Consider the following 144,179-nt stretch of genomic DNA (forward strand, 5'->3'; position numbering starts at 1 on the left):
GCTGCTGGGATCATGAATATTAAACACGTTGTCAGCGTTCGCTTGAACTGATTTGCTGAAATCAAAACGGGGATGGTAATAGATGAGCACCAGCCAATGAGATTGCCGTTTTTGCATTATTTCGCCCACTACAGGAGAAACCGGCATCTCTTCTGCTTGTTCTTAAAAGCTGAATAATTCCAAATGACCTGTTATTTTGACAGGAAAATACAACAAAGAATATCGTTTGCATGCAAGACTCTCTCACGCTTTGCTTGTGTGTGAGAAATAGCTCTCTCAGCAAAGCGTCGGCGAGTCATGTGCCTTCACACTAGAGTTTGTGGTGCTTCAAATATATGTACGCTGCGCATCAATTGAGCTGAATTGAAATTCTACAGATCGCTTGACAGAGAGCAAAACTATCAAGTGAAGAATTTATTAGCCAATGGCTAATGATAGATATTATTTAGTCGCCCAGTGTGAAGATTTAGTCGCATATGCGAGCATTTTACTTGCATTGTCGAGGGTTGCATTGACTTTTTTTTTTGTTGTTGTTGTTGTTTAAACAATGTAATAATTATTTATGTTGAGCACTGTTTCCACTGATGACAACTGAATTGAACAGTTGCCAAGTCTTCGTCTTCACTCCCGCTGGTAATAGCTGCATCATATTGCTTTCTATTTGCATAAAGTTGCATCACAGCTGGTGTCACTCATGTCACAGGTCTGAAAATCACCAGCTCTAACTGAAAAGAAATGATTTTTGGTCGCTTTTCATTTAGCATGCAGGAGGACCTGGGTTCATCTATTATGACCGTGACTGTTGGTGATCACTGTGCATTTTCATTGCATAGAAAAGAACAACTTAGACATTTTGATTATTTTCTGTGTTCCATCAGAAAAAAAAAAACAATTGTAGGGTTTGTCACATGAAGGTTTATAGAGTTCATTTTAAGAGAATGATTTGCACATGGTGCAACTTGAACGGACCAAATTTAGACATTTTAATGTGACTTTTTATTGTTCAAGATGCAATTGTTTTTGGAAGTTGCATTCAAAATCCATTGTCCATGATGGTCTTTAACAGTTTAATATAGTTAAATTGTCTACATATGTTTGAGTTATCTGGTTGAGTTATCTAAGTAAACATTAACAGTCAGGTTTAGAATAACATTAACACAGTATTATTTTTAGTATTATTAATATAGTATTTATTAATCATTTGAATTAGCCTTTATTTTTATTTTATGTTTTATTTTTAATTTAGTTTAAGTTTTAGTCAATTTCTGTGCTTTTGCCATTTTTTTTTTTTTTTTCAAACACTTCAGTATGGGGGACATTCACTATTAATTATGACTTTTGTCTCAATAAACTCTTAATTTGCTGCTTATTAATAGTTAGTAAGGTAGTTGTTGTTGTAGCGTTTAAGTTTAGGGGTCCCACTTTATATTAAGTGGCCTTAACTACTATGTACTTGCATCAAAAATAAGTACAATTTACTTATTGGGTTCATATTGAATTGCAAAACACTTTTGCTGCTGTTGAGGTGGATACGGGTAAGGTTAGGGAAAGCTTTGGTGGTATGGGTAAGGGTAGGGGTAAGGTGTAAGGGATGGGTCAACAGTGTAATTATAAATGTAATTAGGGAAATTAAGTACAAATGTAATTACATGCAGGTGTTTTTAAAACATAAGTACAATCTAAAAACATGTATGTACACAATAAATGCATTGTATCAAATTATTAATTTAAATGTAAGTACATAATAGTACTGGGTAAGATTAGGGATGTAGAATAGTCATGCAGAATAAGGCATTAATATGTGCTTTTTAAAAATAATAAGCAGCCAATATGCAAGCTAATAAGCAACTATTTAAATTTAAATTTATTGTTCCCCATACTAAAGTGTTACCAATGTTTCTTGTATTTAGCATTTTAGTACTTGAATTTATTTTATTTCAGTTAGGGCACTATTTCTAATTTTCAGTTTAAGTTTCTAAGTTTTTATTTATATTTTATCGTATTTCATCTTTATTTCAATTATTTATTAGTTTTAGTTAATAATAACAACAACACTGTCATAAATGTGAGTAAATGATGACAGAAAGTTTTTTTTTGAGTGAACTATCCTTTTAAATCAAATCCCCATAAATATTCCAATCTGGGTTGTCTGCTTTCTGTCTGCAATCAAATGCAAATTTACTTAAAATCATGGAGTGATAGCAGCTCCTGGTATTTGCTTGCCTGTAATAATATCCCAAGCTCTCTGACACTCATATGAGCTCTTGATGGGGACTGATTTAGCATAAAGTCATTTAACTGCACATCTTTCCATTGATCGACTGTCATTATGTGCTAAATCCTGAACCAGTTACCTGAAAAGTAGGGCATCCCTCAGTTTTTTGGGCAAGATGAGGTAAAAAATTGCTTTTAAATCACATACACGCTAGTATAGTAACTAATGAAATAGTAAACTGAATGAAAACGTTTTTGATAAACATAAACAAACCTACACTATTCAGGTTGACATAGTGTTACCGTAAATGTTAACATGTTCAGCAAAGTGACAGAAAAGTGCATCTCAATGCAATCCATCTATTTTGTGGTCATAATTTCTAAACCTTTAGTAGTTGTACATCCAAAAATACTTAAGCAGTTGCAACGCACACTATAGTCAACAATACAGCATAAATGTGTTGTTTGCGTTCACAAGGCTTAAGAAGGAAGTCTACATAATCGGATATTATTCTCTCCCTCCTCCAAGTTGGTTGCGAAGAAAGTCTGCTCTACCCTGAACTCCATACCGTTTGAATCATAAATGGTTGGTTCTGACAATGCACATGCCCCAACTCTTCAACCCCTGGGCAGTTTAACTAGCACAAATGGTTCAGTGGGCAAGACTTCAGGAGCAAGCTTTCTGATCCCTTCTGCCCTCGCTCTCCGGCTTCCTTCGACTTTAACAGCTGTAGCTGCATCTTTTAAACACACAGTGGGGATTTAGATCAAAGTCCATGTTATCGCTGTCAAGCAGAGCCGTGTGCTGTCGGTGTGCTGTGTAGCTAGTGGACAGGACGCAGCTTTGAGTTTCACTTCTCTGCGGTCAGTCAAACATGTCACTTTGACTGGGGCTGCCTGGGGAAGGGTGCTGATATTCCTGCTATCTGAGTGACTGGTGAGACTTTCAGCTCAGCACCACCTGAACAGCTATTTAAAGACGAAAATCCTCCAGTTTCTTCTTGGCTGCATGCAAAAATTTCAGAGGAGGCCTTTGAACTGCATTTAATTCTTCTTGCTTCGCATCTGGGACTGGCAAGAACTTTAATTTGTGAGGAATTTCAGATAACTATGCCTTAATGAAAGCATGCTAATGATATGTAAATGAGCCATCCAATTATCAACTGTTTTTCATTTCAATTCTGTAAGTGCCCTTGATTGAATTTCTTTCTAACCTAAAAAACAACTCACCATGATTTTGCCACTTTACTAATAAACAAAATTTTAATTTACTTTCACTAGTGTGTTTAGAATGATAATGAACAGAGGAATGATTCAGATATAGTTTCCTTCCTATACTTTATAAAGAATTTAACGGTTCTGATTCCAATTCCATTAATGATTCTTTTTAGAACTCTTGAGGAAGCACTAGTTAATCCTATAATTCTCTTCTATAATGTCTATCCTATAATATTGTATTGTGTACGGCTTTGTTTATATATTTATAAATAGGGCTGTCAAATGATTAATCGTGATTAATCGCATACAAAAAAGTTTGAGTTTGCATAATGTGTGAGTAATGTGTGTAAATAATATGTATATATAAATACACACAAATTAATGTATATATTTAAGAGAAATATGTTGTTTATGTACAAAAAATGTATTTATATATAATATAAATTATATAAAAATATAAATAAATACATATACTTGTAAATATTTCTCAAATATATACATGGATGTGTTTGTATTTATATATACATAATTACACACAGTACACCCACATATATTAGGCAAACTCAAACTTTTATTTTGTATGCGATTAATCGTTTGACAGCCCTATTTATAAACAAAAATACACTAAACAATCTTGGGTTGAGCCTTTTGGGTCACATTTTATTTTTCCAGTGTTTGGATAGTTTTTGTGTTACCCAGATCCTGGGTCAGACATAACAACCGAGGGATTGAGTTATTTATTGTGGGCTTTTTGAAACATCTTCAGGAGAAACAGTGCAGCTCCATCAAATTGGTGCATTTCTTCGGTAAAATACAGGATTGTGTATGTTTTATTTTATCTAAAAATTCAATTTTGTTCTGTATATTGTTTAAATTTATGCAATGCAACATACAGGGGTGCGATGTGTGTCACCTAAACGAGTGTCGCATCAATATTTTCGTGTGATGAAAAGGCCTGATGCCTTGCATAAAATTTTATGATTTTGTTCAAAAAGATACAGAATATAAATACTTATATGTTCTCAGAATTGTACATTGATTATTTATGGACAGGTTATTGAGTCAGTCACAGCATTTTACAACTGCGAGTGAAACGCAGGGCGGCGGTCTGAAGTTAGCAGTTCCCCTGTCGAACGTAAGTCATCTCCTGCACAAGATCCAGCGCTGTTACAGTGGAAAAAGGACAACAGAGACATGTCCATTACACTTGAATTACTTCTAAATGTTTCATTTTTACTTCTAATATTTGGTAAACAAGCTTAAATATAGGCAATATGTATTACAATTTTATATAAATATGCTATAGGAATTATCATGCACACCAGTGGTTGTGTGGAGTATTTAAAAAAGTTTAGAGGATTTAAGTTAATCTGTAAACATGAATTCATGTATGAAGTAAACAAAAAACTATAGTATTATAGTAAAGATGAATCAACACATTATGCTGGTTTAAATACTCAACCCAATTTGCTGGGTAAAATTAACCCAACATGTGTTGTGTCCTATATTACCCAGCCCAGCCAAATTGGGTTGCTTTTAACCCTGTTTTTTTTTTTTTTTTTTAGAGTGTATTAAAGTCATTTTGACTGATTCATTAAAAAGATTCAGGGTCATTAGTCTATGGATTGGACACTTATAGTGTCATGTGTTTGCTGCTGTGTGCAGCATTAACTGCTTTTTTTTAGTTTGTTTACCTAATGTGTATGTATTCCTGAGCAAACAGATCAGGTGATATGTTTATCAATAAGTTGACTGGCTTTTTTAACTGAAAGGCAAAAGCGTCCACTTTTAATTACAAGTTTGTGGCATTCATTTGTCTAGTAGTCTAGTGAATATAATCAGTCTGACATGGCTTTAGGAAAGCATGTGCGTGTCAGCTCAAGAATTTTCACAAAGCTAATTGAATTATTACAAGAATATTTGTTATTGATGACAGTTTGTATGCATTTTGTACAAATAAAGAGTAACAATGAAGCTAGCAACTAATTTAGCTCATTTTATGAGCTGAAAGGCTTGATTTAAAACATTAAAAACATTTCCCATTTATTTCTGTGCCAACTAAGACACAGATAAAGCATCAGTTAGAGATGTTGATCCAGGAGCATGTCTTGCTTGGAAAATACAAACCGCTGGTAAACGGAAATACATTGACACAGTGCAGTGGAAATATCCAAGTAAGATATGTCACATTTCAAAATGAAGTCAAGAATCTGGAGCATCCATGAGACGTTAATTGCCTGTAAGGAGAAAATACATGAACCACACATAACAAGCTAACACGGCAGGAGGAGCTAATATTTTACCACAGAAGCTTGAATATACACTTTATCTGTCCAAGGTGACTTTATCTTCAAACTTTGTTCATAACATTTATCAAATTCTTCATGACAGTAGCGAAGCATAAATGATCACAATTAAACCAAGGTACTCGTCTGTCTTTTAAAACCATCCTTGAAAGAATAAAAGCACCATTATTTGCAGTCTGAACTATTTTGAAAGAGCTAGCTGAGTTGAGCAGCCTGTGATATACTCACTAAACACTGAGGAAGTGTGTTCGAGACTCTCTTTAGAGCGCTACCAAGGGATTGTGGCAATAAAAACAAAATAAGGTGGGCAATTATATACTCTCAGAACAAAAAGACTGCACTGACTTCAACAAAAAACAACAGCAGTGGCATATTGTTGTTCTCGCTTCAGCTCTGCTGAGTTTTATTTGATCTGAGTGAAGTATAAACGGCTCTCAGCTGTTCTGATTATAGAGATGTTGAAGAATCAGTCTGTGACACGTCTCACATTGCCTTTCAAAAACACTCGAGGGGGTTCACTGCCACGACAGCTCAATGTTGCTATTGAAAGTAAATAAAGATCCTTTATTTGCTTAGAGATTCACTGAGTCAAATACTCAGTCTAATCTAAAACAGCAAAGACACTTTATTTGTAACTGTTATTTTTGCTGCAGACCACACATTATCCAGTGGGTTCGCATATAAAGTTTACTATACCCTGAGTGTTAGTTGACATGTAGTTGCAAAGTTATTTATAGTTAGTATAATGTCTAAATAGTGCAACCCAAAATAATGGCATCTTTGTATAGGTTTATAAATCTCCTGTGGTTTATCTGGATGCAGTGCAGTATAATTCATCATCATAGACATGAATATCTCTACAAATATCCCCATATTGGTTTCTATGAACCTTTGAGAATCTCATTATGATAAAACCAGTAAAATATGCCCTGCATTCAGTGCCTTTATATGTGTAGTACATTACAGTATGTGAATATACTCTGTTAATGTAAGACTGAATCCTACTCTTCTGGCATGATTATCTCTCACTATGAGGAGAGTTAAAGATTTCTCTGTGTTTTTCTCTGATACTTACGGCATACAATGGTATCCGATTGTATTCAATTTTACTGCAGAGCACTGAGTACATGTACAAGGCCAATGAAATAGCCTACAGTTAGCACTTCAATGCAAGTGATATATTATTTAAATAATACTGTCTTAAAATGCTATTTTGAAAAGAACTGCTTCCCCTAAAGACTTTAAGTTAAGCAATATCACACTATCAAGAGTGCTGTTGTTTTTAAATATCATCTGTGTCTGCGAATGTAACACTGATTTTTTTAAATGTATTTTTTTATTACAGGTCTTTCTGAAAGACTTTATGCTGATTGTTCAACTGCAGCATTCAGAGATCAGATAATTCCTCATTTTCACCATTGTGTGTACAATGCTATCTATCAGACCACACCGGTGCTCACGCTTCCTTGTTTCACACAAATGCAACCATCAAGTTATTGATTGCAGAGACAATCACCTCTGATGAAATATTAAAGGGTTAGTTCACCCAAAAACAAAAATTCTGTCATTTATTACTCACCCTCAAGCCGTTCCACACCCGTAAAACCTTCGTTAGTCTTCGGAACACAAATTAAGATATTTTATCCAATGGCTTTGTGAGGCCTGCATAGGGACCAATGACATTTCCTCTCTCAAGATCCATAAAGGTACTAAAAACATATTTAAATCAGTTCATTTGAGTACAGTGGTTCAATATCAATATTATAAAGCGACGAGAATATTTTTGGTGCGCCAAAAAAAACAAAATAACAACTTATTTAGTGATGGCCGATTTCAAAACACTGCTTCAGGAAGCATCGGAGCATTATCAATCAGAGTATTAAATCATGAATCGGATCTCGGTTCAAACTGCCAACGGCTAAAATCACGTGACTTTGGCGCTCCGAACAGCAGATTCGATACACTGATTAATTTATGCTCCGAATCTTCCTGAAGCAGTGTTTTGAAATCGGCCATCACTAAATAAGTCGTTATTTATTTATTTTTTTTGGCACTCCAAAAATATTCTCGTTGCTTTATAATATTAATATTGAACCACTGTACTCGCATGAACCAATTTAAATATGTTTTTAGTACCTTTATGGATCTTGAGAAAGGAAATGTCATTGCTCCCTATGGAGGCCTCACAGAGCCATCGGATTTCAACTAAAATATCTTAATTTGTGTTCCGAAGATAAACAAAGGTCTTACGGGTGTGGAATGAGGGTGAGTAATAAATGACAGAATTTTCATTTTTTGGTGAACTTACCCTTTAATATAATAATTTAAAATTATAATAATTTTCTATACTGAAGTGGAAGTTAAGATAACATACAAGTAAAAGTATGAAATCATTTAAACTAAATATTAAGTCCACGTAGGTAGCCAATTATATCTGAGGACTGACCAAAACAGTTTTATAAATTGAAATGCAACTTGTCAAAGTGTAATTTTCAAGTTTTTCAATAATTTGTACATTGTGCACTCTAAAAAATGCTGGGTTAAAAACAACCTAAGCTGGGTTGAAAATGGACAAACCCAGCAACTGGGTTGTTTTAACCCAGTGGTTGGGATAAATGTTTTATTTAACTCAACTATTGTTTAAAAATTACTGTATTGCTCACTTAAAATGAACCTAACATATGTTGGAAATTAGCATGTATTCATATGTTTAATAAATGAACATTTATTAATAAGTTTAATGAATAATAATTAGACGATAAACATTGAATTGCTTATTAATAAATGTTTACCTTTTGATTATTATTGTTGCCTCTAGTCATTATGTATCTGATTTTTAATTTCCATTCTATTTTGGGTTTATTTTAAGCCAGCCATATAGTCATTTTTAAACAATAGTGTGGTTCAGTAAAACTGTCCAGCACGTTGGCCAAAAACATTTAAACCAACCGCTGGGTTCAAATAACCCAATCACTGGGTTTGTCCATTTTCAACAGAACTTGGGTCGTTTTTAATCCAGCATTTTTTGGACTGTATTTATTTATTTATTTATTTATTTATTTATTTATGGATGGATGGATGGATGGATGGATGGATGGATGGATGGATGGATGGATGGATAGATAGATAGATAGATAGATAGATAGATAGATAGATAGATAGATAGATAGATAGATAGATAGATAGATAGATAGATAGATAGATAGATAGATAGATAGATAGATAGATAGATAGATAGATAGATAGATAGATAGATAGATAGATAGATAGATAGATAGATAGATTGATTGATTGATTGATTGATTGATTGATTGATTTTCCCACCCACAGGCTTTAATACAATAATAAAGACTCCAGCTTACAGATCCCAATCGGCTAATGTTAACCCCCTTTTGGAGTTTGTTTCCTTTATTTTTTCCTCTCTACATCTACAGTCTCACTACATCTTTAAGGTGTGTACATTAATACAGTGTTGAGCTCAAAGCATAATAAATGGTCTTGTTGCGGTAGCGGTAGGTCAAAATTCATAGTAAATATAGTGAGCATTCTTATATTGTGTCGCTGACAGCTTTAAAAGTAATAGTTTTGTTTGTTTACATTATCATTTTTCTATCCACATGTGTTTATCTGTTTATTTTAAATTCTTTCCATCATAATTTCTTTTGCTCTTGTCAACTAGAACATAAAGCACTTTGAGCTGCTTCTGGGATATATGAAGAACGTCACAGAAATTGAAAGTAATGTGCAGAATATGTTGGAAAGCCGTTCATCGATGCGCAGATTTATCATTCGAATGCTGAATACTAATATAAGAGGTAGGACAAACGCATTATCGTTTTCCTAGAAGATTAAAGCAGTGTCTTTTCAGAAAGTGGGCCACAGGCTCTTCCAGAGAGCATTATCGATCTCCAGAGTTGAGCTCCGCTGGTTCCTCCGTTCAGCTGAGGAGACTCATCACAGGCTCATTCTTACTGAGTTTTCTGTCGCCTTGATGCTGGGTGCACAGGGATAGAGGGGCGGTAAAAAGCCTGGCATTTAGTATTCAGTATCAGCAGCGTTTGCCTGAAAGAGCAGGCAGCGAAGAGATGAGCCGGAATGGGATTGGATTATTTCAGAAGCATTTTTATGGCAAAGAAATTGAATTTGCCTTGCCCAAGAGCTCATGAGACATTAGATGCAGGCAGTCATCAGCTGAATATTATTATGCGTTTAGAACAGAGACGGCTAATGGGAAGCTAGTGGCTGCCAAAGGAAGAGCGGAAAGCTGCACATAGCCAATTATCTCATTAAACTAGCCTGCTTATTAAAGCAGTATATAGGCGAAACCATGTGTGCCAGTGTCGTCTGCATTACACCTGATCACCTCTGTGCTTTCTGTATTTAGATCTGGGACTGACTCCAAAGCTTCTTGTTTGTTCCTGCAAATATGTAAGGCAGGATGTCTTGTTCCAGATGGATTTTCTCTAGTATAACAAGCACTGATTCCATTCAATTACACAGACAAAAGATAGGTCTGCTACATGACTGAGAGCAAGTCTAAGCTTATGTAGATCAGGGGGTCAGGGATTCAGCTGGTTAGATTGTGTTTGCCCCTGCTGGTAGATGCTGGAACTACATAAGTATGCAGGCAAAACATCTTTCTCCATTGATGACAACATGTAAAGCAACTTTACATACTATTCTGTTCAAAAGTTTAGGGTCAGAAGTTTTTTTTTTGTGTGTGAAATGAATTAATATTGATCAAAATTGATTGACATTTTAAAATATACAAAAGATTTATATTTCATGTAAGCGCTGTTCTGAGAAAAAAAGTATCACAGTTATCAAAAAATATTTAGCAGCACAACTGTTTACAACATTGATAATAATCAGAAATGTTTTTTTTTTCAGCAGCAAATCAGCATTTTAGAAGGATTTCTGAAGGATCATGTGACACTGAAGACTTTATAGTATTGATGCTGAAAATTACCAAACCCAAATGTTTGAACTGTAAAGTATAAATTTAATAAGTAAAGTATAGATTTCAGTGTTGGAAGTATATATATATATATATATATATATATATATATATATATATATATATATATATATATATATATATATATATATATATATATACAGTGGATACGGAAAGTATTCAGACCCCCTTACATTTTTCACTCTTTGTTATTGCAGCCATTTGCTAAAATCATTTAAGTTCATTTTTTGTTTCTCATTAATGTACACACAGCACCCCATATTGACAGAAAAACACAGAATTGTTGACATTTTTGCAGATTTATTAAAAAAGAAAAACTGAAATATCACATGGTCCTAAGTATTCAGACCCTTTGCTGTGACACTCATATATTTAACTCAGGTGCTGTCCATTTCTTCTGATCATCCTTGAGATGGTTCTACACCTTCATTTGAGTCCAGCTGTGTTTGATTATACTGATTGGACTTGATTAGGAAAGCCACACACCTGTCTATATAAGACCTTACAGCTCACAGTGCATGTCAGAGCAAATGAGAATCATGAGGTCAAAGGAACTGCCTGAAGAGCTCAGAGACAGAATTGAGGCAAGGAACAGATCTGGCCAAGGTTACAAAAATTTTTTTGCTGCACTTAAGGTTCCTAAGAGCACAGTGGCCTCCATAATCCTTAAATGGAAGACGTTTGGGACGACCAGAACCCTTCCTAGAGCTGGCTGTCTGGCCAAACTGAGCTATCGGGGGAGAAGAGCCTTGGTGAGAGAGGTAAAGAAGAACCCAAAGATCACTGTGGCTGAGCTCCAGAGATGCAGTCGGGAGATGGGAGAAAGTTGTAGAAAGTCAACCATCACTGCAGCCCTCCACCGACAGAAGCCTCTCCTTGGTTTGCTAAAAAACATCTGAAGGACTCCAAGATGGTGAGAAATAAGATTCTCTGGTCTGATGAGACCAAAAGATAGAACTTTTTGGCCTTAATTCTAAGCGGTATGTGTGGAGAAAACCAGGTGATGTTTCTACGGTACTTTTATCCACAGTGACTTACATTGCATTCAAGGTATAGGGCCTACATTACTTTAGACATCCTTTCTATAGACATAACTGAATCTTGTTAGAATATACAACATTACATAAAAATGTGTTCGTCGTGAGAATAGCCTTTGCATCATTTGTTGCAGAGGCCACTTGCTTTGATATTTGTTATCTAATGCTTTGATATTCAGACATTTTAAATGTGACTTAAGTGTCCAAAATACTTCAGGCCACTGAACGCAATTTACAATGTGGAACATTTATGTATATCTTTAATTTCATAGCCCTGGCAGCATCAGCAATGAAGCATCAAAGTGTCTTTTGATTATGGTGAAGATCAGAAAAGAAATCTAGGTCATTTATAATAACTGCAAACCCATAGTTTTGCTATTGGGTCTTTTTTTGTCTAAATGGAGCATTACTAGACACTCTTTGGCTGGTTATGCAGACGCCTGCTTCTTTAGATGAAGTGTGACAGAACCTGAGCGAAAGGTAGAAGTTGATTTGATCTGAGGCTTTATGAGACTCTTGGGGGCTGAATCTACTCTCTGCCAATTCCTGTAACAGACCTCCCATATGACCACTATCACAGATGTGCCAGGGTCCACAGGGTATCATGGGTAATTGTAAGTGAAATAGACCAAGCTGGTTTCATGATGGAGTAGCCCTTGACTCCACCGCATGTGAGATAGAGTTTAGAGATGGAGTGCTGAAAGAAGAAAGGAACAATTCTCTTGATTTAGTTATCAAACCTGATGGGTAAGTGGGACAGCAGTCCAAAAAAATGTATGGTAATTTTTTGGCCTGTCTTGAATTTATATTGCACAAGTCAGTGAACTACTGTGGGAAATTCCTAACTCAAATTTTCAAATTTTTGTCACACACCATGCAACATGGATAGTATTCAGATTTAAAGGAATAGTTAAGTAAGAATTATTACTATTAATATTATTAATAATAATTTTTTATGAGCACCAAATCAGCATATCAGAATGATTTCTGAAGGATCATGTGACTGAAGACTGGAGTAATGATGTTGAATGCATTCAAATTTTAAACAGTTGTTTTACATTGTAATAATATTCCACAATATTTCTGTTTCTACTGTATTTTTGATCAAATAAATGTTGGTGAGCAGAAGAGACAAAAAGTCTTACAGACCGGCCAGAATTTTGAATGATAGTGATAGCCGTAACAGGACACAGAGTCATACATTTAAACATGACAGTTTTACATTAGTAATCTTTTGAAATGTTGAAACTTTTCTGTTAAATTTAAATTGACTTTGACCATTAATCCATCAAACAGCATCTTCAAACAGCAGAAAATCAGATTTTCTTTAGATGTTTTTTTTTGCCCCCCCTCCCCTCCCCTGTGTGCAAAATACAGGTGGTTGAACAGCAGTTTGGTGTGACATGCAGACAGGATGTGATTTCTTTAGGGAGATGACAACGTGTCCGACACCTTGAAACACCACAGCCAAACAGAACACCAGTCCAAAGTGTTTGTGTGTGCGTTTCACAGGTAGTTCATTTATCTCCATTTCTTCCTTAAATAAAGCTTGTTTAGAGACATCATTCTAATGCATTTCATGTTTGTAACTATGTTTTTAAATGTGTCAACATTGTAAAAAAACATACCTGCATACCTGTACCAGTTTGCTGTTTTCAGGCAATTATACATAAAAAAAGAGGGCAGTTTGGAGGAAATGTGTTTTGTGCAGATAACTGCTTTAGTGCTTTTCCATATCCCTTGCCAATTTGAACAAATTGCAGCCCGACTCTGTGTGGGGAAGGTAGGTGGCATTGCCTGTACACCTGCCCGTAACTACATTACCTATTGTGTTCAGGACCGCAGTTGATCTCTGAGTGGTCCTTGACTCTGAAGTCTAGGTGACACCTATGCCATGCAGAAAGACAGGTTTGATAAATGCATCCATTAGGAGTGGGAAACAAAAGGGGAATTTTAGCCCATGCAGTGATGAAAGTGAGGAAATTATGATTCAGTATAATTATTTAAGTCAGAAGGGTAATGATGCACATATTTGTTTTTGTGTATTCCCCATTGAAAAGATCTGCTGGTTAGTTTGGATAGTAAAAAATGCAGTAAAAACAGTAATATTGTGAAATATCATAACAATTTAAAACATTTCACATGATTACATATACATAGATACTGTATATACATAAATATATGGTATATAAGTATTAAATTCTTTAAATTTCATTTTGCAGAATGTTTTATCCAAGTTTGAACATAATACAGGGAGCAACATAAGGGTGAGTAAATATATATATATATATATATATATATATATATATATATATATATATATATATATATATATATGTATAAAATTAAATTTTTGGGTAAACTATTCTTTTAACTACGACACCACAACACCAATCCCTCCAGCCATTGTTTTCATCCTAGAAGTCACAGGATCCTGCCTGCACAGTCAACACTTTCCTAAACAGGAGAAGCGCTACATCAATTTTCTAGAGCCTGCGGCAGCTGTGGTATGAACAAGCACTTTTGTAATACAGCACAAGTGATGGGAATATTCTTGTCCCAGAATGGCATGACAAGTGAGGTCTAACAGAGGTTTGTGGATAATCAGAGCACACATGTAAATGACCAGGTTCAGGAACAGTGGCATCCTGAGGTTATGACTCCATCAGGGATTATCAACAGCAAATAAGTGACAGAAAACCCATTATACACATTTGCTTGTTATTCAGCTGTTATTCAACTTTCTTTTCATGTTAATAGATTTAAATAATTAATTGTGATTCATTTGTGATTTTCAGAAATTAATTTTAGCATTTTGTTTTAGCATTTTAAATTATTTTAATATAATTTAGGTCCCCTAGTAGGCCCCTTGCTTTAGATAATTTGAATAATTATAACTTAAAATTACTGCTGATATATTCTGTTGATATTGTCACTTGTGTTTTAATGAGAGACTCCAATGATATGTTATTTTTTTTTTTACATTTATTTTCCTTTCAAGTTATTTTAATGTGTTGCTCTTAAGAGCAAATAACTGTACAAAAAATGAAACAAATTTACACAGTAAATTACCGTTTTCCTTTGAAACAGTAATATACCATAAAACAATGCATTCTGGGTAATATTATTTATCACTTTTGAGAAAGTAACCTATAGAATACTTTTTCAAAAATGACAAATATTACCCAGAATGCATTTTTTTTTTTTACAGTATATAACCAGAGACTATAGAATAACACAAGACGCGTCACTCGTATTGTTTTAAATAAGATAAAGTGCAAAGTGCAATATGGCAGAATAAGTCCTGCCTTCTAATAAGCCAATTGCTGATCGAAACTCCGGTTCCTATAGAAACAGTCAGACGCGCCTCTGAAATGAGACACAAGAGACGCGCATTTAGGACTGCGCATTAGCTTGATCCAGCCTGAAAAATACCGTTTTTGTCTTGATTCGAGAGTTTATAAACAAAATTTATGAGACAGTTGTTGTCAGATTTCATTGGTGATATCAAATATGAAATTTAATCGAAAGCTTGGCGAACAGCTTTGGAGAATTTTGTTTCCCCCATTCAAAGTGATAGGAGCTGCACTTGAATGCCCGAGAGACGTTTCAAAGATGGCCACCGAGTGAAATGACTTGTCCTAAAGGGACTTTGATATTAATTCTGTATAATACAGTGAATTCTGGGGAATATTATTTGTAGTTTTCGAGAAAGAAGCCTATAGGCCTCTTTTCTTAAAATGACAAATATTACCCAGAATGCATTGTTTTATGATATATTACTATTTCAGTGGAAAACGGTATTTTGCTGTGTAAATTTGTTTCATTTTTTTAGTTATTTTTTGTGTATTTGAATATTTATTTATTTAAGCTTTTATAACTTGAAGCTTTAATCCTCTGTTGTATCACAAAATAGACATGCACTTTTTAGTTGACTTGCATCAACTGCTTGACAGAAAACCTCAAAAACTGACACATAATGCTCTTTCATGGTCTTATTGTGGTCAAATAAATGTAACAACTTTAAATAATTTTCCTTTCAGCTCTTTTACTTTTAACCCCTTCTCTTCCACTCCATTCTGGTATGTAAGACCCTACTTTTTTTCCTCATTGAATGTTTAACTCAACCAATAGCGTTTCAGCCAAGACACTTTATTTGTCTGACCAAAGAATGATGAGAAAAGTGTTGGGAAACCTGTTTGAAAATAGTCATTTTTTTTCCAGTTCCAGTTGGTGATGCTGGTGGTGCAGAAATCACACACTTTAGCTTTTCATACATATTATTGTTTATATATTATTGGTAATAATAATAATAATAAATTTATTTTGTATAACGCCTTTTAAAAGTTGCTTTCCCAAAGTGCTTTACAAAACAAGCAAACACAACAAAATAAATTAAAACACATTAAGTAGAGAGCAAACACATAGAGAAAAATAACATATAACACTGAGTAATTAAACGACAAAATGAATCAGTTAAAAGCAATCCTGAAATAAAAAGTTTTTAAAACAAGATTTAAAAATACCTAACGAATTTGCTAGGAAATTCCACAATTTTGACAGACTGGCATCAAAATATCTCCAAAATTTACTTTCTAATTTCTAGAATAATTTACTTTGTAACTCCAAGACAACACCAACAACAGACAAAGCCAAAGAACCAGCATTATGCAGCTGATGGGGAGAGCCAGTAAGCATAACTTCAGTTTTAGAACTATACAAGCACAGGAAATTGTTAGACATCCATATCTTAATCTCAGAAATACAATTGGAAAGATGGGGAATGTCCACACCTTTACCCGGTTTGAAGTGAATCTAAATCTTGGTATCATCAGCATAAATGGTAGTTAAGGTCAAGACATCATAATAGTTTACAGAGTGGAAAAATATAGATGCTAAAAAGCAAAAGACCGAGAATTGAGCCCTGGGGGACACCAGTACTAACAGGACCAACCTCTGATCTGGGGCCATCCATAAAAACAAAATCACTGTCATCAGCAAAATAAAATCGGAACCAGTCCAGAGCAGTCTCCATTACACCAAAGACAGATTCAAGTCGACTAAGTAATAGCATGTGATCGACAGTATCAAAAGACGCACTTAGGTCCAAGAGAATGCCAAAGAGAATGCCAAAGTGCTCCTACTCATTCATATGAATGAGATCCGCTGTGCATTAAAGAATCTTAAATCACACAACTGTGCCCAAGCCAGGCCATAAATACACCAGCTTGACCCTGTAATTAACCTCACCATGTCTAAGCATAATCATGCATCCAGCTGTGAGGGGCGTTAAAATACATGTTTTCTCTGAAACAAATAGTCCAAAGCTTTTTGATGTCAAGGCAATATGTTTCAATAGTGTTGTGGGCCCATGCCAAGCTGGTTACTCTAGGTAAGGCACCATTTACAATGGATTGTTTCTCTTTTTAATACTATTAAGATATAAGTTAATGTCCATGGTGCCAAATTTTGCTATAGCCTTTGCCTTTGCTCAGGTAACCAATGTGACGATTGTGGCACCTGTTTTCTGAATATTCTTGTAATGCTCAAAATATTCTGACATGCTTTCCTCATGCTCACAGAATCTAAAGTAAGACCGGCCTCAGGCATTAGACACGCTGTGTGATTGAGGGTAAGGCTTTAACCAATCAGAAAATGGCTGGAAAATGTCATTTCTGCATCCAGATATTCCCTTCAGTGAAATAGCGGTGGATGATCCAAACAACTCCTACGGCAGACCCCAAAACTGGAATATCACAACAGAACAGCCCCAGTCAAAATAATCTCTATCGCTTCGGCACCGGCAGGGCCATATTCTGTGCCACGGACAGCCGTGGGTATCCACCCTTTCCTTCCAACCAAACTAAGAGGACAAATGAAAGGGGCAACAGTCACTAATTATAAGCACAGATACATTTTTAAAAGGACATGAAACAGAGCCTGTGGTGAGAGACCGCACAGCTCTGTAAATCAAGATTTTTGTTGGAGAAAATGAAGAAGTCATGGCCTAGGGGTTCCCTCGATTTCAAGTCAAATTGTTGAGTTCTCTTTCACTCCAAAGAACTCATGAACCTACCCTAGTTAGAAATTGATTTGAACCGCTTACCATCACCATAAATGAGTGTTGCATTGAAGGATTTATAAAACAATCCAAAGTTCACACAAAAATGTCTTTAGGTGAGTCCCAATTTGTTTACTTATGCATTATTCTATGACGTTTTTAAGTATAAATAGTGCAATTAGTGCATTCACACTGAAAGTTCCAAATGCACTAAATTAACAGAAAAAACGAAGTGTGGAATGTTGGACACTTCGTGCACTCAACTGCCGCAGCTTTAATAACGTAGCGGAGGGGAAGGGAGGATCGGACTCTGTTGTTAAATGACAAAATAACCTTATATAATTCACGCACTACATGGATGAGTGCATAGTGCACAAGTACATAGTGTATAGGTGCATAGTGTATAGTGCGTCATTTGGGACGCAACATTTGTCTACTGCTATACAGGTAATACTTTAGTATGGGGAACAATTCAAACTTTTAACTAGTTGCTTATTAGCTTGCATATTGGCTGTTTATTAGTACTTATAAAGCAAATATTTATGCCTTTTTCTGCATACTCTACATCTCAAAATCCTACCCTATACCTAAACTTAAATGCTACAACAACTACCTTATTAACCCCTAATAAGCAGTAAATTAAGAGTTCATTAAGGCAAAACTACATTCTGATTTTTTTAAATATATTTATTTTAAAGAAATTAATTTAGTTTTATTCAGTACTGGTGCATTAAATTTACTGTTCATTTGAACTTACTATTCATTAAAGAATCCTGAAAAAAGTTGTATCACAATTGTCACAAAAATATTAAGCAGCTCAACTGTTTTCAACATTAATAATAATCATAAATGTTTCTTGAGCAGCAAATCAGCATATTAGAATGATTTCTGAAGGATCACGTGACACTGAAGACTGGAGTAATGATGCTGAAAATTCAGCTCTGCCATCGCAAAAATAAATTACATGTTAAAATGTATTAAAATAGAAATGTTATTTTAAATACTATTTCACAATATTGGGCTCCAAGCTTTGGAAAGGCACTGTATACTTTAACTGAAACTTTACTGCAGATATTGTGAGATGTGAAGAAGAAACCTCTTTAGAAAGTCCTGAAGTATCATCTGTGGATCACAGACTTCACCATGGCAAAAAGGTCATTTACAGTGGACATTCAGTGTTCATTTGTGGTGTAAAATTTATATTCTTTTTATAATACGCTTTTTTTACAAGAATAATGCATCTAGAGAAACCTGGGGTTAGGTGCATTGATTATACTTTGTGGGAATCAAACCTTTCAATCACCAGCCCTGCGTAGGCTGCATGCGTTCCGCAAACTATCATCACAAGTTCTGTCGTTAGACTTCAATGGAACTTGCGACCATGGTTGGCTAGCGATGCTTTCTGCAAACGCATTCCAGATCCTCTTCATCGTTTCACACTTCCAAGGCTCTTCCAAGGAATTCAGACTGGGGTGTCAAGTCCACTTTTGGTATCATTTTTTTTTTTTTGTTTGCACACAGGGTTTTGTGACATTCACAAGAGTCATGGTTGATCCACTCACAACAAGACACCCCGTTGTGGGCAAAAGAAGAAGAAAAAAAGAAACTTTGGATAACCTCAATTATGGCTGTTCAAACATACCCCCTGGCGGTATAAAAAAAATATGATGACTTGTGCTTCAAAGTCACCGCAGACGATTGATTGATAAGGAAAAAAGAAAAGAAAAGCTTTTTGACTCCAAGGCCCCCCACTGACCAAGGCAATATTCGAAGGCTCCCCATGTAGACTAAGATATTTCCTCTGCAACGATGACAAATCTGCTTGTTTCATACTTTTTATGAACAGAAACTGACAACAGATTACAATAACCAATATTTCAGACAATTTATAGCATACATTTTATAGCATAAATATATATATTTTTAACATTTTCATTAAATTCCATCTTGATAATTATAATATAATAGACCTAAAATAATTGTAATAATTAGCCTAATATATTGATATTTTCCTTTGACTTTTGCCCTGACTGAATCAAAAACTGAAAGATTATTTAATCAATCTTTTATAACTGATTGAAACTTCAACCTTCAAATGTGTCATGCACTTTTCAGATTTGATCTGTTATCCATTCTAATTAGGCTTTAAAAACCGCATGGGGTCCCCAAACAGAACACGAGGGTCAAATAAACTCCCATGCAGGTTTTAAACAAAGTAAATCATGCCACTGTTAATGGATTAAAACAGTTGTCACATTATTCTATCATCCCAGATCATCTAAGGGCGAGTTGTGCGTCTTTGCGCGTCCTGACGCACTGTGCTGCGCACGGCGCCATCAGATCCGCTCAGAAAGCAAATGCACCCGGTCTGGACTGCCAGGACTTTGAGCTGAGCAGAAGCACAGTCGTATCTCTTCATCAACGAGGATTTTCTACACAAGTTCTACAAGCATGCATAAGAAACAGAGGATTATATCCTGATGAGGAATGATTTTGAGATTCTTTAGCAGGCACCACCGCGGGTGGCTGGAGAATCATCGGCTTGACAGTGAACAGATTTCAACGAGATTCCCACGGAGCTCTTGTGAGCGAAATGAACAACCCGCCGCTGTGATCGTGCACATGGAGAGTGCGATCCAAGGCGCGTGAACGCACACACGTATTCTCTACGCTTTGGACACTTTGGACACCTTTCTTACTGGATATTCTTAGAAACCTTCGTCTGCAGCCACAGTTTCATATTGAATCTAACTGTTTATAGTTTGCATTATTTATTTATTTATTTATTTATTTTTACCAGCGAAACACTAACAGACTCATAAATTATGTTGAACTAAACGGGTTTTGAAACCTCATAGGTGAGTTCGCATGCATTATTTGGTTAAAAAACGTCAGAATAACTTTTCCGTTTAAGTTATACTTAAAGGCTTGAACATGTCTTGCATCCACCTGTTTAAGTCCATGCATGTGCTGCAGAATTTTGGGAGGGGAACCTATTTATTATGTTTCGGTGTTTTGTTTTGAATCAGATTCTGATATTCATGACTGCAACTTAATGTGTTTAGGATTATATATGTTGAAAATATAGGCTAATATAATAGAAGTGTTGTGGTGATATTTGAGCTCTGGTTATGCAGTTAAAATAATTTACGCATGTGTTTGTAATTTGTGCTAAAATGTGCATGAGCAACTTTCAGAGACTTTTGGACAGTGCAGTATAGCAAAACATTATTTTTGGCAAGTTCATCTAGGCGCTGTCTTGATATGGTTTATTTTAGTGAAAGAGAATAACTTTTCCATTCAAGTTGCACGGAAAAGCTCTCTTGATAATGTCTCGCCACCTGTGCATGCGGATGCATGTGCTGCAGAATTTGGGAGGGGAGCCTGTTTATTGTGTTTCAATGAGCCTATACTGGTAGGCATACATTTTTTTTTTTTTTTTTAATTCAGATTCTCACTCTCTTATTACCTGAACTAAATGAGATTTACATGTTTACAGCAAGATTGTCAAGAAACGCTAACACAGACTCTTTCGGCCATGCAGTTAAACAAAATATGCATGCGTAATTATGGAATGAGTGGTGAAATATGGATATAACTTTAAGAGACTTTTGACGAAAAAATATTCTTGACATCTATCTATTTTAATCAATCGCAGACGCGGATAAATGTGCGATATCTATCTGATTTTTTTCCAGTGTCCACTGCACGGGCAGCTTCCTCAGTCTCCATCCTTCTTTCGAGTTCTAGGATGCAGCAGGAATGATCCCGGTCCAGCGCGTTAAAGCTCAGCCTCAGCTGTGGCACGTGAGCGCGGAAGCTCCTCCGTGGCTCTGGATGGTCCCGACCACCTCCGGACTGTGTAGGGTGGGTTCTGCTCCTCCGGTGCTCATCTCCTCTCGCCCTCCTCCGCTGATTCAGGCAGTCTCGGGATGGCAGATGTCCTGCGATCCGTTTGTGCCCGTGATGCGCGCTGCCGCCACGGAGCCGGCGACCATCAGTCAGTTCACTCTGCCCAGTGTTCAGGTAACATGCTTTTACATGCAAATAACAAAGCCTCACTTAGGCTACTCCACAGAACGATCTATAGAGTTTAAAACCGCTATTTAATGAATAAATAAATGAATTTGTTTATGATCCGGTAGTATTAAAACATAGAAAGGCCTCTTCAGCAGAATATTGGTTCATCTGGGGATTTCTTTTTACCCATTTTAGGGAGATTTCAGAGATGCAGAGCAACCATAGAAAAGTCTATGTTCAGTCCCCCGTGGTTTTGAGAGACATTTGTTACTTTTCCAAGACCCATGCCTTCTGTTATATATAATTTTCATACATATATTTGATATGATATGCATCAATATGTTAAATAATCCAGTGCTTCAGAAACATTTGCGTTCAATTTGTCAAAACAAGTGGCTTTTCTTAGTAATGGCTTTTCACTATGACTAGTTGAAAAGTTGTGTTGCACACATTTTTTTTATTTATTTGTTTATTTATTTATTTTTTTACCCCTGTTGTTGGTGGGTTAAAGATGATTATACTATAGTTTATGCCATTAATTCATGTTCGGGTTCCAAATGTCCTGAAAAGTATGAAATTCTTATTGGAGATTTGAACTTGTTTAGGTCACTGTTGAACTTATTACTCAATACCCTGTTGATTATTTATATGAGTGAATAATGTGTGTATAATGGATGAATGTTGATGTTATTGAAATTGCAATAGAGCAAATATTGCATGATCTCTATTGCATTAAATACCCCATGGCTTGACAAGTACCAAAAACTGAAGAGAAAATGATCTTTTGTGTGGTCATTTGTGTATTGAGATATGCAGCCACCATATGCTGACTGTGCATTGATGTAAAAAACATATTGTAAATCACAGAACTAATTGAGTTTGAAATGCTTAGTACAAAAAGAAAAGGTAAATATGCTATACATTATGTACACACGCACAATTATAAAGCTAAAGCTATGTGTTTTTTTATTATTATTATTATTATTATTTTTTTTTTTTCATAATTACAAGTGAGTGTGTTGTTTTTGTTAATGCTTTTATTGCAGTTTTGTTTCTTGGGCTGTTTACTCTTGAGCTGAGCATTTTTACTTGCTGTGATAATGAATTAATCAAATCAAGATGCCTTTCCAATAAAGTTCTTGATTAAATCTTGAAACAGATTTGTTAAAAGGTTAAAGTCGACTGGCGGCTGCAAGAATATGTCTAATAATTTGGACAGGAAGGATTGAAATGTGCAGGACAGGATTTGATGTTGATAACATTTTATCAGCATCATTTTTGGTGAACAGTTAAAGCTGGAAATCAACATTCTGTGCATCATCTCCCTTCAGTTCCTCTGTATCACCACTAGAGGTGCTGAGCTCAGGATGACTCTCCCATCCACAGCAGCATCCTCCTCACGACTCAAACTCGGCGTGACATTTAATCTGTGTGCCGGGCAGAGGCATGATCACCACTGCTCCACATCCCCAGCGTTGAGAACTTTGTGCTTCCACTTCATTAAAGTGCCGTTCAGAGGAGGCGGCAAGCATGAACTCAGTAGCACTGCACTGGAACCAGAGAGGGAGAGAGACAGAGACAGTGGGTGGAACGGCCCGGGTATATTATTTAAACAGAGACTTTGAGATGCAGACAGCCTTCAGAAGCCTTTGATTGACTGCTACTGCAGAGAGGCATTGACACAGAGCCGAGCATGATTGAACAGGATGTTATCCTGAACACAAAAGAAAATACAGTATAATCTGCAGAGAACTCAGCTTTAAAGTCAACATGTAATGATGTCCACAACCAAGTTTCCTTTCATAATATGATGAGTTTTGGTACATGTACATAAAAAGCAGCTCATTGTGCTGCTTGATATTGCAAACTGGTATTTCTTACCACCTTTATGAAGTCTTGATTTTGTTTTTAAGGCATACTAGAATAGGTTCACATATTTTACATTATTACAGCATGTTAAAATGCCCAACTTTACAGCAGAAAAAAAAAAAAAAAAAGTTTACAGCCTGGTACAAAAAGTGGTTTTGGTCCATATAGCTAATTTTGCCCTTCATGAAAACTGTGAGAGGGTTGATTTTTTTTTTTTAAACTCATCCATTTAAATTATATTAATTATGCACACTTTCATTCATCTTGAAATCATATGATTCGATTTGATATGCGTCTTCCGATTGGTTCTTCTGTAGACTTAGAGGTTTTTGCCAATGATGGTATTTCTGAATGGGCTGAGGTTGATATTTAGGGGATTTGAAGAGAAAGTATTTGATGAACATATACTATGTTTGGAGAGCATTCGCTCAATATCATTTTCTCATTTTTGACGGAGGTGCATTTAGCACACGTCCTGATTTTGCTGAGTTAGATGCGTTCCAGGGTCAACATATTTTGTTGATCCTGGAACAACATTCTAGTCTGAAAATTTAGTCTTTATCTTATTCCTACCCCTAAACCTAACCCTACCCATAAGTTATCCCAAAAATCAGAGGGAAATGACAGATGAATAACATTGAGGTAGGTAAGCCTAAACTTGACATAATCTGTAAACTTGTCCCTCAAATCTGATTGGTTGATTTGAATGTTGTTCCAGGATCAACAAAAATGTTGACCCAAGAACATGTTGAACTCAGCAATATCGGCTTTTGTATCTGAACTCTTCACATGTATACATCTATACAGTACAGTCCAAAAGTTTGGGACCACTACGATTTTTAATGTTTTTAAAAGAAGTTTCGTCTGCTTACCAAGGCTACATTTATTTAATTAAAAATACAGTAAAAACAGTAATATTGTGAAATATTATTAAATTATTAAATTAATTTTATTAATTATTAAACATTAATAATTATTAAATTATTAAATATTAATAATTAATAATTAATAATTAAATATTAAATTAATTAATATTATTAAAATTTAAAATAACTGTTTTCTATTTGAATACATGATCCTTCAGAAATCATTCTAATATGCTGATCTGCTGCTCAAGAAACATTTAATGTGTACAATTGTACTAAATATTTGTGTACATTATTTTTTTTTTCAGGATTATTTGATGAATAGAAAGTTCAAAAGAACAGTGTTTATCTGAAATTATGGGCCTCTTTGCCCATTTTTGGTTATTCGGGAGTGACGTGTAGTGACGTGTTGCCAAGATGGCGACGACTGGCTCCGCCCACTTTGGACTTTAAAAATGCTTTTCAGAAATACGGTGTAAATTTATTCAGATCTATGGTGTAAATATTAACGATGGCATCAATGTCAAACCAATTCAAGCCCAATTTAGATCCTGAGAATGTTAACAATCAAGGGGATTGTGCAGAAATTTGTTGGAAAACTATGATTAAACAGACAGTAATTGATCACAAAACCATGGTTAATTTTCCAAAGGGGCGATGAACAGTTTACAAAAGCTGCAGTAAACACTACATGAAATGTTAGCTAGCAGGTTAGCGGAGCCAAACAGTTTTTCCATTTGTTTACATCGTAGCAACAACATAAGGTTGGAACACTTAAAAAAACAAAAAACAACAGCAAATAATGAAACACTTACAAGTTGTGATCCATAAACAACTGATTGTCCTGACAAAGTAGGAACGGTTCCATCTTTCAGGAGAAGCTGGCATTGTACTCTCTTATGTTCTGGAATCTGTCCTCTGTAAAATGTGTAGCACAAAAAAATAAATTAACCACTCTAAGTTTGTCTGCCTTAGAAAGAACAGAAGAAAAACCCAAAAAACAAAAAAACAACAGCATCTCTTCACCATAGCAATAACACTCTTCGTCTTCTCTAGCGCAGCTCAAACAGGCTACGCCCCCTTTTTTGCATATTCCTTGGGCGGGGATTATTTAAATGAGTAACATTGTGACTTCACAAGACCCGGAAAAAAGCGCATTGTATTCCAAATGAGCCGTTCGTTGTAATTCTTGAAAAGCCTTTTCTGTTACATAAAATACCTTTTGAAGTCAACTTTAAAGGAAAGAAATGAAGTAAGCTTGTAGATTTTTTTATGCTCAAACAGCAACATTACTCACTGACTAATGTTGAAACAATGAAAAAGCACAATAGGACCCCTTTAATGTATTGTCGTAATTATAAACACACTGGTCTGTAGTGCAAATTGTTGTACCATTTACTGCACTTTGTTATTCTTCTTGATATTCCCCTATAGTGGTTAATGAATGGAAGTCTCACACATTCACAGAAAAAAGCTTACTTCTGCATTGAAAAATAAAGTGGATAGTTTCTCTCGAGTTATTGATTCAGAGGCCATTGATATGGATGTTATTGAGGTTGTCATTTTAAACTGTAGTAATTAAACCTTCACTGTTCCAGAAAAGTCTGCTGTCATTAACATTATGAGTAAAAACAGTGATGTTTCTGCTTGTCTATTCCAGTGGGAGATGCCATCCAGGCCTCATGTGTTGGGTTTCCAGCCTTCTGCGAGTGTGGATGTACTTCCAGTGTTTCCTCATGTATACCGGACGGTCCTGCCTCCACATTATGGCAAGGGCTGGGTGGAAAAACGTGTACCTGACTACAAGGTAAAGGATGCATTCATAGTAATGGATTAAACTCAACCTCCCATACATTGTAAATGCAGTTCTGGTGTACACTGATCAGGCATAACATTATGACCACCTTCCTAATATTGTGTTGGTCCCTCTTTTGCTGACAAAACAGCCCTGACCCATCGCAGCATGGACTCCTCTAGACCCCTGAAGGTATGCTGTGGTATCTGCACCAAGATGTTAGCAGCAGATCCTTTAAGTCCTGTAAGTTGCGAGGTGGGGCCTCCATGGATCGGACTTGTTTGTTCAGCACATCCCACAGATGCTCGATTGGATTGAGATTTAGGGAATTTGGAGGCCAAGTCAACACCTCAAACTTGTTGTTGTGCTCCCTGAATCCATTCCTGAACAATTTTTGCTTTGTGGCAGGGTGCATTATCCTGCTGAAAGAGGACACAGCCACCAGGGAATACCGTTTCCATGAAAGAGTGTACATGGTCTGCAACAATGCTTATGTAGGTAGTACGTGTCAAAGTAACATCCACATGGATGGCAGAACCCAAGGTTTCCCAGCAGAACATTGCCCAAAGCATCACACTGCCTTCTTCCCATAGTGCATCCTGCTGCCATGTGTTCCCCAGGTAAGTGACGCACACGCACCCGGCCATCCACGTGATGTAAAAGAAAACATGATTCACATGACCAGGCCACCTTCTTCCATTGCTCCGTGGTCCAGTTCTGATGCTCACGTGTCCACTGTTGGCTCTTTCAGTGGTGGACAGGGGTCAGTATGGGCACCCTGACTCCAAACGCAACAAACTGTGATGCTCTGTGTATTCTGACACCTTTCTATCAGAACCAGCATTAACTTCTTGAGCAATTTGAGCTACAGTAGCTCGTCTGTTGGATCGGAAAACATGGGCCAGCCTTCGCTTCCCACGTGCACCAATGACCCTTGGCCGCCCATGACCCTGTCGCCGGTTCACCACTGTTCCTTCCTTGGACCACTTTTGATAGATACTGACCACTGCAGACCGGGAACACCCCACAAGAGCTGCAGTTTTGGAGATCAGTTTTGGAGTCATGTTGCCATCACAATTTGGCCCTTGTCAAACTCGCTCAAATCCTTACGCTTGCCCATTTTTTCTGCTTCTAACACATCAACTTTGAGGACAAAATGTTCACTTGCTGCCTAATATATCCCACCCACTAACAGGTGCTGTGATGAAGAGATAATCAGTGCTATTCACTTCACCTGTCAGTAGTCATAATGTTATGCCTGATCGGTGTATATTTCATGTGATGTGAAGCACAAAACCTCATATCTGCTCATGGGCATGAACAACTGTTTTGGGGAATCTTTAAATTTTTTGCTTTTCTGTAACTTCACAGGATTTATGTTTTCTCATTTGCAGTTTTATTTAAACAACACTTTGGCTCTTGAGACCACCTGGATCAGTCCAGAGGAAATGGGAATTTTCCAGCGTCAGGAAAAGCCACTGCTGAGGACGAATCAAACGGCGTTGAGCATATGTAGGCCAGCTGCAGCCTCCAGGAATATCCACACTCTACTTTTGACACCTAGGCGAATTTCAGGTAGGAGGGAGAATTTACGATCCCAGCACCCATTATCCTACCTTTGTGATTTTGGCTCGCTGTTTGGCTAACATTCATCAGAGGGCTTTTTTTTTTTTTTAAATAAAGCTCTCTGTTTTGTAGTTACTCCCTAGACTATTTCAGTTTCTGCTTCTAGTTTCCTTTTAAACAGCTTATCCTTTGTAACTTTAATCTTCTTATTTAACTTGATGTAACAATATCAAGTTGTCAACTGAGATTTTACGGAGCAAAAACCGAAGCGAGGCTGTCACTCTGTTTTTGTGTTTGTGTGTGGGAAGAGAGGCGGGTTGATTTGCGCTTATGAAATGAAACTGAAATTACTTCAAACTTTAGCTCATTTTCAATCATAGTGTGGTTTAATCAACTAGAGCGTGCAGTGAAGACTGCTTAAGAGTGTGTAATGAAGACCCATAATGAGTATGCAGTAAAAACAAATTATGTCATTCAATTCTGGTAACCTGACAAATACGACACACTTTGTATACTACGCATCTTCGGGTCATTCCTGTTTTGCAGTATCTTTTGAACTCTGTACCTTTTGAAAAGTTAATGCATGTGTTTAAACTAAAGTGTTTCCATAAAGAAGTATAGAGGACCTTTTTTTATCCCTCTCAGGCTTTTATTATGCATTATAAATAAGTTTTTTAAATATTTCCAGAGTGCAGATCTTTTTGTGTATAGCAGAATTTTGTGAAAAATGTCCGTACACATTATTTAAAACATCTCTTTACACAATGGCAAAAAAATGAACAGGATGGAAATAAAGAGCTTTGGACTGACAGTGAGTTTACATGAGGACAGTAACTTGAAGTTCATCTTTTTTAAATATGTTTTAAAACTTTAAGTATTATCATACTGATTTCTGCATTTTAACAAACAGTTTGTAGCATCTATGCATTTGTTGTGTAACTTTTCAGCAAAGCTATTCATTAATTCTACATTCCAGACAGCTCAGAAGAATACCCTTGAAAATAATTACTGAAACGATGCTTGAAGTCAGATATTCGACTTGTTTTTTGCGATAACTGGCATAAAAACACAAGATGTTTTTGTTAAGTCATGGTGCCATCTTTTGGTGTAGGGCAGGGGTTTTCAACCTTTCAGGACATCCACCCCCCTATGTTTATTTAATGTTCACACTGCAGGCAATAGTGGCCCAAATCCGATTTATTTATTTTTTGCTCATATGTGACTCAGATCTGATTATTTTATAATGTGCATAGCACATGGAATCTGATCTTTTCTTTTTTGGGCCACTTCCATATGTGGTCCTAGATCTGATCCAAGTAAGATGTTTTGAAATACGATCTAAGTCTGAACAGACATAACAAAATTCCTGCGACTTTCACATCACTCTAGATCGACATTCATCACAATTCTGCACTGATGGACCTCACTCCAAAGATTTCACATACCGGAAGTTCTTTGAATATGGAAGATGGCAGTGAAGTTCGTTGGTGGACAGGTACTCGTGCCCCCCTTGACGGGTTGAAAACCCCTGGTGTAGACCTACATGTGACAGTATTGTGTGATTCACTTGATTGTGTTATAATAATGCACCTTTTACAAGATGTAATATAAGTCTCTGGTGTCTCCAGAATGTGTCTGTGAAGTTTCAGCTCAAAATACCCCACAGATCATTTATAGCTTGTCAAATTTGGCCCTTTTTGGGTTTGAGCAAACACATGCCGTTTTTGTGTGTGTCCCTTTAAATGCAAATGAGTTGCTGCTCCCGGCCCACTTTCCAGAAGAGGGCGGAGCTTTAACAGCTCAACAACAACAAAGCTGGAGAATCTCACGCAGCCAAAATGAGGATTGTCAGTAACGGTGTTCAGCCTTACATTGTTCAAACCGGAGTCGACACTGATGGAGAGACTCAGGAAGAAGTTACAACTTTTAGAATGAAACTGGACATTCCTGAATGGTTAGTGGATAAATTTATGTAGTTGCTGTGGAGTTGATTCAACTCATTGACTAGCATGTGTCGTCATATCAATTCAACGCTGGATTTGCACAAAAGATTGATTAGTTTGTGAAGCAGTCTGCCGTAAAATGACGACATGGCAGCAACACTCTCCTACAACAACTCTTCCTCTTCTCTAAAGCAGCCCAACATGGCCTCATCCCATTTGTTGCGTGTTCTCGGGGCAGGGTTTATGTAAATTTTAGGGTTTGTGTTGTCACTAACCCAGGAAGAAGCTCGTTGTAGTCACTACCAGCCATTTGTTGCTGTCCTTAAAAAGCCATTTTTGTAAAGGAAGATATCTCCCTTTGCATTGTAAAACTTCTAAAATTGTTATGCCACGTAGGCTACATAAACTTTGCTCCTTGCAAAAAAACATCAGCATACAGAAGTTTGGGAGCTCCGCGATCCAAACATTAGCTAGCAATAGCGTGGGACTAGTAGATCAGATTCATTTTGTGAAGGCACATACAGTATATGTGGCCAAATGTGAAATCTGCACACCCTGCAATCCAATTGATCAAAACGCATGAAGTGACCCCATAAAATATACTCCAAAGTTAAATTTACCCACAGTGAACAAGTTAAATTGAAAACAGGCCAGGGATTCAGATACAGCTGAGTGGTGTATCATATAGAGTTCTGCATTTAATTCCAAACGCTCTTGCCCTCCAGCAGAGAGTCCGTGTGCTACACCTGTGCTCTTCCCCGATCATAAGTCTTTAGCTGCAGATGCTTTCAGGTAAGCAGTGATGAATTTAGATTGCAGATGCACTCATGTGCCATTCAAAGATTAGTCCTTGAGAGATGAAAAGTTCACTCCTGTTGAGGGTTTTCAGTCTTTCAGGCTGCAAAGTCTGTAATGAGTGGAAGTGAATGGAATATCTTAGCAGCACAGATCCTGCACAAGCTCTCCAAGTCTGAACTGATGTTAAAAAATTGACCTTTTCTGCTACTCTTTTACATGTTTAACACTTCAAGTGTGCTTTAGAATTGAGTGAAGGTTTGAAAAGTGTTATTAAAGATAATAGACATTCTGAACATGAGAATGTGAAAATTGAAAATGTGAATGTAAACTCTTCAATATTTTTTTTCTCCCTGGTATCCTTCAGTTCATCTTGTTCCAGCTTATGTTTGTCTTTCCATTTGGACTGTAATTAAGTTATCAGTAAGTTTTCTTAGTGGTTAAAAAGTTGTACATAAATTTTACCTTAGTGCTGTGGGCGTGACTTTAATGCCTTAAATTGCAGCAGGTACACTCTAAAAAATGCTTCTTTAAAAACAACCTAAGTTGGGTTAAATATGGACAAACCCAGCAGGTTGGGTTAAAGGTCACCTATTATGATTTCTTTCACAAGATGTAATATAAGTCTCTGGTCTGGTCAAGTTTCAGCTTAAAGGTGCCCTCGAATGAAAAATTGAATTTATCTTGGCATAGTTAAATAGCAAGAGTTCAGTACATGGAAATGACATACAGTGAGTCTCAAACTCCACTGTTTCCTCCTTCTTATGTAAATCTCATTTGTTTAAAAGATCTCCAAAAAACAGGTGAATCTCAACATAACACCGACTGTTACGTAACAGTCGGGGTGTACGCCCCCAATATTTGCATATGCCAGCCCATGTTCCCAACATTATGAAAGGCATTAGACAAGGGCAGGCAGTAACGTCTGGATCTGTGCACAGCTGAATCATCAGACTAGGTAAGCAAGCAAGTGGCAGATGAGCAATAATAACTGACATGATCCATGATATCATGATATTTTTAGTGATATTTGTAAATTGTCTTTCTAAATTTTTCATTAGCATGTTGCTAATGTACTGTTAAATGTGTTTAAAGTTACCATCGTTTCTTACTGTAGCATTAGCCGTTAGCCACGGAGCACAGCCTCAAACTCATTCAGAATCGAATGTAAACAATATAACAGCCGCATGCATGACGAATAGTTTGTAAAGATCCATTTGAGGGTTATATTAGCTATGTAAACTGTTTAGGCACTGTTTAAGGCAAGTGCGAGCTCCGTGGGCGGAGAGCACGAGATTTAAAGGGGCCGCACAGCATAAATCGGCTCATATTTAATGATGCCCCAAAATAAGCAGTTAAAAAAAATAATAATAAAAAAAAATCTATGGGGTATTTTGAGCTGAAACTTCACAGACACATTCAGGGGACACCTTAGACTTATATTACATCTTGTAAAATAACGTTCGATGGCACCTTTAAAATACCCCACAAATTTGACCCTATTTGGGGGTGAGCAAAAACATGCCTTTTACTGCTGGCTAAAAATAATCAATCCAAAATTGGTTGAAAAAGTTGGCTGGGTGAAAACATCCCAATCCCTGAGTTTGTCCATATTTAACCCAGCATTTTTTAGAGTGTAGGGAGTTTATTTAGGGAACAGAACTACTGAGTAGTATGTATGTGTTCAGTCCACCCAACTATGTCCAATATCGCTTATTCTGTAGATTGTTCTATTTCTAGTTCAAAGGCAAGCAGAGGCTATGCAAGCGTTTATTCTGACAGTATGAGAGAGACTCTGTGTATACAGTATATGTTGCCTAGAAGGAAGTGAGTCATGGACGCTATACATTCTTTGAAATTGCAACGTCTCTTTTTGTGTTTCCACAGAAAAGTATAACAGTATATTTTAATTTTGGCTGAAGTTTTGCTTTAAGTGTGCACCATATCGGCAACAACATGGCAGACAAGAAATTACGAATCTCTACACGTGAGCAGGTTGTCAAGCTTCAGCCTTGCAGACTGTGCTTTTCCTAACCCATTGAGGTTTTTGTGGAATTGAGGTGACAAATATTGTGATGAAAATAACAGATGTGGGTGTGGAAGTGAAGTCTGCTGCCATCTGTCAAACACTTCTACGGTTCGTGGTTGCCTCTGTACGCTTCATAACCCCCAAATCATATCTCTACACCCCATAACCAAAAAAAAAAATAAAACAAAAATCCCAAAGCAGTCTGTTTCTGTGGCTGAAAAATGTTGAGATGGGAGGAAATTACTTGTTTCTCATGCATGTATAGATGCAAATCCATTTGTTGTGACTGATGTTTTTGTGATGTATTCTGAGCATCTTATTTAGCTCTGTGCCTACTGGGTTAAAAATTGGTGTCTATCTATCTATCTATCTATCTATCTATCTATCTATCTATCTATCTATCTATCTATCTATCTATCTATCTATCTATCTATCTATCTATCTATCTATCTATCTATCTATCTATCTATCTATCTATCTATCTATCTATCTATCTATCTATCTATCTATCTATCTATCTATCTATCTATCTATCTATCTATCTATCTATCTATCTAATACGTACTTGCATGCTGCTGTGAAGGTCATGAATGAGGAAACAACTTAAATATTTTATGGAATGGAAAGTTCTCTGGAAGCCCATAAACTGTTATTGTACATTCAGGAATAGGCCATCTAGTTTAAAAGGAGCATCAGAAGTGATGTTGGCAACTCAAAAATGTTCTTTAAACATGCAAAACTTTCCTTTTATAACTCTTTTGGGGCATAAAATAAGCATTCGACCCGTCTGTTGCATGTCTGTTTCTCTAGGCCACAGGCAAGTTGCCTGAGAATTAGAAAGTTGATCTTTGATCTGGAGAATTACAAAATCTACTTGATCTTTGTCTTCACCTTTGATGAGCTTAGCTCGACATAAAGGTGAAAGGATCAAACCATTTTTTGAACGCACCTCTGCGTCAGTTACAAAGCGATAGTTATTCACCCTCAGCACAACAAAGCTTTGGGGAAAAATTGAACTTCGGAAGTTAGACGTCTGTGTCCGGGAATCAGCTCTGGAGTGGTATTGAGAGTTGTTCTTACAAAGTCATCCTCACAGGCTCGAGCCGTTGATGAGCGTTAGCTGAGGCAGTAATTGGTGCCAGAGGGTGTGCGGCGTTCTCAAAATCGAACACTGTGAGGAAGTCCAATTTGTGTCCTCGCAGTAACACTTCCTTACCGCAGGGAAAAGGAAGTTCTCGACATCTGCAAACACATCCACACAGGTCAGCACCAGTTTAAGAGCTTTTCCCTCAGGTAACACGTATTTTATTAGGGCTGTTCTCGTGATAAATTGATGCGGTGCGTGCAGCATTTGCCTTTTGTTTTAAAAAAAAGTGTTGTAGGACTGCTTTTTTTCTCTCATAGTGCTGATGTCTGTCATACTATGCTGTTTTCCTCAACTTTCTTGATTTTAATAAGCCTGCAACTACAGTCTTAGCCTCACATGTCACGCCCACAGTTCTTTAACTGACTTTCTCATGCACATTGCACACAAAACTGGCAGCTACAGTTCCAATCTGCTGTCTGGTACTAGGTTGACATTAACATTTTTGAAAAATTAATCTCAAATTTTAAAGGTTAGTGGGATTAACAGTTGCAAAGATATTCTGAAATTGTTTTAAGGTACTTAGTTGCAAGTCAAAGTAGATATCCAGAAGCAGAACTGTATATTCTGGTATTATTATTCAGCTATAAACATGAAAACTAAAATAGTTTTTCTGCTGAAAGAGACAATTGGCAGATTTTTCACCTGAAAGAGACAATTGGCGTTTTTTTTTTTTTTTTTTTTTTTAACTGAAAGAGAATTGCCAAATTCTTCACTGGACAATTTTCCTGAAAGAGACAACTGGCACATTTTTCACCTGAAAATTTACCTGAAAGAGATAATTGGTAAATTCTTCACCTAAAAATTCAACTGAAAGAGATAATTGGCAGATTTTTCACCTGAAAATATACCTGAAAGAGACAATTGGTGCATTTTTTTTTTTTTTTTTTTTTTAACCTTACAATGTACCTGAAAGAGACAATTGGTACATTTTTCACCTGAAAATATACCTGAAAGAGACATTTGGCACATTTTTCACCTGAAAATTCAACTGAAAGAGACATTTGGCAGATTTTTCATCTTAAAATTTATTTGAAAGAGCCAAATTGCAGATTTTTCATCTGAAAATGTATTTGATTAGCTGTAGAATATTGTACAATCCAGTAGCTCAAACTGTATAACATGGTGCTAGCAACACCAAGGTCATGAGTTCAATTCCCAATTCAATTCATCTGCCAAATGCATAAATGTAAATGTACCAAAGTAGAAGAGAAAAATGTGCTCTTTAGCAACTCTTGTGGCAACAGTTAGTATGATATATTCACTTATGTTTTATGATCTTCAGTCATATTTTGAAATGATGCACAAAATCAATCCTGGGTGACTAGAAACATCTGCGTACTACATGTATTTAGAGTATGTTACAGGCTTAAGAGATTAAAGTAAATATAAATACATTTACAGGCACACACGTAATCGGAGGGAAACAGATATTTGCCAAATGATGTTCTACAAATGTACCTTTTTATTTGCATGTCATTTAATTATTATTTTTTTTTTTTTTACTAATTATTTTTTTTTCATAATGCAAGACCAATGAAAAATGCATTGAAAAGAGGGTATGTTTGGAAAATTATTGTTGAAAGTGCAAGACTGGAAATGCGAACATACAATCGTGGCATAATGAAAACAGAGCAAATCAATATCTGAAGCAAATAATTTCCTGGTTATTCGGGCATTCTTCATCTACCCAGCACAGAATCTGCCGCTAGCCATGCGTTTTAGGTCCACCATTAATAATCTGTTCTCTGCAGTGTTTACATCTAACCAAAGGAAATAAGAAATATTTTCAGTACAAAGTAAAAAGGCATAATAGCTCAGTTTCATCCCCAGGGCCATTAAACTCCACCTTTTGAAGGTTCCCATATCTGTTCTGAGGAAAGATAGTTATCGATCCATAACACTACTCCTGCTGGATGTCATATACCGATAAACCAATATTTTATGCTGATTTATTTGTCATATGTTCATCCTTTTTGATTCACGTTAGCATGGAAATCAATAAGTGCAGTGTCTCTGAGGGATATTTTAGCCTCTATGTCGATGGAAAGGTAAAAACACACAGAATGAGTTAATAAAAATGTCAGAGCTTAGTGGAAACAATGGGATTTAATATATGAGTGTAAATAAAATAAATCAACAGTAAAGGATCTATCATGAATTTTCATTTTTTATGATCTCTATGTTTAATATGTACATTACTATTCAAAAGTCAGTAGATACTACTTTTATTGAGCATGGATGCATTAAATCAATCCAAAGTGACAGTATATACATTTATAATGTTATAAAAGATTTTTATTTCAAATAAATGCTGTTTTATATAGCACTGCTGTGGCATATATATATATATATATATGTGTGTGTGTGTGTGTGTGTGTGTGTGTGTGTGTGTGTGTGTGTGTATACAGGGCTTTGCATTAACTTTTCGGCTTGTGGTTTCCAAAGTTACTAGCCACTCAGCATTTTCACTGACCACAATTTTGACATTGATACCATAGGGAAAAACTGCCATAGATATTTTTAATATTATCTCATAATTTGGCAGCAGGTATATTAGGTTGCTATCACTTTAAGACCTGACGCGCGGCTCCAATATACTGTTACACAAGCGCTTTCTTTCTCAACTGTTTACATTCACTTAAAACATGACTGACTGTGTTTACATGAATACTCGCCAAGACCGGCATTTTGACATTTAACTGTTTAAGTGCAATAAGCAGGGAAAAAAGAAATCGATTTAGTACTGAGAGGTGGCTTTATGTGCGCGCAATTTGGGTGTGAGCACAAAATCTGAGGCGGTTTGTGTGTCAACTCACTGTCAGAGAGATGAGAGAGAGAAAACGCAGCTGGTATCATGTATCTATTGTGCACAAAATGAGTATCGGAAGCGTTTCAGATATTTCAGTGTCGATATGCATAGAAAAATCGATATTTTTGACAGCACTACATGCACTTAGTTTATTATTTCAGATGCTTTTTAAAAAAAAACTACAAATGAAAAATGTATATCATATATTAAAATTCAGCCTGCCATAGTGGCTAGTAGGTGTGACTGTGTTACACGCCACTGCTGAAATCCATGTGTGTTAATGTCAAGCCCTGCATGTGTGTATATATATATGTGTGTGTGTATGACATATATTTATATGCTGCATGTGTGTATATATATATATATAATATATATATATGTATGTATGTATGTAGATGCTTACATTAATTATTATTTTTTATTATTAAAACTAAGCAATCAGTCCAAACGTGACAATAATTTTGTAGCAATTTATGAATATATAGTTGGAAAAGGAAAAATGCCTCCAGAATAAATGTTTTAGGCAACCAAACTAGTTCAGGCTTTATTTTAGCTCGCTCAGGGTCATTCATTTATCATCTAATAGGTGGAAGCATTGAAATGCTTCCTGAGGGCTTTCCTGAGAAGGGCTCATTCTGTTGTGTGCATTTTCAGGATCTACAGTGTGGTTTCTAGGCCAAAAAGTCATTTTTACTTTAACCCACCATTCCTCTGCTTCACAGACCCGCTCTGAAATCTCATTTTTCATCTTCATGAATTTTAGCCTGGTCTTATTGACAGGACCTAATGGAACGTGAAAAGTCACTCTGGTTGCCTTGTCAAGAAATATGCAGCTTCTGGAAAATAGAGTTTAAAAGTTGAGCAGGCGATTTAGAAGTGCGCACTGAAGCGTTTTGGCCCACCTTGAATGGATCATGCCAAAGCTCTCATGGGAACTTTAATGAGGCTTTAAACACCTCTACATGGAACTTGTCATGCTTTTATTTTGTGCCACCATGAGATTCATAACCAAGACCGAACATTTGAGAAATGGTTTGATCTCATTAGATATAAAGGCTGAAATCAATTACACGGCATCCATGCTAGTACATCAAAATGTGTAAGAAAGAGAAAGAAACTCTATTTACTTTAGCTGTGCTAGAAGAATCCACTGCGGGGCAACAGTCACACGCTCCTTCGCATATGACTCGAGCGAGTTCAAACAGAATTCTTGCCACATTTGAAATAAGAAACATTGATTTGTCTGACACACTTTCACCGCAGACTGTGTGTGAATACTAATTATACACTGTGGAACTTCACATTTTTATTTGTGTATTCCAGAGTGTGAATTAAACAATGACTTTCAGGGGTTAATGTCTATAAAAGAATTTTTCGATCATTTTCAAGGGCACAATCTGTTGAGCAGTGTCTCAAGCAATCCCTATTTGGGCAAATCGTACTTCACAGCAGCCAAACCCACAGGAATTATACTGGTCATAGATTGCTCTTTTAATAGCTCAAGAGAAATAATGGCGCTCTTAATGTTTACTTCAAGTATATCAGCAGATGTTTCCCTTAAAATGACTTGGAAGTAAAAGCAGACACAGATGGGACAATTGTTCATATATATTTGATGCGTTTGAGTTTTGACTTGATTGCATACTTGTTGCAGAATCTGATTTCACAGAGTGCAATCTGTTCCTAGATCAACATCTTTGTTGATCCTGGGAACAACATTCCAAACAACCAATCAGATTTGAGGGACAAGTTTACAGTTTGGGTGAAGTTTAGGCTTACAACCAGTGTTAGGTGCTTCTACATCAGTGTTATTCACCTATCATTTCCCTCTGTTTTTTTGATGGGTAGGGTTATGTTTAGGGGTAGAGATAGGACAACATTTTCGGACATAAATGTTGTTTCAGGATCAGCAAAATATGTTGACCCAGGATTGCCTTTAACTCGGCAAAATCAGGACATGCACACTTGTTATCCTAATTTGCAAGACATTATTGGGATGGCATCTGGAAGATGCATATGAGATTATTTTGGTCTTTCTCTTAAGGCTGGTACACACCAAACTGACAAGGTCAAAGGTCTAGAGGCCAACAGAGGTCCGACTAAAGCCAACATGCAGAACACACTGCAGAAACTTGCTTCACTTGTTGAGCAGTACCAACTGCCCGATTATGGGCAAAATTGACATTTCTGTCATTAAGTACTAAATCTCATGTTGTTCCAAACCGGTAAGACCTTTCTTCATCTTCAGACCACAAATTAAAATGTTTTTGATGAAATCAAGTTTTTTTTTTTAAAAAGCATTGAAATTAACACATTCAGGGACCAGAATAGTAAAGACATTGTTAAATAGTCAACATGACAGTGGTTCAGCCTTAAAGGGGACCGATAATGCCACTTTTACAAGATGTAAAATAAGTCTCTGATGTCCCCAGAGTGTGTATGTGAAGTTTTAGCTCAAAATTCATATAGCATCATTTTTATAGCATGTTAAAATTATAATTATTTTTGTCACTTGAGTCATTCTTCCTTTTGAGACATTATTTTTGTTTTGTTTTTGCACACAAAAAGTATTCTCGTCGCTTCATAACATTAAAGTTGATCCACTGTAGTCATGTGGACTATTTTAGCGATGTCTTTACTACTTTTCTGGACCTTGAATGTGGTAATTACGTTGCTTTCTATGGGAGATAAAAAAATAAATAAATAAATAAATAAAAAACTCAGATTCCATCAAAAATATCTTAATTTGTGTTCTAGAGATGAATGAAGGTCTTGCAGGTTTGGAACAACATGAGTGTGAGTAAATGACTGAAACTTAATTTATAAGAGAACTAACCATTTAAGGGAACATTCCATTTGATCATTTTGCAGACATTATAAACATTATTTGGAATGTTCTCTGAATTTTTCTGTAGTAGTAACATAAAAGAGAGAGAGAGAAAAAAAAAAAAGATAAGAGTAATATCCAACTAAAACATTTCCGAAAAATGCTCCATGAACGATGTATAAATAACATTTTGAGAAAATTAATAAAGAGCAGACCACTTTGAACAAACGTTCCATTAATGTTACTAGAAGAACGTTCATAACTTTGAGTTTGTTCATAGCTTTGACCCTGTGTTATGATGCAGTTTTATCATAACACAGTGTCAGATGGTATTTACATTCAATGAGTCACTTTTTTTGTTATTTATAAAATCCATGCAATAACTTTCATTGATTAAAAATGTGAATGCAGAACATGCTACAGTACTTTTGCCCCCAATTAAGACATCTTTTAACCAACACAATTTCAAATCAATATATATTGGCAACTGTTCATATCCCAGCAATGCATTTTACCTCAGCCAAACCCCTAAACCTACCTGGATTTCAAATTTAAATGTCTACAAAGCAACCTCAGTGCCAAAAATCACTGAATTTGGCTACAGTATGCATGAGCTAGAGACTGGGTTGGAAAAATCTGATGAAAGCGATTTAAGGTAAGATCCAAAACATTCTCCTGCATTTTGTCTTGCACTGATAAACTAATATTTATGCTGATTTATTTGTCATGTGGTGTTCTTTATTCACATTAGTGTGGAAATCAAAAATCGGAGGGATTTTTAAGCTTCTGTGTCGATGGAAATGTTAAAACACACAGAAACAGTGCTTTAGTAACTTATGAGCATAGATAAATGATGGTTATTAGATTTCATGTTATTAGAAATGTAGTCAATGGTACAGTAAATGGGAGAGAAATGAACACAGATTGTATTTTTTGAGAAAAATGCTAATTTTAAGTCATGTCAGAGGCAGTGAATGTTATTAGATTTAAAAGCAAACATTTTTTTTTCTAATGTGGGTGGATGAATTGTGCAAATTATGATCAAGAACACACATTAAATGGATTTGTTCACCCAAAAATGAACATAAGGTCATTATTTTCTCACCCTTTTGTATTTTGATACACTGTATGACTTTCTTTTTTTCATGGATCACAAAAGTTGAAAAGATTTCATCGTTCTTTTTCCATGTATTTGCAATGAATAAGGGTTAGTTTTAAAGGATGCCAAATCAAAAGTATAAGCCACTTTTATAGTGCTTTTGAGAAACCCATGATTAAAGGACTGAATGTAAAGAGTGAGTAAATAATGATAGATTTTGATGTTTGGTTGAACTATTCCTTTAAGAACGTCATGTTGACTTCAGACCCATGTTTACTAAAATTGTTGTGCTTCTGCCAAACTTCTTTCTCAGCTCAACTCTCTAACTTCATAAATTACTGTTGAAAGCCTCTTCTTCAGGCAGTTACCTTCAATCAATGTTTACCCTGAAAAGAGGTGCTTAACATTATTATCTGGCCTTTGTTACAAGAGGAGTCTGGGGAGGCTGATGACATAATTCAACAAAATAAGCTGTTTTCAGGGAGACAGTATGAAGGTGGTTTGTTAACCAGGTAAATGAGGTAACAGTGGGAGGACAGCATAGTGAGAAAGACAGAGACTCTGACACAGAGCCTCTTTTTGGATCAAGATGATGGCAGTGTAGTCTGAAACACACGTAAGTGGTCGAAAGTTTCATAAGTGCAATCACTCGCCATTTCAGCTCCGCAGCAGGACGGACAGCTCCACAGCGCTGAAGGCTCCCGCTACATTTACCCTTGTCTTGGCCTGAATCTTTCTGCTCAATTTCTTTGAAACAAGACCACCAGAGAGAGATGGGAGAGATTGCTGGTAACATGTCACACTCAGATGTGACAAGTGAACACACACACATATATAGGGGTGTTTCTGCAATTGGCACTTTTGACCCTGTGGACTTTTAGAAAATAAAAGTTTTAAAAGTTTTCTTAAAACACTTTTTACACTCTCAATATTTTATTTATTTACACCCACACACACACTACTACTACTACTACTACAGTGTCATTTCCACCCAGTGTAGTATTTATATACTTTTATAGTACATATTCATATTTTCAATATTTTTTTATTTTATATTTAGTTTTAATTTTAGTTTATGCGCCTTTGTTGTTTTTATTAGTTTTATATATATTTCTATTTAGTTTTAATTATTTATTTATTTATTTATTTTTTTAGTCCTTCAATTTCAAATTAATTATTTTAGCTGCCAATACAACATTTATAATTTTTTGGTAAACTTCTGAGAAATAATGCCTTTTGTGAGATATGTATAAACTTGCAATTCTGCTGTTTAGCTGTCTCGCAATTGCAAATTTATCTCACAATTCTGACTTTTTTTTCTTCTCAGAATTGCAAAATATAAACTTGCAATTGTGAGAAAAAAAAAAAAAAGTCAGAATGTAGGATAAAATGTTTAAATTATTAGAGGTTTACCACACAATACAAATATTAAAGGCAAAAAATATGTATCAATGCAATTTTCTTGAATTAAAATCATTAAAAGGCTTCCTTCCGCTGGAAAAAATAGTCCCTGACTGTGAACAACAACAGACGTTACATTTGTTACGCCATTAGATGGCGACAAAGATTGTTTTTTTGAGCGGGTCACTCAGTCGCAAAGACTTTTATATTGAAACTTGTTGTGAACATGGAACAAGACGCAAATGGCAAATGCTTTGACTAGCGCTGTCAGTGTCAGCAGGGCACGGGAAAACCCATTAAATGTTAAAAGATATCAGCAGATATTCAAAAGGATTTTTTATTATGATCATAGGACTGAACTAAAGGAAAATGCTAAATCTGAATGCTGGTAATACACTCGGTCACTCGATATCTCTCTCACAATACTCTTCTACATAATGCAGTAAGCTTCAATGAACAAAATCAATAGAGAACAAACATATGTTTACGTTGCTAAGATTAGTTGCTAAGACAGATGCAGCAAAATACACACTCAGCAGCGTAACGATACTTATGTAATGCAATCAGCTGTATGTCTTAGGGAATTTTACAATGGCTTTCAACCAATCAGAATCAAGGGCCGGAACTTTCTGTTTTATAAAATGTTATTAGCGGACAAAATGTTGGTTGTGACTAAAAAAAAGTTGTAATTTATGTAAAAATGGCTATAAATATTTATTCACAAAAAAATTAAGTAAAATCTAAAACTTTTTGTTTTGATGATAATTTTTTAATAATATTTTTATGATATACAGTATATAAAATATTATAGTATATTACCTCTGTTAAAGCATCTGGGACAAAGGAAACAATCAAATCAAAAAAGATAAATGCTCATATTTCACATATGATCAAATAAATATATAAAGCAAATTAGTAAAAAGTTAATTTTAATGCAGCATCCTGTAACAAAAAGAAACATTTCTGGGACAGTAACTCGAAGAATCACTCAGATATACTGTATATTATCATGGGGGACATAGCTGAGGTGTCAAAACCAACACTGGCTGTGGTTCAAACGTAACTTGCGAAAGCATATTGTAAGGACTTGTTTTAGGAAGGTTTGAGGACACAGCAATAATTGCTCCCCCGGAGACCAGGAAAATGGCCTCATTCCTGCAGCCTTTGGCCACCGTACTATTTATAGTGTTTCTCCTTCATTGTTAAACCTGTCAAGAGGCAACACCAAGTGACCAAATAAAGAAAGATGATTTTTTATATATTATCTCAAGTGTGCTTTTGTCTGAGTGTGTCGCTTTTGAGGATTTACCTCTGTTAAAGTCACATGGTGTGCTCAAGAGAAGCCCCCAGTGGATGTATAATTCACAGTTTCTACTTCACGTCATGACCACAGAGAGCGCTTCCTGATGAACGATGCATTGTTTATGTGATCTGTGGACCTGTCACTTCATCTCCAGTGGTTAGGTATTTAAGTCAGGCAGTTAGAGCCACATTTATCATTACTATCAAGCTAAAAGGTTAGTAGAGTTTAATCCACAATCCCCATACCCTTTGCTTCAGCTGTCAGATGACAGAGTATTCCTTCCCCACCAGCCCTCTGTTTTCCCGCCTTCTAAAATGTTCTCGCAGTATGGGAGAGTGGATGTGCTGGAGCGGCTCCATATGATATATTCCCCGGTGGCCTGATTTCCAGTGCGGTACATGTGCATGCTAACTGCTCTGGTTGGCTCTGATCCGCCCACTCAGTACCATTAGATAAAGTGTTTCAGCTGCTCAGCGTGGAAGAAACACCCCGCCTGCTCACTCCAAAGACCTCTTCAAGGTTTCGTTAAAAAGCATTTCCCTCGCTCAGTGGAAGCAGGCGATGAAAATGGTGGAGATGAGACGAGCATGTGAGTGTTAGCTCATCCAGGTGACTAATAATGGATCTTCATCATGGTTTGGTGCGTTGTAGAGCACAACAATGACCATCCACTTTGGCTAGGCATTTCAAAAAGATCTGCAATAAAGAATTCAAAACCATGAACCAAAGCAAATCACACTGAAAACTTAATGTAAGACAAAAATATTGTAGAAATCATGAAAAACAACAAGACGTATACACCGAAAAAAAATGATTAGCTCTTAAATGCATTAATGTTTTGCCAATTATTATTATTATTACATATTTGGGTCTTTTAGTTTTAGCGATCTATATCTAACACAGATGGATCTCTACCACTCTCTATTACTCTGATATCAGAGTAATAATTACAAAAGAATAAGATAAAGCATATTTTGTTACCTTTTGGAGCTTAGAAGAGTTCAGTTTGAGCAGATGTTTTATTCTATCATCACTGTCCTCATCAGAGCACATTTTCCAGTACATTCAGCATCTGGCTCATATTCGTGATCTCAAACATATTTTCAAAACTATAATTTTCAACATCTTTTCAACAATATTTTGATCACTGACAGCTTCTTCACCAGATCCACCATCAAGCGACATTGATACTAATATTTGATTGCGTACTTGCTCTGAGCCATTCAAGTTTCTCTGATAATACATCCTTTTCTTTTGTTTTCTGCCTGCAGTAACTATGAGTGAATCGTCACTTCATCATTTTGTATCAGACATTACCACATTGAGGAATAAATGTGAATTGCACTTATTAAAGCGTTTGTACACCCAAAAATGAAAATTATCCCATGATTTACTCACCCTCAAGCCGTCCTAGGTGTATATGACTATCTTCTTTTAGATGAACACAATCAGAGATATATTTAAAAATGTCCTTAGTCATTGTGATATTTACTAGCAATTTGAATATTAAATATATAAAATCCCAAACTATTGACTATTAGTCATTGATTATAATGTAAATTACAATATATTTGTTATGGCAAAATATTCAAACATATGCAAATACATGTCATTAGACGTCATGGCAGAAGTCAATTGTGTTATTCGTAATGCTTTACAGGAGTCCATGTTTCTATACTAAAGCTCCAGGATTATGCATAGAATCAGTTTTATTCCATACACTAAAAAAAATTGTGTAGAAACAGTTTTTTCTCAGAAATTGCATGTAAATTTCTCAAGTAATTACAAATGGCAAGTATCACATTAAATTAAACATGAAATTTTGAAGCAGAAAGACTGAAATAGTATTTTCTTGTAAAATGTACTCTTAATAATCTTTGTTTTATTTACTTTGAGAAATATTTTGTTATTTTACAGTGCGTAGTTTTTAAAAAAAAAAATCACACTCACTTATGGCCTGTACAGAAATATGTACTAAAATAGTAGAAAATAATTTTGAATGAAATGCTATGGAAATTAGGATATATGGAGTTGGTAGATCTACACCAAGTCATGGGTTTGATTTCCAGCAAGCGCACATACTGATACAATGGCTGTGGATTCCCTGTAACTTTATCCACATTACATTTTTTCATTTGCTGCAAAAAGCATTTGCTAAAAGCATAAATGTAATGTGGATGAAGTTGACTTCGCTTGCATGGTAGTCATAATTTCACATAATTCACATACAAACCATATTTCTTCTAATGTGTCTAATGTGCAGTTATAGAGTTTGGATTGTTCCCTCACTCGCATGTAGTAGATATTTGTGTGTCAGGGTCGGGATTGTGTTCAGATTTGATAAGGTTTTCAACACTCAAAGGCAAAAGCTCATGAAGCGTTTGGCAGCCAGAACAAAGACAGGCCGGCACACGACATCTAGTGGGAAGAAAACACATATTGTATGTTGAAACCTTCACTGATGCACATGATGAAATTAGAAGAATTTGTATTTATTTGACTGTTTACTGTTATTCTTATATTACATATGCAGCTATGTGGATTCTGAAGTCAAAAATTGACCCTAATTACTTTCATATAGTAACATGTAATTATTTTGTTCGTGATTCAATCCAAAGAAACAAACGTAAAATGTATTGCAAATGTGTTTTCATGTTGACTACTGCTATGTTGTTGGTGTGAAATTATATGCAGTTAGATTACACATGATTAAAGCCATATAATACATAACAAAAACATCATGCATTTAAAGTCAGCATGAAACAGAAGCTGCCATCGTCTTTTTTCCCATATTGTGACTTATTTTCAAGTGAAACTTTTGATTTCATGGTGACTTTAAATAGACAATTTGATGAAAAAATAAATAAATCCACATCCATTACTGAATTACTGGGACCATTTTCCCATCCCAGTTCAAGTGCAACCATTAAAATAAACATTTATCAGAAAATGGCCAGCAAAAAATAGTATTATATCCAAATGTGTTATGCTGCAAACCACAGTAATGCCTTTCTTTTATCAATCTTTATTTTTCTTTTCAGGTTGTCCCGTGGCTCTTAAGCGAGTAGGAAGTTCTAAACGGATCGCTTTGGCAGCAGCAGCCATGATGGCGATGGATTCTGACGTGACACAGGGACCATCTGTCTCTTCCGCTCACCCTCTCCACCTGCTCTCGCTCTCACCCATCAAGCTTCCGTTTCTGATGACACCTCATGCAGGTAGGAGTACAACAGACAATGCTTTTATTAGTGTCCTTGTGCTCATGATAAAAATAACAGTGGTCGCCTATCAAACGTCCCAGTCCCAAAGTATCCTATCCAAGCAGCAGTTTCGGGAATTAACTAAAAGTCATGACACTTTAATTTCACAAGTTCGGCTGCCCATTCAGTCTGAATGGTTAATTGTAAAACAAACTTGGCTTGCTGTTGAACCCGAGGCCGCCATGCTGTTAAACCCCCCCATAACTGCTGGAAGAATTGTCGCTGGGATGATGCAGTGACTGCTGCTTATATACGCTCGTAATGATGATCGACAGGACTGAATGTTTAGGCTCCTCCCGAACTTACATTTGGAACTACATTTAATTACATTTTGCAGTGATAGCAGCTCAGCTGTTTCCAAAAACGTAAAGATTTTCTAGATATTTGGCGTGATATAACTGTCACAACGGTTTGTGAATCATTAAAGAATGCATTGTCGTGAATATGTTATTGCTTTTATACAACCAGCGTTAATATTGAGTAACTTACATTTTAGACATGATATTGCCACTTATTTTGTGCATTTTTGTACATTCTCTGCCAAAGAAAATCTTTCCAAACAAAGCCACAGCAGAATGAACCATTGAGCTTCTCAGGGCAAAACACAGTAGTGGCATTACTGAATGAATCAGTGTAGTTGAACGAATCGGATGAGTGAGTAATTTAACAAATCACTGTACAGCTGTCCAGAAAATATGTAGTAATATGTCCCAAAACAGTCAAAAGTATGTACTTTTACTTTATAAAAAGAGTACATACTTTTAGGGTATAGCATTGGGACACAGAAATGCTCATCCTGAATGAATAGGATGAGCGAATGATCCAATGACTCACTCGTAAGGATGGCTGTTTGTTTCATTCCTGATTGAGTCTGTGTATTTCAACAGACCAGATGAGTGAATAATGACTAACTTATTTTCATTTGTTTCATTACTGAATGAATCGCTGTGTTTGAACGAATCTGTTGACTTAATGATGCAGTGACTAATTCATAAAGATAGTCAGTTGTTTAGTTCCTAAAGGAATCAGTGTTGTTGACTGAATCGGATGAGTGAATGATTCAATGACTCACTTGTAAGGGCAGTAACTTGTTTTGTTTCTGAAAATGTAAATTATGCTTTTTGTTAGTAGCTTGATTGTTGATTTATTTTTGTTTATTAATGTTTTTTGTTGATTAATGTACTAATTATTTAGTGCAAGCCAAACTTGGTTCCTGTTTGGTGTGCACTAAACTGCCTTTATCAAAGTATTCAGCTTTTTCTTCTGGCTCAGGTTTAAAACAACCTGCTTTGTGTTGTTTTGTCTGACCCACTTGGTATGATTCTTGGGTTCATAATGAGGGCTTGCTTTATCTCAAAGCTTCTGATGTCCTAATTGGTGAATTGTAATTGCAAATGCCTTTGGTTATGCAAATGTCATAGTTTTTTAGTCCTGGGTTGTCAGAAATAGTCTGCAAGTCTGCTTATTCCTTCACTTTCAACTCAGCATGCATGAAAAGAGTGCATTCTTGTGAAAATAAGTTGGTGTGTTTGCGTATGGTGCTTTGATGCAGACTTATTCGATTTGAGAGGAAATGTGAGGGTTTTATGGTTGTTGGTTTGGACTTCCCCAAGCAATTACAAGAAATGTTGCTGCTTGAGCACCTGTCTTCTTGCTGAGTTTGTTTAGGTGTTGTTCTTGCAGTGACGTTCCCATTTCTCTTCAAAAAGTAAGAGTTGCACTTTGCTGAAGTGGACAGGTTTAAATCAAGGGTCAGTGCATAATTACTGAACTGAAAGGAGAAGTACGGCCGTTCATTTGGGGAAACAGACATCGCATATCCTTTTTATTTTCCAGTCTTTCTTTCTCTCCTTTTCTCTCTGTCTGTTTCTTTTCCTTCACGCATATTGATTAACTGTTTCCTTCTTCTGTTGTTCATTGAACTTGTTCAGTCCCTCTTGCTTGTGGATTGCCTGAGGTGAAAAACCGTGTGTGCGTGTCAATGAGAGTGTGTACATGAGTCTGAGTGCAGATCTATATATTTTATGAGCAAATGTATGTATTTTTCACCTCCAGTCTTGTATGTGGGTGTGAGGGATGAATTCTCTGCCATGAATCAATAGGAAATTTGGCTGCGGTTGTCAGCATGCCCCATATGGATGACAGGAATCCTCCCCTGAAGTTACTTCCTTTTTAGCCAGGCCTCAAAAGCAACATTAAAGCAAGCAGGCCAGCAAACACCAAAGGGCTTTTAATTTAGCTCTAACGATGCATATGCATGTTTGTCTGATGCCGTGGTAACTGGATCACTCTTCATGTCTGGTCTACGGAGCATCAGCCCCACTGCATTTGAGTTGTAATTCACATTGTAATTCTTTCTCATTGCAATCTAATTCTTAATGCAAGCAATTATTGTTGTACAGTTTGTGTAGGGAAGATAAAGGAGGTATATAGCTCTCTCTGGATGCTGTGTTTAAAGGGTTGTAACTAATGTAGAGCGAGTTCAGTTGACAGTCTTATTAATTAACCCACAATAGTTTAACAGACAGCTAAATGATTGGAAATATTGTTGCACAGTGATATTTTATCATTCCTTTCTATATAAATGAGACTAATCAAAGATTACACCTTATCACATCTCAACGTTGTATTTAAGTGCCACAGTTATCAGCATGTTTTAATTAACATTTAAGTTTTTATATGTTTTTATATCTTTTTTGTATGAATGATTAAATATTTAAAATGTTGATATGTTTGAATGTCTATAACTGGCTATATGTACATGCAAAAAAATATTTATAAAATAGAATTTTTTATGTCACACATTTTAAATTTTTTAGTTTATCATGCATTTTGAATCCATATGTTTATGCTTGCAAACGTGTATTGCAGATTTTTGTGTTTAGTGCACTTTACTATGGACTTGCAATGGCTGATATCTTGCTGTAGCCAGCTGACTTAAAAAGACTGAAATTGAACCTCAAAAGTGACAGATTTTTCATAGGCAGCAAGCTTGTGCAACATAAAAATATCTAGTTCAGTCATGAAACTCTAGAAGGCACAGGCTGATAGGTTTTTTACATGCAGTCTGCAAGCAATCATATCATTACCGCATGGCACAAGCTGATTGGCCTCTGCTGTTCCTGCAGCCATTGAGATTGCTTGCTCGACATTTAAATAGTCTGGCTCATTGTTTGCTGTAAGCTAGCCCTGCAGAATTCCTCTGAACCCCTCCACCTTCCCCAGCTCCACCTGTCTAGATCTGATACAGGATTTATGTATGTCTATTTATGTGTCAGTGAAGATGCTTTGACTCATTTGTATTGTATAAAGTGCTATAAATATGTGAAAAAAAGAAGAGATTTCAACAGAGTTTGGCGTTAACATTGCAATGCTAAAAATATGATGCATAAAAATACATAGGGCATTTCAATATAGGGTAAAAGAATAAATTAATAAAATAATAAATCCTTTTAAAATTATATTTAGCTGAATTTTATTAACACATTTTGGCATTGAATACATTATATGTATATATACTGTACATCAAACCATTTCTCTTGCTTTATCTGCCAATTAAAATGCATTTTTCCCCATCTTAGATGGCACAGTACATGCTTTTCATGTGATGCTACCTTTGAATTAAGCCAAACAGAAGGTATTTTAGAATAATTATGCTGCCTACCATTTGGATCAACCTTCATGACGGGATCATGCATATGATGCTTCCTACGTAGAGCCAAACAGAGCCAGTGAGGAGTCTGTGGATGCTGATGGCAGTTGCAATGGATACATGTTTTTGAAAGCAGATGTTGCCATTAAATGAATGTGCATGAGTTGAGTTTAGTTTCTTATTTGGGCTTATCATGCTCTCTGTTAGTGCCAGTGCTGCGGGGAGAGTCCTTTAATGCCAACGGAGGCGGCTTTGAGCTCTCTTCAAATGCCTGAATTACAGGAGTCCTACACATCTGTGTTGAGAGATTAGGCTTTCAACTGATGCCCTGAATGTGACTCCATTGTTGCCAAACCAATTTTTCCCCTCAAATTAATGATAGAGGAATAGTATTGTATGATTGTATAAGTATGAAAACAATATCAAAATGAAGGTGACTTTTTTATGTGTGTGTTTGTCTATTTATGTCGAGATGTTGCACAGTAAGTTGAACTTATGTGTTGTCTGCCAAATTCCCAAAGCTTATGGTGTCTATAGATGCCTTTTACTGATGTGGGAGAAGTTGTTTTTTGGCTCACACCTAAAGATGTGTTTTTCTTCTCTTTACTTAAAAATCGACATGCTCAGTACACTTGTAAGAGAGCATACTGATCAGTGATGGGGGTGCACAACTTTGTTGTTCTGCAGTGATAAAAATAAAAAGAAACACAACTGGAAATATCAAATCTGAAAACGTACAAGACAGCATCACTACATAGAATACTGTACATATGAAATCAATAGAATATACCTTTTTACATTGTTGCTCAAAAGTTTGGGGTCAGTAGATGTTGTAGCAAAATAAAGGGATAGTTCACTCAAAAAATAAAAAAATCTGTCACCATTTACTCACCCCCTTGTCGTACCGAACCCGTAAGACTTTCGTTCACCTTCGGAACACAAATTAAGATCTTTTTGATGAAACTAATGAACTAATCCATATAAATTGAGCGGTTTTATTCCAAATTTTCTAAAGAGACTCAATCACTTTATATGATAAACAGATTTAATTTAGGCTTTTACTCACATATAAACATTCATCAACCCTATCTTGCACCCAGCGTAATTGACTTTGTACACCGACGCATGTGTCATTCCTATTTTGCACCCGCGCAAAGCGCGCTTTTCCCTCCACAGAAACACGTCGCTAAACTAGTGAATGAACTTGCGCTCCCTGGGTGGTTCGGCGCAAAAAAAGGAGGCGTGTTCCGGCGCAACCAATCCCTGGTGCTATTTTGCTGTTCCATTAAACAATTGCGCCACTGACCAGAAAAAACCTAGTCTAAAGTCAGTGGCGCGTTGCGCGTTGTTCATTATGCTATTTTAAGGGAGCATGCTTGACCATAATGTATAGCGTGCACAACGCGCATACACTTTGCTCATGTAATCTACACAGATGCAACAGTTATTTTTGCAAATCATATGTTACACTAAAAAAATATTAACACATGAGATGATGGAAATCATTGTGGTGTGCCATGAAGATGTGAAAAAACCTGTTTAACCGACGCTATTTTGGGTGGGTTTCTCCCATCCCCATACAACACAACTTCTCTGTCTTTCACTGCTCTTACAAGAACATCAGTCTCCTCGGCTGTGAACCGCTCCTGGCGTGCGCCTGGTAAATACGCCATAATAATAGCAATCCATAATGGAACTTGCGCACCTGCTTTTAAAGGAATGTTGGATGACGCTCTGATTGGTTTATTTCATGTTACGCCCAAACCACACCTATGAATAATGAAGCTACTTCAGACCAACCCATTTTAGATTTGCGCCGGGCGCAAGAGCCATTTATCCCGCCGGGAAAATAGCAACAGCGCCGAGACCCGCCCACAAAGTTACTTGCGCTTCGTGCTTTGACACTTGCGTTTCAGATCGTTAAAATAGGGCCCTTAGTGACCAAACTTTTGATTGGAAATTTAAGTCTGTCTCTGACTTTGATACGTGGATGGAGTTTCAGGTTTGTGTTATGCAAATGCCACTCATGGAGTTTTCATGACTTATACAAGGTGTGACCCACCAAAAGCCAAAGGTCAACATTTAAACAAGCCGGGCTGCTGAATGAGGGGACAATTATGCAAATTACATTATGTCTGATAACAGCAGCATTAGTAGGTCATGATTTACATAAGAAGTGTCTTCACTGCTTGGGCATAGAGATAACACTTTGGAGATTAATTTGGAGTTTTCTGAGAACTCTGATAAACACCTTCACTGATAAATCTTCACATTTCTCTCTCTCCCTGTGTCTCTCTTGAGAAATCCTGCTAATTTTCCTAATTACAAACTTATCTCAGAACAGTAGAGGGCCGGTCCAGGGGGTCAAACTGGTTAGATGCCATTCTGCAGACAAAATGTGTATTGACATTAACATTTTTAACAAGCAAGATCTTTTATTATATTAGTAGATGTTTAACCAGTGTCCATTGTTTTTTTTGTTTTTTTCTGGGCTCTTTAAAGCATGACATGGATTTATATTTTTCATTATCTTTTGCCTTTCTCAGCTCAAAATACAATCAATGAAATGAGCCCTCCTAAAACATGAAAGGGGTGGTTGATTATAATTTTAATTTTTTTAACTTTAGTTAGTGTGTAATGTTGCAGTTTGAGCATAAACAACATCTGCAAAGCTCAAAAGTTCAAAGTTCAATGCAAAGGGAGATTTTCTTTTAAAGAAATCGCTGTTTAAACTTGTTGTATAAGCTTATTCCAGGTTAGTGACATCCCAAGCCCTAAAATTTACATAAACCCCGCCCCCGAGAACACACAACAAAAGGGGTGAAGCTATGTTGGGCTGCTTTAGAGAAGAGGAAGAGTTGTTGTAGTAGATTGTTGTTGTCATGCCGTCATTTTACGCCGGACTGCTTCACCAACGAGGGTCAATTCAATGCTGGATTTGCACAAAACATTAACATGACGACACATGCTAGTGGATGAGTTGAATCAACTCCACAGCAACTACATACATTTATTTAACCATTCAGGAATGTCCAGTTTCATTCTAAAAGTTGTAACTTCTTCCTGAGTCTCTCCATCAGTGTCGACTCCGGTTTGAACAATGTAAGGCTGAACACCGTTACTGACAATCCTCATTTTGGCTATGTGAGATTCTCCAGTTTTGTTGTTGTTGAGCTGTTAAAGCTCCGCCCTCTTCTGGCATTTAAAGGGACACACACACATACAGCGTGATTTTGCTCACACCCAAATAGGGGCAAATTTGACATGCTATAATAAATGATCTGTGGAGTATTTCGAGCTGGAACTTCACGGACACATTCTGGAGACACCAGAGACTTATATTACAACTTGTGAAAGGGGCATTATAGGTCCCCTTTAACACTGATAGAGATTTTTTTGAAAGACATTGATGCTTTTATTTAGTAAAGCTGGATTAAATTGAATTGTCTAAAGTGACATTTATACTGTTATAAAAGATTTCAATGTAAAATACTCCTTTTGAACTTTCTATTCATCTAAAGAATCCATATTGATAATAAGAACTATTTCTTGAGCAGCAAATCAGCATAGAATGATTTATGAAGGATCATGTAAAAAATCAGTTTTGATTACAGGAATAAGTTGGACTTTTTAAAATATATTCAAATAGAAAACAGTTATTTTAAACTGTAATAATATTTCACAATATTACTTTTTTTAATTTATTTTTAATTTAAAAAAATGCAGCCTTGGTGAGCATTTGAAATTTCTTTCAAAAACTTTAATGCATAAACATTAATCCCATAAACATTAAACTTATATATAGAGCTTCCGCTCAGATGGTGATTGCACCAGCCGCAGCTCTCAGCTCTCCCACCTCATGGACTCGTGGACAGCTTGTTCTACTCTTGTTCACACTGATCAGGTCAGCCTTAAAGCTTTAATTGATTGAAAAGGTCACAGGAGAGTGATAAAGAGCGAGAGAGATGAGGATGATTAAAGTGGAGAGGTCTCTAGCACAGCTTTCATTAATATTACGCACTCTGACTGGACTAAGAGAGATTCACTAATGACTCTGAGGACGCTCGCTATGAATTTGGTACCAGATTTAGATGAGCAGTTTGCCCCCTGGAAACTCCCTGCATGGAGCCCTGATTTAGCAAATCTATCAGGGTTGTCATGATACCTTTCTGCTGTTCCAGTTTCATATAGATAGACTATAAGACATTCCTGTGTTGATTCCATCAAGTTTGAGGTGGTTTATAAGCACAATAAGATGTTTCATATAGATAGTGTGTGTGTATATATTTATATATATATATATGTTATAATTATTAATAATTATTTGTTATAAATATTATTATTCATAAAATATTATTACTAATTATTTTGGTTATTATTATTATGGAGGAAAAATATTACTATTGTGTTATAAATTAGAAGACCATTATTTGTCATGGATAGTAAAGCATGGGGAAACGCTTCAGTTATTTAAATTTTTATTTAAGTATTTATATATATTATTTACAACACTACTTTTTGAAGAATAACAAGGCATCACCATTATACAGAGGCACTGTATGGTTATATATAAAACCCTATGATATTTTTATCACTGTAACTGCCAGCATGACTATAACAAATTTGAAATGGTAAGGGTGAAATCCGATGAGGTGTGAATGGCACATCTGAATGTGCTTCAGTCAGCGTCTCACTGTGAATAACAAATCTGTCACTCTGTCTTAATTTCGATGTTTTGGCATCACACACACGCACAGCAACATTACCTGTAATTTGTTTCTGAGCAACTGCACATTTGTGTCAGTGGTGGCCGAACTCACCACAGTGGCACTCCCCTTTCAAAACGTTTCGTGTTTTATTAAAGCTGCAGTCCGTGATTTTTGGCCCTCTAGCGGTTAATAAACAGAACTGCACGCGTCTTGCGGAGGAACATTCTAGCCGGAACTACTTTTCTCCATGTATGTCTATGGCGAGTCACGCAGTTACTGTGATACTCTGCGGCGAGTCCTACCAGTCTGGTCTGAAATAGTCCGAATATAAACACTTATTATAAGTGTACTATAATGATTCAGGATAAGACAAAAACACGATTCAGGTTGTATATTCTCATTATATACTTTTTGTAAATTTTTAACACAAAAAAGTTGCGGACTGCAGCTTTAATAATTGAAGAATTGATCGCAGCGCTAATTTTGCTAGTAAAGTGATTCACTTGAAAAGAATGAACACAGACAGATAAAATATTGAATGCTCTACATAAATCCATGATGTTCTTTTTTTTTTAACAATCATGTCTAGAAAATAAATGGTACACTAGTAATCATCCAAGTCCTCGTTTGCCTTCTATTAAAAGCCAGTCTCAGATGTGCAGACTGTTTTCACAAGAAAGAGCAGATTTATGCCACTGATCCTTTGATATATGAAATCTCTATCTTTATAGCTCCATTTGGCTTGCCAAGCAGGATCTTGTCTGGGAGCATTCTCATTTCAGACCAAAAAGATTAGTTAGTATAACTATCAATGGTGTGAGAATGAGATAGTCTGTTCATATTTAGCAGTTTTGATTGTAACAAAAAACAAACAAACAAACAAAAAAAAAACAAAGTTGTTTTTGCACTGATGCCATGAATATTAATCATCGTATCCTTTAGTTTGCATCCAAAATAATCAAATACAATGAAGTACCTTCCATTTGTGAAGTTTTCATTTATTAGATTACTCAAAAATGGCATTCCCACATGGTTATTTAAAGGGTTAGTTCACCCAATTAATTACTCACCCTCATGTCATTCCAAACACGTAAGACTTTCATTCATCTTCAGAACACAAATGAAGATATTTTTAATGGAATCTGAGCGATTTCTGTCCATTGACAGCTACGCAAATACCATTTTTGACGCTTCAAAAAGTTCATGAAGAGATTGTAGTGGTTTAGTCCAAATTTTCTGAAGAGACTTGATCGCTTTATATGATGAACAGACTGAATGTAGTCTTACTCACATATAAACATTCCTTAACTTGCACATCAGTTGTGGTAAACGGATGCTCAAGCATGTTCGCTTGATGTGCGAGAACCAATGAGGTTCTTTCTTGTGTTACGCATCACGTTTGAGCTTCCACAAGAACCAATGAGGTTCATTCTTTTGTTCATTCTTAGAGGTTTGTTCTTGTGCGTCAAGCAGGTTCAGTTCACTGTCAGTAGAGGGTCAAAAATATCTTCATTTGTGTTCTGAAGATGAAAAGTCTTACGGGTTTAGAACAACATGAGGGTGAGGAAATGATGACAGAATTATTATTTTTGGGTGAACTTTAATAAACTAACCATTTACAAAATCTAATTTCCAGCAGAAATAAGTATATTGTCATATAATTACTCATTCCATGGTATCAACTTTAGGTGTTCGTATCTTCTAAATGAATGGTCATCACAGAGGATGATGTTATTTTCTAAACAGAGCACCAGATTGTCTTCCAACAGAGTCGATAATTACCATTTTCTCTGTAGGAATATTTTATTGCTTAATTGACAATTCGAGAAAGCCCTCCTGTAGATCACTGGGACATTGATTCTCACATTGTTATGCTGAACAGTTGGAGACTTTACAGATTTACTGTCTGCAAACCAGTTTCCCATAGCACTGAGAATTACTCACCAACACCGAAATCAATTTAGCCTGTCAAGTTCCCCACTTCTCCAAGCCACCGAATAAAACTCTTATCGCTTCTCCGTTCCTACTGTCTCCCTTTTTTTAATGTGAGGTCATATCTTATCTGGAAAGATGCCCTCACAATTTCTAAAATAAGTGAACTCCACTAGTATCTTATCATTTGGATGGAGAAAAGAAAGCTATTAGCAGTGCCTCCTGGTCTGCTGAAAGAGTTCTGTGAACTCTTCTTAAGACTTTTGAAGAGGGTCACTCCTTTCCTCTGTATCTGTCCCTTTGTAAGCCTCCACATTAAAATTCCCTTTCAAATTTTTATCATCAAAAGGTGGGGAAAAACCTTGCAAATCTTCAAGCTGTGCTTCTGATTGGTTGTCAAAGTAGATGAGGGTCTAATCTCTGTGGGTGATGTCCTAATCTCTGCCCTCTGTTTAGCTTTTCACTCAGGTTCCTCGGCGGAATATACTCAAGTCTGCTTCAAGGAGAGTATTGAACACACCACGTCACGGCCCATTTGAAGTAAAATCGTGAATGAGATCTCCGTTGTTTTTCCTAAACAGCTCAGATTTTGAGTCCAACAGTTTGAGACCACATTGAAGATTAGATTTTTTTCAGTTCAACCATGTAAATAACAACATTTTAAGTTTTATAGAACTTCAAAACAAAGACAGGTTACGAGATTAAGTTAAAAAGAAAGTTCAATATTTGACCTATGTTGACCAATTAAATTAGTGATTAAATTGGTGATAGTGGTCATGCATTTGACTCCTTAAAGGGTTAGTTCACCCAAAAATGAAAATTCTGTCATTAATTACTCACCCTCATGTTGTTCATCTTCGGAACAAAAAATTAAGATATTTTTGATTAAATTTGAGGGCTCAGTGAGGCCTGCATTGCCAGCAAGACAGTTAACACTTTCAATGCCCAGAAAGCTACTAAAGACGTATTTAAAACAGTTCATGTGACTACAGTGGTTCAACCATAATGTATTGAAGCGACGGAAATAATGACGAAAATAATGATTTTGTTCAACAATATCTAGAGATGGGCGATTTCAAAACACTGATTCATGAAGCTTCAAAGCTTTATGAATCTTTTGTTTTGAAGCATTTGTTTAGAGCATGTATCAAACTGCCAAAGTCACGCCCCCCACTGGTGAACCATGGAAATGATATGTCTTTAGTCCCTTTCTGGGCATCTGAAAGTGTTAATTGTCAATGCAGGCCTCACTGAGCCATCGGATTTCATCAAAAATATCTTAATTTGTGTTCAGAAGATAAACAAAGGTCTTACGAGTGTGGAACGACATGAGGGTGAGTAATTAATGACAGAATTTTCATTTTTGGGTGAACTAACCCTTTAAGGTTTTCTTGTTGCCATCGAGGCACAGGAGACTAACCAAAGATTAAAACATTTTCAAATGCTACTTACTTTTCATTTGGTTTGTTATAGTGCTAATATAATTTATAAAAACAGGGAAGAAATGTGCAAAACAGCAGCATGTCTCAGACTTTTTGGATCTCACTGTATAAATGTTTTTATATTAGGCTTTCGTCTGTGCTCATATACATTCTAAAGGCAGAATCATGAATAGAAGCAAAAGATGGAGTTAATAGCAGGTTATATGCAGGAATGGACCTTTATCTTTACATAATGCGTATGTCGTAGTCTAGATTTGTGCAGCAGTGTATCATTTTATTCAAATAAAGCACCATGAAACACTAGTAGTGATCAAGTAGAAGGATGCTGAAGTGTTGAATAATGTATTAAATGACTGCCCTACTCTACTATGAACTGACATTTGTGGCTTTGGAGGCTTGTGTTCTCACCAGGAGTCTGTTTTCACTGTGTGCTGATGGTGGATATGAAATCGCATGCAACCAGTGTGTCAATAGTAAAAAAAAACTCATCTGTAATCAGATTACTGTCATTTAAATCAGGCTGGTTTTTCCTCACATCATTAGCTTCAACCCTCACCCTAGTTCTGTGCAATTAACTGGGGAGCTGAAGGCAGACTAATTATATTAATTTTAATTATGTAATATGTCATCATTATTATATTTTAATATTTGTTTCAGTGTACTTGATAAGTAGCTTGGGTGCTCTGATTATGATAGACAGGACTCTTGGTGTGGTGATGCTTTCCTTGCTGAAATGGCTATGTTGAATTTCCATGCTGGTTTGCTGAACCAGAACCAAACTTTGACTAGTTAAAGCTGCTTTAAGCAAGGGTTATATTGGGATTTTTGAATTCCTTTGGTGATTCTGGTGCCCTCAACTGAATGACTGAACAATTCAGATTGGCATTCGAGTTATGAGTGTCGTTCCAGGTCATTCTTACCTCTGGCTGTAAGAGACTTTTTTGCAATACTACACATAAAATGTCCTTATAGCTGACAGATATCACTGGAATAGGTGTCCAGAGAAATCACATCTGTCTCTGTGACAGAACTAGACTTTGTTAACAGCAAAACGAAGAGTCAGGGGAGCTGCCCACGCTTTTTAGCCAATCAGAAACTCCCACTGCCTGTTGAATCATTTTGTGCATCTGAGCTGCTGACATGTGACATGTCAGTTATCAAGCTGGTGGAAGTTGGTAAAGTGGCAGAAGTTGCTTACAGCACAGTAGCCTGGCCCCGCTGGTCTCTTTAGATATTGTATTATTTGGAAAGAACCATGGTACTTTTGTGTCTTCAACACGAGTACCATCGTGAGAACTAGAGTTAACCTCTGTAGGTAACGGAGGAAAAGCCACCATTTTCATTATGCTTTTGAAGTATTTGTCTTAAACATCAAAACTTTACACCCACAGAACAGTGCTTAGTCTTAGTCTTAGTCTTATATGAAGTTATCATAATCCATAGTAATCAGAATACCAGGTTTATAACTGAAAAAAGTCAGATTTGTAAGAAATACAATCTCAATTGTGAGCAACAAAGTCAAAATTGTCTGATTTCTTCTGAATCTCGCTTTCCACCACATCCCAAAGGTGCTCTATTGGATTGAGATCTGGTGACAGTGGAGGCCATTTGAGTATAGTGAAGCTATAGTATAGATTATTCTGTTCAAGGAACCAGTTAGAGATGATTTGAGCTTTGTGACATGGTGTGTTATCCTACTGGAAGTAGCCATCTGAAGATGGGTGCACTGTGGTCATAAGAGGATAGGTATGGTCAGCAACAATACTCAAGTAGGTTGTTGGCATTTAAACGATGCTCAGTTTGTACAAAGAGGCCTAAAGTGTACCAAGAAAATATCCTCCACACATTTACACCACCACCAGCCTGAACCGTTGATAAAAGGCAGGTTGGATCATGTTGTTTACACAAAATTCTGACCCTTATCTGAATGTTGCAGCAGAAATCAACACTCATCAGGCATTTTTCCAATATTCTACTGTCCAATTTTGGTGAGCATGTGTGAATTGTAGCCTCAGTTTCCTGTTCTCAGCTGATAGAAGTGGCACTGGTGTGTCTTCTGCTGCTGTAGTCCATCTGCTTCAAGGTTTGACATGTTGTGCGTTCAGAGATGCTCTTAAGCATAACTGTTGTAATGAGTGGTTATCTGAGTCACTGTTGCCTTTCTATTAGCTCGCACCAGTCTGGCCATTCTCTGACCTCTGACATCAACATCAAGTCATTTTCTCCCACAGAACTGCTGCTCACTGGATATTTTCTTTTTTTTAGACCATTCTCTTTAAACCCTAGAGATGGTAGTGTGTGAAAAACCCTGTAGATCAGCAGTTTCGGATATACTCGGCTCAGCCCGTCTGGCACCAACAATCATGCCATGTTCAAAGTCAATTAAATCATGTTATTGGGTTATATATCACAAACCAGTGGTTTTTAAGTTAATCCATAAACATTAATTCACACTCTAAAAAATGCTGGGTTAAAAACAACCCAAGTTGGGTTGAAAATGGACAAACCCAGCGATTGGGTTGTTTTAACTGTTCTAAATGTTTGCCCAAACTGCTGGGTGGTTTTACTTAAAGGTACAGTTTGTAAAATTTTTGCAGTAAAATATCCAAAAACCACTAGGCTAGTGTTATATATTTTGTTCAGCTGATTACTAACAATATCTCTAATGTTTTCAACTACTTGTAAATCATGAGAAAATTCCCATTCTAAACAGTGACACGGGGCAGTGCAGTCGCCTGTCAATGACGCAGTTACCTTTGTTACCGCCTTTACTGACGTAGAAACCACATGGCAACAGTGCCGTGGACAAATGCGGAAGTAGAGTCTAGTGTCCAGCAAACCACTAGCTTGCTTCAAGCAGTTCCTTATTTACTTCTTGCACGTTTTATGGTGGATTGTGTTACTTATTTATGGAACATAATTACTGTTTACCATCTGCCGCTGGTTCTGTCGACAAGGACAGCTCCCGTAAACTCATGACCGGAAAAGCGGAAGCGGCGCCGGCGACTGTGTCATAATAAAAGTCCCGCTGCTCGTGAGGCGTGTGTTGATCAATCGCTCCAGCTCCTCGTTCAGCTCCCGCAACACTCGGTCCTGCGCTGCTTCATACTACGGTAACGTTAATAATCGCATCCACGAACATGAGTTCTTCCAGACTCCAATCCCTATTCTTTTGCACCGTCCGTTGATATGGAGACCACATGTCCCAAGTTTCCACTCTAAAACTTTACGTCATCAAACTACGCCTTTGTTTTGAATAGGCTTCTAGCGACCTCTAGCGGAAAAAAATATCACAAATTGTACCTTTAACTCAACTACTGTTTAAAAATTGCTTACTTAAAATATTGCTTACTTAAAATGAACCCAAAATATCTTGAAAATTTACATTTATTAATATGTTTAATAAATGAACATTTTAATTTCATTTTAGATTCATTTTAAGTCACCAATATAGTCATTTTCAAACAATAGTTGGGTTAAATAAAACTACCCAGCAGGTTGGGCAAACATTTAACCCTCTGGAGTCTGAGGCTGATTTGGGGCCTGGAGAACTTTTGACATGCCCTGACATTTGTGCTTTTTTCAGTTGTTCATAAACATATTAATGGAAAAAGTGTCATTACACTGTATTCAGCACAAACTAGGCTACAATAATATGTGAGGAACATGTATGTACATGTTTGTGTTTTTGAAGGAATAACATTTATGCGTGGTTGTTGAAAAAACAAAAAACTTAAGTCACTGAAATAAGGCCAAAAAAAATATAATAAATCTGTGTTCATAAGACTTTAGGGTATTGGAGGTTGTAGACTAGAGTTTTTGCTTCAAAATTATGTAAAAATTATGCTGCCTACTCCTTCATATAAAACAATATATTGATTTAGTTTTTGTAAGACACTTTTTGCCAAGAAACACAGTATGCGAGGAGGCGTGAATCACCACTGAAAATGGGCCATTCTCACCTGAGAAGACAAAAGAATTGGATAGTAATGAGCTGAAATGACTTGCATATTAATGAGGCATTTCAGTCAGGTAGGCTGTGAAAAAAAACCTTCTGTGATGTCTCAAGCTCATTATGATATATGAAACATACAGAAAAATATTATTACAATATAAAGTAATGGTTTTATATTATACTTTAAAATATAATGTATTTCTGTGATGCAAATAGTCTGAATATAGACTTTTAGTTTAAAAGCATGCACATTTGGAGAAATATTGGATTCTCATATGCTTATGTCAATTTTCTATACAGAGGAGTTATATTAATTTAATATTCATTGTCATTACTATGAGCGCTGGTGTTTTCAATTCATCCTTGAAGTCGGAGGGCGCTCTGCTTTTTTAGTCCACAAATTCATCTAAAAGAAGAAGAGGCTATTCCATGAATGGAGTTTCCAATACATACAGCAGCCGGAGGGCGCTAAAGAAACAAAAACTCATCTAAACTTCATCTGTAGGAGACAAGTAAACAGGAAGTAACTGCATGTCTTCTAGAGATCGCTAACCATGACTTTTACATCCAGATAAACACTTTTCAAGACAATAAATACACGATTGATTTAATAAATGCATGTATTGACTGAATTAGCGTCTGAATAGCGCTTGCTCCGTGGGCGTGGCCGCATTAGCAGATAATGAGCTGAATCACGGATTTCTGACATGGCTCTCTTTTCATACAGATTACATAAACAAAGAAGGTTTGTTTTCGATTTGACTTACATGATTTAAAACCTGACATCTTAACGTTTTTTTAGACATAAGTGTAATTTTTTTGTCATTAGTATTCACTAAGTTACAGTTCATTTTCTGAGAACTATCAGATTGGAGTTCGTTCAGAGGGAGAGGAGAAATCACGCATCATGTTAGTTTTCTTTATTTTACAAATAGCACAACATTGTGTTTTTACTCTGAGTGTACACAAATGAAAGAAGATATTCCACAGATTAAAATGGTGTATAACTCTTAATTGTATGTGCAACATTGACGGAGTATTTTGAGTCTCTTTCACACTGATAAGAAAAAAACCACGGTGGTATCGCCGGCGATACCGTCAGACCTCAGAGTGTTAACCCAACTGCTGGGTTAAAACAACCCAATCGCTGGGTTTGTCCATTTTCAACCCAACTTGGGTTGTTTTTAGCCCAGCTTTGTTTAGAGTGCATGTATGAAGTAAAAAGAAAAGTAAAAAAAAAAAAAAGATAGTATTATAGTAAAAATGAATCCATCCATTTTGCTGGGTTAAATAAACAACCCAATTTGCAGGGTAAAATTAACCCAATTAACCCAACATGTCCTGTTCTGTCCTATATTTGGGTTGTTTTTGGAGTGTGTCTACATGCCTAAATGCATCGAGTTGCTGCCATGTGATTGGTTGATTAGATAATTGCCCTACCAAGCAGTTGTACCTAATAAAGTTGCCGGTGAGTGTAAATTCACAATTCTGAGGGAAAAAAGTCTGAATTGTGAGATATAAATTCTCCACTGCAAGAAAAAAGTTAGAATTGTGAGATAAAAAGTTGCAATGACCTTTTTTATTGTGTGGTTTATTGCATTCTTTACTGTCACTTATGATCAATTGAATCATTTGCATCCTTGCTGAATAAAAGTATTAATTTCTTTCAATAAAAATTAAAAAAAAGAAAAGAATGAAAAGAACAGACACTTAATTTAATACAATATGTAACTGCTTTGTGTTACTATCCATCAAGGTTCTTCTCGTGACAGAGGTTGAAGATCCCTGCTTTAAAGCAAGCGGTGTCCATCAAATCCTTTTATACCCCTTTTTTTCCTGTAGTTTCTTTGAGAATTACAAAGCTTATTCATGTGTAGTTTCGTCTCAAGAGTCCGTTTGCCATTTTTATTTAGTCTGATTTTAGAAGCTATTTCAACCCACTCTTGTGAATGGAGCAGCCAGCGGTGACGCGTCAATATCCCTCTGATGTTTAATTCACAGGGCAGTCAAATACAAAGTGCTGAGATAGTGCTTGCACTGAATTCTGTTTTGATTCCAAATTTATCACAGTATTTCTGGCAGGCCTATTGTAAGTCTCTGAAGTGCTGGTGAAGTCCTGCTGCCCTCATAAACCAATATTGAGCATATTTCTTTGTGTGTTATGCATCTGATTGATCTGTCCTACAAAGGTCTATATGCAGTCTGGTGTTGTTCTGAAGTGATAGGCTTTTGTGGGCTCTGACAAACAGCACTATGTCTATCTGCTTCTGAACCAACGCCAGCCGCAGCACTCAGGTATCAGACAGGATGTCCTGATTTGTATCTGCTCACAGTGAGTGCTCTTTTAGTTGGCCAGGTGAATGACAGCTCTGCTATTCTCTGAAGCGACGGCTGTTTTTAGACCTGTGCTGGGAAGAGCTTGATTTTTCCACAGTTAAGTGTGAATGGAAGAACGATAGAGAATCACAGCTAAACAAAGAGCCTTTCCACTGATAAGTCGTGCATGACACTCGCTTGAGTGTGTGAAAAGAGCGTGTTGGGCCACAGTGCAGAAACGCTCTCCCAGGTGCATTATGAAAAGGTCATCTGCAAATCTGCGTTCGTGTTGTGGGAAACAACCTCAAATGACCTTTTGCTTTGAAAGGAGCTTAGGTTAGTTTGCCGACTCATTGCTACAATATGTCTGTGCTGTCTTGAATTGTGGATTCTGTGATTGATACATGTTTGGTTATGGTACTTTTTTGACAACTGCCTGTTCTACATTTGAGGTGTTTTTTTTAAATATATTTATTTGATCAAAAATACAGTAAAATAGTATAGTATAGTGCAGTATATAAAACAGTAATATTGTGAAATGTTATTACAATTTAAAATAACCACACTTAAAAAGAATTAAGCCTTTTTTAAGATTTATGAATTTCCATTATATAGTAAAATTCCATCAAATTGAATTTGTATTCATAAAACCCTTTCATTTCATCCAATTATTATTATTATTTTTTTTAGTGTACTTCTTATTTTAAAATACCCCATAGATTTTTTTTTAATATTTTTTTTTGGGGCATCATTAAATATGAGCCGATTTAGGCTGCGGCCCCTTTAAATGCTCACACTCCCCTCCCACGGAGCTCGCGCTTGCCTTAAACAGCATAAACAAAGTTTACACAACTAATATAACCCTCAAAATGGATCTTTACAAAGAGTTTGTCATGCAACATTTCTAATCACGTAAGTATGGTATTTATTTGGATGTTTACATTTGATTCTGAATGAGTTTGAGGCTGTGCTCCGTGGCTAAAGCTAACGACGGCTCTCTTGTCTCCGTGAATACAGTAAGAAACGATGGTAACTTTAACCACATTTAACAGTACATTAGCAACATGCTAACTAAACATTTAGAAAGACAATTTACAAATATCACTAAAAATATCATGTAATCATGGATCATGTCAGTTATTATTGCTCCATCTGCCATTTTTCGCTGTTGTTCTTGCTTGCTTACCTAGTCTGATGATTCAGCTGTGTACATCCAGACGTCCTGCCCTTGTCTAATGCTTGAACATGGGCTGGCATATGCAAATATTGGGAGCGTACACCCCGACAGTTACGTAACAGTCAGTGTTATGTTGAGATTCACCTGTTTTTCGGAGGTCTTTGAAACAAATGAGATTTATATAAGAAGGAGGAAACAATGGTGTTTGAGACTCACTGTATGTCATTTCCATGTACTGAACTCTTTTTATTCAACTATGCCAAGATAAATTCAATTTTTAATTCTAGGGCACCTTTAAAATATAATTTATTCCTGTGTTGGAATTTTATATATATATATATATATATATATATATATGTAGGCCTTGTTTTGCTGTGTTCATTGCTTTTGGTGTATGATTTATTCATATTCATGATGCACCACTAGCTAAGAGGTTACAGGAACAGTTCACCAAAAAAATAAGCATTCTGTTATTATTTACTCACCCTCATTTCATTCCAATCCCGTATGCTGTTATTTTTTTGTGTTGAAGAATCTCCACACAGCTCTTTTCACAGCGGCCGCAGCTGTCAAGCTCCTAAAAGGACCAACTCCCTAAAAGCTTCATAAAAGTAGCCCGATGACTCATGCTGTCTATTCCAAGTCTTCTGAAGTTATTCAATAGCTTTGTTTGAGGAACAGACCAAAATGTGGGTCGTCAGACCAAAATCTTCCCAAAGATTTTTTGCAGTGAACTATTTCTTTAATGTTTCAGCTCACAGTGTGTCTGTTTATAGAAAGATGGTGAAAAAAAATGCCAGCTTCGACCAGTTTGAATTTACATGTTATACTCTAAAGACCCAAGTTTTGTTGAAAATTTACAAACCCAGGGAATGGGTTGTTTTAACCAGTGGTTGGGTTAAATGTTTGCCAAACCTGCTGGGTAGTTTTATTTAACTCAATTATTGCTTAAAAATTACTATATTTCTTGCTTGAAATGAACCCAAAGTATGTTGGAAATCCACATGTATTAAGTTGCTTATTAATAAATGTTCACCTTTTGATTATTAGTGTTGCCTCTAATAATTATGTGTCTGATTTTAAATTTCCAACCTATTTTGGGTTCATTTTAAGCCAGCCATATAGTAACATTTAAACAATAGTTGGGTTAAATAAAACTGCCCAGCAGGTTGGGCAAACATTTAACCCAAACGCTGGGTTTGTCCATTTTCAACCCAACTTGGGTTGTTTTCGACCCAGCATTTTTCGAGTGTAGTTTAAGCTGGTTTATTCTAAGTACTACAGTAGCATGGCCATAACATTTAGAAGCCTGGTGTCTACCAGACAACAACATATGATTCTGACTGGATTGATATGTTTCACTGTCATTACAGATTAACTTGGACAGTGCCTGCAAAAAAATTACTTCATAAAATATGCCTCACAGTGGTCTCATACCTCTGTACGTCCTTCAGCCAAACCAGCTCGTTTCATCCATTTTCTGGGGCGAGATCATTCCCTCTTGCCACATGAGCACAGTCCTGAATTTCTCAATCAAATCTGGGTGTGATAGTCCCTCCGTTAGTCTGACCACAGATGGATAACTATGTCACGAGAGCCAGCGATCGGGCCATGATGGAGTTTGAATAATTTAATGGTTGGTTTAAGGTCAGGCTGGACTGGGCTTTTGGGCTTACTGTTGCATATAATAGGGCTACTGTTGCATTATATTGTTGAATATTGCAGAATCTTACTTTTGAACCACTGCCAGCACTGGGTTGATTTAGCACAGATGCTATAATTCAGACAAAACGCTCAGGACTTTAGAGGGGGTTAGTGTTAGCATTAGGCTGTGGAACTGTGCCATGAAATGAAAGCTTAGGCGGCTCATGTGGCACAGCAGATGTGCTTGGTTAAAGAAACCAGTGAAAGTTCAAAATTCTGAAGGTTGCTGCACAATGAGAGTTTTGCAGGATGAATGAGATTACCACACGATTTTTTAATGTTATGTTGTAAAGACATGGAAAGTTTTTGGAATGTCATACTTGTATAGAAATGCAGTATCCACCTTTTTTTTGCCATAATATGCAGTATACAACCAGAGTACACTCTCCACGATGCAATGCACTTGACTTGACCTTATATATTCACCGATCAGACTTAACATAATGACCACCTTCCTAATATTGTGTTGATCCCCTTTTTGCTGTCAAAACAGCCCTGACCCGTTAAGGCATGGACTCCACTAGATCCCCGAAGGTGTGCTGTGGTATCTGCACCAAGATGTTAGCAGCAGATCCTTTAAGTCCTGTAAGTTGCGAGGTGGGGCCTCCATGGATCGGACTTGTTTGTTCAACACATCCCACAGATGCTCGATTGGATTGAGATCTGGGGTATTCGGAGGCCAAGTCAACACCTCAAACTCGCTTTTGTGCTCCTCAAACCATTCCTGAACCATTGTTGCTTTGTGGCATTGCGCATGATCCTGCTGAAAGAGGCCACAGCCACCAGGGAATACCGTTTCCATGTTACATGGTCTGCAACAATGCTTATGTGCTTAGTTGGTACGTGTCAAAGTAACATCCACATGGATGGCAGGACCCAAGGTTTCCCAGCAGAACATTTCCAAAAGCATCACACTATCTCCGCCCATAGTGCATCCTGGTGCCATGTGTTCCCCAGGTAAGCGACACACATGCACCGGCCATCCACGTGTTTTGGAGATGCTCTGACCCAGTCGTCTAGCCATCACAGTTTGGTCCATGTCAAACTCGCTCAAATCCTTACGCTTGCCCATTTTTCCTGCTTCTAACACATCAACTTTGAGGACAAAATGTTCACTTGCTGCCTAATATATCCCATTTAATCAAACTATTTAATGTGTACATTTAATTCCTCTGTAGAACACAAAAGGTACATTTGGTCTTTTCCTCAGACAAAGCTGATCCTCTCCAGGGATCCAGGAATAGACTTTTGTCCTCTGTAGTGGATTTTAAGAGGTTTCATCATGACAACAACAAATCCTTCGTCTTTAAATATGACTGAAAATCAAAATTAGCACTCTTATGGAAACATGATAAGTTTTTTAATTATCATTTAAATTTGATTGATTTTCAAATTGTTTGTCATAAATCAACATCTCAGGAAAATGTTATGGGGTTTCTAATCAAAATAGGACTTTCTGTTGAGAAACAGGACATCAATTTTATACATGTCCATTGTAGAGGACTCCAGGACTTAAATCATGATTATCAGCCATTTTAGGAGATACAACAAGTGAATAGGGAAATAAATTATATATCAATATTCCTATTAATTATTACATATTATTATGAAAATGTTGCCAATTATTACTCCCATCATTACACTTCTTTTTTCATTACATGTTGCTCCAAGAACACATTAATATGCAATTACAGTGTATAGATGCATTGTATTGAATGGGAAAACCCATGTTTACCCACATATTGCATATAGTAAAATGGTATACTGATTCATTCTGTTCTAGCTGAGATTCATCTTTACACAAAGTTTGGTTAAAAAAATGCTGAAGCCTAAAAATTAATTGGTTATTTAAAAAAAAAAAATCCCATTGTTTTTATCTATACATGTCATTACATGTCATTTTATTTTTTAAACAACTTAGTCCTGGTGTCCACCACAGAGGACATAGCATAACATGATAAAATATAATTTAAAGAAAAAAAAAAAAGTTTTTTAATGTTTTTTCTCCATTTGTTTCTTATGCTCTAAACAATGTTATGACGTAAACAAATACTAAATTCAAAAAACTTTTTTTTTTTTTTTTTTTTTCTGGGTCTCAGGAGGATATGGCTTCAGAAGACTTGTTGTGTATTACATTTTGGACAACATTCCTTGAAAAACAAATTTTAGGTCATATTTTACTCCAAAATAATAAAAACAAAACAACAGTTAAAACCAATAGGGATAGTTCAAATAAATAAGAGAAGGTATAACATGAATAAAACAAGAAATCATGTTTTGCTTAAAGAAAATATTTTTACAATTATTCATATTTTTGGGCATTGTGATTATTATTTTTATGACAATTAAGAACAATAAATTCTGATTATTATAAGACAATAATGTGTGTTCAAATCAGCAAAAAATAAGTAATTAATTAATTAATTAATTAATTAAAAATAAACTAAAAGCAATTTCAACTGTACTTAACTCTTGTTGGCATTACGGTAATGAAAATGAGAGAAATAATGTCAAAATGCATATTTCATTGTGTTTACATATGGGTGAACTGTTCCTTTAAGAAAAGCATTGTGTTTGTGAATGCCGAATCAATCCTTCTTTCTTACATCGTTCTGTTTATAAGAAATGCAGATCGTTCAAATGTAGTAGTCTTCCATAAAGTGAGTTTCTCACCAAAATGGCCTTGTTCCTGCAATGTTATAGCATTCTTCTGTAGACCTCTGGTAAATAATTAAACACATTGTACTTTTTTTTGGATGCAGTCGACAGAAATGCAGGCCTTTAATAGCAATTCCGTCGCCACATGTGGGAACAAACCTCCTGTGCTCTTAAATCTGATATGGTTATAAAATTTTAATTGCACTGAACCAAACATCTTTATCACGCCATTGTTTGTTTAGATGGGAAACTGATTACTAGCTGATGTGTGAGTGTGGGGAAATTAGCAGGCACTAGGGGCTCCGTGCACAGATTGCACTCCATATATTGAAGATGTGATGGGAGCTTTCATTGCAGAGAGTTCAGGCATCTCCGGCTCATTTTTCATGTCATTATTTTCATACAATGGAGTGTCGTGTACTAGAGAGCAGAATTTATTCCGTGTCATAGCATTCTCTTCAAAGCATTGACTAAATAACACTAAAGTATTTCTAGAGGTAGAAAAGCAGGATGCCGTGAAGGGCAGTGTGGAATGGATGGACTTTGTTAAGCGGAGTGCAGAGCTTTGGAATGAACGAATCAAAGTTGGGAACTATCATGTTTCACTACGCAATTTTTTTTTTTTTTTTTTTTTTCAAAACAAATAAAGTCAACAAAAAATGTTTGCACTTTATTCCTGTATCTGATGTAGTGAAACGCCATTTAAGAAATTTATTAATTTAAGAAAAAATATATACAAATTATTATATATAAAAAAATACACTACTGTTCAAAAATTTGTAGTCAGTAATTGTTTTTTTTTTTTTTTTATGTTTTGGGAGAAAAAAAAGTCTCTTATGCTCAACAAGGCTGCAATTATTTGATAAAAAATGCAGTAGAAATACTAATATGTAAATACTAAATACACTAATATATATATATATATATATATATATATATATATATATATATATATATATATATATATATATATATATATATATATATTATAAATTGTGTTTTATTACTAAATCCAACCTGAATTTTCAGCATCATTACTCCAGTCTTCAGTGTCACATGATCCTTCAGAAATCATTCTAATATGCTGATTTGTTGCTCAAAATAAATAAATAAATAAATAAAATTCTTATTATTATGAGTGTTGATATAAAGGTCTTTTGTGTCACCAATTTAAAGTATCCTGTCTGAATAAAAGTATTAATATCTAAAAAAAAAAAAAAATTATGATAAATCAACATAAAGGAAGAATATTTAAATGTATAACTAACATTTGTTCATTAGCATGTTTACCAAGTACCATCAAGTCAGATTGAATTTTACCTTGTATTCTAGATTTTTTTTGCCCCCCTTTTTGTTTAGAATTCATTAAAAACATAAATGGGGTCAATTTTAATTTAATGTTGACCCCAATAATCCCAGCATGTTATAATTACAGGGTGTTTGCAGCTAACTGCTAAAGAACTAAAAATATTCGCAGTGAAACTATATGGCTGCCTGTCAGCCTGCCTGTAAATGACAGGTAATTAAGACTGAGGAAATCATATGTCCCTATCTCAGTTCCTACTCTTTGCCTTCAGATCTAGATTATGGAATGACTGCACTTGATGGACACTCCCACACTCACAGAAGTCTAGATGAGAACCGCAGGCGTGTGTGTTTTTTTTTTTTTTTTTTTTCCTCTGATTTGAGATATATTGCATTTCTGGAATGGATAAGGATCCTTTCTGAGTGAAAAGCCATTCGACAGACTGACACTTGCTTGAAGCTGATCTGTTTTCTACTCAGGACTGATGCCAGCATCACATGAAATCCTATAAGAGAAAGAGAGAGGAATCGAGAGACAGTGATAGCAGGAGGTTGAAAGAGGACAGATTTGAATAATTTGTTATTGTGAAGGAGATTCTAAAATTTGCTCCGAAGCGAAGGCAACGTGACATTGAATTGCAAAGCCTGCCAAAGCTTTTTCCTTGTTTTTAGAGGTAAATTTTAGCAAGCTTTGACCTGGTGCAGACTTTTCAGGGTAGGACAATAGGCAGGACAGTATCACAGCTGAGCTCTCTAATATATGAAATGGAGACGTGCTAAAATCTCATTGATACAGCGGCTCTCTTAAGAAGACAAATGAGAGGAGATTAATGAAATGTCGATGCATAATATCCTGAATTGATGCAACTATTTAACACTAGTGTCATGTTTTTATTCAGACCCTCTCAGGGCTCTTTTCAAATGGAAATGCATATGCATCTGTTTTGCCTCTTCTCCAGTGACTATAACAATGGCTGCGTCTCTGTATAAGAGCAAAAAAAGCTTCCTATTTCACGCATTAATATGAAACTCTAACTCAAGTAAACGTACATCCCCAAAACTTGACCCGTGATGCTTTCCAGAAGGCAGCCACTAGCAAATGTGTGCTGAGAAACCCTAATGCCTAAGCCTAACGCCTCTGACAAAGTGCTTTTGTTTCCACACCAAATTAACACACCTCAGGCAGTTAATTCAGTAATTAGATGAAGCTAGAATGATTGAATTCAGTTTGGTAGGCCAGGACCAAAATAAAAACATTTAGTCAAGAGGATGCTCTGGAAATAGGGTTGGGAAACAAGTTTTCTCATGAGCGGATAGCCCTGAAGAAGCTACTTTAAAAGTGTCTTTGTAAGGTTGCATGTGCAAGCTAAACATAATTTAATTTATATATAATATACATACATATATACATATATATAATGACAAGACTTACTACGTGTTGTATGTCATGGCATTGTGTACTTCGTCATAGATGTTAGCGCTTTTTGGATGTACGTCGAATATGTACGTCTGTCACGTTATTTAACTTTATAAGGTTTTAAATAAGGATTCACTTCAGAAGGCCTTTATTAACCCCCTGGAGTCGTATGGATTATTTTTTTTATGGATGGATGCATTTTTTTTTTTTTTTTTTTTTTTGGCTTCAGAATTTGAGCAGACACTCACAAACATTATAAACCTTGGAGGACTAAGGATATTTTTAAATATATCTTCGATTGTGTTTGTCTAAAAGAAGATAGTCATATACACCTAGGATGGCTTAATGGTGAGTAAATTATGGAATCATTTTTGGGTAAAATATCCCTTTAAATGCTCCCCTCTAGAGTTAATTTCTCTAGTGAACCAACATGCTGTGGACACTAAATGACTTGCCCGAGGTAAATGTAATGCACGCGCGTGTGTGTGTGTGTTTGCATTCTGGAAATGTTGATGCTGTCTTGGAATATGGCCAAAACAGGCTTATAGTGCCTTAAAATATTATGTCTAGGTAAACAGCTGACTAGGTTTTGGAACAGAGCCGTTGTCTTACTTCTCTCATACCCTTGATTCCACTGCTACCTCTCTTAGATTCCACAGAGACCCACAGCAGAAAGTTCCTGCTTCATTTTTAATGAATCCTGGCTCAAAGTTGCACATGCTCTCACCATGTAGTCTGTTTCTCTCGTAGCTCTTGAACACTCCCACATTTACCTCAGTGCTACACAAACTCTCTCTCACTGTATCTTGACCTCTCTCCATCCTGACTCTTCATACATATTATTAGACCTCATTTTCCAACAGTCTCTCTCTGCCGATCTGTCACTGTACTGTAAATTATCACACTCTATCTTATCAAGCTGCTCATCTCTCTTCTCTTCCTCACTCCACTACTTCTGTACTTAACATCAGAAGCATCTCTGGTTAAAATTGTGTGAAGATTATTCCCCATAGAGGGCTTCTAAAACATAATTCATTTTTTAAAATTCACTTTAGTTTACAATTGTCACAAAAAGTTGGGGAAAGTTACTTTTAAAAGTAATGTGTTACAATATTGCGTTACTCCCTAAAAAATTAACTAATAGCATTACTTAGTTACTTTTTATCAAAAGTAATGCATTACATTACGTACAGAAGAGGATTAGGGCCAAGCAATAATAAAAAAATAAAACCATCTTGAGATTAAAGTTGTTAAATTTCAAGAAAAAAGTCGAAATAAAATGTTGAGAATAAACTCATTAAATTATGAGTTTATTCTCAACATTTTATCTTGACTTTTTTCTCGAAATTTAGGGAGTATTTTTTTCTCATAATTTAATGAATTTGTTCTCGTAATTTAATGACTTTTTTCTTGTAATTTAACGACTTTATTCTCAACATTTTATCTCAACTTTTTTCTCGAAATTTAACTAAAGTTTTCTCGTAATTTAATGAGTTTGTTCTCAACATTTTATCTTGATTTTTTTCTTGAAATTTAACAAGTTTTTTCTCATAATTTAACGGATTTGTTCTCGTAATTTAATGACTTTTTTCTCGTAATTTAATGACTTTATTCTCAACATTTTATCTCAAATTTTTTCTCCATTTAACGTAATTTTTTTCGTAATTTAATGAGTTTATTCTCAACATTTTATCTTGACTTTTTTCTTGAAATTTAACGAGTTTTTTCTCATAATTTAACGAATTTGTTCTCGTAATTTAGCGACTTTTTCTCAAAATTTAACGAGTTTTTTCTCAATTTTATCTCAACTTTTTTGTCAATTTAACGAAATTTTTCTCGTAATTTAATGAGTTTATTCTCAACATTTTATCTTGATTTTTTTTTTCTTGAAATTTACCGAGTTTTTTCTCATAATTTAACGGATTTGTTCTCGTAATTTAATGACTTTTTTCTCGTAATTTAATGACTTTTTTCTCAACATTTTATCTCGAAATTTAACAAGTTTTTTCTCATAATTTAATGAATTTGTTCTCATGATTTAACGAGTTTATTCTCAACATTTTATCTCAACTTTTTTCTCCATTTAACGTAATTTTTCTCGTAATTTAATGAGTTTATTCTCAACATTTTATCTTGATTTTTTTTTCTTGAAATTTACCGAGTTTTTTCTCATAATTTAACGGATTTGTTCTCGTAATTTAATGACTTTTTTCTCGTAATTTAATGACTTTTTTCTCAACATTTTATCTTGAAATTTAACGAGTTTTTTCTCATAATTTAATGAATTTGTTCTCGTAATTTAACGAGTTTATTCTCAACATTTTATCTCAACTTTTTTCTCCATTTAACGTAATTTTTCTCGTAATTTAATGAGTTCATTCTCAACATTTTATCTCAACTTTTTTGTCAATTTAACGAAATTTTTCTCGTAATTTAATGAGTTCATTCTCAACATTTTATCTCAACTTTTTTGTCAATTTAATGAAATTTTTCTCGTAATTTAATGAGTTTATTCTCAACATTTTATCTTGACTTTTTTCTCAAAATTTAATGAATTTGTTCTTGTAATTTAACGACTTTTTTCTCGTAATTTAATGACTTTTTTCTCAACATTTTATCTCAACTTTTTTCTTGAAATTTAATGACATTTTTTTCGACATTTTATTTAGACTTTTCTCAAAATTTAACGAGTTTTTTCTCGAAATTTAACAACTTTAATCTCGAGATGGTTTTATTTTTTTATTATTGCTTGGCCTTAATCCTTTTCCATAATTACGACATTGATAATAATAGAAAATATTTCTTGAGCAGCAAATCAGCATATTAGAATGATTTCTGAAGGATCATGTGACACTGAAGACTGATGCTGAAAATTCAGCTTTGATATCACAGGAATAGATTACATTTTTAAAAATATTAAAATAGAAAACAGTAATAATATTTCACAGTATTACTGTATTTTTGTTCAAATAAATGCAGCATTAGTGCATTGATTGAAATAATCTTACCAAACCCAAACTTTTGGACGGTACATAATGTAAAGATTTCAGAGTGCATTTTATGTACTTTTCAAGTTAACTCCAAACACTGACTGTTATGAAACAGCTTTGCCACTTTGCAAAGTCTGTAAATAGTAAACATGTAAGAGGTGGAAGCACAGTTCTCACGGGCGTTGTGTATAATTGAATAAGTGTATAAGTCAGGAAGTCAAAATACACCCACGATATTTGGGCGAAAATGACTATGTGTACAATGTGCTTGACATTTATGTAAATGATTCTATATCACAGCCAGTGTCTAAATAGCACCTGTCACTGCAAACATCAAACACCCACATAAAGATGTTTTATGTGCATTAGAGGCTGTATTTATAGGCTTCCTTCATCCTGACTCTGAAAGAACTAGTACTCTTGCCACATTGCATCTTATTTCAGCCAAGAAACACCCACAGGAAGAGGCCGTCTGGTGCCATGTAAAATGACCAACCACTGTTCATTTAAAGTGTTATTTAGAGCCGGGTTCTGTTTTTTGGTGTTGTAGTTGCAGTAGAGTGAAAAACAGTGGATTTTGTTATGTACATAGTCCTCCCAAGTGTGTTTTTCTGTCTGTTCTGCATGTAAACTCTCTCTAAAACATGCACTTTCACTTCTTGATGTGCCTGTGTGAGTTGATGAGTAAGTGTCAAGCATGTTAATGTAAGACTCAAGACAGGTTGAACGCTAAGGCTGATGCAAAGTAATTAGGCCTTCAGAGATGTCAATTAGGCCTTTAGAGAAATCAAGACCTCAGTGTGAGGCTTTCACCTGGTCACTGGTTGAAGGAGGTTGTGTGTAAATCAGCTCAAGAAATCTTTTCCAGCATGTGTGTCAGGTAGACTCAAAGAGGCATTAATGTGTCGATCTAAATATATTTGCTAATGGTCACTGGGATGTCCGAACACATCACAAAGGCTTTACCTCATAACTAAACGTGACGTGCATTTTCAAAATGAGAACTGAGAGCTGCGGAAGGGGGAAGATTTCCAGTGAATATACATAAATTGTGCCTTTTCCTTGGCTTTGAATGCAGTGCATGCATCATATGAACTACTTTTCTGTTGTTCTATGGTGTCTTTTTGGTTCTTTTAGAAGCTTATTGTTCAGCTGAGGTCTCTATGAACTCTCATGTGTAAAAAAGAGTTTGTTCTTTTAGAAAGTTTGGAAGAGTAAATGCCTGAATGTTTTTTTTTTCCCCCATTAAAATGTTTTAACCTCTTTTGTAAGCCACATAAAAGCGTCTGTTAAAGGGTTAGTTCACCCAAAAATGAAAATTCTGTCATTTATTACTCACCCTCATGCCGTTCCACAACCGTAAGACCTTCGTTAATCTTCAGAACACAAATTAAGATAAAATGAAATTAAGATTAGTTGAAATCCGAGGAGCAATGGACACTTCCTCTCTCAAGATCCATTAATGTACTAAAAACATATTTATTCAATATTAATATTATAAAGCAACAAGAATATTTTTGGAATGCCAAAAACCTTTATGGATCTTGAGAGAGGAAGTGTCCATTGCTCCTTATGGAGGCCTCATGGAGTTATCGGATTTCAACTAAAATATCTTAATTTGTGTTCTGAAGATTAACAAAGGTCTTACTGGTGTGGAACGGCATGAGGGTAAGTAATAAATGACAGTATTTTCATTTTTGGGTGAACTAACCCCTTTAAATGCACAAATATATTTAAAATATTTGCCATTATGTAAAGTGATCTCTTTAAAATTAAAGGACACCTATTATGGCCATTTTCACAATATGTAATATAAGTCTGGTGTCCCCAGAGTGTGTCTGTGAAGTTTCAGCTCAAAATCCCCCACAGATCATTGATTATAGCTTGTCAAATTTGCCCCTATTTGGATGTGAGCAAAAACACGCTCTTTTTGTGTGTGTCCCTTTAAATGCAAATGAGCTGCTGCTCCCGGCCCCGGCTTTAACAGCTCACGCTTCAGTTTGAATACTCAACAACAACAAAGCTGGAGAATATCACGCAGCTAAAATGAGGATTGTCAGTAACGGTGTTCAGCCTTACATTGTTCAAACCGGAGTCGACACTGATGGAGAGACTCAGGAAGAAGTTACAACTTTTAGAATGAAACTGGATGTTTCTGAATGATTAGTGGATAAACGTGCTGGCCTTGCACATAGTGTTTCTAATGTCTTGTCTTACAGAAAACATACACGGTTTTGCAAGACAAGCACATTTGACACTGTTCTTTACAAAAGTGTGGTTCAAAATAGGTGACAGACATATGGTTTCAAAGACAACAATAGCTTTTGTTGTGGATCTGTCTGACAGACACATCGACTGAAATGGCGATTTGCTCAAAAATCATAAAAAATAAACCATGTGACACTTACTTCTTCTGGAGGTGAAGCTGGATCATGAACACAGATCCATCCTTGAGTACCAACTTTTTAACAAAGCCTGCCTTTTTATTGCCCCTTTCACAAAGCAGTCTGGAGTGAAATGATATTGGCAGACATAAATGAATTTAGGTCGATTTTGGGGCTCATTACCTTAAAAATAAAACTAATCCACTGTGTCCTCCTCAGTGGCTCAGATGTTCGGAGAAAATTAAGACTCTTATGTTCAGTCTTATATTCAAAAACAACACCGGGATTGCTTAAGAGACATTGTTGTCGCTACAGCTGCTTCACTGCAAAAAAATGCTGTTCTTACTTAGAGTTTTTGTCTTGTTTCTAGTCAAAATATCTTAAAGTTCTTAAATCAAGAAGCATTTTCTTGACAAGTACAAATTATTTTCTTGTTTTCAGGAAAAATAAATCAAAATTAAGTACTTTTTTCCTTAAAACAAGCAAAATAATCTGCCAATGGGGTAAGCAAAATAATCTTAGTGCAAACTGAAAACAAGATTATATAGCTTATTCTTGGTTTGAAATAAGATTATTTTGCTTACCCCATTGGCAGATTATTTTGCTTGTTTTAAGGAAAAAAGTACTTAATTTTGATTTATTTTTCATAAAAACAAGAAAATAATTTTTACTTGTCAAGAAAATGCTTCTTGATTTAAGAAAGTTAATATATTTTGACTAGAAACAAGACAAAAAAAATCTAAGAACAGCATTTTTTTGCAGTGCACAGAGAAAAGGGTGAACAGCGTACAACTCGCTGAGGGCGGATACTATGTTAATACAGGACTGTCAGTCAGCGTCTGTGGGCGGGGCCTGATTAATGTGACGTCACACTGCTCAGAGAATCAAAACAGCATGTCTAATGAGACTGCTTTGGTTTAATGGGGATTAAAAAGAAGGAGTGGGTGGATCACACACTGCCAACACACATGTTATGTATATACACCATGTAAAAGTAGATTTTGCATAATAGGTGGCCTATAAGTTGGTGTTGTTGTTAAATTATACTACACCAGCTACTTCAGTTAATTAAGTTAAAATAATTAGGTAACACTTTATTTTAGTTACACATTACTACATATACTTAATATATTAATAACAGTAAATTATGCATAATTACAAGTAACTAATCCTAAACCAAACCCTATACTGTAACTCTATAGTAAGTACATGAAGTTAATTAATAGTACTCAGTACTTGAGTAATTACAATGTAACTACGGCACTTTAAGATAAAGTGTAACCAATAATTATTGTTTGTTTCTTGGGGTCAATCATTTTTTAATGACTAAAATTCTGTGAATAAAGAACTTCTCCTCTGTTGGAGTTCAGTTTAAATGATTATTTTTCTTCAAATTAAAAGTTTTAGGACCCGTGTCAGCAAACTGCCAACAGAAGGAAATTAATGAACATATCAGAACGAGCTTTGGTATATTTATGGATCTCACAGATGGAGAGAAGGGAGAGGTTTGGAGAGTCCGAGAAGCTAATATTGGACGGATTTTGCTTATCCTGCCTGCAAACAAAAGACAACAGGATCTGGATAGATCAAATGCACTGGTACTGCTATGATAGATCAGTGAGTTTGGTGTGAAATGTGCAAATATTTTGTACAGAGGAAATAGAACAATCTGTCAAACATGGTGTGTTTTGAATTCTTTGAATTCTCATTCCAGTTTCATGTCAAATGAGTGTCTCTGTTCTAATTGTGTTTAAGAAATTAATTTTTAATGCCTCGTTTTTATCTATGTCAGTTTTATCTAGCTCAATTTACATTCATTTCTAACATACTGAGCGTTATTACCCAGCCAAGGATGTGTCACTGAGAATCTTTCTTTACAGCGAACATATAGAGCTTAAAGGTTGCTTTTCAAGAAGTTTGTGCAGTGCAGTGTGTTCAAGGACTATTGATTATAAAGGTACAGCATCTGCCTACCAATAATAGTCCTACTCCACTGAAAAGGCATTGCTATAATCTTGAAGAGAAATTATATCACTTTATCAGAGGTAATACTGTTCCACTGCAAACATTAAAAACTTAAGTGTTATAAAACAGCACATTGTGCTTTGTAGACTCATCACAATCTCAATGACCCAGTGAATTCAAAATCTGTGTATTTTTGTCTGTATGCTAGTGTGCTGTTAAAAGTAAAAAAAAAAAAAAGAAAAGAGGCAGATATATTAGCAGATATATACTATCAACATGCACAGGAAAAGAGTCCAAAAATACTGAAGACTCATCTTGTTGTCGTGGGCGTATCTAAATTTGAGAGCAAATTTCAGAAATTTGAAAATGAGAACCTAATATCACTTTCATCTGACTAGCATTCCTTTGTGAAAAAGAAGTGCACTTTAGCATACTTTTAAAAAGAGCATTTATTACAGAAATAATATTTTCATATAATTTATATATGATAACTGAATGGAATGTTTTCAGACACTTAATTGCATGTTAATTGCAACTAAATGAATATGCATTTGCTAATCTTTTGACACACTTCTTTTTATGTAATTTCCTAAATACTTGTGTCTTTGAAATACGGTAAAGCATACTGCTGAATGTATTGACGAGTAAAATTGAAAGTAAGTAGTCTTTTATTTCAATAATATTGTTATCTGCAGGTACAGTTGATGTTATTTTTAATGCACTATTAAGTTTTTTTTTCAGTGTAGTTATATTCAATGTGCACTTGAAGTGTACTTCAACACTTCAAGTGCACATTCAATACAATTACACTGAAAAAAGTTTGTTGGATTTACATCATTTAATTTTGTACATTGGTCTCACATGAATCAATGAAGTTAAACAAATATAATTTGTTCATATAACTTCATCATCATGGAATGAATCATTTTAAGTGACCCAATTAAGCAGACTCATAGTGAATTTTTGGCTCCCTAACATGATTCAGGCATTCAGTTTCACATATTGATTCATCCAATTAAATTACATATATTTTAGTGTCACACAACTGAATTATAAGATATAAGATTATAACACTTAATTTCAAACTTTAATCTCTCTTGAGCCATATGCAAAGCATGCTGAACGCCCAGTTTCAGTTAATGCAACACAAATCTTTCATGCAATCCCAACACAAATGGAATAAGTAAACTTCAATTATACATAGGACAAAATGTATAGCATATACATTTGCTATACATTTAATATATATTATTATTATTATTTTTTATTTTTTTTAGTGTAAGCACAATTCTTTTTCACAATGGTTAACAAGTAGCAAATCATATTTCACAGCTGTAATGTAAACTAAAGACTACTTGTTATTTTAAAACAACTCCCCAACTTAGTAAATTCACCAGCAAACTGTTCTCATCAAGTCATTTCAAGGAGTTTTGAAGTTCTCTGTTAGAAGTATGCATGTGTTTGTTATGATCTGAAAGAATACGTCAGTATTGCCAGTATCTTGCACACTGACACTACAACACTTGTACACATAAACGGGGGATGTTTGTTTTCTCAACATGTCAACCTTACAAAGTGTTACATCATGATAGTGTCCTGATCACAGTCTCTTTGATTTAATTTTCCACTCACCTCTGAGAACAGTACTTCAGACGCTCTACAGGATCTCTTTCTCGATCAGTCTTTGTTCCCACTTAATTTAAGTGGAATATGTGTTTAGAATCAAGGCCAGCGTTTTAGGAAACATCAGCACCCACTCTGTATGTGTTCATTTATTCTCTGTGTCCGTCGCTAAATGAAAAACACTTGAAAACACATGAAAATGTTCTGCAAAGTGCTTTTGAATCCTTGAGTGCTCAGAAACCCAACAAAGAAAAATGTCTTTCAAGTGTCAGTTCCTGCTAAAAAGGCCAACTTAGACTGACATGAACTTCCACACACTTCGAGGCTGGTTTATGTTGTCTGCAATGCTGTTCAACACCAAAACCTCTGCTGCCTCACTGACCAGAAAATCAGTGACTTAACAGGCAGCATTTTTGGGCACCTTTAAAAATGCTGATCTCATAAAGCTTGCCAAGCACCTTAACAGCATGTCAACGAAACATTGTTTCTCAAATGAGTTTGTCCTTAAAACAATGTTTTTCAAATTGAACATTGGATTTTTTTTAATATTATCTATACATGAGCCAAGAATTCACTGTACAAAACTCATTATGGGTGACCCATATGATTTTCTTTGTTGCATAAGATGTGTGATTTGTCTAGTTTTAAACAAGTGACAGATGCATTTTGCATCATAATACTAGTTTGGTTGGACGCAAATCTTTAAAAAATCATCAATAGAAGGTATGGTAAGCATTTTCTCATCCTCTTTAAAAGTTGGAAGGTCTGTTTATTTAGCTATTTTAAAGGGATAGTTCACCCAAAAATGAAAGTTATCCCATGATTTACTCACCCTCAAACCAGTGTATATGATTGATACATATATGATATAGTGTATGATGACTATCGTCCTTCAGACGAACACAATCAGAGTTATATGAAAATATATCTCGAGATTTTGAAGCCCAAAAAAGTGCATCCATCCATCATAAAAATAATCCATATTTTTACGGTAACACTTTATTTTAGGGTCTTTTAACTAGTTGCTTATTAGCATGCTTTTACTGGAAATTTGTCTGTTTATTAGTACATTAAGCACATATTAATGCCTTATTCTGCATGACTTTATTCTACATTCTTAATCCTACCCAATACCTTAACTTTTAAGAAACTAAAAATAAGAAGCAAATTAAGATTTTATTGAGGGAAAAGTCAGTTAATAGTCAATATGTGTTCCCTACACTAAAGTGTTACCAAAATATCCATATTTAAAACTTTATAAACTATAATAACTAGCAACCTGCAGACGCCCGTACTCCAAAAGAGTAACCTCTGACGCAACGTTGAAGTAGCATAAGCCTCACGCCGATCAAACAAATAGAGCTGGGCAACAAATTCAAGCTCCTCGTCTCTTATATTGAAATCCTCTGACATTTCTCTTTAAAAATTCTCATTTTTAGACTTCTAACTCATGACCGGGGTTTTGTTTTGCCTTATCTTCTGCGCTTCAGCGTTTGTCAATACATCATGTGTCAGGTCAAAGGTTTCTCTTTCACTATAAATCGATTCATATGGCTGTCTGCGTTTATAAAGTTTTAAATGAAAACCACTGATTTAGATCTTTAGACATTGAATTGAATTTCGACATATCCTTTATGCATATTTATGCCTGTTTACTGCCAGTGAAGGCAACATTTTTCAGACACAGCTCAGTTCATTTTTGTTTAGACTTTTAGGTGTGCCTTCTGTTACAGAAATGTACATAGATGTCCAGGAGCAAGATTGAACACCTGTCTAATAATCCTAAGTGACCTTTAAAACAGGAGATGTTCTTCACAGATGGAAAATGCCATTTAGTGTAATTGACTTACTTGCCTCTTGTAATCTCTATTGACCCAGCCCTTCCAACGGACAGGAGTACATCCATGTCCTGTTATCTAGATCTCAAATTAAATCCAAATTCATTAGTAAGACAAACAGAACAGGGCACATAATGAAGAGCAAGCAAATAGCCATATCACAGAAAGGACATTGCATGAAAGTCTTTGCTGCCTTATTCATTTATATCATCTCAAATCAAAGTGTGCAGTAATAATGAAATATTTTAATTTACATAAAAAGAGTAGTTGTGAAAGCCCTACCACGTAGTGAGAACACTCGCTTAGCTTTAATATGCTCCATGTTTCATTAGTACTTTTTTGCCTCTTTCAATACAACAATTTAGGAAACAATCAGGGACTGCCTCTGCTCAGATGTCTGGCTAAACATTAATTGTTCCAGAAGTTAAACCTCTTTACAGTCACAAAGACTGGGGATCGTCGTGGGAGTTGTGAGCCTCGGTGTTTGAATTGTGTCCGAGCTTCTGGGGTTTCCTCAGCGCACTCTTGTTATTGTCAGTCCACACACATGAATTGTGTTTCAATGTAGCGCATCAAGTAAAAACCTAAAAATTTAAATTTGATTTCAGTTTTAAGAAAAGCTTGTTCTTATGCACCATTAGATTTATGCAGAAGTGAGTACTTTCTATGTAGAGCAGCCTGGGTTCAATTCCCATGCTGGAATAAATATTTTTCCCTTGTTTTTAATAAATCAGGTAATCAAGTAAAATTGCAAATATATGCCAGTGAATGTATTAACAGGAGAAGGATCTCCTTTGGTTTAATTTTAGTTAGTGACTTGATTAACAACCTGAAAGCAGTGCTGAACTCATTTTCAGTGGCACTATTTAATGATTGTTCATACACTTATATCAGTGGCGAGCAACATTTTGGAATCAACACCTATTCCAAAAAATAACTAAGGCAGTAACAATTTAAACAATCTATTTTATTTGTGAACTGATGTTCAGCTGTTGTTTTTAGTAGTCATCAAGCTTGGTAAACTGATCACTGATGTACCATTAATTCCAACAAGCTAAACCAAAAAAAAAATCCACAGTCATCATGTTTTCAGGCCATTTCCAGTTTGATTTTGACATGACATAAAAGTGGTGATTACTTACTTCTCAATTAGTCTTTCTATTAACACCATAAAGTTGTTCATTCAGACGAATTTGTGAACTTACATGAAAACAAGAGGTGGGATTTATCGCACAAACCAGTCATATCCAATCATAACCCATCCTATCCATTCATAGCGCATGACTTTCCCCCATTCATTTTCAATTGCCCCCACCAAACCCACGCATGCTTTAGGGGATCTGTTAAAACTCAATGGGCTCAGGGGAGGCAAGAGAGTTTACCTGTGGGTGTTGCTGTTGGACAGTATTGTTTTAGAAAAACTAGTGATTTATACACTTTTTAATGTCACATCTTGTAATATTTGCATTGTTTTACTTTTGTAATATGGATTTTTTTGGTCCCACTTTATATTAAGTGGCCTTAACTACTATGTACTTACATTAAAAAATAAGTACAATGTACTTATTGGGTTCATATTGAATTGTGAAACACTTGTGCTGCTATTGAGGTGGATACGGGTAAGGTTAGGGAAAGCTTTGGTGGTGTGGGTAGGTTTAAGGGTAGGGGTAAGGTGTAAGGGATGGGTCAACAGTGTAATTATAAATGCAATTACAGAAATTAATTACAGATGTAATTACATGCAGGTGTTTTTAAAATATAACTACAACGTCAAAACATGTATGTACACAATAAGTGCTTTGTATCAAATTCAGATTAATTTAAATGTAAGTACATAGTAGTTAAGGCCACTTAATATAAAGTGGGTCCGATTTTTTTTTTTATATATGGAGGAAACTTCCCTGACTTATATTACTATAAATATTTCTTTGTTTTTACAGTACCTTTTGTGCTATACAGTCACCTTTATACCGTACATTACTTAAACCGTACGAATTTTTGAAGTAAAAAAAAACCTGAAATAGTATTTTCTTGTAAAATGTACTCCATAATCATTGTTTTATGTACAACTATGAAATATATGTTTGTTTTTACATTTTACATTGTAGTAAAAGTCATCATGTGATAGGGCTTTCACAACTACTAGTTTTTACTAATCGAAATGTTGTTGACATATATACCTAAATATTCTTTGTCATTGTATCTATGTTGGATAGTGTTCTTACAAATTGGTTGTTTTGATATATAATCTATACATCCTTTGTTCCATTGAACTGCATTTATTATATTAGCTCACCTGTATTTTCTGTTTGGGTGAATGCGTATAGCATTTGGTTGAGTACAATTCTGGAACTTGAACCAAAAATGAGATAACAATGTGTTGTTCCCCTGTTCTTACTGTTGTTTTGATGCACTTACTATTGGTTCTTTTAGCCAATGCTCACTTTGTCTTTTGAAGCATTGAGCTTCCTTGTTTCAAAAGTCTGAGCTGGTTTGCCCATTATTTGCCCCAGAAGTGAAGTCTTCTAATGACCCTGAACTTTTGTTCTAGTGGGTTATCAGAATCAAACAGTAGGTATTGATTTGTGTTTCTTGTAGACTTTGATTTCCTGTATTCCTGTATACCTGTATGAGTCCAGAAAGGCCCATTTGCACGTCCTCCCATATGCGCTTAATGTATCTGTCCATTGAGTTGATGCTTTCTGTATTTGTACACCTTTGTTTGATCTCAACCCAAGTCCGTCTATTTGAACCAACACACTGACGATGCCATGGTTGGAGGGAATGTTCAGCCAGAACAGATAAAAAAGGGAAAAAAAAGACCCTACTGACTTTTATATTACATGGACTATTATATGGACAAACACAAAATTTTACAAAATATCTTCTTTTATGTTTCACAAAAGAAATAGTCATGCATGCAGGTTTGGATGGACATGAGGGTGAATAAATGATGAAACAATTTTAATTTCTGTGAACTATCCCTTTAAGATCCAAAAAAAAGGAGGCCCAATGCAACAACAGATTTTGAATTAAAGTTTTTAGTATTCAAACGCAGATATTCAAACTGCCTGCATTTTGAGATCCTCACTTTCCTTGTCTCCTTGGGTTTTTGTGGTCCTGCTGATCCGTGAAATTCCCAAATTAACGTCACGCATCTGAGGCCTTTTGTTTACCTGATCTTTAGATGGATCTGTTTGGGGAGATTAGTAAGGCCAGGGGTGGCAACCTTGGCGCGACAGGTCTGATTGGCCTCCCACAATGCATTGCTGAAGCGTGACATCCTTCAAAAAGAGAACGGTAGATCAGTATCGGAAAGCATAGGTCGACAACATTTGCCAGTGTGTATGTGTGTGCCATGTATTTATGTGCAATTTCGTGATTGTATAAAACAGTATTTCAATCAGTTTTCCCAAATATAGAAATAAGACTGATTAAAGTGCCACTTGATGGGAAAATTACAGGGAGAGATATCGAATGCAAGCCAGTGGCGAAGTGCTGCAATGACGAGAGCTTGTGAAATTGTGTTGTCATTTTTATATGACAGGGCAATATTACAAACAGAAATTCATCCTCAAAGTTTTGGAAAGGTCCATCGTCGCATGACAGCCTGAAAGGGGTAAAAGCCTCACTTTGGCTGCCGTGACAAACCAGATATTTGGGTCCAATGAAAGATTGACAGCATAGGTTGCATCTCCACAACTTCAGAAAGTGAAAACTTAGAAGACTGCATCTGATAGCGTATATCAATTTCATGGATATTATGACTGGGATTACTTTTGGCTACAATAATGAATGCAATAATTGTTAAAAGTAAAATCCATTATCCAATCAAAGGATCATAGGCTGATGATGTAAAATATAAAATTCATTTTGTTTTTAGCTGGCCCACACCCAGATAACCTAAATCTCTCAGGCACTAAACTCCAACCCACACTGGGCTTTTCATAATTATTCCCAGAATTAATTAAAGGAAGAGTTTAAGCACAGCTTTTAACATTCAACTCATCTCTCCCAAAACACTCTCGCCCTTGGGCCACTTGGTTGAGCTCGCAAGAGGGAGTTCTTGATGCTTCCAAAAAAAAAAAGAAAAAAAGGAAGCCTTCGGTTCTGTTGCGTCTTAAGGCCAACAGGAGTCTCCGGAGTTAAAATGCTCGCGATTCTTGGCAGATGCGCCGCACGTCTTCGCTCATTGATTCTGATGTGCGTTTGATGTGCCGTGGGACTCAACTAGGTCACATTTTATTCCTTTGTTTCTTTGATACGAGATGTTTTGGCAGGGCGAGGTTTGAAATGGAAGGGAGAGGCATCCAGTGCTCGGAGACTTTGTCGTAAATAACATGACTCACAAAAATGGATTATGAAGCATGGAGTTTTAAAGCTGTAGGTTTAATTATCTCACAGCATGTGATATTATTGCACGTAAATAAAAGCAGCATCATTGTTCCCTAGAGTTTGCCAAAGCGAGAGGCAGGAAGGTAATTTATATGGTGAGTGCATCAATAGTTATTAAAACACAAACTGCATTGATATCAGAGCTGGATCTTCTGTTCAAATGACCCAAAAGGTGTTTTGGGACCAGAAAACTTTAAACTCCAAGTAACTTGAGACAATGTACTGTTGAGTGTTCAGATTGAATTCTCTCTAGGCAAATACTCACTGATCAACTTTTAATAGAATACTTTGCCACATGTACACTACCATTCAAAAGTTTTTTAGGTCGGTAAGTTGTTATTTATCAACGACTAGCATGACTTTAGCATGACTTTATCCAAAATGGTCCCTTTATTTGGTTACTCCGAATGACATCAATGAAATACATTTTTCCAGACATTCTTTCTCATAACAAAGCAATGACTTCTACACATAATTTTAATACCATTTTAATCACAAATGAAATGGCTGTATTGGCCTTTGGACGGTTAAACCGAATGACACTTCAAAATCTTTAAAATATCTTTATATGGAGCAAAATTTAATTCAAACTTTTTGGATTCAATAAAAGAGATCTAGTTGTACTACCTTACATACTGTGGATGTCATATCTTTATTTTTTAGTATTATTAAGACCTTTGGACAAAAAATAAATAAATAAAAATAACCCGTCACGTCATTGACCCATGTGATTTCTGAAGGATCATGTGACACTGAAGACTGGAGTAATGATGCTGAAAATTCAGCTTTGCCATCACAGGAATAAATTACATTTTCAAGTATATTGAAATAGTAATTTTAAAGGTTACACTTTATTTGTATGGTCATTCTACTATAAATAACTTTGCAACTGCATGTCAACTAACTCTTATTACAGTAAAATTATTGTAGTAGACTGCTAGTTGTTAGGGTTTGCAAGTACATTAACTTACTCTACTGACCCGTCCATAGAACGTCTGTTGTGGGAGTATCGAAATAAAGTGTTAGCAGATATTAGACAGTCTATAACACTCTAATGAGAGTTATTTGACATTTAGTTGCAAAGTTACTCATAGTTAGTAGAATGTCTAAAGTGGACCATCAGAATAAAGTGTTACTGTACCTAACACCGTAACCTAACTAGACACGGCATGATGCCGTAACACACGATAAAAGTGATCTTTTCCATGTTATTAATCAGAGTTTTTGTCCTAACCAGCCGCTACATACGACAATTCTATTTTAAAAAAGGCATCTATTGTTCTGCGACATCGATAATCAACAATCTTGACTTATAGTAATGTGATGCATATTTTTTTCCTGATAACTACGGACTCAAATTCACTTTGAGAATGATTAGATAGCACCTTCATGGTGGTGATCTTGTTTAAACGGGCTGGTGATGAAAGGTCCATAAAAATTGACCAGCTACCCAACTCTGAGTGAATATAATCAGAAGTTACAGAAGCGTGTCTGATGGTGAGACCAGCAAATCGTTTTGGTGGGCAGATACGATCAGGTAAGGGGCTTCAGTCAAGGTCCAGTATCAGCAGTAGCAATACATTCTCATTCATAATGAAGAGGCTGTTCTGCTTCCCAAATAAATAAACATTTATTATTCTCGCGGTTGCATGAGCATGACAAGAATTGTAAACTGATACAAATTAGTGGGATACACAATGGGTGCATTGCAGCCTCTTTCTCTATGACAAATGCATCTAATAAAAGATGTGGTCCTTTCAGAACTAGATTATGCAAATATTTGGAAATAGATATACAAACCTGTGCGTAACTCAGGTCGGCATGTCTGGAGGCTGTATAATTTCAAAATACAATTTCAAGAAAAGTTAAAGTTAGGCCATCTGCAAACTAAACCACGGGTGCATGGATCTACGTCAACATCACAACACCTCTTTCAATCTTTATAAAAAATCTATAAGTTGGAAAGTTTGAGCTACAATAGTTTGCAAGAATGCAAGTATAAAGCAGACAAGTGAGTAGATGAGTTTACCTGTTAGTTGTGATGACGTTTAATGTCCCCGACAGCCTCTGTGGTCACAAAAGTAGGGTTTACTGATATATTTTATGTCCTTAAACTTGTGTTTATCACTATGGAAGGTTGTTTCTGCCATGAAATAAAAAATATAAATTGCGACTAATTGCGACTTTTTATCTCAGAATTTTTACTTTTTCTCTCGCAATTGCGAATTTAAATCAGTTATAAAGTCAGAATTGTGTGATATAAAATCAGAATTGCACGATATGAAGTCAGAATTGTGAGATATAAACTTGCAATTGCGTGCTATAATGTCCAGTTTTGAGACAGACTGACGTTTTTTTTCTCAGAATTGTGAGTTTACAGTATCAGTAACTCACAATTTTATGTTATAAAGTCAGAATTGTGAGATATAAACTCGCAATTCTGAGAAAAAAAAGTTTATATCTCGCAATTCCGCAAAAAAAAAAAAAAAAAAAATTGTGAGAAAAAAAAGTCAGCGTTGTGACCGCAATTTCTAATATCATGCAATTCTGACTTTATAACTCACAATTGCGAGTTTAAATCTCACAAAAGTCAGAATTGTGAGATGCAAACTCATGGTTGCAAGAAAAAAAGTCACAATTACCTTTTTTTTTCCTTTTTTTTTTTTTATTTGGTGGTGGAAACATGCTTCCATAAATCACAGACCTTTAAACCCATTCAAAAAACCCAATGACTTTGGGATGATGGAACTCGTTTCCAGGTTTTAGAACGCATTCCTGCAACACAAATGTTTATAAATGTATCTATAGGTCATGCAATGCTGTTTTGCCCACTATTCGTGTGTGCTGTGTATTTTTATGCATCATTAGACTAACAACATGCTAATGCCAAACTCTATTGGAATCAATTATGAGTCAAGTCTCCTGTGCATCTAGGCTGTATACAGCAAGGAAGCTCACTTGGGTTTGGAACAGAGCCTTAGATTAGCCCGAAAACATACTACAACTTCAGACCAAATAATGGACAGCTACACACTTCAGCATAAACATAAATGTTTCAGAAGGGTGTTTTCGCATGCAGTGATGCAATAGAAGAGCAGTGTGCAGTTCTTAAAAGAACCACTATTATATTACAGTGAAGAACGTTTATATATTCTAAAGAATCTTTTACCACTTTTGTGGAATGGAAAGGTTCTATGGATGTTAAAGTTTCTTCATAGAACCACCAATGGCAAAGAACCTTTGGTAACGCTTTAGATTACAGCCCGGAAATTACAAAGAATTTACAGCATAACTTTCAATAATTATAGTGTAACTATACAGTAAGTATGTGTAAGTATAGGGGAACAATATGTAAAGTATTGGGAATAAAGGGGTAACAACCAGGAAAATAACAAATTATTTACGCTGTAAATATTTTATATCTAAGGGGTACATATGACATAACTAAGGGGTAAGTATGACATTACGGGCCGTAAATTAAAGTGGAGCTTGTTACCCTCTTATTTCATGTAGTTACAGGGTAAATATGACATTACGGGCCGTAAATTAAAGTGGTGCTTGTTACTCTCTTATTTCATGTAGTTACAGGGTAAGTAATTAATAAAATGCAAACAATCTGATATTACTGACTCCAAAACCTTTATTTGAAAAACAACTTTATTAAAAACAGGTCTACAACACTTATTATTCATTTTTTTAAATCAACTTTTCATTTCAAACTCTAAAGTCCTGACAGAAAGTAACAAGTTTTGTCAATTTTTTGGTTGTTGTTGATTCTCGCTTGGCTTCCTCCTGCTCTCGTTTCTCAGCTGATGAATCCCGGAATCCCGTTGCTATTCTGTATTATAAGAAAATACAGTACACCCCTAAATTTTCTCATGGTTTAGGCTTCATCTTTTCGCTTCTGACCAACTGTCACCAGCGCCTGCATGAGAGTCGAATCCGCGTTCGATGAAGCACATTGAAATGAGCAACGTGAAGCTTTCATGACGTGTGAAACTCGCGCGAGAACTGCCGTCTCTGTTATTCTGCCTTGTTTGTTTCTCGTTCTCATTAACTGTTATTCTGTGTATTTTGATGTGAGCATTACTAAAAAAAAAAAAATAAATAAATAAAAATACTAACGGCATCCGACATCTGCCTGAGTTTCTCAGCACGCCTACGTCACGCTTCAAGTTACGTCAAGCATGAACTCTCAACCCTCGCATGCACGCGCAGGAGACAGCGGGTCGAAAGTTTTAAAAATATTCAAATATTTGGTATTTTTCTTTCATTTCAGAAGAAATAGATTCATCCATAAGGGTCGTATGGATTACTGTAGTTATTGCTGTTTGTTCTGTTTGATGCTTCGACTTTTAGGAACACATGAGCTTGCATTATAAAGCGTTCCCAGATGATTTATTTTTTTCCTAAAATCCTTTTTGTGTTCATCTTAAGAAGGAAAGTTGTATACATCTCAGATGGCATGAGGGTAAAAGATGAGTAAACGGTGAGCACATTTCCGGGTGTTCTGTATTTTTTAAATACAGAATAGCAAATGGGATTCCCTCTTAAGATTCATCAGTGGAAAGAAAGAAGAAGAGGAACAAGAGGAGGAGGAAGCCAAGCAAGAGAAACAAATAAGAAGTGTTGTAACTTTAAATCTGTTTTGAAATAAGTTGTTTTTCAAATAAAGTTTTCCAAGTGATATGACTGTTTGCGTTTTTATTTATTTATTTATTTATTTTTATTAATTACTTACCCTGCAACTACATGAAATAAGAGTGTAACAAGCTCCACTTTAATTTACGGCCCGTAATGTCATATTTACCCCTTAGTTATGTCATACGTACCCCTTAGTTATAAAATGTTAAAAGTATAAATAATTTGTTATTTTTCCTGGTTGTTACCCCTTTATTCCCAATACTTCACATATTGTTCCCCTATACTTACACATACTTACTGTATAGTTACACTATAATTATTGAAAGTTATGCTGTAAATTTGTTGTAATAACGCAGTACTTTCCGGGCTGTAATCTAAAGTGTTACTGAACCTTTATGTTTAAAAGTGTTGCATTTTAACCTTAAACATTCACCTCACATCATGTCGGCTGTAAAGGTCTCTGTCTCTCACCCCTAGCAACCATTTTTCATATACAGGTCATTCCCAAAGCTTTCACTTGCTCTGTCTGATGCCTTCATAACAACAGATTACAGATAATGTCCTCTTGTCACCCTCTATCCCATCAGTTCTGACATCAAAACGCATCAAAGTCTCTTAACCTTCCCAAGAGTAATATACTGATCGACGAGGGGTGAGGGGTGAGGGCGGGTTTATACAGGATGGCTCTGTATCTTTATGAGCAAATTCGTCCTTTTTTATCCTCAAAGCATTACTGTGAGAGAAGGAAAAAAAAGTGTTTAAAGGGACAGTTCACTCAAAATTGAGATTGTTTACTTGATCTCATGTCATAATTTAGCACTGAAAACGCAGTACTAGGGAAGAGACAGTGAACGCCACGCTCTCGCTGTTGATTTTGGTAGCTTTAATCAGTTTTCAGGTTTTTGATCATGCGCTTTTAATTATTTAATGACTAAGCTGGAAGACATCTTTTTACTGAGGCCTTGCGTGCCTGTTCTCATTAAACGATCTCATCTTTTTATATGCAAGACAAGCAGCTAATTCAAGATTGATGAGATATGTGTGAGACGCGTCCTCAAGAGTAGCGAAACAGTGTGAGCCTCACAACATATGCAACTTTGAGTGAAATAAATGAAAGCTAATGGCCAGTAACCTAGAGACAAGCCAGACATCATGAAGTGTAGTAATGATCTATAGCTGCCCAAGGTTATCAATCCAGCATTTTTGTATTGGTGAGTCTCCTGGATATGAAAGCAATGGCAAGAACAGCCATATTGTTTCAGTGAACAGATGCAAATCATGAGTTCATGCATCATTAAATGTTTTAATGAGCAGATCTCATCATCTCCCTCTTCATTTAACTCCCATAATGCACTATACATCTTTTCAAAAAAGTAACTGACAGGACACAACAGAGACTGATGCTGTGTCCCAATTCACATACTATCCATCCTTAATAGTATTTGAAATTAGAATGAGTGTGTCCCAAATTGTAGTACGTTGAAATGAGTATCCCAAAGATACCCAGATGATTTATTATTTCCGGATAGAAGTGCAGATCCATGCACACTCTAAAGGCTTATATTGGCCACAACTCATTGCGCATGGATGAGGATTCGATTAGAACTACAAATGTTTAAGAAAAATTACAAACATAGCAGATGTGCGAGACAGACGATTGGGTTTGAGTGATTAATAATCAGAAATCACAAAACCATTTTAGAGCATAGTATAAGTAGGCTAGTATGCAAGAGCATATTCTTTCATAATGAAGTGAGGTTCCAGAGTCAGAAATATTAACAAATGCAATGATTTATTCTAAACTGCTACATTTAACTTTACATTTGAACTTCCCAAACAAAGCATCATTTCATATATATATATATATATATATATATATATATATATATATATATATATATATATATATATATATATATAATCTATCTATCTATCTATCTATCTATCTATCTATCTATCTAATATATATATATATATATATATATATATATATATATAATCTATCTATCTATCTATCTATCTATCTATCTATCTATCTATCTATCTATCTATCTATCTATCTATCTATATATCTATATATCTATATATATATATATATATATATATATATATATATATATATATATATACAGTTGCAAGTTATAAAGTCAGAATTGTAAGATATAAACTCGCAATTCTGAGAAAAAAAAAAAGTCAGTCTTTTTTGCCCATAACTGGGAGACTCAATTGTGAGTTTATACTGTATCTCGCAATTCTGATTTTTTTTCTCACAGTTGTGAGTTTATATCCCACAATTCTGAGTTTATAACTCGCAATTCTGACTTTATTTCTTGCAATTGTGAGTTTATATCTCTCAGTTCTGACATTATACAGGTTGGTCAACACATGCATACAATGTACTTTTGTCTAGCTGAAAATTTTTATAATATATAATATATATATTTTTATAATATATTTGAAATTTTTATAACTTTTTTTTTTATTTTCATTTTTATTGTTTTATGTATTTTATTTTAATATTTTAATCTATTTTAGTATAATTTCTTTCAATTTACATTATTAAACTGGTTCATTCTTAATTTGTGACTTAAAAAGGCAACTACAGAAAGAGAAAGGGCAACGTCATTTACAATCCCGATAGCTTGATAACTTCAACCGATTTTGTGAAGCAGAACATCACAAATGCTTTAAAAATGCATCTGCTTTCGCTCTTGGAAATGGCACATACATATTCAACCTGACAATCTGTCAACCCCTCTGGATTTCAGCAATGCCCAGCCCAGAGCTGAAGCCAAATGTAATTAACCTTTATGAAGAAGCAGAGTCTGTTGAGCAGAATTCGGACAGACGCTAGAAAATTAAAGGTTAAATATGGCCTGGTTGATGAGAAAGAGCCTCGAGGCTCCTCCAGCATTTTCAGTGTTTAACCAGTCAGAGCAACTTTTGATTGAAGCTTTGATGAATTTAATGAGTTAGAATGTAAAATTAAACACTCTTTTGATTCCCAATGATGAAGGCAATGCTGATGTCAATCTAAGGAGCGATTAGTCCTCCTGTAGGTTTGTTCATGACAGGTTTGAGATTTGGAAATAGAATCCATAGCCTTATTAGCTTGTGGAAAACGGACAGCCAGACTGAGTTGTACTGCATAATGTTTGTGTATTTTGCAGTGTCCTTGGCATCATCTCTCTAATAGTATTACTTTTCACAGTTGGTCACGTTTAATAGGAAATAACATGGCTTAAAGCAATCCCTGCTGTAAAAACAGCTTATTTCAGCTTAAGCTGGTCAAGTTGGTTTTTAAACCATTTATTTTTTTTTTTTTTTTTTTTTTTTTTTTCTTGACCAAGATAATAGAAAGCAGCACCACCAACTGGTAATCTAGTCTATCAACACTGGAGCAGCTGAAAAGCACATAAAAATCACCTTAAGTTGGTTTTAGTTTAATTGAATTTAGGGCTTGCCAGTCAGTTTTATCTGTAATTCTCTGTCTTTCTCTCTCTGTCTCTCTTAATATGTCTCTGTGGTTCATGCATACTAAAATCTACTTCCATGTTCCATGTTGGCATACAGGAACACGTAGCAGCTGGAAGGGCTTGCTGGAACCCGTCCTTCCCTCTCAGATCACCGCAGTAACATCACTCTCTGCTCCTGGAGTGACCCTACTCACTGGAAACTGGAAGAAGCAAAGGGCAGCAGGTGAGACAACACACATACTGTCTTAAGGGATAGTTCACCCTAAAATAAAATGTTATGATATCATTTACTCACCCAAACCTGTGTTTGCTCCATTGTGTATGCCAAATAGAGTCGCCAGATCTGCATAACAAGACTAGCCCAATGGCCAATCAAAAATAGCCCAAAAGTTGCCAAATGACAATATATCCTAAATATTAAAACTCAAAATATGCCATTCCATACCTAAAATACATATTTTACAGTCACTGTTATGCAAATTGAAAAAAACACAGTTCAAAGGCTCCATACTGGCTTTGGTCACACTTTAGATTTGGGTCCATTTCTCACTATTAACTAACTATTAACTATGACTTTTGCCTCAATAAACTCATAATTACTGCTAATTAATAGTTAGTAAGGTAGTATATAAGTTTTAGTATTGGGTAGGATTATGGGATGTAGAATATGGTCATGGAGAAGAAGGCAATGATATCTGCTTTAATTACTAATGAACAGCCAATATCCTTATAATATGCATGCTAATAAACAACTAGTTAATAGTGAGAATTGGACCATAAACTAAAGTATTACTGTGGCTATCCTTCACAAAACTTAACATTGAGCACAGTTTTATCATTGGTACAATTTCTGCAATATTAAAATGAGAAAATTCTAATTAAGTTTGCTGAGAATTCTGGGACAAGAACAGTTTGTAATTGTGCCATGCCGAATCAAGCTCAAGTGGAAACAACTGGATCCGTAGCGTAACGTTCTTAGAACCGTTCGGCATGACGGTGCATGGAAAAGTGGCTATTGTATTTTAAACAACATAGATCTGACTCTGAACAAGCTAACAAAACTGATTATATTTGATAGGTCCAGAAATGTTCAACCAACAACTTCTTACACTGTGAGTTTGTGCAGTTCTGCATTCTGTGTGTCGCATGTTTTAGACAGCAACCTTATGTTTATCGCAGCATAAGCAGCTTGTGATTCAACTAGTCGCCACACAGATATTCTTCTCCATTGTCTTCCGTCTACGTAAGGCCTCAGAGTGGAAGAGTGCCATGGAAGAAGCAGATGAATGGTTTGTGTAGGCGTGGATGAGAGGTTTCCCGTCAACGCTTCGAGCGATGATGACTGATATAAATCAAACAGATTCTTTATTCAGCCTTTATTGCAAAGCAGTTGCTTGTTGTAATACAAAGAGTTGCTATGGGGCCAGAACAGATTCATCCAAGTTTAATCGGAATTTGTCAGTGCTAGTTGTTTTGTAGGAAATCCATTACTAGCCGTGTCCCCCTGGTGCCACTTTTAACTGTATACACACACTACTGCTCAAAAGTAAAAGAGTGTTTTTTGAAAGAAAAGCAAGGATAAATTAAAGCATAAGTTCACTTCAGAATTCAAATTTCCTGATAATTTACTCACCATCATGTCATCCAAGATGTTCATGTCTTTCTTCAGTCGAAAAAAATTAAGGTTTTTGAGGAAAACATTCCAGGATTTTTCTCCATATAGTGGACTTCAACAGGGTTCAACGGGTTGAAGGTCCAAATTGCAGTTTCAACGCAGCTTCAAAGGGCTCTACATGAGGAATAAGGGTTTTATTTAGCAATCAATCTGTCATTTAAAAAAAATAAAAATGTATATACTTTTTAACCACAAATGCTCGTCTTGCACTGTTCTGCTATCCGCCACGCATTATGTTAGAAAGGTCACGCGTAATGCGTGTAGGGTGAAAAAATTCCATCTAATTTTTTACTCCAACTTCAAAACCGTCCGACATCGTTGTTTTACTTTTTTTTGTATGGGCTGTTTGACTTAGTCTTAGCATGTTCGCTTTGTAGACACTGGATTTGTACTTTCATCTACGTCACATGTGACCTTTCCAACGTGATTACGTAATGTGTGGTGGATCGCGGGGCTCGTCTAAGATGAATATTTGTGGTTAAAAAGTATATAAATTCTTATAAAATGACCGATCGTTTCCCTAGATAAGACCCTTATTCCTCATCTGGGATCATGTAGAGCTCTTTGAAGCTGCACTGAAACTGACATTTGGACCTTCAACCCGTTGAACCCCAAAGAAGTCCCCTATAAGGAGACTTTTGAGGTTTTTCCTCAATTTTTTATTTCATTTCGACTGAAGAAAGAAAGACATGAACATCTTGGATGACATGGGGGTGAGTAAATTATCAGGAAGATTTCATTCTGAAGTCAACTAAACCTTTTAATTGAGCATTTCCACAAATTATTTACCAGCACCACTATTTTTAACATTGATAGTGATCATGTAATTTATTCACATTAATAAATTACATTTTATAATATATTACATTTGAAAACAGTTATTTTCTTAAATTGTAAGAATATTTCAAAATATCACTGTATTTCTGTACTTGTGATCAAATAAATGCAGCCTTGTTGAGTACTCTTTAAAACATTAAAACATTCATTAAAACTTCTTACGACCCCAAAATTTTGCTAAATGCTAAATGTATGTTGTTTATATGTCTAATCTTTAATACAGATCCTTCTAAAAACAATCCATATTTTAAAGGAATATTTCCACCGTATATTAACATTTCATCATTTACTCTCCCAAGATTTGTCTGTGAAATATTAGGATGAATGTCCAAGCCGCTGTTTTACATCAAATGAAAGTAGATGATGGTTTAAACTGTCAAGATCTTAAAAAGTACAAAAGGCAAGTCCATATGACTGATGCACTTTATTCAATTCTTCAAAGTCATTTGATGCCTTTGTGTGAGGAAAATATTAAAAATTTAATTCATTATTCTCTTTTTCAAATCTCATTTGTCATTGCATTTTCCAAATATTTTTTTTTTGTAATATATGCTGATATGCCATCAGAATTAATTATAATATATGTAGAATGAAGACAACCTTTAGCAATCCCCATTCACACCTCTCCACAGGATCTATTTCTCCCTGACGTTTCTTTGTTGTTTTATCCTAAGCTTCTGAATTCAGTATGCAGCCTGTTTGAGATTAATTTCATGCAGGACAAAAGATCAAGCAGCGCATTTGATTTCCACTCCACCTTATGCTTGCCACATATAATTTCATTCCTTTCCATGGAGATAAAGTGAAAATTATTTTTGGGGCAGACTTAGATAGTTTGAACGCACTCAAACTAAGTGACTGAAGTTGTAGAGTGTAATGATGACCATTACTGACAGTCTCACTGTGTTGTTTTCTTATTGATTTGCCTGCCAGCTGTTATGTGGTTGTTGTAATAAGATTTATGCTTATCAATTGCTCTTCAGAAGGTTGCAATGTCTTTTGATAACTTTTTGATGTTGCTTGTAATTTTTTTAATACATTATTGATTTTCGGAGTGTTCTGTCAATATTCATCAAGAGCAAACAGCATTTAATTGCTTGGACTGTATACTGCATATGAAAGTGAAAGTGACGTGATGTGATGTGTAGCCAAGTATGGTGTCCCATACTCAGAATTTGTGCTCTGCATTTCACCCATTCAAGTACACACACACGACAGTGAGTGTTAAACACACACACGCACACACACACAAACACACACATACTTGTATATATGGTTTACAGGGATTCTCCATAGACGTAATGGTTTTTATACAGTGCAAACTGTATATTATATCCCCCTACACTACCACTATCCCTACCCCTAAACCTACCCATCACTGCATTTTTTTGAATTTCAAAAAAAAAAAAAAAAACACACTTTAGCAAGTTTTTTTAAGCCATTTGGTTTATGAGGACACAGGAAGTAATACCCATGTTATTATACACATTTGTGTCCTCATAAACCATATATACAAGAATAAAATAAAATAAAATAAAATAAAATAAAATAAAATAAAATAAAATAAAATAAAATAAAATAAAATAAAATAAAATAAAATAAAATAAAATAAAATAAAATAAAAAAAAATAAAAAAAAAACCTGTTTTGGACAATTTATAAGCCTTTTTAGTCAGTTGTCATAATATTTCACTATATAAGTGAGAATATTTTGCCCTCACAAGTATAGCCAAATCTCTCTAATCAATACTTTATAGGTCACTAATCAATTTTCATAATTAAATGCTTAATATTAAGTTATAAAAATACAAAAACCAAAAGCATTTTCACTAGTGGTGAGGAATAGGAATAGGAATCAAGCAGAGAAAAATACTGTCATTTACACATATGATCATAACTATAATTAAACACCTATATTTATTTATGCAAATGAAAGCACCCCTCTTTCCTTGATGATTGCTCAGCTTAAAATAGAGGACACAGTGAAATATAGCTCTCAATATAAACTGATTTGCAGTGTTTTCATAATGGGATTTCATTGATGAATTTGGATGCTACACCATTTGATTAGTAGATGAAGTGATTATTTGAGTGTTTAATTAGAATCTCTGACATCCATTTAGAGGGAATTGTCTTTTACTCTTTTTATTTGAACTATATTTACCATTGATGAGGTGCTGATTGTTTGAAAAAAAAAACAAAAAAAAAAAACAATGTGGATTTGAAAAGGGGCAACAGGGGGATATTGAGCATTTATCTCTGTCCTCAGATAAGATGCTGGAATTAAAGAAGCCATCCTGCACAGACGCCTTAGTGCTCCGCCGCGGTCCAAACCCAGAGGCTAAAGCTGAGGTTTGTAATTTTTTTCTTTCTCTTATTAGCTATTTGATTTTTAAAATAGCATTATAGGAAACATCAACATAATTGCAATTGCCATTCGGTTCATTTGTTGCCAGATCTTGATCCTCATGAAAATTGTTTTGGATTGTCTTAGACGAAGAAAGAATTTCTTACTGATTTGTGGAAAAGGTCACACTGTGGGCAGAATCAGATTTGGAGTCCAATTAAGATTGAGTTAATAATCACTTTTGTTGAAGTCCTCTGTACCACAGTGTCCCCATAGGTGACGGCTTTTAAAATCTTCTCAGCCAGATTAATTAGTGAAATTCCCCCAGAACGGTAATTCATTTGACCGTAAAGAGCGTGCAAGACTGCAGCCCGACAGTATGTGGAGAATCAGTAATCTGCATGATTCGGTCGTGCGGGGACTGGGTAATTGGTTGTTTTCTGAGTGTATGTTCAAGGCTGAACGCATCTAGACCATTTATCAGGCTGATAATCAACACTATATTTTATTATTAACCTTGTAACCCATGTTTGGGGTGAGATAATTGTGATTCCCTTTGCTTGCATGATTAAAGATCAGAAAAAACACATGCACTTTGTTCCAAAATGCTGCTGCAAATGAACTGAAATGAGACTTGATTTCATAAGTGACTTTGAAAAAGCTGCATATACAGTGATGTTAAAAAAATATTATACTCTAATAAGCATAACAATAAATCAGTCACATAAATATTGGGTAAAATAATAGATTTTTGATTATTGTATTGATAACTTGCAGTACTGATTCAATTAAGTATATTTAATGACATTACATTTGCATGTTTTCACTGAGCTCTACATGATGCATTCTGGGATTGCAAATGTATGCTTGTTACTGGATTAAGTACTGATTTCTTCTTTAAAAGAAATTGATTACTTTTTTAGATGAATTTGATTCCTCCATGATGACATAAATCATAGCTGGAAAACCTTTATTAAAATATATTATTTAATAAAACAGAATTCTTTCTCATTATTTTTGTCTTGTTTTCCAGTAAAAAAAAATATTAATTAAGTGAGTTTGTACTTAAAACAAGAACAAATATCTGCCAATCGGGTCAGAAAAATTCAAAGTTTTTGACTGTAGTAAAGCATAAAAATACCATAATATGTTTGCAGATGTTTAGGAAATATGCGAAGATCACATTCTTGTTTCTCCAAAAAGTTACTTTGAAATGTGCGTTCCATGTCAGAATGTCTGTTTTTGTTTTAATCTGTGTGATCCCGCCCACTGCCAATTTAACCAATAGTATTTCGCGACCCCGGATTGCCAAATCATTGCAACCATGGAAGCCTGCAAACAAACTAGGTCAGAGATTGCAGATTCTACCTGACCTAAAAAGCCTCGGCATCCATCTAAAAATCTCTATGAACAGGTGCATATTGAAATGTGGATAAATCAACTCATCAGTTTACAGTGTGTATTAATTCTCCTCACCTTCCATTGTCAATTGCGCTCGCTCCTGTTGCATGTACTCAATCTGGCAACCCGAGTGAGTGTTGAGTCTGAGGAGGAGGGGGCGGGGCAAACAACTCTCTCCAATATTTTAAATTTGGACTGCAGAACCCATTTCAACTACTATCAATATTACTACTGCAGATATTTTTTCGTGTTTTACAATTCAATTTTGACAATTTCTACAGAAAACAAGACTTGTTATCTAATGACATTGTGCTTCTCCAGTAAATGTATCTTGATTTAAGAATGTTTAGATATTTGTACTGGAAAACAAGGCAAAAATACTGAGGAAGAACATCATTTCTTTGCAGTGTATAGATTCAGAATGTGACCAAAAATTATGGACTTCTTAAAGTCCGTGTAATCATGAATTTTTCTTTCTTAATACACATTAATTGATTTTCTGTGTGTGATTGATTGGTGCAATTGTAAATAATCTTTAATTTTTTTTTGTTCTGTTTTACTCAAATGTCACATTACACAGTAAAATAACTTGTGAATGCTGTTTGCTGTTGACTTAAAGGGTTAGTTCACCCAAAAATTAAAATTACTCACCCTCATGTCGTTCTACACCCGTAAGACCTTCGTTCATCTTTGGAACACAAATTAAGATACTTTTGATGAAATCTGATGGCTCAGTGAGGCCTCTATTGAGAGCAAAGCCACCGAACCTCTCCAGATCCATAAAGGTACTAAAAACATATTTAAAACAGTTCATGCGAGTACAGTGGTTCTACAATATTATAAAGTGACAAGAATACTTTTTGTGCACCAAAAAAACTAAATAATGACTTTTCAACAATATGTGATAGTGATAAGCACTGCCTCTGAGCTTTACGAATCTTTTGTTTCGAATCAGTGATTCAGATCTCCTATCAAACGGCTAAACTGCTGAAATCACGTGACTTTGGCGCTCCGAACCAGTGATTCCATTTGTAAGACTTCTGAATCGAATCACTGGTTCAGAGCGCCAAAGTCACGTGATTCTCAATGTACTGTAGGCCTCACTGAGCCATCGGATTTCATCAAAAATATCTAAATTTGTGTACCGAAGATGAACAAAGGTCTTACAGGTGTAGAACGACATGAGGGTGAGTAATAAATTACATTATTGTCATTTTTGGGTGAACTAACCCTTTAAGCATGCCTCTTTCTCAGCCTTCGGCCCTAATCATATCCTAAAACCTGTAAAATTACTCACATGGCAATTTTGGCCACTCAAACAACATCATATGCCCTTTATGTCATGCTAGTATATCCTTTCTGTTTGTTTGTGTGTGTGTGTGTTTGTGTCCAGGATGAGCCTTTTAAAGTCAGTATGGATGAGGACAGCTTGCCCAAAGACAAGCGGCCAGTGGCATCCACGCCTATACCTGGATCACCATGGTAACTACCCATTTTGTCTGCACAGATATGATTCACCATCAATCTGATGCATTTTTATTGATAATAAATGACTCTCTGCATGCAAGATAATGACCGGTCGATTGTTCTCTCGCGATTGTCTCTGTGTCAACCTGCACTTTAAAATGCCACTATTGTAAGTGCAGTGTTTTTCTCCTGTGTTTCGGAATACTTTAATAGCCATTTTGTTCTTAGTGATGTAAAGATGTTTGTTTTATCTCCTCTCATTCTGTCATAAATGTCAGCAGGTTTAGCACCATTTAAATGATGCATGCTGCTCTATAACTGTTTGATGACAGTAATACAAGCTTGAATAAAATACAGCAGCGCACATGGCAAACTTCCAGCTCTAAACAGATGCTGTGACATCCAATCAAAAACCTGCATTAGGACAATGTGTTATGCAAGACTTCCATTTTTCTCTGCCAAAGCAGTGTGGGCTTTCCTTCCCTGCAAACAAACACACAGACATTTTTGAAACCCAGCAGGCGTCATGGCTTATCGCATTCAGCTTTTGTTGACATACACGAACTGGCTTCACTGGTAAATCTTTGCTTTTAACATGTGGTTGATGAGACCAGCTTTGCAGATTTGGAGCTGTTGTGTGATAATCCAGATATAGATGTGGATTAGATTCCTATGGTACATAAAAACCCATTGAGTCTAGACTCAAAGGAAAGATCAAATGAGATCTTTTTTGTGTCTCAAATGTCTCTGCTTGATAGAAATTAAATGTGCAAACAGATTATTGCTTAAGTCTCCAGCTTCTCTGGCTTTTTGCTAGAGTTCTAGAAAAGATGTATATTGTTTTAAACTATGTCAATATAGAGTTTCTGATCTAATTTGAGTCTGATTCACAAGTTCTCAATTCAATTTCGATTTGATTCAATTTTGATTCATTTGGGCAATGATCATTTTGTTTACATAAATAAATCTTTCTGTAAATTAAAGCACTCTGGCCGTATTCACAAAACATCTTAAGGCTAAAAGTGGCTCCTAACTTGCTGATTTAGTAGAAACTCTTAAAAATAATGAGTGTCAGTCCTAATTTTAGGAGTCCTAAATTTTTGCTCTAAGAGAATTTAACAAAGCATTTTAGCACTAAAACTAGCTCCTAAATCTGTGAAACATTAGGAGTAGTCAAGAGGACTCCTAAATCACTAAGAGCAAATCACAAACAGTCCTAATCCACCCAAAGACACTGAACACCATTGAGGCAATAGCGATACACTGCAAAAAATGCTGTTCTTACTTAGAATTTTTGTCTTGTTTCAAGTCAAAATAATAATAAGTTCTTAAATCAAGAAGCATTTTACAAATTAGCATAGTACAAATTATTTTCTTGTTTTCAGGAAAAATAAATCAAAATTAAGCAAAATAATCTTAGTGCAAACTGAAAACAAGATTATATAGCTTATACTTGGTTTGAAATAAGACTATTTTGCTTACCCCATTGGCAGATTATTTTGCCTGTTTTAAGGAAAAACTTACTTAATTTTGACTTATTTTTCCTGAAAACAAGAAAATAATTTTTACTTGTCAAGAAAATGCTTCTTGATTTAAGAACGTTAAGATATTTTGACTAGAAACAAGACAAAAACTCTAAGTAAGAACAGCAGTATAGAGCCTTGGGTGCTGAACCTTTTCTTCATAAATGCAATACATTTTGATTTATAGATTTTAATCTATGATGAGACGGCAAAAATAAATCTTTAACAAATAAACAAATATAGTCTGATTACCTGTGGCAGTGGTTATTATGAGTTCACACTTACAAATGATTGAATAGAGTAAAAAAACTCCAAAACTTTGTTTATAAACCATAATTTGTCGCTTGAATTCTTCATCCAAGGGGTGGACAATTAACTGTACATACTAGTTTAATTAGTGACACTTAGCCTACATTTTAAAACCTTTATGGCAACAATATGGCAACATTTTATTTTAACTATGGCAACATTTTTATTAAAAAAAATATATTTGAATAGGGCCACATTTGTATTTTAAAACCTTTATTTTAATATGGAAACATGACACCTCATTCTACAATATTTCTGATTAAATCACTGACTCCTCCCCCATCAGCCAATCACTGTGTGCATAGTCCATAGCAACGAGGTCAGCCCCACCCTTACTCTTCGCTTAAGACTTCAGTCTATAACTTTGTAAAAGTTTGTCTCAGCAGCTTTGTGAATAGGTTTTAAGAGGAAACTCTTAGTTAAGAACGTTTTCTGCTATTTAGGAGAACTCTTAGTGGTAAGATAAAATATTTTATATTTTGTCAATACGGCCCCAGGTTCATAAGTGTTTGGTTCACAAAAATTGTAGCCTACTGGTTGCTGTATGGCTGCTATATACTATATACCTACTGCAAAAAGTACCTGGATGACGTACTATTTCCGGCAGGATTCTGAAGTGTGTATATGATGGACACTTTACTGGTAGGTCACATGAAAATGACAACATGGCGAATGTAGTACATCTGGGGCCGTATTCATAAAACATATTAAGAATCTTAAAAGTAGCTCCTAACTTGCAGATTTAGGAGAAAATAATGGGTATATCCGTTCTAAGTCTAAGAGTATTTCACAAAGCATTTTATTGTTAAAACTAGCTCCTAAATCTGTGAAAAGTTAGGAGTAGTCAAGAGGACTCCTAAGTCACTAAGACCAAATCACAAACAATCCTAAAATGGCTGTTGCTGGTGATCCGCCTCAGCAGTCCACCCAAGGACACTGTACACCATTGAGATTTTAATCTGTGATGACATAACATAAAGGTTAATTTATGTACAGACAAAATGCATTGAATAATGGAGAATAAAACATTGCGGTCAAGTAAATAATATCCTAACGTCTGCGCTGGGCAGCTTGTGTGATCTGAGTTTGAGTTCCGGCTTGTGGCCTTTCCCGATCCCGTCCCCACTTTCTCTCTCCCACTTCGCTTCCTGTCTACTCACTGTCTTATCATAATAAAAAGAACCAAAAAAAAAAAAAAAACTTTTTTTTTTTTCAAAAGTTTTATTTTCAAAACTTGTTTTCACGAGTTCACACTTACAAATGATCGAATTGAGTAAAAGAGTAAAATAAGCATATTTGGCGTGCTGACTGAGGGGATCGAGGGCTCTGAGCTCAGAATTTAGCCCAAAGAGTATATCCCTGACTGGGAATAGGAACCGGCCAAGAGTGAGAGTCTGGGTGGTGGAGGGATGCAGAAAACTGTCGAAGCAACAGGTGAGTCGGCTGTGTATATGCCTCCTCTGGAGCTGATTGGATAGACCGTTTGAATGTGCTCCTCCTGAACTTTGTTTATAAAACATAATTTGTTGCTTGAATTCTGCGATCTCTCGAGATGCAGACATGTAAGAGGCTGACAATTAGCTGAACTCATTCAGAATCAAATGTAATACATCCAAATAAATACTATACTTGACAAACATATTGTAAAGATCCATTTTGAGGGTTATATTAGCTGTGTAAACTGTGTTTATGCTGTTCAAGGCAAGCGCGAGCTCGGGGGGGAGTGGGAGCATGAGAATTAAAGGGGGCGCAACCTATATATCAGTGCATAGTTAATGATGCCCCAAAAGGCAGTTAAAAAAATGAATTTAAAAAAAAATCTATGGGGTATTATGAGCTGAAACTTCACAGACACATTCAGGGGACACCTTAGACTTATATTTAATCTTTTAAAAATAAGTTCTAGGGCACCTTTAAGAGGAAACTCTTTGCTAAGAACTTTTACTGCAATTTAGGTGGTAAGATCAAATGTTTTGTGAATACGGCCCCTGGATTATATTCCTACTATATAGAACATACTTTTCTAGTGGTTGCAAAGTAGGTACCTCTTCTAAATAAGTGGCACTACTTATGGTGCTTATTCTAAAAAAAAAAAAAAGTACCAACTCAAGAAAGTTTTCAATTTCGGATGCAGCCTGTGTTTTTGAACTCAGAAGTACCGGTTCATAATAGTCATTTGTTTGCGAATCAGACTGTTCCTGCTGTTTGTTGATGTTCTGCGTGGCACATGAGGACAACTCGGTGAAAATGTGTTTTTACATTGTCTTTTTATATGACATCTTTTGCTTTGGACTGTAAATTCAGCAGCAGGGTCTGTCACCAATGATAAGCTATGCAGGAAACATTGGTATGAATAAATGATCAATCTTGGGATTTTAAAGGCTCGTTCACACCAAGAACAATGACAGTAACTATATTAGCGTCCACACCAATGCACATAACATTCTGTTTATTAAAAGGGGGGCTGGAGTTTATCGTCTGCTGCTGTAAATGCTCTTTAAAGCAGGGTGGATTCTGATTGGATGTCAATTATCGTTCATTGGCCTGGGAAAAACAGTTACTTAAGACCTTCATTCATCATTGGAATATAAATTAAGATATTTTTGATGAAATCCGAGAGGAATATGACTCGTCCGTAGACAGCAGTATAATCAACACTTTCAAGGTCAAGAAAGGAATTAAAGACATTGTTAAAATAGTCGACTTGACTGCAGTGGTTCAACCTTAATTTTATGAAGAGACGAGAATACTTTTTGTGTGCAAAACAAAACAAAAATAATGACTTTATTCAACAATCTCTTCTCTTCCCTGTCATTATCCTTACGTAGTTGCTGGCTCAGTATTGACCGATGCTGTTCACGTGAGCAGCACGACGCATGTGTGTGAAAAATATCTTACTTTGTGTTCCGGTCTTACGGGTGTAGAACGACATGAGGATGAGTATTAATGACAGAATTTCGAGGAACTAACCCATTAAGAATCAAATGAAGAGCACAATTAATCAATGTATCATTTGTGTCTTTTTTAGTTTAGGATAAACTTTGAGATTTATTGCTCCAATAAAGCTGGATAGTGGCACAGAGTCACAGTGTTTTGCTTTTTTAAGAATTGACCTAGAAATAGATTATAGTTGTTCTGCATAGTAAGCTGGAACAGAACTATTTTAGCATGGGAAAAATATTAAACACATCAACCTCTGAGCAATAAAATGGTCTTTTTGGGTAGAATAAAATTGGTCTCTAAATTTAATTTTGTAGTTATTGTTTTGTATGGATGTTGCATGGACATGATTTAAAAATTCAAGAATCCTTGCAAGGAAGGACAAATGAAGCATGTGACTAGCGCCAACCATATGTTTGCACTATGAATAACTGCATATGAGCAGAGCGGATGCTCCATTTCAAAGATTTTTTTAATATCACTGGGTCAGTTTTATGGTACAGGAAGGCACTGCTGATCTCCCTGATGCGATAGGGTAGCAAAATGAAATGTCAGGATTGGTTTGTCATGGTTGGCATGAGGTTGTATCAAATTACCTCACAGACTACTGCAGAATCCATGAATACTTTATCCGACATGCCCTGAATGAGGCCTGAAATGGGTCTAAAATTATCACTGTAAGGTATGAATATCTAGTGCGGAACGTCTGAAAAATTGGTCACTTTTGGATTTATGACTGTAATCTAAAATGTATAATAGGCTTGTAGATACTTGATTCTGGACATATTGTGGATTTTTAGCCATGTAAAAAAAAATAAATAAATAAAAAAATAAAAAAATCTTGTGAAATTGATAAAGGATGATTGTGGAAAAAAAAAAAAAAAAGTTGGTGAAGACAAAAATACACCAGAAATCTGAATCAAAGGGTGAAATTCTTCCCATCTCAGCTGTCATGTGTGACCCAGAATCATCTCTCTCTCTGGGTTGCTTTGGTCATGATGGGGGTGTTTTTCTTCATTGGCATTTCTTAGTGAGAAAAAAAAAAAAAAAAAAAAAAAAAAAAAAAAAAAATGAAAAAAGGTTGTGTTTCTATGTTTGTGTGTGTGTGTGTGTGTGTGTGTGTGTGTGTGTGTGTGTGTGTGTGTGTGTGTGTGTGTGTGTGTGAGTGAGTACATGACAACATCTCTCTTTTCTCTAGGTGTGTGGTGTGGACAGGCGATGACAGGGTGTTCTTCTTCAATCCCACCATGCATTTGTCAGTATGGGAGAAACCAGTGGATCTGAAAGACCGCGGAGACCTCAATCGAATCATCGAGGACCCGCCACATAAACGCAAGAAAGGTGAGTCTCAATGATTCTGGACAGAAATAGCAAGACTATTCCGACATATCTAACATGATTTGGGACACATTAAGTCCAATTTTAGATACAATTTAGGATAGATAGTGTTCAAATTAGTATGCTGGCAGTGTGTCTTCTGACCTATTTAATGGTAAATGTATTTATAATTGAAATCCAGATGGCACAAACAAAGATATCTCATTTGAACTGTTTATATGACTGAATATAATTATCAGCAAGCATGAAATATAATTGAAACATCATCATCTTTAGAAACAACACATATAGAAACTGTTATGGAATATATTGTGTTAAAAATGTGATGCGTGATTCATCTGAAAATGTTTACATTTTAGATGCTTTCAGGATGTTGATATTGTTTGTTTCAGTGTGTATCCAAATGTAAGTAAACGTACGTGAGAACTGGAACTGCACTTATATCTATACTCTACATTACCAAAAAATGTGAAATATTATTACAATTTAAAATCACTGTTTTCTAATTGAATATATGTTAAATTGTAATTTATTCCTGTGATCAAAGCTGAATTTTCAGCATCATTACTCCAGTATTCAGTGTCACATGATCCTTCAGATATCATTCGAATATCCCCCCCCCCCCAATAAATAAATAAACAAACAAATAAATAAATAAATAAATAATATTACTGATGCCAGACTTTTGAATGGTAGAGTACAGCACTTGCAAATACTAATGAGATCATGTTGGCAAGTCCTACTGTAGCCTCAAGGTAAGACTCATTTGGGTTCAGATTAAGTTGCTGAATCAGTGAAGTGTAACTCATGACTTTATTATATGAAATACAGGAGCACAGTCTGTGTAAAGGGATGAACTTGACTGAAAGTTTAATCCTCAGTGGGATAATGATGCTCAAGCAAAAGTTTAATACACACACCAAACTGCAGAACTGGTGTTCTCATGGATTACCTAAAAGCAGTAATCCAGTGAAGCGGCTCTGCAAATATTGAATTAGTCTGGATCTTGTCTGGAAGTTATTATACGGTTGGTTTGATTTCCCAGAAGGCTTTTCATCTTTATTGATTTAGCTTTATTGGCGTTTCATGGAGATTATCTATATTGATGACCTTAATCTATTTGGCGTCTACAATTTAAACATGTTCGTTCGAGTAAATTAGTTCTCATTGTACTTTTCAGATCAACAACCTGGCATTATCCAGGTAAATCAGTACAAAATCTCAAACAGCTGGTTTTGTGTCCATAAATAAAACTATATCAACTTATTTTTTTACTAATTTGTCACTGTTTCTTTCGATAATCTGTTCACCGTTATGTTAAATCCAAATTATATACTTAAATACTTCTAAAGCTTATATACTTCTAATTCTATACTTCTAAAGCTTGATTTTTTCAATCAACAGACGACGACTCAAATTCTGCTGACGATGATGATGACGACGATGAAGAGGAACGTAGTTCAAAGACCAAGCGCTACAAGTAAGTTGGGTCGAGCCATGTAAAATATGACAAGAGATCTATCCTGAGCTTGCTTTAATTGACGAAGAGGATCTCGTGTCAGATGTGTTGTATGTCACTCACCTTAATAATCGCAGCTCAACAGGAAGTCTTTGATTTTGCTGGGCAACATCTGCACTCACAGCTTGATGCGAATTTCTCAATCTGTCTCTCTTGGTGATGATTTAAATTGAACAGTTGGGTGTTTGAAGTGTGCCCAAATGTCTGCGTAGAGACAAAAACAAAACCTTACAACTTAACATTTCAAGAAGAGATTTTGTTTACACTGAGTATTTAATTTTCGACAACCGTTTGAACTAGTTTTTGGAGAGGTTTCCTGTGATTTGTAAAAAATGATATGAACGATATTTCATGACAACATGTTTTTCCATTACTTAAACTCATCAAAATAATTTAACCAATTTCAAAACCAAAGTCATACACGATTCATCTAGGCAAGATTTAAAAAAAAATGAGTTTAACAACATTTAAACATAAGTTTAAAGCTGAATTACATTTTTGTTGTTGTTGTACAGTTTATTGGTTGACTGATATTATTTTTTTAATGTCCAATGAAAAAAGTTACATTTAGTTTTGAAAAAAACATTTAAAAAAAAAAATCACATGTAAGCACAATCTATGTTTGTTTAATAAAAATTCAAACATTTGATCGTAAGCATTTCAGATCAAAAGATTTCCGAACTTTGCAGTGTATGATAACATTTAATGATAGCAAAAGAGGCAGAAATGCTGAAGTGACATGAATATTTAATTTACACAATATTTACTCCAAAACTTTTAGAGGATATTTGAGTGAGTTATACATTGATAAGTCTTTGGTAAACACTTTTTCTTCTAATCAGCCATGTGTGCATATCATAAAAGTTTGGGCAGAATCAGTGCAGTCTATTGGATATTATCTCCTGAGATATTAAAAGCTATTGTATTTTGTCTCCATCGCTTTAAAGACTGGACCATCCTGTTGAGTGTGATGAAGGGAAAAATGGATCATTACCACTGGAGCTGCGGATCAGCCATTTCAGAGACATGCTTCTGGAAAGAGGGGTGAGAAATTCATTAATTCTGGGACAATAATGAAACTTTAGCCTTAAAGGAATAAAATAGATAAAGGTTAATCCAATAGTTCACCCAAAAGTGAAAATTCAGTGGGCCATGAAAATATTACAGATGGAGCAGTTTGTAATGAAGTGGGTAACTGACATGCGTTTGTTCTGTGTGAGCATCATTCATCCTGCGTATCTTGAACAGGTGTCTGCATTCTCCACCTGGGAGAAAGAGCTGCACAAAATTGTATTTGATCCACGGTACCTGTTGCTGAGTCCAGAGGAACGTAAACAGGTATGACACAAAGATTTCACATCAGCCTCAATCAACCTCATACATTAATAAACTTCAAACCTCATTACCTCTACAATTCCACAGGCGTACAGTACCATCATAGTGGTTTTAAAGTACTAATAGTGGGTGGTAATGCCATCAACTGTATAAACTCTATTACATTATTGAGGATTATGACCACCTTGCTAATATTGTGTTGGTCCCCGTTTTGCTACCAAAACAGCCCTTACTCGTCGAGGCATGGACTCCACTAGACCCCTGAAAGTGTGCTGTGGTATCTGCACCAAGATATTAGCAGCAGATCCTTTAAGTCCTGTAAGTTGCGAGGTGGACTTGTTTGTCCAGCACATCCCACAGATGCTCGACTGGATTGAGATCTGGGGAATTTGGAGGCCAAGTCAACACCTCAAACTCATTGTTGTGCTCCGCAAACCATTCCTGAACCATTTTTGCTTTGTGGCAGGGTGCATTATTCTGCTGAAAGAGGACACAGCCACCAGAGAATACCGTTTCCATGAAAGGGTGTACATGGTCTGCAACAATGCTTAGGTAGGTGGTATGTGTCAAAGTAACATCCACATGGATGGCAAGACCCAAGGTTTCCCAGCAGAACATTGCCTAAAGCATCACTCCATGGTCTAGTTCTGATGCCACTGTTGGCGCTTGCGGCGGTGGACAGGAGTCAGCATTGGCACCCTGACTGGTCTGCGGCTATGCAACCCCATACACAACAAACTGTGATGCTCTGTGCATTCTGACACCTTTCTATCAGAACCAGCATTAACTTCTTGAGCAATTTGAGCTACAGTAGTTCGTCTGTTGGATTGGAACACACGGGCCAGCCTTTGCACCTCACATGCATCAGTGAGCTTTGGCTGCCCATGACCCTGTCACCGGTTCACCACTGTTCTTTCCTTGGAGCACTTTTGATAGATACTGACCACTGCAGACCGGGAACACCCCACAAGAGCTGCAGTTTTGGAGATGCTCTGACCCAGTCATCTAGCCATCACAATTTGACTCTTGTCAAACTCACTCAAATCCTTATCCTTGCCCATTTTTCCTGCTTCTAACACATCAACTTTGAGGACAAAAGGTTCACTTGCTGCCTAATATATCCCACCCACTAACAGGTGCCGTGATGAAGAGATAATCAGTGCTATTCACTTCACCTGTCAGTGGTCATAATGTTATGCCTGATCGGTGTATATTAAAAATGATTTGCACTATATATTATGTAAGGAACATTTGACAACGAGCTGTTTAATTATTAGAAAACAATGCACAACAAGGTGGAAATGTGTACACGACATGAAGTGGATGCGCATTAGTGGATGTGCATTATTTTCTAATAATTCAACCATACAGACTCAATTTTTCCACTTATATGGTTACCTCAAGACATTGTTCAAATGCTGTATTTTAAGTCATTTTTTCAGGTTTTTGTTCCTAAAAACCTCTTGTGTGTAGGACTAATTTCTTACACGTCTCATCCCAAGCCTCCGTTGCTAATTCCAAAAAGTATGTGAATTACTTGAGTGTGTAATTACTTGAGTGTATAATTGAGTTGAGACACTGTACAAATTGTGAATAAAAACAGCAATGATGTGGAAGTTTCAAATTTCAATATTTTATTCAGAATACAACATTGATGACATATCAAATGTTTAAACTGAGAAAATGTATCATTTTAAGGGAAAAAATAAGTTGATTTTAAATTTCATGGCATCAACACATCTCAAAAAAGTTGGGACAAGGCCATGTTTACCACTGTGTGGCATCCCATCTTCTTTTTATAACAGTCTGCAAACGTCTGGGGACTGAGGAGACAAGTTGCTCAAGTTTAGGAATAGGAATGTTGTCCCATTCTTGTCTAATACAGGCTTCTAGTTGCTCAACTGTCTTTGGTCTTCTTTGTCGCATCTTCCTCTTTATGATGCGCCAAATGTTTTCTATGGCTGAAAGATCTGAACTTCAGTCTGGCCATTTCAGTACCCGGATCCTACTTCTACGCAGTCATGATGTTGTAATTGATGCAGTATGTGGTCTGGCATTGTCATGTTGGAAAATGCAAGGTCTTCCCTGAAAGAGACAACGTCTGGATGGGAGCATATGTTGTTCTAGAACTTGGATATACCTTTCAGCATTGATGGTGCCTTTCCAGATGTGTAGGCTGCCCATGCCACACGCACTCATGCAACCCCATACCATCAGAGATGCAGGCTTCTGAACTGAGCGCTGATAACAACTTGGGTTGTCCTTGTCCTCTTTAGTCCAGATGACATGGTGTCCCAGTTTTCCAAAAAGAACTTCGAATTTTGATTCGTCGGACCACAGAACAGTTTTCCACTTTGCCACAGTCCATTTTAAATGAGCATTGGCCCAGAGAAAACGCCTGCGCTTCTGGATCATGTTTAGATATGGCTTTTTTTTTTACCTATAGAGTTTTAGCCGGCAACAGCGAATGGCATGGTGGATTTTGTTCACCGACAATGTTTTCTGGAAGTATTCCTGAGCCCATGTTGTGATTTCCATTACAGTATCATTCCTGTATGTGATGCAGTGCCGTCTAAGGGCCCGAAGATCACGGGCATCCAGTATGGTTTTCCAGCTCTTTTTATACCCAATCATGTTGCCAATTGACCTAATAAGTTGCAAATTAGTCCTCCAGCTGTTCCTTATATGTACATTTAACTTTTCCGGCCTATTATTGCTACCTGTCCCAACTTTTTTGAAATGTGTAGCTCTCATGAAATCCAAAATGAGCCAATATTTGGCATGACATTTCAAAATGTCTCACTTTCAACATTTGATATGTTATCTATATTCTATTGTGAATAAAATATAAGTTTATGAGATTTGTAAATTATTGCATTCCTTTTTTATTCACAATTTGTACAGTGTCCCAACTTTTTTGGAATCGGGCTTGTAATATTAATTAGTCTGTGCGACACTCAACAGTGTTCGGCATCAGGGTTTATACTAATAGAGAAACTTTAAGTTTATCTGCTTCAAAAACAGTGCCATTATTACTTTGCTAGTGAGAAACGTCATGTAGAATTTAAGTTGCTAAACTGATAAAATTGTCAGAGCAGTGCTGACAACACAGTTTTTGTCTGAGTGTGTGTCCGTACTGTAAGTGTGTGCATTTGAGTGGGAGAAAAAAGAATGTGCTTTCTGTATGGAATAAAATTTAATTTTCTGGCAAAAAAAACATGGAAATAATTTGATGTTTTTGTCCTAATTTACTGTATGTTGTTGTGGGATTTGGTTCTTTTGCTGTTATAGGCTGTAAGGACCTTTTGAAATAACTGAAATCATTTGGCGAAGTGATATGAAGTCTGGAAATACTTTAGCTGTGCATTTCCCAGAAAATAACTGCAGACCTTAGAACGTTTGTCAACCAATCAGATTCATGCATTCAACAGCCCTGTAGCATAAATAAACATTAAATTTATCTTTACATTTTAAAATATTTACTATATATATTTTTACTTATTTTTGCCCACAGATTTATGATCAGTTTGTCAAAGCAAGAATGAAAGAGGAGCACAGAGAGAAAAAATGCAAACTACAGCAAGCGAAAGAAGAATACAGAAAACTGCTGGAGGAGTCAAAAATCACAACCAGGTGAGCTTATACAGTATATGAGATGAAATAAGTGTGACTGCTTTTGCTGATGCATTAATAAAAACCATCTCTAGAGTGGATTATTCATTCAGCAAAGGTGTTAATATCTGATGGTCTTTGCAGTTTGTCCTTTTTTTTTTTTTTTTTTTTTAAGTTTGTGTATTTGATTATAACCTTGTTTTTTATTAAAGGTCTTTGACAGAAGTGAATTCAAACACGCCACAGGGATTAGCTCTTGGCTTGAAGTTTGTCTCTCTGCAGGTTGAACAGAGACTGCCTTTCGCTTTTACTCTATTCTTTGCCTGATTGATTTATAGTGAAAGGAATGGAAGAGATGTGAATCAAAGCAATAATATTAACACACTAACAGTTCCTGTCCTTGAAGCAAAACAATATGTTTTTAAGAAGAGATCGTCTTAAATAATTAAAGGGTTAGTTCAGACAAAAATGAAATTTCTGTCATTAAGTACTCACACTCATGTCGTTCCACACCCGAAAGACCTTTGTTCATCTTCGGAACACAAATTAAGATAATTTTGATGAAATCCTAGAGGTATATGACTCGTCCACAGCAATTTAATTACTTTTTGCATAGTATTCTCGTCGCTTCATAAAATTAAGGTTGAACCACTGCAGTTACGTGGACTGTTTTAACGATGTATTTAGTACCTTTCTGTACCTTGCAATTGGTGGTTAATTTGCTGTCTATGGATGAGTCAGACGAGTTCATCAAAAATATCTTAATTTGTGTTCCGAAGATGAATGAAGGTCTTACGTGTGTGGGATGACATGAGGGTGAGTAATTAATGACAGAATTTTTATTTTTGGGTGAACTAACCCTTTAACCCTCTGGGGTCTGAGGCTGATTTGGGGACCTGTAGTAGTTTTGACATGCCCTGACATTTTTGCTTTTTTCAGTTGTTTATAAACATATTAATGACAAAAGTCTCATTACACTGTATTCAGCAGAAACTAGGCTACAATAATATGTGAGCAACAAGTATGTTAGTTTGTATTTGAGAGAATTACATATATACATGGTTTTTGAAAAAAAAAGTCACTGAAATAAGGCCTCAAAACACATGCTAAATATTTTTTTCACAAGACTTTTGCCAACTGTATATTTTAGTATAGAGTTTTTGCTTCACAATGATGTAAAAATCATCCTGCTTACTCAGTCATATAAAACAATGCATTGATTTTAAATCTCTAAGACACCTTTTGTTTAGGAAGGACATATGTAAGGAAGTGTGAATCTTCGTGAACAATGTTGTGATTCACACCTGAGGAGATTAAGACCCTGCCCCTAATGAGCTGCATAATTAGCCATTCAGTGAGGAATGTGACTGAGTGAACTAAGAAAAAATGCAATGACAAAAGACATATATCAGTTTTTGTTTGTAGTTTATTTAGAATATGGTTAACTATATACATGAGTGTCAAAGACACACGTAGACTACACAGTTATACCTGGAAATAAATCATGTTCAAAGATATATGTGAACATCACATACCTAGAATTTGGTGTGTCTGCACTGGAGGAAAAATAGATCTATGTATATGTTTGCATTAAACATTTCCTCAGCATGCTTTCATTGCAAGTTCTCACACAGTTCTCAGTGACATTTAACCAACGACCCAGAACACCTTAGCATAGGGTGCAACTGTATTGATTGGGATGTGCTTGATTCCAAAAAAGTTGGGACACTGTACAAATTGTGAATAAAATAGGAATGCAATAATTTACAAATCTCATAAACTTATATTTTATTCACAATAGAATATATATAACATATCAGATGTTGAAAGTGAGACATTTTGAAATGTCATGCCAAATATTGGCTCATTTTGGATTTCATGAGAGCTACACATTCCAAAAAAGTTGGGACAGGTAGCAATAAGAGGCCAGAAAAGTTAAATGTACATATAAGGAACAACTGGAGGACCAATTTGCAACTTATTAGGTCAATTGGCAACATGATTGGGTATAAAAAGAGCCGGAAAACCATACTGGATTCCCGTGATCTTCGGGCCCTTAGACGGCACTGCATCACATACAGGAATGCTACTGTAATAGAAATCACAACATGGGCTCAGGAATACTTGTCGGTGAACACAATCCACCATGCCATTCGCCGTTGCCGGCTAAAACTCTATAGGTCAAAAAAGAAACCATATCTAAACATGATCCAGAAGCGCAGGCGTTTTCTCTGGGCCAAGGCTCATTTAAAATGGACTGTGGCAAAGTGGAAAACTTTTCTGTGGTCAGACAAATCAAAATGTGAAGTTCTTTTTGGAAAACTGGGACACCATGTCATCCGGACTAAAGAGGACAAAGACAACCCAAGTTGTTATCAGCACTCAGTTCAGAAGCCTGCATCTCTGATGGTATGGGGTTGCATGAGTGCGTGTGGCATGGGCAGCTTACACATCTGGAAAGGCACCATCAATGCTGAAAGGTATATCCAAGTTCTAGAACAACATATGCTCCCATCCAGATGTCGTCTCTTTCAGGGAAGACCTTGCATTTTCCAATATGACAATGCCAGACCACATACTGCATCAATTACAACATCATGGATGCGTAGAAGAAGGATCCGGGTACTGAAATGGCCAGGCTGAAGTCCAGATCTTTCACCCATAGAAAACATTTGGCGCATCATAAAGAGGAAGATGCGACAAAGAAGACCAAAGACAGTTGAGCAACTAGAAGCCTGTATTAGACAAGAATGGGACAACATTCCTATTCCTAAACTTGAGCAACTTGTCTCCTCAGTCCCCAGACGTTTGCAGACTGTTATAAAAAGAAGAGGGGATGCTACACAGTGTAAACATGGCCTTGTCCCAACTTTTTTGAGATGTGTTGATGCCATGAAATTTAAAATCAACTTATTTTTCCCTTAAAATGATACATTTTCTCAGTTTAAACATTTGATATGCCATGTATGTTGTATTCTGAATAAAATATTGAAATTTGAAACTTCCACATCATCACATTTTGTTTTTATTCACAATTTGTACGGTGTCCCAACTTTTTTGGAATCGTGTTTGTAATTGTCTGCTTAGAAAACAATAACAGTACCATAGCAATTATCTAGAAATCATCAAGTTATTATCTAGAACACACTGGCAACTGCATAGCTACAGTATGTGCTTAGAAAACCCTTGCCAAATCATAGAAATCGACTTGAAATGCGCTAGTAAGCACCCAGAACACACTGACAACCACTAGATCTCTAGCACAATTTTTTTTAATTAAAGATTTCAGAAGCAAATGCATCAAAATGAGTGGTTTCCTTGTGATATTGTGCAGGTTCATGTGTTTTCAGCTCTTCTCCAGACTTGAGACTCACGGCTGCACGATCTCCTCAATGAGAAGGCTTTCAAAGTCTAGCCATGAAAACCACAGCAATCAGACCTCATACAGCCGAACAATTATGGACCATCACACTGATGACATAAAACATCTGACGACTGTCAAGGATCTCATTTTGATGTTCTCTTTTGTAGGTCAACGTTTAAAGAATTTTCGGACAAGTACGGAAAAGATCCTCGATTCAAGCAGGTTCTGAAGAGGAAAGACCAGGAACTGTTTTTCACCCAGTTCATCAGCACACTGAAGAAGCGGGACAAGGAGAACAGAATGCGTCTGAGGAAGATGAGATGAGGACAGGGACGTGAAGTCTCCAAACTACTGTGAACTGATTTACTGTGACTGTTTATCGCAGCGTATACAGTGTGATACCATCTGCCCATATGTCTGACCAAATGCCAAGGGCAGTGTTGCTGTTTGCTTTTCAATACTGACTTTCAAACAAAGAAACAAATACAGAACCAGCTGGGTCTGGGCAGCAGTTTGGTAATTAACTGTGTGTGTTTCATATTGAAGCTCTTAATCTCCGGTTTGAGTATAACAAGGTTCCGAACTGACAAAACTGAACACGAATACAGAGTTTGACTTGATAAAAGCATCTAAAGCCATTGACCTGTGCACACAGGTAGAAAATGATTTTTATAATAATTGTAAATAGATGTTGATTTGCCTGGCGCTGTGTTGAAAGTGACCGTAGAAGTGCAATCATTTTGTCAGAGTAAGGGAATGTTTACACGACACCGTTTTTAACTAAAAACGGAAAACTATTTATGCGTTTTGGCCTTTTATTTACACTTAAAAACGGGTTTCAAAGTGTATGTTTTTGAAGCCGATACCGTTATCGTCTCAATGTAAACTACAGAAATGCAAATGTGTGAAAACGGTGACATCATGCGCATGTGTATTACATGTTCAGTCTATAGGCGCATAGTGTTTCTTTACAAAGTGACATCGCCTACTACTGGCCTGGCATGAATAATACAGCATTTTTAGTCATTTTCGAAGATCCGTGTGGATCATTTTGACAATGTTGTCGCGTGTACATGAAAACACATACACCGTTTTTAGTATATTGTTGTCGTGTAAACGTACCCGAAGACAGATTCTCCACAGCATCAGTGAGAATCCGTAAGTGACGTTGTGTCGATAGAATTTTTCAAATGTTGTCTAACGGTTTGTTGTAATTAAATTTGTCATGATATCGTAAAATGAAAGTGATGGTTTTTACAAGAAATTCATGTACAGCTCTGCGACGCGTTGTAAATCTCAAGTAAGAGCAAGTAGATTCTGTTTACAGAGAAATAATTAATTGAAAGGACTGTTTAGATGTTTTTGGCTACATTCACTTCATGTAGCTATTTGCAAGTATGATTAAATAAATTGTTTTATTTTATTTATTCTGGTTGAAATGCAATTTTACATTTTCTGTCAGCTTATATACATGCTAAAAATCATTTTCAGGGCTCAACAATATATATTTTTTTCTGTTGACAATGTCAGTGAGACCAGCTATTTCACTGCATTTACTTTGTGTCAAAAACAAACAAACAAACAAATAGTGTTACTTGCAAAATATGTAATATAAAATTATAATTTATTAAGATATATGCCATTAATTCTAACATTTAATGGAAAGTAAAATGCAAAATATTACTGATTTGGATATAATTTTCAACACATTTGAAAAACCCACCATTGCAAAGTCATTCTCACGATTTCAAAAAATAATTAATTTTAGTCAGCTAGCGTTAACTTGGTGACATTGAAATCAGCAGAATGAACAACAATGTTCAAAACTTCCAAGGAATTCAAATGTTTGTTTTCAAGACATTAATACATAATCTTTGGATGTAAGAAATGGCAACAAAAAAGGGAAAGCAATCTTTACAAAACTTTCCAGTGCCATCCTTATTGCTGAGACATGAGTACATATGTTATGTTGACATTTTTCTCCATTTCATTATAAATGTTAATTTTATTATTTTTTACCTGAGAGCTTTCAATCTTCAAACATTTGATTTTACTGCTAATTGTTTTTTGTTGATGCTCAAATAAAAGACATTATTTTGGAAAGGTTAATAAAAATCAATTTCCAATGAAACATGACCTCTAGCAAATTGTCACATACCATCTTCTTGGCCATAGAAAACAAGTTATTCATATTCAGTTTCTTCATTCATTTTGACATGCCAGATGAAATGTCAGCTGAACATGTCTGGTTTCATTTGTGTTCCTAGATGTTAGAATTCAATGTGACTAATTAAATGTTGATGGAAAAAATGTTCATTTGTTACTGTTGTCAACACTACAAGACACATACAAACAATTAACATTTCTTATGCACAGACATAATTAAAGCTGGGTGAACTGAACACTGTACGGTTTTGGCCACGATTTGACATATTTTGTGAATTCTAAAAGATTCCTCTGATCCTAGGCCAAAGACTTTAATCAGCTATCAGTTAACATGTCAAACTAGTAGCGATCAATGACCACTGCGATCAAATTTTACCTCAGATGAAATTCGATGACTTCTACAACAACCGCCAAATCAAGAACCAACAGGACCGCAGAAGGACTATAATAAATCGTACAGTGTGCACCCAGCTTTACATAATCAATTTTGTATATAATCTTTGGGTGATGTTTCTCAAATTCATGTTCACGTTCCGTGGGCATCGCTGAAGCTTTTTGGTTTACTGTTGTGGCCTGTTTTCAGCTGCATTGCCTGAAAAGCTCAAATAACCAACAACAAAGGCTGTATTTCATCACCAGCACCCTCATTATTTTAACACCAGAGACAATGAGACAAGAAAACCCTGAATATTTAATGAATGTGATACTATGGCTGGAAATAAACCTGAATTTTTTCTCCATAGCCCAATGATTATTTGAAACCCTTTTCACACAGTCATGCACTGATGCTGGAGAAGTATCTTTCAGATATACTCAGTCATTATTCAGCCTGTCTTGAATAGATGGGGTCAAGGGAACCATGTTCTATAGTGAATTGACCAATGACGTCTGCAGCTGTCCAGACAATACAACAAAAATAGCCAGCATGGTACAAGTCATGACATTTTAACAATGAAGCAGAGTGGGCACTTCATGTTTGAAAAACAGTGATCAGTTCTAATTATTTCAGATAGATATTTCACACACAAATGAAATTTCTGTCAAACCTGTGTGACTTCAGAAGACTGGAATGAATTCGGAGTTGTATGGACTACTTTTATGGTACATGATGCAGCTTCACAGCTGTGGTGCACTATGAAAAAGTGCTTTTTGGTCATTCTTAAGAAATTAAATGTTGGCATCAACTGTTAATGTAGGCTCATTAATAACCTGGAAGAAAACCACAATAACTTACACTGTGTTTTCCCTTGAATTTAAAGTTTGAAGGAAGAACTGACACGATTTTTTAAGAACACTGACTGGAAATTGGAACAAATAGATTCAATTATCTTGTCCAGTTGTCTCATAGAGCCTGGACATTGACTTCCTATAAATACAACAGCAAATACCATGATAAATATTAAAACACAACACTTAGTATAGCACTTCAATAGTGAAGTGAAAATACAAATTCTGTCATTAATTAATCACCCTCATGTCGTTCTACACCCGTAAGACCTTCTTTCATCTTCGGAACACAAATTAAGATATTTTTGATTAAATCCGATGGCTCAGTGAGGACTGCATAGCCAGCAATGACATTTCCTCTCTCAAGATCCATAAAGGTACTAAAAACATATTTAAATCAGTTCATGTGAGTACAGTGGTTCAACTTTAATATTATAAAGTGACAACAATACTTTTTTTTGTGCCAAAAAAAAAAAAAACAAAATAACGATTTTTTTAACAATATCTATTTTAAAACACTGCTTCATGAACCTTGGAGCTTTACTAATCGAGTCAGTGATTTGGCGCACCAAAATCATGTGATTTCAGCAGTTTGGTGGTTTGATACGCAATCCGAATAACTGATTTGATTCGTAAAGCTCAGAAGCTTTATGTTTTTATATATATATATATATATATATATATATATATATATATATATATATATATATATATATATATATATATATTTATATATATATATATATATATATATGTATATATATATCGGGCAAGGCAAGTGTATTTTTGTTGCTCATTTCATAAACAATGGTAATTTAAATAATCACAACATATACATAAATAAAAATATAATGCAGAAAAAAAAAAATATATATATATATATATATACACACACACACACTATTTTATTAGAATTTTATATTTTACTAAAATATTTTTATATCACTTAATTGTATATGTCAATTAAATAAAACCTTTTTATTGCAGTAATGAAATTTCAACTTTGAAAATAATGGAAATAGTAATAAACAAACTACGTGGCACATAATCAACTGAAATTTTTCTTGAAAATGTCACAGTCAAAACTAATAATGGCCTTTAATGTAGGCTTTATTTTCTTTCTGCTAAATATTTGGTCCCATTAAAATATTACCAATCATCAACAGGAAGTAAATCAGAAAATTATTCCCTCTCTTAAACCAAGAAGTGTCTACCCCATGAGAAAATCCCCCTTGTATATTCTTCCACCATATAAACGTGTTTCTCTCGGACTTATCTCTTCTCACAGCACATACAGCAGTGGAGCCGTCCAAACTTCGGGAATAATGGAGAATTTGGCAGCTGGCATTGAGGCCCAGTGCTCGTTTACTGGGTGACGGCGCCGGAGTGTGTTCAGGCCGTCAGTAGCGCTGCATTCCCTCTGTGCCTCACACAGGCTGATTGAACCGACTCACTGGTGAGGAAAAGTCAACAGCCCTTCTCCATCAGTGTCACCTCAATGAAACACAGCTATAAATAAGCACAGGGACAGCAGACAGTGCGTTGGCAAACTGTTTTATGGGGGAGTAAACTCCATTATGGCTCCACGGGACATCCATAGTTTCTGGCTTCATTCCAAGCGTGTGTCTACTCCTATCCATTATTGAAACCGCAGGTGACTGTGGTGCAGGATCAGGGAGGAAAGCTTGGGGTGAGGGGGAGAGATCACTATATAGAACCTGACCTGACTGGAAGGGCATGGCTGTACATGGTTGAAACATGCACAAGTTTTCCATGACTCCATGTTCCATGAAAAGACTAAGGTTATAGGTTTTTGTAGTTTACACTGAGATGATAAGGGTATCATTTTCAAAAACTTGCACTTTGAAACCTGTTTTCAAAAGTTTGCATGTTAGGCCCCCAAAACGGCATTGTTGTGTAAAGTTTTCCGTTTTTAGTTGAAAACAATGTTGTGTAAACGTTCCCTCAAATTTAAATCATTGTTCATTCCAGTGTGCTGTTAACTTAAAGTGCCCCTATTAAAAGTTCCTAATTTTGATTTGGAGGTCTCCTACAATTAAGGTCAAAAAACACTTTCATTTTCTCATAATAAACATTGCATATTACTTCATTTTTTGAAGAGTCTGAAAAAGGTTCGTTCAAAGATTCAAACTCTCTAAACCCCGCCTTTCCGAAAGCCTACACTGCGCTGATTGGTCAGAAGGCCCTGTTAATTGTGATTGGTCTACCGCTGACAGTGCATATCAGAAATGAGACGCCCATTACTATATCTGAATTTCAGCTCTGGATCTTTCTCAGTGCTTGATACACAGTGTTTCGAAACAAAACAATGGCATTAGTTTTACTATAAAATTCCAGAGCGAGTCCTCATCCTTTTATAGTTCAACAAAGTGGATTTGCAGCACTAGAAAAACTGTCTTCTCGACATGCCAACAACACGAACCAAACTCGTCCTGTCTCAGCTACAACTACAGTGTTTGACGGCGGGTCAAAGTAGACATCATTTGCAGGCAGCCAATGAAGACCATAGACTGCCATAATGCAAATTTGTTACATTGTTACGTAGGTATGTAACAGGAAGTGAGATGACTGGAATTGCTGAAGACTCATTTTGGCAGCTCAAAATTGATTCTTTTCTTAGGAAACAACTTTATTTTGTTGTACACTTTGATCTTATACATTCACAAACAGCTATATTACACACTGCATGAAAGGTAATATTCGAAAGTCAATGAGTTGGAACAAATGGTTCAACTGAAAAGATCCATTGCAAAGGATTGAATCATTCACAAACCAGACTGATCCACTTTTGGGGTGACTCAGTGATCCAGTTCATGGGTTAACAGCTCTGAAGGGCAAGATTACCAATAACAACTTACAACACCACCTACTCTGAACTTCTCTAATCTGAAATTGATCAATTTCACTGTTAATTACTGAGAAAAAGCAACACTGCAAAAAAATGATTTGTTCCTCAGTATTTTTGTTTTCCTTTCCAGTAAAAATATCTAAACATTCTTAAACAAAGACACATTTACTTGAGAAGCAAAATAACAAGATTAAAAAAAGTCTTGTTTTCTGAGAAAATCATCAAAACTATGTGAGTTTATGCTTTTTATATATATATATATATATATATATATATATATATATATATATATATATATATATATATATATATATATATATATATATATATATATATATATTATATATTTTTATAGGCTACACAGAAATTAAACGGAAGCTGATTCTGCCACTTTATTTAGCATAATATTTTATTTAGACTTAATATTGAGTAACAAACTGATGATCTAATCTTAATGAGGACATCATGCAAAACATAATTTCCCATGCTCTTTTGAATTAAAAGCGTTTGATTTACTGCAGATGACTTTTAAACATTTAAAACACCAATGATGGAAAACCAGATTTTTCTGAATGCGCCATTTTTTATGTCACAATCATAAGCACTTTAACATTTACAGGTCAATTCAGTATTTGCTGCAAAAGCAAAATCCAAAGAGGTTAGTCAGTTATAACAGAGCTCATTTGTATAACAAAGTCATACAGGTAACAAAAATGGTCAGACAAAGGGAGAAACATACTGCAATTTTCAAAAAGTGAATACTATCTCCCCTTGAAGTCACTTAATGTTCAACACAAATCATTAAACTCATATCACGAGGAATCAAAGCTCCCTTGATCTTTAGAGTTAAAAGATTTCATTGTACCATGAAGTCATACTGTAACTTTCAAAACTCTCCCCAGTGAAATAGACTGAAAGTAAGTTTGAAAAATGGTTCACTCAATTAATATATTTCAACATATGAAGTCACGGTTCTAATGAAAAGGTTTCTTACAAAGAGGCCGGCGTAGGATGGAACAGCAAAAAACTACTTTATACGTAACATTAAACGGCAAACCTACAGTTTGTAAATATCTAATTTCACATACAAAGAGGGTATAGCAGAAGCAACAATGGCAGAAAGAAGGTGGGAAATGGCCATACAAATCTAAATAATGACTGTTTGTGGCACAAAATGTCCTAATAACTGTGAACTCTGTGGAAAAAATAATACATTAAAAAATGAATTATATGATCCGTCCTTTCTATAATACAAAACACCATTTTCATTTGACACTGAGGTCAAACTAACACTAACTAAACAATCCCGCTATGCAGTTGTAATATCCAGCACATAGTTTAGATCAAACATGTGGCTCAGTGGAGCAAACATCGAGTCAGGAGGTAAAAATTAGACATGGCATCATCTGTGATCAGTCTGGAGTGCTGACACAAGTATATATCTCTTGATAATTGAGAAAAATGAGTGCTTTACAATCAAACCTGTCTCAAGAGGTACAGAAAAGGAGGAAAGGACAGGAAAAAAAAAAGGTTGAAATGAGACCATGCCGGCTTGAGCGAGCGCAGGTGCAGCACTGTTGTGGTAATGCATCACAATCAATATTGATCAAACTGCAGACATCAAAACTAACGAACAACAGGAATTCTGGAAATGCAGACATTATTTTACAATTTGCCACTATTACAATAGAAATGACACTAGCAGAAAAAAAAAAAAAAAACTGGTTTAAAGTAAATCCTATAAACAAAACAGAACACGTCCTCTTCAGAAAGCCGTTTTGAGATATTAAAGTCCATTGCACATGTGCAACTTTGATAACTAGTGAGCACTAATAATAGGGAAGAGTGTTGATTAAATGTTTCTAGAGCCATAATGATGTTTTCAGCACTGAAAATAAACATCTTGCAATCAAAAGATTGTTGTTGAAAAAAATTATGAAAATAAGACTGAGATTTAAAAAAGAAAAAAAAAGAACAAAAGGAAACCAAAATCTAAAACTAACCCAGCTTTTCTTCTACACAAGCTACATTTCCATCCAAAGATGAGAATTTAACGTACAGTATGCACCAAATTTGGAATATCGCAAACATTTGCGAATAAAGCACTGTTTCTGTTCAAGAACAAAATCACCACTTCCTGGGAAATTGGTGCAAAATATCTAAAAATAAAAATGGAAGTTGCTGCAATCAGGGAAGCGCAAATGTTGACAAAACGCAATAAACACAGTAATGTTTTCTTGCTTTCAGATACCTGGTGTTCTAGTAGGGAATTATACTCAACCATTCTGATGACAGACTTTGGCTCAGGCATTTCAGAATGACCAAACCAACATTTGAGATGCTGTGCGATGAGAAACTGTCCACTGGTTAGTCCAGTTTTCCAATCACATCCACTGTTCACACCAAGAAACTATAAAGATAACGATATAGGTCTAGAACTGCCTATAGAATAACACTGTCCACACCGCAGCTACAATGATAATGATATAGAGAAACGATATTGTTGGGATCATTTCAGAATGATTTTTTTTTCCAGCTGTTGTACAATAAAACACTGACAGCCAATCAGAATCCATTCTAATTTAAGGGCTTGCGCATTTAAATGATTAGTCCACTTTTATATAAACTTTTCCTGATAATTTACTCACCCCCATGTCATCCAAGATGTCCATGTCTTTCTTCAGTCGAAAAGAAATTAAAGTTTTTGATGAAAACATTCCAGGATAATTCTCCTTATAGTGGACTTTAATGGGCACCAAACAGTTGAAGGTCAAAATTAGTTTCAGTGCAGCTTCAAATTGTTCTACACGATCCCAGATGAGAAATAATAGTCTTATCTAGTGAAACCATCGCTCATTTTCTGAAAAAAAATCAAAATTATATAAGTTTTAACCTTAAATGCTCATCTTGAACTAGCTCTCTTCTTCTTCTTTTTCTTCTTTATTTGAATTCCAGCAGTGTAGACACTGCTAAGCGTAATACTGCCCTCCACAGGCCAAAGTTTGAACTAATTGTTATATACAATTGAACTAGCATATTGCATATAAAAATTACTTCAAACTTTGACCTGTGGAGGGCAGTAATATGCTTAGCAGCGTCTACACTGCTGGAATTCAATTAGAGGAGAAGAAAGAAGAAGAAGAAGAAGAGAGCTAGTTCAAGATAAGCATTTCTGGTTAAAACTTATTTCTCATCCAGGATCGTTTTTAACAATTTTAAGCTGCAGTGAAACTAATTTTGACCTTCATCTGTTTGGTGCCCATTGAAGTCCACTATAAGGAAAAAAATCCTGGAATGTTTTCATCAAAAACTTTAATTTCTTTTTGACTGAAGAAAGAAGGACATGGACATCTTGGATGACATGGGGGTGAGTAAATTATCAGGAAAAGTTTATTTAAAAGTGAACTAATCCTTCAATGTGGCAGACGACAGTGCGGAGAAGAAATCGCCAAGGTCAAACCCCCTTTTCACGGATACTCTAAAGAAAATGGATATATGGAAAACAATCGGTCATACCATTGGAATAAATGGTGAGAAGTATTAGGATGAGATCATTTTGCCTGGCTAGCAAACAACATAAAAATTACCTCAGGTATCCAGCGCTAGTTTCAACAACATTGTCTTGCTTCCTTTGAAGTTGCAGTGAAAAGGACTAGGCGTTGTTTTTATTCCACCATATTGACTTTGTCAGCTAAATTCACTGTTAGATTAGATCAATTACACTAGCTAGATTCACTCGAATCATAGCGGCTAATCAAAAAATGAATATAAATGCATTAATTAGAAAAAAATTCACACATGCAGAACAATTTAATAAGTTGGTATACATATGGCAACCTGAAAACCATTACCCATGTAATATTCATGAGATTGCAGTATTACTCACTTGCTGTTGGAGAATCATCCCGGTTTAGCCAGCAGATGTGTTAAGGCTGTAGACCCCCTGGTACTGCTCCATCCACTAACAAATTATTTGCTGTTGTTTCCGACAACCACAGTCACGTTCACACAACAGAAGGTAATAGCTGATGTGCTAATGCTGCCAAGGGGGTTTCTATTTCACACATTTTGTGCTGTTGCATGATAATACCTTATATTTTTCTTGCATCTTGTATTGCATGTGTAGAATTGAATTCATCCATATCTGAGTGGCATTTCCAGCCCCTTTTTTAGTTTAATAATCCATGGTTTTAAACTCTGAACCACATCAACCACCATGAGATTATCTGTAAAGTTATCACACACATTAGCTAAACAAAATATGAGCTCTTTTCCAAAAATGTACAGGACATAATATTGTCCCGAATTTCTCAAACAAACAAACAAACAAATAAAAATGATAATAATACATAAAAAGAGAACAAATGGTGCAATAATAAATCCATAAACAATAAAGCAACAGTGAAATGAACTTGTATATGATACACTAACAACAACTGTGTGTACTCAAATAGCTGTATAGCTTAAAGTCAACATGAAATCAAAATGGAGTCTGTTTGCTTTCTTAATGCATGTTCCTAATCTTACTGTGAATTTTCCATTAGTGCATGTTATTCTTAATAAAAGAAATTGTTATGTGAAACAACTTTCCTTTTTAGCCTGTTCGGCTAATGCCAACCCCTCCCATTCCCACTCTTCTTGATCACTCTTCTAAATAAAACCATGTGCTATACAATGCAAAATATTGTTTTCATTATTAAAAGGTAAAGAAAAAAATGTGTTTGGGTGTTACATGTTGACTTTAAGACCAGGGACATTTATAAAGAAAGGAAATGGGTCCATTTTGCAATGACCAGGTCCATCCACTGTCATATGCTGAGATTCATCTTGGGACACTTTAACCCTTTAAGGGCTCTGTGTGGGTGGTGCATCAACCAAACTGATCTGAGAAACAGCAAATAATCCTTAAAAGGGGACATATGAAGTTTTAGAGAGAGAGGAAAACTATATATAGCTTTTATGTTTGTTTTCTTGCTGTTCCAGGAAGAAAGAAAATTATTCGGGCTACCAGACAGTATAAATTTCTCACAAGAATAGCACCGTCCCTTTGAACGCCATAAAAAGTTTTTTTTTTTTTTTTTTTTTTTTTATCAGATCTGGCGCTATACAGTTGTATAAACAGATACAGTCACACAGATTTCCATAGTAGCTCGGTGACTGACCCGTGAGCCGGAACAAAGAGGAAACTGAGCTCTTGTTTTTATCTCTACTTCGCATCAGAGACTCTATCCCTCTATCCACACATTCATTCCTGCATCCAAAGCTGATCTTGCAAGAAAATCAAGTAAAATGAATCCTCCAGCTTGCAGAGGTGTACACCTCTGTGTTAAAGTTCATGCAAGTTTACTCAAAGTTTAAATGTGTGGACGAGTGACTTGGTACATGATGTTCCTTTCTATGTGCTGCGAATGTTCCAGCATGATAGAGAATGATCAAATAGGTATTTTTGTCATGGCAACCTGTGTTTAAGAGAGACTTGCTGCAGGAAAGAAATGGTAAGAACAGTGTCATTTTCAGCATCTCGGAACATTGCACATGCACTAACCCTTCATAAACACCCTGATTACCGAGACAACTTGGCATTCGTTGTTCTAGGTTTGTGTAATAATTTGGTCTTTACAATTTTGTGGTTCATTTTAAAAGAATGTTATAAAATAAAGTACATTGGTGAACATTTCCACCTAAAACTTTATTGTTTATTTCCAGGTTTACGTTCCAGATTGCTCTATACTGATATGCTATTTTTTATCTTTATTTATTTCATTTTTTTTAAGTGTTCTGACCCTATGTAGACAGTTTTTGCTGCTGATTAATATTTTTGTGATTCATTTTATTTCAGGTTTCTTTTATAAATAGAAAGTTCAAAAGAACACCATTAATTTGAAAAAGAATCTTTTCTAACATTATAAATGTTTTTACTGTCATTTTTGATCAATTTAATGCATCCTTGCTCAATAAAAGTATTCATTTATTTTATTTTCTTATTCCAAAATTTTGAGCACCAGTGTAATGTGTCTCTGTGTTCACTGAGATTAAAGGGGTGGTTAAGTGTTTTTTTTTTTGTTGTTGTTTTTTTTCTAGGCTTAATTGTGTTCTTGGGGCACAGCTTAACATGTCTTAATGCTTTGTTTTTTGAAAACGTTGCATTTTTCATATATTTTACCTTTTTCTACACCTGTTTCCACTGTCAAATGAACGGCTCATTTGACTTCCTGCTTCTATGAAGCCACTCCCTCCAAAATACGCAATGTGCTCAGATTGGTTAGCAGGTTGGTAGCTGGCCCAGTGTACTGTGATTCGCTGAAGCGTCAGGAAACGCCACGCCCCTCACCATCCGTTGCTTCAGTGAAAATGTAAATAATGGCGTCTATATTGCTGTATCAAACTGAGCCCGAATTAGACCCAGATGAAGAGGGTCAAGCTGCAATAGCAGCTTTTAAAGGACGTTTATGAATGGTATTTCATTTTGTATTTGTGTCAAAGTGTTTAGATGCTGTCACTGCTGTTTGTTAGCTTTCAATATACAGTTTTAACCTGATTAAAGCTTTACTGTAGCCGAATACATGACTGAGTAGTCACATTTTTGTAAAGGTAGCGTTTAATTTATAGCATGAACAACTGTTTGTCTATGAACATAGAAGTTTGTTGGTGTTTGTAGAATTTAGCTAACTGGCTAGGGAAGCAAAAACGAGTTGCTCTTTGTATATGTCCTTGATTCAACCAAAAATAGCAACAGGACTATAAGTTTAAAAGGCATGTGCAAACAATAAAACGTACTTACAGTTTGAAGCCAGTAAACAGCAGCTTCTGCTTTTAAAGTGGGAACTGCTTCTTTCAGTAATAGTCTTTGTGCATTCAGTAATAGCCATCTAGCATTGAACTCATGTAGATTCTGGAAGCTGTCTTCAGCAGCGCATTTAGTGTAGAAAATATCAGATTATAATGGGTTCTATTATCTTTTGACGCGTCGCGCCGCTTGCGTCCAGTGAACACAACTCTTCCACTTCCACATGCTGCACCACATGGCCTGGCCCCCTTTTTTTGCGTGTTCCCGGGGGGTGTGTTTTGCAGGGTTTATGTTGTTACCAACCCGTTGGAGTCCAAAAACGGTCATGTTTGTAGTCATTTAACTTTAAAAGATGATATCTCTGTTTGCATTGAATAACTTACTAATTTGGCTTTGACGACACTGAGGCTGCATGTGTGTTTCACATCAGACTGGCCACAAGCATCAGTATGTGAAAAGGGGACAAGTCTTTACGTATCTCTATGTCTGTTTCATATAGCATGGTTGACCTATGTTAGAATTTTCTGCTCAGGTGAACTGAACACAAGGACATTCGGGTGGGCGTCAAGAGTCATGGGTCAGAGCCCAAATGTTTTTCAGTGTGACATTTGCAAAACAAAAAGCTGCATGCACACCACTGGAAACACTTCAGGCCTAGTTTTCCCTCAGATGGTGTAATTACAGCATCTACAAGCAGGGGCAAATGCTACCCTAGTCTCAGCCAGTGCCCAAGGAAGTCGACCGGAAGTTGAAGTCGGCCGGGTGCCGCCATCTTGTAGCAGAACTTCACTTGCGTTAGCATCCCCATTGACTCCCATTCATTTTGGCGTCACTTTGACAGTGAATAACTTTACATCTGAGGCATTTAAAGACTCCATTTGTCCATTATTTATTTCCAAAGATACACGACAATGTATAAAGGGCTCCATTACCTTCTATGTTACATTATGGCCCCGTAGAAACAGTTTTTGTAAAAATAAGCTAACGATTGCGTCATAACCACTCGACTCTCTGTCGCACATTAGAGAAATTACCGTACAGACAGGAGGAGAAGCTCGCAGACAATCGGGGAGATTATCTTAATATGGCGTACTGGCGTTACATTTTAAAATACTATACAAAATAATTAATCAGAATACTTACTCCCCGCTCAAGCTCGCCGTCTCTGCAAGATTAACGATGGCAGTTTGCACGCACAGCTACTAGAAGATTTACAGCTGTTAGACAGGTTGCTGACGTCATCAAGCTTAGTGTGAGTCTGCGCGTCAGAAAAGGAAGTGCTAAAAATCGCTAAAAATGGGCTTCACTTGACTCAATTGAGTTCCAATGGGGTCGCTGTGTCCATTTCTTTTACTGTCTATGGTCTCAGCCTCAGACGTCACACTTACAGATTGATGGCTGAACGTCTGATGCACATGACCGGGGGTTAAATTGGGATTTGTTATGTGGGGGGGCTCTGTGGTTTCAGGCTTTCAAGGGGTGCATGTGTGTGCAAAGACTACAAAATCGTATCAAGTGACAAACTAAAATATAACAAGTTGAGAAAGCCCTCTGCTATGAACAATAAAATACTGATCAAAATCATTCTATAGATGCTGGTTAGTGTGCAAAGATACATCTGAAGACAATAAAATATTTCTGTAGGCCTGTGCCTTCTCCTTTGTGTCAGTATCAAATATAAGAGTGATGTTACCATTAAAGGACAGAATATAAATACAAAATACAGAGTTTGACATTAAGCCTTGTTTTGTGCTTGTCCTTTGCACAACTAAATTGGTCATTTACTTGTAAGAGTAAAAAAGTAGCTTGTCTGGAAAAAAAAATATTTTTATTCAAATCTTTTATTTCATATTCCTACATTTGATAAATTAAAATAGTAAGACAATATAGGGCTGTTACCAAATTAAATAATTTGCACTGAAAAAGTACAACTGCGTTCAATAATGTTATGAGATTCTTTAAATATTTTTGAATAAACAAATAAGAAATGCTGGTGGGAAATTTATACTTTTAAACCATAGACTGTAAAAAAAAATGAAATTAAACCGTCAGTAGATGGCGGCAAGTGACCGTACTTAATGAGTGAGCCACTGAGTCATTTATTCAAACGATTCACTCTGAATCAAGAATGAAGCGGTTGTTTATGAAAGGGCGATTGAATCTTCACTCAACCGATTTGTTCAAAACGCTGAATCATTCAAAACGGCTGAGCGCAGCTGCGAGATGTGCTGGTTCTGCGAACTATTTTCGCTGTTACAGTAGCACAAAAAACAGGCATATTGCATCTAAAACGTAAGTGATTGATATTAACTACTTGTTTATTGAACCGTTTTATGAAATTAGTGTCAATTTCAATCGAGGTGATATTCAGGAATTCAGCACTTTCGGTCGTGTGATGCTTAACTTTATCGTCGTAAATAGCTAACGTTAGCTATAAAAACCCCACATATTGAATTTTTATTGCAACATGATAACTGAGTTTCTTTGTTTGAGCAGAGCTCATTTGTTTTGAATTCTCCTCAAGAGGTTAAGTGATCCTCAACAGCGCAATATCACCGCCAGTAACGTTACATCCACTATAATCATTCTCGCGTTTTGGTATTGACATTTTAATCAAGCTACTTATCTGATCAGGCAAAATTCTCGTTCACTTAAAAAAAATACACTAGTCCCGAACAAGCGTATGTCGAGCCCTCGGGCCTCAGCCCCGGCCCAATTTAACCCCTGCATATGACACACAAAACTGGAAACACTTCAGGAGTTTCAAAGTCGTCATTTGATTGGTTGGATTCTACAGGATTTCCGGGAGACGTGTCTCACGGTTTTTTCCCGGTCCTCCTGGAAACAAAGCCATCATGGAACAAGAAAGCCGTCAGTGACAATGAGCGTTTATCAGGATCAACTAAACGCTGGAATTTTCACAGAAATGTGAAAATGGTCTCATTTGAAAGAAAATATCCTAAAAGATGGTAGTTTGTAGCTGTTTGTGGCTGATTGAAGCAGTCATCATAAATGAAATGTGATGCTTGTAAGCTGACACCAAACTTAATCATAATTTATTTTCTCCTTGTCACTAAAAGATGTCTGAAATAAACTTAACATTGGTGTATGGCTTGAATTACAACGAATGTGATGTTTGTTCTTGGAAGTTTTAGTGAGCGAACAGCGCAGGATATTTTCCCTTATCAAAACTGCGGGATCATGACCCCCTGTCCCCCTTGTAAAAGGCGTGCTTAACATTTTCACACTCCAAACATGAAGCTGAACAAAACGAACTGTGATTGGTTGCTTGGCCAATGAAAGCTGCAATGGAGTCCAGACCTTCTGCCATTAGTCTGAAGGTCTGGCTATGTGAGACCAAAGCTACCTGTTGCCTTTAACAAATGACATCATAATCTAGGAAGTGACATCACTTTGTAGGGAAAACAGCAGCATAAACATTAGTAAGTTAGCAATGAATTGATGAGATTATTGATGTTTTAATTTCACATCCATCCTAACTTTTACTTTACAAAAATCAGCATGATAATAATTTTTAAATCAAAATTGCATTTCTGAACAGACCTCTCTTTTTTTGTCTTTGCCTACTCATCATTCCCCTTCTTTTTCTCTATACTCCAGTCCATAACACTCTCTTTCTCTCCAGGGCTTTATATGTTGTCAGGCAATCAAGCGTTTATTTGGGCCACTCAATCTGCAGGTAAGACTTTTCATTGCATGTCTGTATAGCCTTTGTTTTATTCATCTGGGCACATTTCACAGAGAACAGCTGGTTAAAAATTCATCCTTTCTCATGCACCTTGATTCCTAGTGTAGGAATGTGAATGTCAGAATGAAAGAAAGTGACAATATAGCCATGATGTTCTCCGCTGAGAGTTGTGTGCTTCCAAGGCTTTGACTGATAAAGCTCAATCATTCGTGCAATCCGTGGACCGAAATACAGCAGGCTCTCCAAAACAACAACATCACTTATTCACCGGCTTCCATCGCTGGGTTAGATATCAAAATTCTGACAACGCAGAAGATCACTTTTCAAAGTGAGCAGCTTCTGTGTTAGATCAGCCCAGCTGTCATTTTACCTGCTGCTTTTGGGTCTGCATGAGCCCACTGACACCGCTTGTGTTCGGTTTGTTACCCGCGTGCCTTTTCAGACAGAGCGGAAAATAAATTTGACCTACACAGACGAATGGACAAACGGTTATTGTGCACCAGCAAAGAGAGACGAATAAAGCAAGCATAGATGACAAATTCTGTAAATCAGAGAATGAAGGCCAATCATTTTCTCATAGCTCTTCTCAATGGAATGGCAATGGAGGTTTTGGCGTGCCGTTATGGTCAGCTAGTTGTTTTCTATTTGGAAAAGGCATTAACACTTTTCACTGTCACAAGAGAATCTATGAGACTAGAAGTAAAAGATATCTAGAACTCTCTATATGAAAGTTTACTGCAGTGAAGAGTTTTGATTCTCTCCCTGAAGAGGTGGTGTGCTCCTAATCGTTTGGTACAGTGCAGGTTGGAGTGTGTAGAGAGAAAAACCGTACAGGGTGATTTATCTGTATGGATCGGCTGTCAAAGAGATAAATCGAGGGAGGCATTAGGTGGAAACATCACATATAGTGCATTGTATGTAGCAGGTTTGGCTCTGGAAATATTACACCGTAACTTTTACAGCCAATGCATCGGCCTTCGTTTCTATAAAGTGTGAGAGATCCAAGTTAAAATAGTATATAAATAATAATAAAGGTTCATCAATTTAATTATTATTTATAATAATTAGATCATGCTTAATGTCATTTATTCATTTGTTTTAAAAAAAAAGTCAATTATGTACTCTACGTCATTTTGTTCCAAACCTTATTTATTTTGTATTACCAAATAATTTTATCCATAGGGGAATCATTTCTGTAAAAATAAATAAATTACGTGGTTTCTGAGTGTACTCTACTCTAACAGGAAATAAACTGTTTTCATTTTAGAATGAATGATGAGAGACATTGAGCGCTGTTGACTTTTTAAAGTGCTGGACATGAATGATTTGGTAGTCAAACTTCTGACCAGGGCAAATGAACCAGCCGCTATATAGCGAAGTCAAATACAGCAGGCTGTCAAAATGATGGATATCTGCTCTTATAAACAGGAATGATGAAGCACAGAACAATTTGTTTATGCTGTTTTCATTAGCAAGTTCAATGGCAGCGAAATTTATTATACCTTGTCCACATCTTCACCTGTGTAAGGCATCTGAGAGGGAGAAAAAGTTTTCTTGAAATTAGTTAATGCACTTTTTAAGTTAATAGAAAGTCGTACAATATACATTTCTACTATATCTTTTCAAGAATAAAGGTAATCAAAGTCGTAGCATCCAATTCACATTTTCCATCTTAAAGGGTTAGTTCACCCAAAAATGAAAATAATGTCATTTATTACTTACCCTCATGCCGTTCCACACCCGTAAGGCCTGAACGCCCGGAGCGCAAATTAAGATATTTTAGTTGAAATCCGATGGCTCAGTGAGGCTTGCATAGCCAGAAATGACATTTCCTCTCTCGAGATCTATTAATGTACTAAAATCATATTTAAATCAGTTCAATATTAATATTATAAAGTGATGAGAATATTTTTGGTGTATCAAAAAAATAAAATAATGACTTATATAGTGATGGCCGATTTCAAGCACTGCTTCAGGAAGCTTCGGAGCGTTATGAATCAGCATGTCGAATCAGCAGTTCGGAGCGCCAAAGTCACGTGATTTCAGCAGTTTGACACGCGATCTGAATCATGATTCGACACGCTGATTCATAATGCTCTGAAGCTTCATGAAGCAGTGTTATAAGTCGTTTATTTATATAAGTCGTTATTTTGTTTAGTTTTTTGGCACACAAAAAATATTCTCGTTGCTTTATAATATTAATTTTGAACCACTGTACTCACATGAACTGATTTAAATATGTTTTTAGTACATTAATGGATCTTGAGAGAGAAAATGTCATTGCTGGCTATGGAGGCCTCACTGAGCCATCAGATTTCAACAAAAATATCTTAATTTGTGTTTTGAAGATGAACGAAGATCTTACTGGTGTGGAACAGCATGGGGGTGAGTAATAAATGACATTATTTTCATTTTTTGGGTGAACTAACCCTTTAAACAGCTTTCAAGATTAGTATTAGTGTGTATGCATGAAAACAGTAGCCTATGCCAAATGTGTGCAGATGGCATAGTTTATTCAGTGAGTCGTGGTGTGCATCCGTGCTTGTTTTTACAGCTATGCAAAAATCATACAGGTTAAATGAATGTGAGTAAATGATGACAGAGTTTTAATTGTTTGGGTTAACTACCCCTTTAAAGGGGTACTTCAACACTGGCAAAATGGGCTTTCAATAAACATGGCTGCCTATACAGTAAAACGGCAAAACAGTGTTTGAAAGCTGAGAGAAAATAAAAAAAAAAAGGCTGTTGTCTTCCCTTTTACCAAATAGGTAGGAAAACTTCAACAGCCACAATACACTGGACATGTTGCCTTCCAAGGCCACTCCCACCAGTCTGTGATACGCTAACTACCACCTTGTTTTAGTAGCAAATACTTTTTAGTAAACTTTTAGTCATAATAGTATCAACTTGTATTGTTCCTGGGTGCAAGAATTCAAAAAGTAAACGTTTAACAGGAGTGAGTTATTTTCGGTTTGATCCAGCGCATTGTAGGCAGTGACTAAAGGCTGCAAAGATTTGAAAATATGGAGAAAAGATTGTGACAGGAACAGGCAAGAAAGCTGTTGCCACAGTGTGCCATTTTTACCATAATGCTGTTTAAAGAGTAGACAAAGTAGGATACAATTTTCATTGATAAACCTAAACTTACAATGACTGTTCTGTCGATTGGACTGTTCATGAGCACGGATAGAAATATGTGGAAGTATAATCTGTAGCTTTCACGAAAGCCATGGAGCTATCAAAAGTCTTTTTCTGACAAATAAATGTGAATTTCTCGGTCCAGGTAACAATACAAAGCAGGATAAAAATCTACGAAGTTACACTTTAAAGGTAGCAATAGCAAGCTACGTTTGAAAGCATGAGATCCCACCCTTCCTTCAGAGTGCTCTCCAAAGCCACGCCAAAACACATGGGCAGCCTCCGAAAACTTAAACAAAGGATGTATTCCAAGGTACAGTAGGAAAACATCAATGCATATCCAAATCCAATGTTAGCTTCACTTCCTGTCTCCTGAGATACCTCCATCTGATCGATTTTTGAAGGCAGCATAGATGTATCTTCCTCTGCTTTTGAGATCCCACAATCCAGTGCATTCCATTCCTTTCCAGTTGTGGTATATTGCATCTGAAAATTGTGTTTGGTGGTCAGTTTGTGTGTAAATGTATGTTTTTGACCTATGTTTTCCACTTCTGATATCATTTCTAGCAAGAATTTACTATTGAAGTAATTAAATATTAGCTTAGTTTTCACCATAGCTTGCTCAATTTTGCTGTAGATCATTAAATCGTTACGCTGCCACAGAAGTCAGTCCGAAATCAGTTTTTTTGAGGTGCCTTTGTGCACAAACACTGCCTACAAAGTCATTGCCTGAAAGTGTTTATTAAAAAAAAAATGCCTACCCTAGCTTTAAGTGTCTCTCTTTAACTGTATTCACCCCATGTGAACTGGGATGCAGTCCAGGTGTGAGACACAATGGTCTAGTAGGTTTGTCGATCTATTGTATTGGCTGACAGGTCACTTAGTAAATCTTTTGCCCTTCAGGAACATTTAAAGAGACAGATGTCTTTGCCACTAGAATATCCTCAAATTGATTATTAGTAATGCGATTAGATAACTGAAATGCCATCTTGTGTTGGTTTTAATTACCTTGGTATGAATTATAATCAAATGACAGTAATATGGAAGCTAAAAGATTTAATAGAGTATGAGACATTATGAAATAATCAAAGATGAAATGAAGCAAGGTTGGGTCTCTCTCTTGAAGCCTCTATTTTGTTCTCGCAGCTCTTTAGGGACACTTTTGAATGCCAAGTACATGCTGAAACAGGCAGAACTATGAGGCTCAGTCTCCTTCTGCTACTTCTCACAGCATGTAATTTCACTAAAGACATGCTGGCAGTTTCCTGGGAACACAAACCTACCTTAATAATAATAATACACTCAATCAAATATGTAGCCTACTATATGCCTATTGTTTTGCCTCTCAGGAGCTGAGACATATTGGAGAGTCAGTGCTGCTTTAGTTAAGTCTATCTTTATTGCTCATGTGTAATTTAGTTAATTTAAATTATATTCACGTAATTTACTTCTTAAAAAAATATTTGTATAGGCTACCTTGTCTTTCAGTTTAGGTATTAACCTATTGGGTCCTATTTTAACGATCTAAACACAAAGTGTAAAGCGCACAGCGCAGGTGCACTCAGGGCGTGTCCAAATCCACTTTTGCTATTTTAACAACGGAAAAACGGTCCATTCGCAGTTTCTACCAACACGCTCTAACAAAAAAATATTGCGCCATTGAGTTTAGACTTTAGACCAGGTTTGAGTTGGTCTATGGTGCAGTCTATTTTCAGCTCCTTAAAATAGCAATGCGCCTGAACACACCTCTTTTTTAGACCAGCACACCCATTGGTGCACTGACTGGCGCAAATGCATTTACTAATTTAAGGACGCTGAACGGGAAAACGCGAACGGCGCCGGAGGCAAACTAGCAAACACACTTGCGCTGCGCCTTGCGTCGCATTGCGCCGGGTGTATTATAGGGCCTTAGTGTTCAAATGATCTTAAACCTTTATATGTCATTATAAGTAGATTTTATGGGAGGTACTCTAGGGGGAGACGCTGAACAACAAAGAACAAAGATTTTGTCCATAAATAAGTATATATTTTTTCATTTTTATAGCACCTTAATAATGTTTAAAATTCTAAACAGTTTTGTGATCAAGTATTGGGGTTGGTAGGATTTTTTATGTTTTTGAAAGAAGTCTCTTATGCTCACCAATGCTGATTTAAAAAAAAAAAAAACAAATTTAGTAATATCTGAAATATTATTAGAAATCAGAATAATTGTTTTCTATTTTTATATATTTTAAAATGTAATTTATTCCTGTGACGGCAAAGCTGAATTTTCAGCATCATTACTCCGGTCTTCAGGGTCACATGATCCTTCAGAAATCATTCTAATATGCTGATTTGCTTGTCAAGAAACTTTTCTTTATGGAATCAGACTAAAATAACACTATAGACTATAGAGCAACACAAGACATGTCACTTGTATTGTTTTGAATGGCAGAAAGTGCAACACGCAATATGGCGGAATAAGTCCCGCCTTCTAAATAAGAGCCAGTCGCCGATTGTTAAAGTCATCTTGTCACTGCAGTGGCCATTAGAAGCTCCGGTTTCTACAGAAACAGTAAGACGCGCACCTCCGAAATGAGACACAAGAGATGTGCACCTAGGACTGCGCATGGGGAATTAGTTTGATCCAGCCTGAAAAATACAGTTTTTTTTGTTTTGTTTTGTTGTTTTTTTTTGGTCATGATTTGAGCGTTTAGAAACAAAGTTTATAAGACAGTTGTCAGATTGAATTGGTCAAATTTGAAATTTAACCAAAAGCTTGGCAAACAGCTTTGGAGAATTTGATGTTTCCCAATTCAAAGAGATAGGAGCAGCACTTGCATGCCCGAGAGGCATTTCAAAGATGGCCGTCGAGTGAAATGACTTGTCTTAAAGGGACTTTGATAGAATATTCATACTTATACTAATTTGAAGAGAAATAACCATTTTTCTGTCTTTATGTTATTTTTCAGCTTATATTTATAATGACTGTGAGAGAGTAAATTACATGCAGAAGTGGATAGAATGGGGTTGCAAACCAGCCACCCACCTGAGCTCTGAGAATTAATATATTGTAGCTTTCTAACCCCTAGGCCACGCTTTTATGCACCTTCACTTTTATCTATTTGCAAATTTTTTATATGGTGCACTGTATACCTTTTTCTTGCTATTCTTCCATTAATTGAAGTATCACGTCTGGTATTTTACAGTAGTATTAGCGGACCGAACAATTGTCAGACGTGAAGGGTGACTGTGCACTAGAGCTCTGCGTTGAGTAATCACATGAGCGGGAGCTGGCGAGACGAGATAAAACCACCAACAATGAGCACAGACGCTCGTCTCTCTTTCCTTTCTCATCTTTCTTGCAGTTTGACAGCTAATCACGGCCTATCGGAGAGCAATTCCTAATGTGCGCTTCCCCTTTAGCCAGCAGGGCTGTGCAGTTCCTTTCACAACACACAAATGTCAAATACTCTGATGGTGAAGTGTGTAAGTGCATGTTGGGTGTCAGTGTGTTTTTTATAAGTTATTTAACATTTTATGTGTGCTTTTTATGGCATGTGATCACAGTGTCCATTCTTTTTGGGAACATGTTTTCATAAACCCTGTCAAAATACATATGTCTAAACTGTTTTCTCTCCAAGTATGCAATTCTACATTTTAAAACACTGTAAAATTTCAGTTCAATATTTATTAAAATATGTTTCTGAATCCTGAATAAAGTATCACAGGTTTTAAATCAGCATATTAGAATGACTTCTGAAGGATCATGTGACACTGAAGACTGAAGTCATGGCTAATGAAAATTCAGCTTTGCATCTCTGAAATAAATTATTAAAAGATTGCAGGGTTTTGTTTCTTCTGGTTAAAAACATTGGGTCCCACTTTATAATAGGTGGCCTTAACTACTATGTACTTACATTTAAATTAATCATTTGATACAGTGCACTTATTGTGTACATACGTACTCATATTTTAAAAATACCTGCATGTAATTACATTTATAATTACACTGTTGACCCATCCCTTACAACTTGACTCACCTATAAACCTATTCTTACCACCAAACCTGTCCTTAACCTTACCCGTATCCACCTCAATAGCGGCAAAAGTGTTTTGCAATACACCATGAACACAATAAGTACATTGTACTCATTTTTTGATGCAAGTAGTTAAGGCTACTTAATATAAAGTGTGGGACCCAACATCGTGATTAAAACAGTTCAATCATGTCTTATGAATAAGCATGCTGAGATTGTCTAAACACAACATTAGCGCTGACCCAAATCATGCAGAAACAGTGCTGGACTGACACTGGGCTCACATGAGCATTATCATGAGATAATTACTTTTAATGGCGGTTAATTCTGCTAGTTTGATTAAAGATTGCTGTTTCAACTTTTGTCAGAGGACAGTTTATCCTCTCAGAATTTGAAATGTAGAATCACTGGTGTATGAGTTAATGTTGACATGAGTTGATAAGATTAAGAAAAATATAATGCATGTACTATAT

At 35.8% G+C, this 144,179-nt stretch overlaps 1 protein-coding gene across 1 annotated transcript; it reads left to right on the forward strand.

Moving 5' to 3' along the window:
- Window positions 1–21,576: 21,576 nt before the first annotated feature.
- Window positions 21,577–120,115, forward strand: tcerg1l (transcription elongation regulator 1 like). Its single transcript, XM_067370210.1, has 13 exons — window positions 21,577–21,840; window positions 26,230–26,376; window positions 27,759–27,939; window positions 46,325–46,507; window positions 96,223–96,348; window positions 100,906–100,988; window positions 103,778–103,866; window positions 109,822–109,964; window positions 111,366–111,441; window positions 112,428–112,524; window positions 112,729–112,818; window positions 116,330–116,448; window positions 119,959–120,115. Exons 1-13 carry the CDS (start codon window positions 21,577–21,579, stop codon window positions 120,113–120,115), a joined length of 1,755 nt encoding a protein of 584 aa, XP_067226311.1.
- Window positions 120,116–144,179: the final 24,064 nt, after the last annotated feature.

Source organism: Chanodichthys erythropterus, chromosome 19, assembly GCF_024489055.1.
Source record: "Chanodichthys erythropterus isolate Z2021 chromosome 19, ASM2448905v1, whole genome shotgun sequence".
Classification (NCBI taxonomy): Eukaryota; Metazoa; Chordata; class Actinopteri; order Cypriniformes; family Xenocyprididae; genus Chanodichthys; species Chanodichthys erythropterus.

What these genes read in the sequence shown, in the direction of transcription:
- tcerg1l (XM_067370210.1), top strand. Translation starts at nt 21,577, where the DNA reads ATGATCCCGGTCCAGCGCGTTAAAGCTCAGCCTCAGCTGTGGCACGTG. An exon ending in GCCACATAAACGCAAGAAAG is followed by an intron (nt 109,965 to 111,365) that starts GTGAGTCTCAAT and finishes TTCAATCAACAG; the next exon opens with ACGACGACTCAAATTCTGCT. An exon ending in GAGTCAAAAATCACAACCAG is followed by an intron (nt 116,449 to 119,958) that starts GTGAGCTTATAC and finishes TCTCTTTTGTAG; the next exon opens with GTCAACGTTTAAAGAATTTT.